This window comes from Pseudorca crassidens, chromosome 7, assembly GCF_039906515.1.
Source record: "Pseudorca crassidens isolate mPseCra1 chromosome 7, mPseCra1.hap1, whole genome shotgun sequence".
Classification (NCBI taxonomy): domain Eukaryota; kingdom Metazoa; phylum Chordata; class Mammalia; order Artiodactyla; family Delphinidae; genus Pseudorca; species Pseudorca crassidens.
Window position 1 is genome coordinate 98,140,906 of NC_090302.1, and position 128,231 is coordinate 98,269,136.

General features: G+C 43.1%; 2 protein-coding genes across 7 annotated transcripts; one reads left to right on the forward strand and one right to left on the reverse strand.

Moving 5' to 3' along the window:
• Positions 1–33,680: 33,680 nt before the first annotated feature.
• SLC18A1 (solute carrier family 18 member A1) lies at positions 33,681–81,673 on the reverse strand. 4 transcript variants are annotated; one of them, XM_067745057.1, is made up of 18 exons: positions 81,302–81,673; positions 67,348–67,438; positions 64,597–64,766; positions 62,299–62,481; positions 60,577–60,934; positions 59,899–59,957; positions 56,383–56,466; positions 55,364–55,456; positions 53,712–53,801; positions 53,424–53,467; positions 51,219–51,279; positions 51,041–51,136; positions 45,568–45,646; positions 44,559–44,610; positions 42,972–43,035; positions 42,571–42,690; positions 42,226–42,359; positions 33,681–41,378 (listed from the first exon to the last, which is right to left on the reverse strand). In XM_067745057.1, the coding sequence occupies exons 4-18, from the start codon at positions 62,420–62,422 to the stop codon at positions 41,265–41,267; spliced, it is 1,572 nt and encodes a 523-aa protein (XP_067601158.1). In that variant the 5' UTR covers positions 62,423–62,481; positions 64,597–64,766; positions 67,348–67,438; positions 81,302–81,673; the 3' UTR covers positions 33,681–41,264. The 4 variants fall into 4 exon arrangements, with proteins under 4 accessions (XP_067601158.1, XP_067601157.1, XP_067601159.1 ...); XM_067745056.1 differs by having other exon boundaries at positions 62,299–62,503; XM_067745058.1 differs by lacking the exons at positions 62,299–62,481; positions 64,597–64,766; positions 67,348–67,438; positions 81,302–81,673 and adding an exon at positions 61,280–61,452.
• On the forward strand, positions 81,060–105,115 carry ATP6V1B2 (ATPase H+ transporting V1 subunit B2). 3 transcript variants are annotated; one of them, XM_067745061.1, is made up of 14 exons: positions 81,060–81,236; positions 87,435–87,490; positions 91,948–92,046; positions 93,135–93,228; positions 93,360–93,437; positions 93,904–94,043; positions 94,379–94,480; positions 94,858–94,955; positions 95,608–95,731; positions 97,321–97,471; positions 98,910–98,992; positions 100,601–100,705; positions 101,555–101,684; positions 103,656–105,115. In XM_067745061.1, the coding sequence occupies exons 1-14, from the start codon at positions 81,101–81,103 to the stop codon at positions 103,793–103,795; spliced, it is 1,536 nt and encodes a 511-aa protein (XP_067601162.1). In that variant the 5' UTR covers positions 81,060–81,100; the 3' UTR covers positions 103,796–105,115. The 3 variants fall into 3 exon arrangements, with proteins under 3 accessions (XP_067601162.1, XP_067601163.1, XP_067601164.1); XM_067745062.1 differs by lacking the exon at positions 81,060–81,236 and adding an exon at positions 91,169–91,268 and having other exon boundaries at positions 87,463–87,490; XM_067745063.1 differs by lacking the exons at positions 81,060–81,236; positions 87,435–87,490 and adding an exon at positions 91,218–91,268.
• The last annotated feature ends 23,116 nt before the right edge of the window (positions 105,116–128,231 follow it).

Here is a 128,231-nt window from a genome sequence, read left to right on the forward strand (position 1 = left end):
AAGGAACTATACTCAATATCTTGTAATAATCTATAAAGGAAAAGAATCTGAAAATAATATATATATATATATATATATATACAAAACTGAATCTGTTTGCCATACACCTCAAACTAACACAACATTGTAAATCAACTATACTTCAATAAAAAAGGAAAAAGAATACCTAAATGGAAAAAAAAGAAAGAAATGGCTCATTTCCTAAGGTTCTTAGGAAATATTAAATACTTGAGCATTAAATATTTGGCTACACTTTGAAATTGGGGAGGAAAGGCCCTGAAATTGCCCTTGGAGGAATGAACAGAGGGGAGTTTCTTCTGGTCCAGGTAATCCTGATCAAGTTTAGCCTGTAACCTCTGCTCCAGTTTCTGCTGGACATTTGTAGGTTCAAGGCACTACTTCCTCTTTTCTCCTTAAATTATTTGTCATTTCTTTTTTTTTTTTTTGTAAGACAAGTGGCAACATGATTCATACAATTACTTCCTCCTCCCACAATGTCTTAGAAAAGACCTTCTAGATGAGAAAAAAATGCTTCCTACAGCAATTTAGTGACAGGCCAGAATTAGCTTACTGACTTGCAAAATTTTCCCCTTCTCCTTTTCATTCCGTATTTATTCTAAAATGGAAGGAGTTGGGTGGAATTTATGTAAGCATTTATATTGTGCTGCATATCCACCCCCAATTGTTTTCCTTCCTTGTGACTTAAAGAACAGGGTTTTATCCAGTGGTATAGTTGAGTGGCAACTTTAATTAGGATATGGATATTCTAGCATTCATAAAATGTTTTCTAAATGCTGAAAGTGAATAATGATCATGAGTTAGACTAAGAAAGAGAAAAAGATATATTAATAGTAAAATAAATGTTGGATGTCCACCAACAGATGAATGGATAAAGAAGATGGGATACAGATACACAATGGAATATTACTCAGCCATAAAAAAGAATGAAATAATGCCATCTGCAGTATCATGGATGGACTGAGAGATTATCATACTAAGTGCAGTAAGTCAGAAAGACAAATATCATAAGATATCCTTATACATGGAATCTAAAACAATGATAAAAATGAACTTACTTACAAACAGAAAGACTCACAGATATAGAAAACAAACTTATGGTTACCAAAGGGTAAAGGTGGGGGGGAGGGATAATTAGGAGTTTGAGATTAAAATGTACACACTGCTATATATAAAACAGATAACCAACAAGGACCTACTGTATAGCACAGGGAACTATACTCAATATCTTATAATAACCTATATGGGAAAATAATCTAAAAAAGAATATATATATGTGTATATACGTATAAATATGTATGTCACTTTGCTGTACAACTGAGACTAACACAACATTGCAAATCACCTATATTTCAATAACAATTTTAAGAAAGACATAATGCCCCCCCTGCAATAAAAAATATTGAACAATTAAAAAAAAGAAATGTTGGAGCTCAGAAATATGACTCTATGATTAAGGGAAAGTCACCTAAACTCAGTGAGTTTCTTCATCTGTAAATATTTTACAGGCTTATTTTGAGGGTGAAGTGAAAAGAATTTTGTAAGTGTTCTTTATAAGAATTACTTGAGTTGTTTATTTTTTAAAAAATTCTGGTTACCCAGATTCCTGTTCTTTTCACAGAAGTAAATAATTTTTATCATCAGATAATTTTGGGAAACAGTGAGATAACAGAAGTAGAGGTACTCTACAAGCTGGAGAAGATTAAAGAAATATCAGACAATTGCTTTTCTATTAGTATCTTACAGCTGTACAAAAAAATCCTTTTTAAATTATTTTGGTATATATCAGTTTTAAATTATTTGTCTTTGTCTATCTTCTCAGAGTAGAGCTTGGTTTGCTGTTGTTATTGTTGTTGTTTGAGACCTGGGTCCTAGTCTCAACCCGACTACTAACTAGTTGAGCAGTTTGGGTGACCCGTTTCTTTTCTCTGGGGCTCACTTTTTTATCTGCAAAGTGATGAGATGGTTTCCATGTCTGATGTTCTATTTCTCCTTGATAATCTACTTTTCAATTCCAAGTACTTAGTATTGTGAAGTATTTGATTATTTTAGAGTTATCATCTTTATTAATAAGGGGTCATAATCCATCAAACATCTCATTTGAGGAATTATTTTTAAGACTCTACATCGGTATCACAGAGAATGGAAAGGAGTTAAAGACATTCAACAGTTTAATTGGGGAGAACAGAGATGTCTAAATAATTATATGTGAAGTCACAAGAGGACTGTTATACCATCATTTACTTTATCATCCCTCATACTGATGAACATTTGGAGGTCTCTTGGGTTTTTTTTGTCTTGTTTTTTGTTTTTTGGCCATGCTACTCGGCAAGCAGAATCTTAGTTCCCAGACCACGGAGCAAACCCTTGCCTCCTGCAGTGGAAGCTCGGAGCCTTAACCACTGGACCGCCAGGGAAGTCCCGGTCTCTTGGTTTTTGCTGTTAACTAATCACTAAACAGTTCTTCAGCGACTATCCTTGCACAGATGTCATTGAATGTATCATATGTGTTATCTGCAGGATAAGTTCCTGTAAATGAAATGACTGGATATGTGCATGAAATTTTGAAAGATGTTGCCAAATTGGTCTCCTTTGAAGTTGTAGGGATGTAAGAGGGTGCTAATTCCCTACACTCACAAAAATTCCATTTATCAACAATCTTTTGACCTTTAACATTTTGATAGATAAAAAAGGAGCCTCATTTTTTTCATTCATGTTTCTTATAATAAGGCTGATTTTGAAACTATTCCAATATTTTTACTTTCTTGTTTTCTGCAATTCATGCCTATTGGTCATTTTTCTATTTGATTTGATTCTTATTTAATCATATACTCTATATTTTAAGGAATTAATGCTTTGTTCAAGTACATGCCTTACAAATATCACTGCTGGGTCTTTTGGTTTTTGTTATGTTTTTGTTTTTGTTTTATGGCCATGTGTGTGGCACGCAGGATCTTAGTTCCCTGACCAGGGATGAACCCGCACCCCCTGCAGTGGAAGCGCAGAGTCTTAACCACTGGACTGCAAGGAAAGTCCTGCTGCTGGTTATTTCTGTCTTTTAATTTTGTTATTTGTGTGTGTGTGTGAAGCACTAACCTTTAGTAAATAAAATTACCAATATTTTTCTCTCATGGCTCTTGGGTTTTGCTTCTTACTTAGAAATTCATGACAAAACAATCCCATTTTTTTCTTAGATGTCTACAGGTTTTTTTTTAATGTTTCCATTTATGAGCTACCTGGGAAATAATTTTTTAACACCTTTATTGGAGTATAATTGCTTTACAATGGTGTGTTAGTTCCTGCTTTATAACAAAGTGAATCAGATATACATATAAATATATCCCCATATCCCCACCCTCTTGTGTATCCCTCCCACTCTCCCTATCCCACCCCTCTAGGTGGTCACAAAGCACTGAGCTGATCTCCCTGTGCTATGTGGCTGCTTCCCACTAGCTATCTATTTTACATTTGGTAGCGTATATATATGTCAGTGCTACTCTCTCACTTCCTCCCAGCTTACCCTTCCCCCTCCCAGTGTCCTCAAGTCCATTCTCTACATCTGCATCTTTATTCCTGTCCTGCCCCTAGGTTCTTCAGAACCATTTTTTTTTTAGATCTGGGAAATAATTTAAGGTAAGAAATAAGGTAGAGATTTATTTTTTTCCAGGTGGCTAGCTTGTTGCCCCTGATAAGTGGAATACTTATAAATGGAATGGAATATTTATAAATAGAATATTTCAATAAACAAAGGATGCCGCAGTCATCAATGATTGCAACCCTCCAACGTAAGCTGGTGAGCGCTGAGGAAACTCAGTGCTGAAAAGAATACCGCCAGGTAGCAGCCATCAGACTGCAGCCACTCCCTGTGGTGAGCCCTGAGGAAACTCAGGATTTGAAAACACAGGATACTGGCCCCAGACAGCTGAGGTGCATATCAAAGGAATGATTTCAGTGAGCCCAGACTCTTGCATCTTCCCATACATAGAAAAGCACTAAATTCCTTAACTTGAGATATATGGTTTTCTTTAATTAACAATAATCTTTTGACTACCTGCCCTTTGTTGCAAAACTCCTGTATATCCTGGTTCCTCCCCTCGCCTGCCTGCACTGAACAGTTTTTCAGTGTTATCTGAAACACCGTCTCCAGGGCTGCAGTCCTCATCTTGCCCCAAATAAAACTTAACTCGCAACTCTCACATGGTGCATTTTTTTTAAGTCAACACCCCTAAACCATTTATTGAATAATCCAGCATTCCTCCAATGATTTAAAATGCCTTCTTGGGCTTCCCTGGTGGCGCAGTGGTTGAGAGTCTGCCTGCCGATGCGGGGGACACGGGTTCGTGCCCCGGTTCGGGAAGATCCCACATGCCGCGGATCGGCTGGGCCCGTGAGCCATGGCCGCTGAGCCTGCGCGTCCGGAACCTGTGCTCCGCAACGGGAGAGGTCACAACAGTGAGAGGCCCGCGCACTGCAAAAAAAAAAAAAAAATAATAATAATAATAATAATTAATTAAGAAAATAAATTTTAAAAAATAATAAAATGCCTTCCTTATCATATATTAAATTCACACTTATATTGGTCATATTTCTGGAATATCTATTTTATTATTTTATTAATTTATCTGTAATCATATATTACACCATAACTGTTTCTTACTATAACTTTATATTTTAATAACTGGTAGAATTTGTACCTCAATATTCTTCAAAATTTTTCTAGTTATTCTCACATGTTTATTATCTATACCAAAATTTAGAAAAAGCTAGCCTAGCTTCTCAAAATATTTCTCTTGGTATTTTTACTGGGATCATATTAATTATAAATTATTTTAAAGAGACCTGATCTCTTTACCATACTGAGTTTTTCTATCCAAAACTAGGTTATATCTTTCCACTTATTCAGATCTTCCTTGGGTGGTTGGAGAGGAGAGAAATGGAAATTTAAGGAAAGAAAAGTGATAAGACTGAAGAGCCATGAAGTAAACACTCTGGGAACCCTGGGCAGATATATTGTTTGGTGTCAAAGGGAAAGTAGGTAAGACTGGGAGGTATAGCGGGCGTCAGGCTGTTGAAGAGTATTGAGAACCACGTTAAAGAATGTGTATTCAGGGGCTTCCCTGGTGGCGCAGTCGTTGAGAATCTGCCTGCTAATGCAGGGGACACGGGTTCGAGCCCTGGTCTGGGAAGATCCCACATGCCTCGGAGCAATTGGGCCCGTGAGCCACACCTACTGAGCCTGCGCGTCTGGAGCCTGTGCTCCGCAACAAGAGAGGCTGCGGTAGTGAGAGGTCCGCGCACCGCGATGAAGAGTGGCCCCCACTTGCCACAACTAGAGAAAGCCCTCGCACAGAAACGAACACCCAACACCGCAAAAATAAATAAATTAATAAACTCCCACCCCCAACATCTAAAAAAAAAGAATGTGTACTCAGGCTGGCAAAAGACTTGCTTCAAGAAGAGTCTTAAGGGCTATCAGTGGTCCTTAACCAGGGGTAATTTTGCCCCCAGGGGACATTGACAACTTCTGGAGACATTTTTGTTTGTCAGAGTAGAGGCAGGGGTGTTCCTGGCACCCAGTGAGTATCGGTCAGGGACGCTGCTCAACAACCTACAATGCACAGGACAGTCCCCACAACAAAGAATTATCTGACCCCAAATGTCAATAGTGGCAAAGTTGAGAATCTTTTCACTAGAATGTTTGAAGGGCAAAGAGGCTCCAATCAGGGAAACATCTTAAGAGGCCAGGGCGGGCACCGTGGACTCTGAGCGTGCCTTAATGTAGCTCCAGTTGGTCTCCCCTCCCAGCATCTGCTGTGCAAAAGCAGGACAGAGCCAGTGAAGTCTATTGGGTCCTGGGCTGGCTCCCGTAACCCTCCTTGCAAAGGAATTATTATTTAGCGGTTTGCATACATCATACTCGACTACATTAATCAAAACAAACACATAGAAAGACCTCAATCCTTGATACCCAGAAAATAATTTGAGAAATTCTTCTGCAAAAAATTCTTTGAAAATAAAAGCTTGTTTAGAGTTTAAATGCTCAGAATTCAGGAAACCACAATGGGCTGATTTTAGAAAAGTCATAATTCAAGTGAATACAGGTGGCTTTTCTTCCCTTGAGAAAAATGAACGGCATTTCCTTCCAAGGAAGCACATCCCTAAAAATGTTATACCTCCCACTTCTCCAAGTGGTCTCTGTTCCTTAGCATAAAACCTGCAAATAGTTGGCTCTCGATAAATAAAAGTAAGTGAATACATAGTAAGGGGAAAGTAAACATTTAACTATTTCATTTGAAGTAACTTAACAATATGTGTGAATAACAACAACTAACATTTATTTTGCCCTTATTATCTCATTGACTCCTCAAGATAATGAGGTGATGAGGTAGGTGTCATCATTACACACAAGGAAACAAAGCCCAGAGGTAAACGGATTGCTCATGGTCACCCAGCTAGTGAGGGGACAGCAGGGATTCAGGGGGTCAGTTACAGAACCCATCATTTTAGCCCATCATATTGATGCTGCTACTCCTTTTACTAACGATACACAATTCCTATCCTTTGTCTTAGTTAATCCTCATAATGACCTTGGGGTATAAGTATATAGGATCCCATTTTGTAGCTGTGGAATTTGAGGCTCGGAGAGTGAGACATGCGTGGGGCCCCGTGTCTAGTGAGTCACAGTGCTGGGTGTAGAGCTGGAGGGTTCCTGTAATATGTCAAGGTCTATGCTGGTTTATCAGCTTATGGCCTCAGCTCAAAATCTACCCTCATTGATCTGTGTAAATGGAGTTGGATCCTGTAAATATTTCTCCTCCACCAGCCGGCACAATGTTAAACTTTGTTAGTAGAGGATGATGGAGGGACACTGCCAGAGGAAGGGTCTTTCTCTTCCTGGTTCCAGAGCACTCACTTCTCCAGGCTCAAGCAATGAGTCTGTCCAACATCCAGCTCCCACAGTGAATGGCCTCTGCAGGCTCCAGCTCCTGTAGGGCCCAGTGACCAGCTGTGCTCCTCTGGAAGCTTTGCAGTGAATTCTGAGGTGTGGCATCTACCTGTGAACAGCTGTCTCCAGCATCCCAAAGGGCAGGTTTCCAGCAAGTTCTGCCAGTTACCTAGCAACTTCACAACCATCCAGGCAGCCATGACTGTGCCCTCCAGGAGGTCTGGATCTCAGCCTTAAGGGTAATGCCTGCTCTCCATATCTGTGAATCCTATATCCTTTAGGGCTCTCTTTCTTCCTTACTAACCGGTTCCCCATAATTTCAATGTCCTGCTATAATTAACTACTCTTTATTTTAAAACTTTTCCTGTTCACATGATTTTGTGATTTCTGTCTCCTGGTTGATCCTTGACTGACACAAGTTGCTTCCTTTTGGAGCATCTTATTGAAGGGATTAAAATTTGAAAATTACCCGGCACCCCACAAACATGAACTAGAGAATCATGAAGCCAAGAGCCAAGGGAAATTTTTTCTGATCTTCTTTCCTTGGTCTGTCATCTAAGTTCCATGGAATGCAGGAGAAAAAGATCAACCATATTGCACTTTTTATAAAAAGTGTAATATACAGGGCTTCCCTGGTGGCGCAGTGGTTGAGAGTCCGCCTGCCGATGCAGGGGACACGGGTTCGTGCCCCGATCCGGGAAGATCCCACATGCCACGGAGCGGCTGGGCCCGTGAGCCATGGCCACTGAGCCTGCGCGTCCGGAGCCTGTGCTCCACAACGGGAGAGGCCACAACAGTGAGAGACCCGCATACCGCAAAAAAAAAAAAAAAAAAAAAAAAAAAAGTGTAATATACAAATGAAATATACAAATGTTGTTTATGCTCTAAAAACAAGTCAAAAGGTTTTTTAAAATTTCTAAGTTAGGTTTCAAATATATGTCTAAGTACCATAGCCAGCACCCAATTCTCTAAATATGAGATTTGGGATAACTGATCTTAATCATCTTTAATGTCAGTATGTTCCCTCTTTTGGGAACAAGTATATTTGATCATCAGCTCTCATGATGAAGACACATCCTCACATGTCACAGCAGCTTCACACATGTTAGGTCATTAAACCATCAAAGCATCTTCTGGAACATCTACAGCAATTTTACTGTCCTCCCTTTAGACAAGCAAAACCTGTCACTGGGAGAGTTAAATGACTCTCAAAAAAGGCAAGTGATAAATAGCAAAGCTGCAAGTTAGGACTAAAATCTAAGTCTTCCAAGTTCATTTTTCTTTTTCCATTGCCTCTCCCTCATCTCTCTGTTTCCTGGACAGAAGATTTATCACCTGCTAAGGAATTTCCAAGATCAGCAAACAGTGTGGGGGGGTCTGTTTTGGGGACTACAGGGCTCTTCTAGCACCTCTCACATCACTGTTGAACAGAAGGCATCTCATGCACGGAACCAGCTCTTCCCTTAGCCCAAAACAGAGACGGGAACTGAGGGTAGTCAGGGCTGGGTGTGGGAGAGAGCGTGGAAATGGTGTTGCACAATCTGACAAAAGGACTCACTTATAAGGTCCTTCCCCAGCAAGAAGTCAAGGCTGCCCAGAGAGGGAAGTGTATGTGCCGGGGCAGGGGGAAGTGAGTGTGTGTGTATACATTCTGCTAGCAACGCTCCGTGGGAGAAGTTGCCTGCCGTCTGAGGGTGGGTGCGTGCTGACTACCCTCACGTGGTGGCTGAGGACTCGTACACCCGCAGAGAACAAACCTCACAGCATCCCTTTATAGATAAGGCATTGTCATGTCATGCTTTGCACCAGACTACCTTGGTTCATGCCTATTCTAGAGCAATCAATTTCTGCTCATTATTTCAGCAGCCCTTTTACTGTCAAAGTTAATGATGTGGTCCCCCTATTAGGTCTACCACAGACAGCAGACACTGGAACACAAGACTGAGGGCCGTGTCATGATGTCACCGCTTTGAACGTGAATGTTTGTTCTCTCTAGAGAAGCACACTTTGGGTTAGATGATTCGATGTTCTTTGAGTCTCCCTCGTTTTGTGGAAATATTCTCTCCTCCTCTAATCTACTAAGAACTCACTGATGTAACTTTCTGGTCCAAGATCCGGTCTAGAATCACATATTGCGTTTTGCTGTCATTTCTCCTTCATCACCTTTAATCTGACCCAAACCCAAAGCATCTCTTTGACTTTCACCATCTTGGTACTTTCAAAGGGTGCTGATTTTGTACAGTATTCCTCAGGTTGGGGTTGTCTGATGTTTCCTCATGAATTAAGTTCAGGTTACACATTGAGAGCAAGAATAGCACAGAGAGGGCTTCCCTGGTGGCGCAGTGGTTGAGAGTCTGCCTGCCGATGCAGAGGACATGGGTTCGTGCCCCGGTCCGGGAAGATCCCACATGCCGCGGAGCGGCTGGACCCACGAGCCATGGCCACTGAGCCTGCGCATCCAGAGCTTGTGCTCCGCAACGGGAGAGGCCACAACAGTGAGAGGCCCGCGTACCGAAAAAAAAAAAAAAAAAAGAATAGCACAGAACGATGCTGTGTCCTTCTCAGTGCATCGTATCAGGCTGTGCACGATGTCCTTTGTCCCTTTATAGGAGATGTTGACTTCAACTGCTTACTAAGGTGGTTAGTTTATCCAGAATAAAGTTACTACTCTTCCTTTTGTGTTTAATAAGGATTTTGTGAGGAGATACTTTGAGAACATGTAAACAGCACACTTTCATCACACCTTTAGCCAGTTAAGTTTAGTCCACATTGATGATTCTTGCCTGTAACAATCGTCATTACTGCGTTTGTCAAATGGCGACGTTCTATGTCTAGCAGCCCTTTTACATTTATTAGTTAGAATTCTACACTAAGGAAAAGCTTTCTGTTCTCTCCCATTTATTAAATGATTATTTATATCAGTAGGGACTTAGGATTCTTATTTTATTCTACTGGTTCTAATCATCTCAGATTTAGTCACTGGGAACTGTTTCAAGTTGGCTCCAATAGGCTCAAGTTCTCCTTAAGATTATTTCCTTAAGGAGGTCTGCGTCTGAGAAGCCACTTCTTGTAGGAGGCCCTGGGCCACAGCTCTACCTGAAAAGACTGCTTCTCAGAGTCTGCTTGCTGCTGGGTGCTCCCGCTGCTGCTGCCGCCACTCTGCTTCTCTTCTGAGGGCCCCTGGCTGCTCTGGGTTCCAGGGCAGAGAAGAGATATTGCTCAGCTCTGTGTGCTCCTGTGCCAGCTGGGCCTCCAGCAGCACTGCCCGTAACCCAGAGTCACACATCAAACGTGTATGTTTTCATCAAGTGACTTTCTCTAGCTCCTAACTTTTCTATCTTGTGCAGAGAATTTTAGGAGTCCTACGAGGAAAGAACGTGGTGAGTCTGGGGGCTTTGGAACAGCTGACTGCCACAGACAAGAATCATAGGAAATTGAGTAATAAGTTGTAGGGTGGAAGGATAGTCTCCAAAATCAAATATATTAGGACCCTCTATTGGAGTGATAATCATTTTATCAGTCTCTTTCTACTAGCGTAACAGTTAAGCATCCCTTATACCATATGTATATAATTTTTCCCCCTCAAATAGCTTTTATATCCATTATCTATCTTGATCTCAATGCATCCTTACAGAAAAAAGTAAAATAGAGTTGTTATTGTTTTTACTAGAGAATGGACTTGAGGATATGGGGAGGGGGAAGGGTAAGCTGGGACAAAGTGAGAGAGTGGCATGGACATATATACACTACCAAACGTAAAATAGATAGCTGGTGGGAAGCAGCCGCATAGCACAGGGAGATCAGCTCAGTGCTTTGTGACCACCTAGAGGGGTGAGATAGGGAGGGTGGGAGGGAGGGAGATGCAAGAGATATGGGAACATATGTATATGTATAACTGATTCACTTTGTTATAAAGCAGAAACTAACACCATTGTAAAGCAATTATACTCCAATAAAGATGTAAAAAAAATAAAATAAAATTTTGTTTAATAAAAATGAAAAAAAAATAAATCCAATTCTTAGATGAGAAAACTAAGTCCTTTATAAGGTCGTACAGGCTAATGTGTTACCTGTACCTGATTCAACTGTCTGATTCTCCAGTTGAGGTCTCTCTTAGCTCATACTACACACCAACTCAGTTTCTTTCTCTTGGCTGGTTTCCTCTATTATACAAAGCTATGGCTGGGTTAGGAACTTTGTTATTCTGAGAGGCATATCAAAATTGGTGGGGAGATGATGATATGAGATTTGAAAACAAAGCAGAACTTTGACCTATTGCTTTGCTTTTGGTTTTGGTTTTTTAATATGTTTTCAATGACAACACTTTTTAAATTTGAACTAACATAGACACAGGCTATGATGTCTTTATGTTTGTGAAGAAGGATCTGGACAGAAACCACTGTGCAACACTGGACTAGCTGATCTGCAAGCTCTTACCCAGCCCTGCTGGTCACTGATTCTAATTCCATTTACTTAGCACCAACTAGAATTTCATTTGCATATTGACTCACATTCCCAACAATGCTTAGAAATGTTTGTTAGGTTTTCTAAAATTGCATTTATACATATATGTACGTGCACATATGTATGTATCTATGCTAAAATAACTCAGAAAGGAGGGTTACATGATTCAAGATAGAATCTGGTAGAGAGGTGGAAATGACCAGAAGATTTTATGAGGTTCTTCCCATTGTAGGTTCTAAAAAAAAATAGATACCCCCCCAAAAAAATAAAGTGTTATGTGACAATCTAGAATATCTATGGTTTGCTTGTTAGAAGTTCATCTTAAAGAATGTGTAGCTAGAGATGTATTTCCAGGCTGGAGATGGAGTAGAGCCTCTCTGCAGAGAACGGATAAGAGAAACAAATCTTGTGATCTTGGTAAGAGAAATAAAAAGCATGGCTACACGTTCTGCCCTCCAGCCCCTTCTTCCTCCAGACTCTGGAATCTTGAGGGGACATGGGAGTCAGCTTTATTTAAGTAAATGATTTAGGAATGGTTCCAGGTAGGATTTGAACATTTGGGGTAAATATATGGGAGTTGAAGGATAATTATGATAGAAAGTAGAACAGTAAAGTAATGAAAGAGCTTCGCTACATCTCAGAGGTGCTCTCCTTTCCTTCTCCTGACTACATTGGAAGGCACAGAAAATCTGGTGTTTTTTGGCTTTAGTCATAAATGATGATTGTCAACCAGATAAAAATCAGATAAAACAGTTACTATAAATGACTGTTATAACCACCATCGTTAACATCATCTATTCAGAAAACAAAATAGGTTCATTTTATAGAGCCTTTTTGTTACTGTTCAGAAGGTGCTGTGGACAGAAGTCAGGAGACCTGGATTTGCATTCTGACTCTGCCATCCACCAGTTAAGTGACCTGAGCGTGACACTGAACCTCACGGAATGTCTGTCTCTCCACCTACAAAGTGGAGTGAATAATACCTTCCCTGTTCATATAGGATCAAGTGAGGGGATTTCTATACTTTGTAAGATGCCACATAAATTTAAGATGATATTATTATTATTATCATTATTTACCATTAGGGGCTTTCACCTATATATCCCATACTAAATTTTCATCTCTCCCAAGACCGGAGGACACCTTTTCTGTGGTTTTAAGGTTGTCTCAGACCCATGAGGATGTAGGTGGTTGCCAGAAGGTGCTATTTCTCCCCTCCCCAAGACCGAATGTGCTGTGTGGATCAAGACACTTCAGCAGAGATGGCCAGAAACAGAACCTGCTAACTGGTCTGGACACAACTGGACACATGATAGGACATGATATTATAATGTCATTGCTCTTACAGACCCAGTTTCAGGCCAGGTGGCTTGTCAGCTGACTTCCTGTCCTGGGGCTCTGCAGAGCAAGGCTGATTTGATCATGGACCACGCTCTCCAGGAACCACTGGGATTAGTGGCAAGCATGACAGTATCTTGACCATACCTAGGGTACTGAAATAACAGACTTGTGGGATCAATCAAGGCAGATACTGCTTGCTGTTAGTTTGGGTTTTTTCTTGATTTGGGCTTACGGAACTGTGTGGAGAATCTGGCTGATACAGTTTTATCAACTCCTCTTTCACCTAAGAGGATATGTCTCTAGCTTCATTTTGACAAATACAATGAAATTCCTTCACCAGGGCTCTCAGGGGAGGAATGTCTGGGGTGGAGGATTCTTCTTGGCACCCTCCTGGTGCTCTCTCATTTCCTTAGTCCAAATAAGACAAAGATTTTGAAAGAGTCCTTTGAGCTTCTGCACACTCCACCGGATTGTGCAAGCTTCTAACTCCAAGAGAGCCAGAAATTACCAACAGCAACATGGCAAGAGGAATGCAAGGCCCGAGACCCTGGTTCAGGCTCTGGATCTCTCAGGTTTGGGGCACTCTTGCAACCTCCTCACCAGCCTGCCTGTTGCCTGCTGCACCTCCACCCCATCAATCCTGCACAGCCCAGCCAAAGTCTTCTTCCTGGATCATCATTTGCATTGAGCTCCCTTCTCTACCACGAGCAAGATGAAAGCTGGCTCCCCGAACCCAGCCTTTGAGGTTTCTCATAACCCTGGCCCAGCGTGCCTCTCTTTCTTAGCTCCTGTTTCTGCTTAACAAGAAATGACCTTCCGGTCCCACAGTGACTGCTTTTCTCAAGGTGTCTGTTTCTGAGCTTCTTTGCCCAGCTGGCCATCAGCTCCTTCTTGGGAGTACAGCTCACACTTTACAGCTGCCGCCACCTGCCGTCACACAAAGTGGTCTCTCCATCCCTTGAACTGCTTCAGGAATTTTCTGTATTTTTCATTTTAATCAATTAATCTCACACAATTGTGACCTCCAATAATGTTATGGACAGAATGTTTGTGTCCCTCTAAAATTTCATATGTTGAAGATGTAACCCTCATTGTGATGGTATTTGGAGATGGAACCTTGGGAAAAATAATTAGGGTTAGATGGGTTCATGAAGGCAGAGGCCCTGGTTTGATGAGATTAGTGCCCTTATAAAATAAGACACCAGAGCATTCACGTGCTCTCTCTCTCTCTCTCTCTCCCTGCACACAGGCAGGCACTGAGGAAAGGCCATGTGAGAACAAGGAGAGATGGTGGCTGTCAGCAAGCTAAGGGGAGGACCCTCATCAGAACCCAACCATGCTGGCACCCTGATCTCAGACTTCCAGTCTCCAGAGCTGTGAGAAAATAAATGTCTGCTGTTTAAGCCACCTAGTTTATAATATTTTGTTATGGCAGCTTGAGTTGACTAAGACAGATAATATTTCAAATCTTCTGCTGGGTAATTTTTCTTTCTTGTGTTACTTTCTACCTTCCCAACAGGATAGCTCACTTTCCTGGAGATTAAGGTCTTAAATACCTCAGCATCCCCCACAGAGCTTGGTATTCAAAATATGAATGAGGCTCATCTGAATTCAGTGTAGCTGTTCAGGTCACTTGAAGAAAGATTTGTGGACATTATGGAAGTATGTCTTTTGAAAATAATTCAAGAGGTCCAGTTTTTATATCTTCAAGATCATATTCTAACTAGAATAAAAATATTGTTCAAGAGAACTCCTTTTGAGACTTCACTGTATATATAGAAATTTTTTGTGGATTCCCTTACTAATGAGATAAACAGGTATTCCTTACTCTTAACAAAACTTAAAATCAGTTTTTCATCCTTCTGACATAGTTTGAACCCCCAACTTGCCATCTTATTGACATGATTCTTCACAGAAAGAGCCCTTTATTTGTAACTCTCTTTATAATCACAAAGGTAAATGTCAGCCCATCCTTCACCATGAACCACTTTGATTTTCCAGGAAGCCAAATCAGAATTGGTGAGGTTTAACAATATATGCATTTTATAAAATAAGTTCTCTCCCGCAATCAGTCCACATTTGGCAAAGGCTTTATCTTTTCTTAGCACACCCACTACTATGTGGGGAAGAAAAAAAAAGCAAAAAAACGTTCTAAGGATTGATTTCCCACTCCTCCCCTACATCTGAGATAGGGCTCTGACTTTTTCTCTGAAATGTGTCCTGAACAGTTCTAAGAAGAGCAGGAAGGAGGGACTAACTTCTGGGACCTCACTCCACCTCCACCTAGAAATTTAGGAAGGCTTGGTGGCCCAGAGATCACAGCAGCTGATGAAGAGAGGTGTGTGAATGTAGTAGACAAGTGACATATTCAGTGGGGTTGCTGTATCCTCATGGGGAAAAAAGGATCACACTACATTTCCTGTCCTCAGCTGGTTGTTACTTTTGTCAGATGTTATGCATAGAAAATGTATTATTATTATTATTTTTTTTTAATTTTATTTATTTATTTATTTATGGCTGTGTTGGGTCTTTGTTTCTGCGCGTGGGCTTTCTCCAGCTGTGGCAAGCGGGGGCCACTCTTCATCGTGGTGCGCAGGCCTCTCACTATTGTGGCCTCTCTTGTTGCGGAGCACAGGCTCCGGACGCGCAGGCTCAGCGGCCATGGCTCACGGGCCTAGTTGCTCCGCGGCATGTGGGATCTTCCCAGACCAGGGCTCAAACCCGTGTCCCCTGAATTGACAGGTAGATTCTCAACCACTGTGCCACCAGGGAAGCCCAGAAAGTGTATTATTAATACACAGTCTATTAACCCCAAGGACCTCAGCTAGGTTAGGAGTGCTTGCTCATTTTTCCGGCTCTGTTGCAGTGGCTGCTCTCCGGTGATTCTGTTTCCTGCTTCATCTTCTCTGACTAGTGCTTCCTCCTGTCCCTGGAGTAATTGGCCCCAAAGGACGGTGCTCAGAATCCCTGTTCAGAAACATTCCATGGTCCCTTAAGTGCCGACAACATTCATTTCAAACATCTTCAGAATAGTGTCGAAAGCCCTCCACAACTTCTCCTCTTTCTAAACTTTTCAGCTCTCTCTTTTATTACCACTTCTCATGCATTATATTCATAACCTCCCATGGGTCTGAACATACTCTGGTGCCTTCTACCTTTGCTCAAGCTCTTCCCCTCCTTCCCCATATGTTCTCCCCTCCTTTCCAACCTGGCCGGTGCTGTGCTGTGTCAGCCATATTGGAGTTGAGGCTAAAGAAAAACTACATACCTCCATATAGGCTTATCAAAATACACTCTCATATTTGGAATCACTTGTAAAAGTTAATAAGAGCTCTCCAATCAAAAAACATGACTATCTATAAAACTCTGTGTTGCCCAGTCTGTGCTCACTCACTGTCAACCCTCATAAACTCTCCTGATAGCGTACTAGGAACCGAGAGCTGATTGAAAACAACTATTCCCATGGTACAAGAATGCAGGGTCACAAAACAAACATCTTGTCTTTATTGAAATTCTATGCTCTGTTCGTCATAGTCTTTTTCAAGTTTATTTTTATTTTTAAAGCTATTTCATTAACATATTAATATTTATATATTAATATGATTAATATTAATGTATTGATCATATTGATATATTAATTATTACATTAATATTAATATCTTGATTACTGAGGGTTTTTTGCACTTCTTTACATTTTGCACCTTAGTCAAAAGCGTCTCTTGTCTCACCCATACCCCCGCCCTGAATCTGGAAAAACAGGGCATTTAGAGTCCTGTTTATATGCTATTTCCTCTAAGCCTTAGCAGATCTTCCTAATTAGGTCCAACTCTACATCTCTTCTACATCCACAGCATGCTGCTGGGGCCTGGACCTTGGTCTCAACTACTCTGCTCTTTACCGGATTATTGATGTATGAGTCTTGCTCTCTTACAGCTGAGGGCTCCTGGGGAACGAGGTTCACACCTCTTTCGTCTCTGTGTTCCTTGCTGTGCTTAGCACAGTGTTCTAAGTCCACAATTGTGCAATGAGTTATTGGTTCCATAAGTCTTGACTTGACTGGATAATAGTTCTAAGCCCCTGCCCTGGAATCTCACTCAGATGTTATTTGTTGTAAAATAGAATTTAGTATAAGTTCTTCTATTGCAGCTGAGGGGAATTTGGTTCCTGAAATTCTGAGGGTACTAGTTAAAAAGTAACCCCATTATATGGAGGGTGGAGTGTAGACGTACAGCACTGAAATGCCTCATGGTGGCCTCCTGACCTTCTCCTTCAATGTCTCTTTCAAATGAGCCTCTTTCCATTTCCCCTGTTAGATCAGTGAGTGCTTCCCCCACAAATTCCTAACTCTCCTTGATACAGGACAGGCATGGGGTTCGACGCTTCCAGTGTTTCTGATATTAACACTTATGCCCGACTCTTCCCATCAATCTCTCTCTTTCCAGGTAATACCTCTCTTGTGGGTTAGGCCACTGTCTCCGCAGATCACTGGGGAAAAAGGAGCTCCTCATCTTTCTTATTGAGGCTCATTGAGCTTCTGCCTGGAATTCACTCTGCTGCTGAAAGGGCTCTGGAATGGAGAACCCAGGGTCCTCAAAACCCAACTGTTCCTAATAATTGGACTAGGGTCTACTGGCATTTTCCTCGGTAATTTGAAGACGTTTATCCATGTATTTAATGGCATACTTTTATTGATACGTGCTCAAGTGAAGCCGCTATGTGTAAGAATTAAAGCAACTCGTAAAAGTGAAAACAAATTTCTAAACCAAGAGAATAAATGTAGCAGCTGAGAAAGTCAAAACCAAGAGACCTCAGGGACCACTCTACCTCCTTGAACATAAAATATTCCTAGACTCTGGGGAGGAAAGGAAGGGGAAGTGGGCCCTGTTCTTTCTAGGGTATAAGGTTTTGCAGCTACTTCTGAAAAATCTTAATTGGTCAAGGCCACAGAAGAATAAAATTGAGGATGAATTCCCTGAAATCAGGGACCCTGACTGACCTGATTCTCCAGGGATCCCAAGAAGCCCGCTAGGTATTTGGACCCCCTTCTAAACTCTGTGACCTGTTTGTAGCAGACACCCACCACAGATTTGACTGCGTGACACAGCTTCCTGGTGGCCTCCACTGACCCAGCCACCGAACACGCAGCCCAGCCCACTGAGCTGAGCCTGGAAATGTCTCAAGGGAAATAAACCACAGCCCCATAAACGGATTACAGTAGCTTTTAACATGAGTTAACACCATACTTGCTCTGTTCAACCTTTGCAACAGTCAATTCTGCAAACTCCCAGAGAACGTCACCAGGAAGCTCTCATTCTCATTCTGGGTTTATGTATCCCAGCTAAGTGAGCCTGATGGGTGGTTTTGCTAGAATAATTCCTTATTGGACTCTTCAAGCCAGAGACAGGCCCTGCAAGAATTCTCTCTAGGAAATGATTTTCCCAGTAGTCTAAAATCCACTTTTCCTGCATTGTATTAAGGGGTGTGGAATGAAAGTGACACAGGCATTTGGAATTCTATGAGGTCATGCATACCAGCTTCCAGGGCTGTCAGGCTTTAAGGACACACTGAAACATACATGCTGGTCCACGTGCTCATCCTGCCCTGTCCTCAGCACTGTGATCTATCAGTTTACCTCTTTCCAGAAAAGCCCATTTCCATGGCTACTCCACGTTCACTTCAGCCTGTTGAGTAGATGAGCCAAATCAATTCATTTATACTCGCCTGTGTCATTTCTTCATCAAACACGTTTTGAGCACCTTCTTTGTGCAAAGCACTGGCCAGGTGCAGTGAGAAGCTCAGGGATGACCCCCCCCAACCCCGAGCACCAGAAAGCCCTGTCAGCTGCTACTCTCTCCTCCCTGGCAGCCCCCCTCACCACCAGTACCCTTCAAGTTCAAGTCTCCCATTGCCTCCACCCCTAGCCACAATTCCCTGGATGAATTAAGTTTAAGTCTTCAATAGGAAAAGTTTTAGAGACCTTATCCTTACAAGAAGGGTAAAAGCAGGATTCCCAAAACCAGCAGGCTGGTGTTCTAATTAGGAAAATAAAAGTTCAGGTTAGATAAATGCTGCTGGGGGTCCGGAAGTGTGTGTAGGCAGAGAAATTATCTGTAGGGCCTGTGCCTGGGAATTGGTTCCTCAGCTCCTCGTGGGAGGTCAATACGGGCCAAGGTACTGACTCACGGGGGCGAGCTTTCTAGGAAAGATGGAGGGGTCAGGAATTTTCCAGTAGGACACACGCTGTTTTTCCCAGGCCTGACTGCCCCAGCTCCTCCTGAATCTTCTGGATGAAGGAGCTCTGTGGCTGGGTTTTTGAGCTCTCAGGCTGTCTAGCTCTAAACTAGTTACCAAGTAGTAGTTAGAAGTCCCATTTTCTGGTTGGGAAGAGCCCAGACATCGATGTGTACGCAGAAGCGCCACAGGTAATATAAACTCACAGACGATCAAACGCGGGGTCTGCCAGTCATTGTCGGGAACCCTTTATTAGGAAAAACTGAAAGTAAAGGACCTAGAGTTCACTTGCGACTTCTGAGGCAACACTTAGGGTGTTTTCGCATGTGTGATACGATTACACCTCGGCACAGCCCCGGAAGGCAGATGGTACCCCTATTTTCCTCAGGAGAAAACTGAGGCACAGAGGTGATCTCGCTTGCCTAGTGTGACTAATGGCAGGACAGGGAGGGGTGCACAATTCTGTCTGATTCCTCCTCTCAGGCTTTTCCCAGAAATCAAAGCCCTAACACAATACCCTTCTCTGAGAAACACAAGAGCCAGGGCTGCCCCTTCAGGCAAGGGGGAGACAGAGGCCCATGGGGTAGGATTTTGGGGGCTGCGGCCAACTGAAAAGTTCCCCTCCATAGCTTGCCAGCTGTGCCTGGAACTCATACCAAAATTGTTCCTCTGGTTGTTTGAATTGTAAGTAGATTTACCTGTATTCACTCTCTTCCTTTTAGCTGGCTTCTTCCCCTCAGCTGCCACAAAGCATTTAACTCTCCCTAATCTAAAATTTTTAAAAATCTTTACACACCTCTGCACATCTTCTCTTCGATGGTCCAGCCCTGGAAGAGAAGCTCCATGGTGCTAATGCGTTTCTTCATCCTCCTATGGCCTGTTCCCACGTCCGCTAAACCAAGCCTTGGTCAGTGTCCTTTGACTCCCAGTTGTCTCTATAATGGTATCTTTTGGGTCTTCTTCCTGCCTGGCCTTTCCATGGCATTCAATGCCCCTGACCACCACTTCCTTGAACTGTCTTCTCGCTCAGCTTCAGGCAAGCTCCGGTTTTTCAAGGTTCACTTATGTTGCTCTATTTCTCCCTCTTCTTTGCCTGCATGTCCGACTGGCCTCTGATTTAAAGTCCCTCTCCCCATTCCTTCTCTTTTTTATTCCCACTCTTGGCCATCTCCCAACCTGAAGGCATGAAGCCATATTTTTGGACACCTCCTTCTATTCCTCACTCTCAATGTTCATCTTTACAAAGTCCCATCATTCTACTTTATCTCACTCATCCTGTCTCCTCCATTATCTCTGCCCCCTTTTCCAGTCCTTCTCTTTCCTCATGTGTAATGAAGAGACTCCTAACAGGTATTCCTGCTCAGAATGTCTCCCCACCTCAAGGAAACTCCACATGGCTGTCAGAGAGATCTTTGAAAAGTAGAAACATGGCCATGTCAGGACACCAATAAAAACCCTAAAATTAATATAATATTATATGACAAGTATATTAATTTCAGGTGTACAACATAGTAATTTGATATGTGTATAAACTGCAAAATAACTACCACAATAAGTTTAGTTAACATTTACTGCCTCACATAGTTACAATCCTTTTCTTGTGATGAGAACTTTTAAGATCTATACTCTTAGCAACTTTCAAATTAAAAACCAGTATTGTTCGGTGCTTTGTGTCCACCTAGAGGGGTGGGATAGGGAGGGTGGGAGGGAGATGCAAGAGGGAGGAGATATGGGGATATATGTATATGTATAGCTGATTCACTTTGTTATACAGCAGAAACTAACACACCATTGTAAAGCAATTATACTCCAATAAAGATGTTTAAAAAAAAAAAAAAACCCTAAATAATCCCAACTGACCATGACTTTACTGTCTGAACTCCCTGGTCTGGCCTTTTAGGCTCTTGGCAAAGGAACCCCGCTGTGCTTTGCTGGCTGGCCTCCAGCCTCCCCTCCAGGCCCTCAGAAGAACCTGACACTCCCCAAAAGCCATGCCCCCCTGTCTCTGCTGCTCCCAGCCCGTTTATGAGAAGCACACTCTTAACCCTCCTTCCAGGGCCAGCCCAAATATCACCTACTCTGGCCAAGTCTCTCTCCTCCCCCAAGAAAGGTTGAACTTAGGTGCCCTTTGTGGTCCTACAGCACTTTCATCGTTCTGCTAATAGGGCCCCACTCCAAACCCCTCTTCAGCATTGAGTCGCTGGATAGGTAGCAGCCAGGTTTTATCTAACTTGTTTTCCTAGAACAGTAACCAGTTCCTCAAAGGAACTTAATAAATGATAATGATGACCATGGAAATGTACTAATGAATGAATGAACTATTGTGTTTCAATTGTTCTTTCAGGAAGCAGGGAAGGAGAGAGATGGGTGTAGACAGAAGTGGAAGCAGAGGCAATGAAAAAGGTGGCATAAATTAGCTTATTGGATCACCAGCTGTATTTATTTATTTATTTGCGATACACGGGCCTCTCACCGTTGTGGCCTCTCCCACTGCGGAGCACAGGCTCCGGGCTCATCGGCCATGGCTCACGGGCCCAGCATGTGGGATCCTCCCGGACCGGGGCAGGAACCCGTGTCCCCTGCATCGGCAGGCGGACTCCCAACCACTGCGCCACCAGGGAAGCCCTGTATTTATTTTTTATTGAGGTATAGTTGATTTACAATGATGTGTTAGATTCAGGTGTACAGCGAAGTGATTCAGTTATACATATACATGTATCTATTCTTTTTCAGTTTCTTTTCCCTTATAGGTTATTACAAAATGTTGAGTAGAGTTCCCTGTGCTATACAGTAGTCCTTGTTATTCATCTGTTTTATATATAGTAGTGTGCATATGTTAACCCAAACTCTTAATTTATCCTCCCCCCCTTTCCCTTTGCTAACCGTAAGTTTGTTTTCTGTCTGTGGGTCTATTTCTGTTTTGTACATAAGTTCATTTGTACATTGGCTGTATTTAAATGAAAGGGCCAAGTAGGTTTTATTTGGCGGATTCTGGCCAGCAGTTTTAGCACTGGGGAGCTGCCTGGGGAACCCCAGGCCAGCTAAGAAGCAGCAGTGAGCAGATCCCAGCCTGGACGTAGGGAGGGACTATACCCGGCCCCTGGAAGGCCTGTGCATTCTGAACTGACGAGGGGTAGAAAAATGATCAAAATTGCCACTTCACAATTTTCCCTTGAGCCTTTTTGTGGAGTAACAGCTTTCTAGGCCTAAAGGAAACTCCCTGAAATTGAAAAAACTGGGCGCTTCCGAGGAGAGGAGCTGTTTCAATAGTGTGGTCAGGGCGCCTCCTAGTGGACCTATATAAAATGAACAGAGAATCTTTCCTAATGTTCTCCATTTTATTCAACTTCCTCTCTCTTCATCAATTTTTGTACCTGTATTAGTTTTATATTGATGTGTAACAAACTATGACAAAATTAAAGGCTTAAAACAGCACAAACATTATCTTATAGTCCTATGGGTTAGAAATTCAAAATGAGGCTCATTATGCTAAAATCAAGGAGTTGAATGGGCTGTATTCCTTCTGGAGTCTGGAGGCTCTCTGGGGAATCCCTTTCCCTGACTTTTCTACTTTCTAGAGGCCTCCGCATTCCTTGGCTCGTGGCCCCTTCCTCCATCTCCAAAGCCAGCAATGTTGAATCCTTATGACGCTTCTGTTGTCTTGTTTCTGTCTGACTCTGACCCCAGCTGGAAAAAGTTCTCCTCTTTTAAGGATTTGTTTGATTTGGTAGGGCCTACCCGAATAATCCAGGATAATCTTCCTATCTCAAGATTCTTATCCTTCATCACATCTGTAAAGTCTCTTTTGTCATGGAAGGTAACATATTCACAGGTTCCAGGAATTAGGTTTGGACACATATGATCAGCCCTTATTCTACCCACACCTCCGTCCTGGCATCATTGTCTGTCATATTCCTTGTGCTAAAGAATGAGTAAAATACTCCTTACCTCGTGGAGCTCACAGTCTACTGAGCAAAGCAACCCTGTAAACACATGGCATCGCGGTACCTTTCAGATGCACCAGTCACTATGGGAGCATTGAGGAGGGAGCTTCAGCTCTGCCAAAGCCGTTAGAGACAATTTCCCAGATAGGATGGTATTTCAGCTGAGATGAATTAAGAGTAGCATTTACTGAATGCCTTATCCAGGATTAGAGCCTACTCTATCCACTGTTGGTTTTGTTTGTTTGTTTGTTTGTTTTTGGCCATACAGCATGTAGGATCTTAGTTCCCCAACCAGGGATCGAACCCACATCCCCTGCACTGGAAATGCGAGGTTTTAACCACTGGACTGCCAGGGAAGTCCCTATCCACTGTGTAGAGACCGTTTTCCTATTTGCTTTCCAGAGAAGAGGGAATGGTATTAAAAGAGCAGGGGATGCTTAAATGTCCACAGAAAAGTGTCTTTCGTAGGAGGTACAGGAGCTATGGGAAATGTAGGTTTCAATGTTCTTAAATGATGTCTATCCTTAGAAAACTTGATTCAGATGAAATTTTACCTGGATAAGCAAAACAACTGAAAATAGAGCTTCCCTAAATAACGGTCACCCTTGGCTTAAATGACTGGGTGGGGCAAGAGGGAGCCTTTAGGGGTGCTGCAATTTCTTTATCTCTTGATCTAGAGGGTGGTTCCCCACGTGCATACATATGTAAAATGACTGCATATAAACCCTGCTTTGGACCCCCGGACAACACTGTGGAACCCTTTGGCCTGGACCATGGTTTGAAGTCCACCAGCCTGTTTTGAAACATAAACTTTTGAGAAGGTACCCTGTGCAGGGTAAGAAATGGGTCCACATTAAGTGCAGATCCAAGTTCTTTGATATGATCAAGTCTGGAAGGGAGAACACAGTCCAGTCTCTCCATTCCTTCTTAAGTAAACTTCTAAATAAAATACCATATACATACAGAATAGTGAATAAACCCTAAACGAACATGGCCATGAATCCACTATTGAAATCAGGAAACAGAGCCTAACACACACTACCCCCCAGCCACGTCCCCGCCCCGGTGCCGTCACCCCTTCCCCCAGGGGACAACCACTGACTTCTAACCTCATAAATTAGGTTTGCCTGGTTTTGAACTTTATATAAATGGACTCTTACGAATGTATTCTTTTCCATCTGCCTTTTTTTTTTTTCTTTCAACATTATGTTTTGAGATTCATCTATGTTGTTGGGGATAAGAGTAGTTCATTTATGCCAAATGCTGCATAATATTTCCTGTGTAAGAATGCCGCTATTTATTTATCTGTTCTACTAATGATTTATACCTGGATTGTTTTCAACTTTTCCATCCCCCCCGAAACCTAGCAATCATCGAGCAAGTTAAAGAATATATATATATATATATATATATATATAACTGAATTACTTTGCTGTATACCTGAACCTAACACAGCATTGTAAATCAACTACACTTCAATTAAAAAAAAAAAAAAAAAGAGCAGGTGGGCCTGGAAGCTGGGGCTGGCATCAGACTCCCACAGCACCCTCTGGCCATACGAACACAATTTACTAACCTAAGGTAATGTCCCCACCTGTGGGTGTGAGTACCCAGCCCTCCCCAACCAGGCTAAGAGCCCCTCAAGGACCAGATGAACCTCTCTCTGTAACACCAGCCCCTAGCACAGTGCCAAGCACCTACAGACGCTCACAGGTGTCTGTGGAAGGAAGACCTGTTCCCCACTGCTTCCCACGGCAGGCTTAGGACCCCTTGTCCTCCCAAAATTCTCCTGCCAATTTGCAAAAAACATTCAAAAGGAATCTAAATTTCTGTTATAATGCAAGAGGGCCCAGAAGAGGGAGGGCCCAAAGATGTCTTCAGTCCCTTGCATCTCAGCGTGAATATTTCTTTTTTATTTATTTTATTGAAGTATAGTTGATTTACAATGTTGTATTAGTTTCTGGTGTACAGCAAAGTGGTTCAGCTTTATATATATATATTCTTTTTCATATTCTTTTCCATTATGGTTCATCACAGGATATTGAATATAGTTCCCTGTGCTATACAGTAGGACCTTGTTCTTTATCCATCCTATGTATAATAGTTTGCATCTGCTAATCCCAAACTCACAGTCCATTCCTCCCCCACCCCCCTCCTCCTTGGCAACCACAAGTCTGTTCTCTATGTCTGTGAGTCTGTTTCTGTTTAACAGATAAGTTCATTTGCGTCCTATTTTAGATTCCATATATAAGTGATATCATATGGCATTTGTCTTTCTCTTTCTGACTTCCTTCACTTAGTATGATAGTCTCTAGGTCCATCCATGTTGCTGCAAATGGCATTATTTCATTCTTTTTTATGGCTGAGTGATATTCCACCATGCATAGACACCACCTCTTCTTTATTCATTCATCTGTCAATGGACATTTAGGTTGTTTCCATGTCTTGGCTACTGTAAATAGTCTTAGTGTGAATATTTATCAGAGATCCCTCCTCCCTATGGACAGTTCCCTGAGACCCTCTGCAGAGGCTTTCAGCTTCAGCCTTTGTTAGAATCTAGACCCCGCTGTGCCCCAGTGCAGCCACTCTGCTGTCAGACATCCCCTCACTGGTAAAATGAGCCACATCTCTGCCTGGACAGGCAACCTGATCTGGGCAATGCCCGTCTCTACTGCTTCATCAACCATCCCTGTGGGGAGAGTAAGAGGCTCACAGTGGAGACCATCTAGGGCAGTGGCTCCCAACCTTGAGTCTTTGATCTTTAAGCAGCATAATCTTTTGTTGAAACAAGATTTTGTGGAGCGTTTTGGGGAAACCCCCAACCTTGCCCACCCATCTGCATGGATTGCCTAGAGTTGGGATGCACAGGTGCAAATCTCTGCTTTAGACCAAACAACGACGTTAGCCAAAGCCCGGAGAGTGACCGCTGCTCCTACGGATGGTACCATAATTATTCTTTGCGTTAAAGCTTGGGGCACATTCGAGGGCTGGACCAGAGGAATGTGTTATGCCTTATGTAACTATATTGAAAAGAAAAGATGCAGAGAGCTGAATTCCAGATTACAAAATTGTTAACAAGTTTGCCCATCAGATTCCCACTGGTGGAGATTAGTGAAATTCCCCTACTTGGAGCTACAGAGAAGTTCAAGATCTTCCACTCCCCAGAAGGGTGAAGGCAGGATGTAGGCCTTGTTAGGAGGGAGAGGAGTGCTCCCCTCTGATTCTGAGGGAGCCAAGAGCTTCCTTGGACCCAGAGCCTCTTCTGAGCTGTGGGGAGGTTGGGCCGCCCCCTGGTGGCTGGGCTACCACAGAGCACTCTGGGTTTCCCCCAAACAAGAAAGGAGCTGGAAGTGATGAGGTGCGTGCTCTTTGCAGCCCCAAAACTTCAAGCTACGTCTGGAAATCAATTCCAACAAATTGTCAGGAAGGACCCTTTCACTCTTGGTTCATTGCAAAGTGCATGGATTACAATATTCCTCACAGAGCAGGCCACACACAGCTGTGGGACAAAGGAGGGGCCATGGGTGAAGCGGTTCTAAATGCAGGCCTTTTCTAGTGCACATCAGGAATCAACCTTGGAAGATACCTCTGGGTATAACACGGTTTGGTGCACCCATCACTTATTCGTAATGGAAATTAACTCAAGAGCTATAAAACAAAAAGATTTATTGGCTGGGGCAGGGAGTGAAAGCAAGGAAGGGGCTATTTAAATACCAGTTTTACTTCTTTTACTTAGAAATCCACCTGTTTTTGTTTGTTTGTTTTTTTGCGGTACGCGGGCCTCTCAGTGTTGTGGCCTCTCCCGTCGCGGAGCACAGGCTCCAGACGCGCAGGCTCAGCGGCCATGGCTCACGGGCCCAGCCGCTCCGCGGCATGTGGGATCTTCCCGGGCCGGAGCACGAACCTGTGTCCCCTGCATCGGCAGGCGGACTCCCAACCACTGTGCCACCAGGGAAGCCCCACCTGTTCTTCTTAAACGATTAAGTTTTTAACTTGCTTTTGCTTTGTAAGTTGCTATTACTAACTGCTATGTTTGAATGCACTAATATATATATATATATATATATATATAATTTTTAAAGAGCTTTATGAGAAATTCTGAACTGCTAGTAGATGATGGCCCTCCTCTATACAACTATAGTTCATTCTGAGGGCATCTGCCTCTGTCCTCCACAGGAAAGCACTTACAGCCGAAAGGGATGGGAGGAAGGGAGGGAGGGAGGAGGGGAAGAAGAAATAAAAATAAAGACGTGTATGTGTATATCTATCTATGTCTATATGTAGATGGGTCACAGCAACAAATATTAACTGAGTACACACTATATGTTGGGATCTATAACAGATACTAAAGATGCAAACCTGGCTAGAAGAGCCAGCAATCAGGCTGGAGGAGCTTGGAGTCTAGTGAAGGAGAAGGTTTGTAAACATCCAGCAGTTATACTACATGCTCCTGCTGTAACTGAGGCTAGTGCTCAGTGTTGAGGGAATGTGGAGAGAGGAGTGGCTCGGCCTGGATAAATCAGAGAAGACTTCATGAAAGAAGAGGGTAGAGGAGCAGAATACACCACTCCAAAATGTGCCACTTGGCATATTGATTTTTTTTTAATGTGGACCATTTTTAAAGTCTTTAGTGAATTTGTTACAACATGGCTCCTGTTTTATGTCTTGTTTTTTTGGCTGTGAGGCATGTGGGATCTTAGCTCCTCGACCAGGGATTGAACCCACAACCCCCTGCGCTGGAAGGTGAAGTCTTAACCACTGAACCGCCAGGGAAGTCCTTGATTATTTTGAGTTAAAGTTACTTGAGAAACAGCTGGTGTCAAAAGGACACTCTGATCCTCCTTTGTCCCCCTGAAAGCCACCCTCCCTGTACCAGGAAAATAGAAGGCACTTGTATCACCAGAGACAGAGAATTTAGGGCTGAGAAGACGGTGTAAATAAACATGGTCACTCCCTCACTAATTTACTACCCCAAGACCAAACTTCTTTGTCTTGTCAATTCTTCACAAATTTATTGTTTCTTTGTCAAAAAGGTATAAAAGCTGCCTGCTTTGGTCACTTCTTTGAGCCTCATTTTTTTCTGGACTCCCATGCTTACAAAATCAAATTTGTTTTTCTCCTGTTAATCTGTCTTATGTCAGTTTCATTATTAAGTTAGCCAAAGAAATGAGAAGCAGGGAAGGGAAAACTTTTGTGCCCCTACAAGAGACATTTGAGCTAGATCTTGAAGCATGAAACAAGTTCTCTATCTGGTGTAAGGGGACACTCATTCCTGTCTGAAAGAAGAGTGCAGGCTAAGTGTGGAGGGCAAGGATGAGGGCAGCTGGCCCAGGAGGATTACAAAGCCAGGGAGGACAGGAGAGGCTGCCATTCTCTCTCCTCCCCTTGGCAGAAGCCATCAGCACAGACAGGAATGCCAGCTCAGGGGCATCCCAGTTCCCTGGACCAGCGCCCAGCTTCCCTTGGTCTCCCTGGGTGTTAAATCTTCTCCCGAAGAAAATACATAGCTTGTTAACGATTAGAGCTGTCCCACATCAGAATGACTGCACAGGTGGTAGTGAGGTCCCCATGAGAGGAAGTATGGAACAAAAGGGACTCCTTGTCTAGGCTGTGGTGGAAGAGAGGTGGCAGGAGGAGGAGGTCCCTGCCACAGCTAAGGGTCTGTGATTCTTTAACGGAAGTGGAAGTTCCTTCTCTACTGTGGGGATTGGAAAAACAGGCCTGAAGAGGTTGTACAATTTGTCCCAGGTCACACAGGTCTGGTCTCCTCAACTGGATTTTGAGATATCTGAGAGCAGAGGCTGGCTCTTATCTTTGCACTCTCTTTGCCGTCTTTGGTAAAGACACTAGCACTGGACGCCCGCTGGATGACACATGCATGTGGCTCACAGACTCTGCTTCAGCCCTGTTAGGCAGGACCCTGAACAAACACAAGCGTGAAGTGTTTGTGCGGACACAGAGCAGGGCACTGAGAGTTGGGTCCTGACTTCACAACTGCAGACAGAAGGTCACTGCTAGAAATATTTCACGTGTTTATGTTCATCAGGTTCCTTGCTTTGTATCAACACTGGCTGATCAGATAGACCACGGTGAGCCAGCTTTCCCTCTGCCGAGCTGGACTTACTGTGACCAGTCAAGGGGTTTATGGTGACTGGCTCAGCCTTCAGACATGTCAGTGTTCCTCCTTCCTGGTCCTTGCATCCTAAAGCAAGATTCGGATGCTCAGATGCCTGCTCCTCCGTTAATGGCAGCCGGTGCTGAGAATCAATGTGCTGGCCCTTCTCCACCTCCTTCCCACAGACATCCCTCCTCTGGGTTAAAATCCAACCCCCACAAGACCCAGCTAAACTCACCAACATGTTCTGGAAAGGAGAGGAGTTTTCCAAAGTTCTCGGGGCCCTAGACATGTCCGTGAGCAGGCCCGTTACCACTTGGGCACACTTGGGAGCACTCAAGGTGACTTCCCACACGTGACTTTATTTGGCCCCATGGCTCTGGCTCAGGTGTTAGTCACACCCCCAGCATCCAGACAGAAAACCCAGACCTTGAAGCTTGGAGCCTTTACCACACATGCCAGATGGTCTGTTGAGCAAGGCTTGGCTGTCCCTTTGGAAAGGGGTGAGCAGGGCACTTAGGAGCTGGGATCCAGAGACACGAGTTGTGGGATGAGGAAACTCCCAGGCAAGCAGACCCCGCTAGGATGCACTGGGCAGATGATAGCAGGTCACGGGGACCAAAAGCAAACTTTAGAGTTCCCTTTGGCCACATTTGGGTGCTGGACCCTAGATGGTAGATTGCCATAGTTGTAAGTGTTGAGAGTACAGTTCAGTGTGGACCGTGTCCTATCACGTGGGAGTGACCCGGCTCTAAGAGGTCCTGACCTGATGTCACCATCCGTGACCTGATGCCGGCAGAGCTGAGCCACAGACATGGGGCCACCCCAGGCAAGGCTGTCAGGGGAACAGAGGCCACAGGGCAGCCATAGGAGTACAAGCGGCCCCCTGGCAAGGGGACTGGGAAACAAATAAAAAATGGAGATGAGCTTATAAAAACCACCCAAACAGACAGCACCTCATACTGGACTGAAAGTGTAACATCAAATGCTCTACAAGGGGAAGTAACATGCCTGGATGATGGTTAAGAGTCCAACTCCATCTTCCTGCCTCGTCATCCTGTGTGACACAGCAAGGCCCATCTTTCCCACGTGCCTTTTGACCTTGTAATCCTTTCTTTGATTTCTGGTGTCTGCAAAAGACAGGTCATAGACCCTGACCTGATGGCCACCAACTTCTGTCGTCTGACCTCTCACCACCTTTCCAGACTTGTAGGTCCCCCCACCCCACTCCAGGTTGACCTGCTCACTCACTGTCCCCCAAGCCAGCCTGACACATAAGCCATGAGTCTTACACTCAGTTGAATGGGATCCAGAGAGGTGAAGCCATCCCCTCTCTTGGTCCCTAGGGGATCCAGACCACGCCTTGATTTTGAAACCCAGGCCTGTTCCCACTATTCTGCAGTTGTTTTAGAAAATGAACATGCCAGAACTAATCAGTTTTGAGGGTTTTAATACCCACAAAGTGTGTCCATTACTCTTAATGAATAATCTCTGACCCTCACATCTTTTAATAAGCTCCTTTGCATTGAACACCATTTCAAGTCTGACCCACAGAGGAGAATTAAAGTTTTTTTAATGGAACAAAATTTACGTGAAGCAATGTCCTCAACTGTAAGATAACATCCCACATTAGATTCACAGGACATCATTGTATTTCATAAACAAAGCTACCCAGCGAGCCATTTGTCTGAATGCAGATTTTTCTTCAACTTAGTCTCATGCCGAAGAAAGCTCTGCTGGTGACTGGTTCTCATGGCCATTTTAGGGAGCCTTATTCTCCATTTCTCTGCAGCTTTTAAGTGATGCTAGCTGTAGTGCTTCCGTTGTTTCTGAAGAGAGAGGCTGAGGCCAAAGCAAACTCAGAACTTTCATCCAATGTGCTAAAACCTCCCAGGGATCTCTCCAACCAAAACTCCATGTCCCCCTTTCACTGCTGAGACTGATGCTGACACGCACCTCCTCCCCCCACCCACCAAGTAACTGGTTGGCTTCAGTCACTCAGCATTTCTCTACGCAGACCCTAGAAAAGACAAAGCAGGATACAAAGAATTCCAGAATGGCAGGATTGGTCAGGACCAACCTCCCTGTTTCACAGATGAGGACGCCGGGACCCACGGTGGGGAAATGCCAGCTAGTAAGTGCTGGTGTTGACGAAAACTTAATCAATCGATCTAAGAAAGCAAAGGAGAATTTTATTTGTGCCAAGTTTGAGGATTATAACCCAGGAAGAGCGTCTCAGGAAGCTCTGAGAACTGTTCTGCCCATTAGAAATCAAGGCACAATTTGTGTAAGTTTTTTGAGACAGAGAGCTGTACATCAAATGATGTATTACTGACAGATTACATAATCCAGATCTAAGCGCCCTCATGGTGGGTCACGTAACCCCTTACAAGATCAAGAAGGAATGTTACCTCTTAAGGAGTTGTCTTGCTGGTGCTACGAGAGGTTGAGCAGGTATCCCAGCCCTGCCCATGGAGGAGGTTTAGTTGATGCATAATGAGGATACACAGTGCACAGTGGGGGGGAGAGAGGGGGCCAAAGGGCAGAGAAGATTTTTTGTTTAAATGTCTTGTCATAAAAATATGACTTTTATTTCACACTAGCAATGGGACTCCCACTCCAAGCTCCAATCAGTCAAGATTTTCTAAGCTTATGTACCATAGAAATTTACAAGAGGGTCAAAAAGTGTGCAGCATGGAAGGATCCTTGAGGAACCCACAGTCTGGCTTGGGGAGCTACCATTCATACACTCAGAAGAGTAAAGATGAACACAAGACAGTGTAGAAAACAATCCAGGCAAGTGATGTAGCCATGAGGCCCACAGGACATCAGAGGTAGAAAGGGTCAGTCACCCTGGCAGAGGTTTGAGTAGGGCAAGGAAAGTCTCTACTCCACCGACCCCAGATATACAGCAAGTTCAGCACCAGAGTAAGCTCTTAAGTTGCAGACATTAGCCTCTTCAGCAGCTGTGCTGGTCCTCTGAGGTCTCTACCTCCTGCAGACTCTGTGCCACAAATCTGGAACTCACTCACATGTGCACAGCTGCATAGGGGTCTTCAGTGTCTCTGTGGGCGCCTGGGCTTAAAAAGTGCCTGGCACTTAGTAAAGGCACAGAGACACGAGTTGTGGGATGAGGAAACATCACACAAAAAATGTCAGCTATTTTTCTTTGTAGTTTTTAAATGTTTTTTTTTTTTTTTAAATTATCTTATAGATTTGCCCAATACTAACCAGATATTAGGCCACGCTTCTTGCACTGGAGTCAGCCATTAGCAGTCACTTTGAGGGAAGTCATGAATACAAACTGGCAAACAACTTTCTAGGACTGCCTTTGGAAGAAAACAGAGGCCCAAGAAAACAGACTCCCCATTCACTTACTTCGGAGCTGAGAGGACGTCAGAAGCAGGGTAAGTGAGAGGTTTCAGTAAGAGAAGATAAGGGTGTGGACGAGTTCAAAGGGAAAAGGGAGAACGGAATGTAGAAATTAAACTTCACTTAACATTGTGCGTAAACTTTATGTAACGTTGTGTGTGCATAAGGTCCACAATAATTAGTAAACAGTAACTGCTCAGTGAGTCACCCGCCTCAGGTCTCATTGGAATTTGGCTTTAGGCAGTTCAGGGTCTAAGCAATTTAGTGTGGACTCTACTGCCCTCTTCTGGAAAGAATGGGAAATTGACCATTACTCTTTTTTTTTTTTTTTTTGAATAAATTTATTTATTGGCTGTGTTGGGTCTTCGTTGCTGCACACGGGCTTTCTCTAGTTGCGGTGAGCGGGGGCTACTATTCCTTGTGGTGCGCGGGCTTCTCATTGCAGTGGCTTCTCTTGCTACAGAGCACGGGCTATAGGAGCGAGGGTTTCAGTAGTTGTGGCTCGCGGGCTCTAGAGTGCAGGCTCAGTAGTTGTGGTGCACGGGCTTAGTTGCTCCGTGGCACATGCGATCTTCCCGGACCAGGGATCGAACCCGTGTTCCCTGCATTGGCAGGCAGATTCTTAACCACTGAGCCACCGGGGAAGTCCCGACCATTACTCTTGATGGTTTAAGTCGGTCAAAAATACTGGAAACCTGAGGCCAGTTTCACTGTGGAAATTGAGACAGAATTTGGTAGGTGTCTCGGGAGGGAGGAGAAGCAGAGTGGGAGCAAATAAAGGTAACGTACCGTATTTCTCAAAATATGCAGAAAAGTTTCTACAGCCCATTCCAACTTTAGTAATAATTCACTGCTGTGGAAAAGGGCCCTATATTAAGTTTTGTTCATGAGCAGAAGGTGTTTGTTGAGATATTAGTTTCTGGAGGAAAGAGCTCAGACTTTGGAAGCAGACCAACATGAACTTAAATCTGGACTCCGCTGCTTGCTCTGTGAGAAAGTGACTATGTGAGCTCAAGCTGATTATTTAACCTCTCAGCCTTGGTTTTGTCCACGTAAAATGGGGACAGTAATGCCTAACCCAGGAAGATGAAGTGAGATGCCATATTTAAAAGGTCCAATATGTCACAGATTTCCCTGCAAGAAATTTACTTGAAGGGTGAGGGGAAAGATAGGGGTAAAAGGTTAAGAGATAAACACTACTATGTATAAAATAAATAAGCAACAGGATATATTGTACAGCACAGGGAAATATAGTTACTATTTTGTAATAACCTTAAATGGAGTATAATCTATAAAAATATTGAATCACCATGTTGTACACCTAAAAGTAATATAATATTGTAAATCAATTATGCTTCAATTAAGAAAAGAAACAAAAGGAAATTTATTTGAAGAAAATTATAAAATCATAATGAGAAAAATAAAGAAAGAGAAATCTGAGTAAATGGAGAAATATATATGAAGTTCAAGAACAGACAAAAACAATTGATGGGAATAGAAGTCAGGATAGTATTTACCTTTGGATGGGGGGTGGGTATTGGTTGAAGAGGGACAGCCTTCTGGGGTGATGGAAGTGCTCTATATTTTTATCTGAGTGGTAGTTACACACACATACATAAATTTATCCAGCATAGGAGAGGGTGTGGAAAAAAAGGAACCCTCCTACACTGTTGGTGGGAATGTAAATTGGTACAACCACTATGGAAAACAGTATGGAGCTTCCTCAAAAAACTAAAAACGGAGTAAACATATGATCCTGCAATCCCACTCCTGGGCGTATATCCAGACAAAACCATAATTCAAAAAGATACACACACCCCAATGTTCATAGCAGCACTATTTACAATAGCTAAGGCTTGGAAGCAACCTAAACATCCATCAACAGATGACTGGATAAAGAAGATGTGGTGTGTATATATATATACACAATGGAATGTTACTCAGCCATAAGAATGAAATAATGCCATTTGCAGCAGCATGGATGGACCTAGAGGTTATCATACTAAGTGAAGTAAGTCAGACAGAGAAAGACAAATGCCATATGATATTACTTATATGTGGTATCTAAAATATGACACAAATGAACTTATCTACAAAACAGAAACAAATTCACAGGCATAGAGAACAGACTTGTGGTTCCCAAGAGGGAGGAGAGGTCGGGGAGAGATGGATTGTGAGTTTGGAATTAGCAGATACAAACTGTTATACACAGAATGGATGGACAACAAGGTCCTACTGTGTAGCACAGGGGACTATATCCATTATCCTGTAATAAACCATAATGGAAAAGAATATGTGTATATATATGTATAACTGAATCACTTTGCCATACAACAGAAACTAAAACAACATTGTAAATCAACTCTTATACTTCAGTAAAAACTAAATTTAAAAAACAAATAAATAAAATGAAAAGCTCTCAGAATAAATAAATAAATTAATTAATTAATTAATTTATCCAGCATGCCCTTATTAGTACATGTATGGCCAGGCCACTTGAGATAGCTGTTCTCTTGCTCTCTATACACCCCCTGCTCGACCAGTGCCTGCTTCACCTATACCCTACCAACATAACTGAACTTCCTACATACTTGTTCCAGACCCCAGCTAGTGATTGTTCTTATCAAAGGGGCGGTGAGGGCCCTGCCCTTCTGCTGGTTTCCCCGGTAACTGATGAGCCAACCTGACATTAATTTCCCCCTATAACTGGTAATCTCCCTCTCCCTCTGGTGGTGAAGACTGTTGTCATATCCTACCCGACATCCCCTGCACACGGTGGGGTGTTGCTCCAGGACCTTGCTTCAGACATGTAAACTCCTCCATCCATTAAACCATCCCTGTTGCTGACTCCGGGCTCTTTCTTTGGTCCTAAAGCTGGGCAAGAGCGGGCCTTGTAGGCCTGCGGGGGGCAGCCCAACAGTACACTTTACTTTATATGTAACATACATAATTTTTAAAAAGGAGGGAGGAGGGGGGAGGAAAAAGAAGTGGGGGAGAAGAAGTAGGAGAAGGAGAAGAAAAGAGAAAAAAAGAATGGAAAGGAAAAGGAAAAATGACTAAGAAAACTGCAGTGGTGGGTGGGGGAAATCGGCACTCCACTCAAGATAGTGATCTGAGCATTTTTAACTCTGCCCCACCCCACCCCTCCTAAGGGCCCATTAAATGGCCTGTATCAGTCCTGGAACCTATGCGAAGAGACATCCACATGCAGAGACTACGAGGAATTTCTGCTGGTACTGACGTAAGGAGATAGAGCAGAGGTAGACTAACCTGTGATTCAACCAGGTGAAAGGAAAGCCTGGGGGGAGTGGATGTAAGTGATTTCCATAAGGAACCCCTTGGCTCAGAGTGTCAGTGGCTGGAGGCCAAGATGGACCAAGGGGCAGCCCGAGTAGAGCTGGATGTGTAAGATGTGCTGCTACCATAATTTCTGGCAAGCGCTCTGGATGCAGGGGTCAACACGGAGCAGTGATACCCCCACGTCATTCACCCACAGCCTTGCATGCCAGGCATATTATGCATGCCAAAAACAAGTTCAGCTGTGGTTCTGCCTCAGCTAATTGCTAACAGGAAAAGTCAGGCCAAGAGTCAGAAATAAAGGACTTAATTTCAGACTACTCCAGCAAATATGAAAAATAAATGCAGACACACAGACCAAACTCTGTTCCAAACCTGTCTCAACGCTGGCTCTTTTCAATGTCTTTACAAGCAAATTTAAACTATGAGTAATTTCCCCTGCCCACCATCTTTCTTTAAATGAGCTGGAAAGATTTTAACTCATATAAGTTCCTATAGCTACCCTATGAAAGGATTCTGAAGGAAAGATTTGGGAAAAGTAGTTGATACTACATGAGATAGCAAGAATTTTTTGGAAACTGCTAGGATGAAGGACTGGCAAATAAATTAATGGAATAGAATTAGGAGCTCAGAAATAAATCCTTACGTTTATAGTCAGCTGGCTTTCGAAAACAGTCCTGGGAAAATTCAATGGGAAAATGATAGTTTTTTCAATAAATTGTGCTCAGACAACTGAACATCCACACGTAAAACAATGAAGTGGGACCCCTACCTCACACCACATACAGAAATTAACTCAAAATAGATCAAAGATCTAAATATAAGATATAAACCTAAAAACTATTGGAAGAAAACATAGGTATAAATCTTCATGACCATGGCGTAGACAATGGTTTCTTAGCTATGATGACAAAGCACAAGTAACAAATTAAAAATAGATACACGGATTTCAAAATTACAAGCATTTGTGCTCCAAAGGATACATCAAGAGAGTGAAAAGACAACCCACAGAATGGGAGAAAATATGTGCAAATCATATATCTGAGAAGGAATTTGTATGTAGACTGTGCTCCATTCTAGTGTACGACCTTAGGAAGCTCACTTTCCTTTGTTGGACCTGTTTCCTCTTCTGTGAGATAAGAGAGTTGGACTAACTGATAACAGAAAGTAGCACTTGGATAGGACTTTATGATTTATAAAGCGTATTCTTAGTTCATTTATTATTATCTCATTTAATCTTCATCACAACCCTGTTACTAAAGTACTGCTATTTTTTCCACTTTACAAATAAGGACATTTTCATTGCCACATTGCTTATATGTAGAGGAGTTCTGCCACCTGCTTTGCTCTGTAATACTGCTGCCCTGTCCCCAGATCCCTGATACCCCGTGATTCCATGGTAGAACTAGGGTGAGCACCAGGCCACCTGCACATTGTCATGTTGCTAGATTGCACTACACCTGTACACACAGAGCTTCTTGCTTTCCTAGGAAGATTTGCTCAACAGCCAGTTGTGGCATCCACCCTGTCTGGCTGCCCCTCAGCACACCCAGGACCCTGCAATTCTCCCTTGATGAATAGCTGTCAGTTACTGGCCTGGGCTAAGAGTCTGAGTAACCAAGAACAAGCAAGATTCGGCCAAACAACCTCAGTTTCCTCCCCTGTGACTTCAGGAGACTATATGCTGACTCAGTTTGGAGGACAAAGGCAAAAAGACCTTGAGCAGGCCTCTTGCCTCTGCTTACACTGTACTCTTCACCCTCCAGAAGAAGAAGAACAAAGAGGAAAAAGGGGGTAGGGGAGGGGGAGGAGGAAAAGGAGAAGGAGGCAGAAGAAGGTGCATATTTTATTTCCAATAACTTCCTGAATACAGGAAATCAAGCCTCAGGTCACATTTGTATTTCTGAGGTGCTGGCTGGATGGCCCATCTCTGCCTTAGGCTCTTCACACAGGCCCTGCCCCTGGCACTCACTGCAGGTGGCCCCAAAACAAGCCAGAGGCAGGATGGATCCACAGAAAGCCAGATCTGATCTACAGGGGATGACGCTAAAGCCCAGAGGTGTGAAATGACCTGCCCCAGGACACACAGCTGGGCAGTGGCAGAGCTAGACTAGGATTCGTTCTGTTTACTCTTGATTTGGTCCTCCTTCTATCACCTTATGACCTCAGCATTCCTCCCTCCCAGCAAGGGGGGAGAGTGCTGTGTGCCAAAGCCACCTTGTTCCAATCCTCCCTTGCTCCAGAGAAAGTTTTTCTGCCTTAGACAGGATTGTAGGGTGACACAGCGACCTTGGTACATCACCCGTGAAGCTCAGTCTACAGGTAGAGGACAAACAGGTATCAGAGATGACAAAGATAGACTCAGTCGCATCGCATCCAGGGCCCCCCAGGCACGCTGTGTGAAGAACTACATTGCCCTTTCTTCATGGCAACCTCAGAGGACAGACTTACACAAGCATTCCAGAGCTGCCTCCAGGTATAGGGTCAAATATTCTTAGAAAACTTATTTTATTTCACTTTGGGCTATATCTTGGAGTAATGATACTCCATAAGTAAGGCAACACAGTGGGAGATGATATTCCCTAATACCGACTCTTGCCTTAGCTCTGTAGTGCTTTTGGAGTAGCCCTTTGTGGAAGTGTTCTGAGATTCGGTGCTGACACCAAGACGGGGCCTTTCTTAAAGGTTTTAGCTACTTTCTTCACATCCCCTTGGGTTTGGATCCCTCCCTATAAGAATTGTCCTGTCTCTCTCCACACCACTCTCCCTGCCAGCCATTTATCATCTCATGTGCTCCCTCTGCATTTTCTCCAACTCCACAGTTACTGCCTGTGGTAACTGCCTGTGCCTTGTTTCCACCCCAGGTTTTGTACTTTGGAAATAGAATGTCTTCTGGTTTGTTTGCAACACTCTGAGAATTCCCAGTATTTTTCTGGCCTATTGAGCACAATAGCTCATGAGTTCCACTGTCTCCTTTGTTACATCTCATTGGTAGTTAGGGGCCTCACACCCTATAAATGTTTATAGTCTCTGCAGCTCCTCCCTTTCATAAGGGGAAAATACACATCTTCAGCCATTCCATAGAGGTCATCTGATACTTTCTGCCACTTTTACAAAAAAAAAAACCCAAACCAGTAAATAAAACCAAAAACAAAACACAAAAATCCCAAAAAACAAACAAAAACAGAAACAAAAAAACACTCGTGGCTCATTTTTGCTGGGCTGGTATTTTCATTTTTAGAAGAGCTTAGGGTCACCTGTGAAGTTTACCATGAATTCTTTATCTTTTGTAAAACCACTGATAAAGACTAATTCATTTTCTAGTTTTATGATATTCTCTTTTTTAATAATCTTCTATATATAGGCTACGTTTATGACCTATTTCTGACCTATCATAAAAAAATGGGTCCTGACTGACTTTGTAGGGTTTGGTGTTGACTCTTATCAACAGTATTTTGAAAGGCTGAATAAATTATATACATTGTTTCTCCTTAAACATATGTTTTAAATTGCTCAATGTTTACTAACAAGTTAAAGATGAATTACTCCTTTAAAAATTCTTCCTACTTTTTTTTAGGGCTTCCCCGGTGGCGCAGTGGTTGAGAGTCCGCCTGCCGATGCAGGGGACATGGGTTCATGCCCCGGTCTGGGAAGATCCCACATGCCACGGAGTGGCTGGGCCCGTGAGCCACGGTCACTGAGCCTGCACGTCCGGAGCCTGTGCGTCCGGAGCCTGTTCTCTGCAACGGGAGAGGCCACAGCAGTGAGAGGCCCGCGTACTGCAAAAAAAAATTCTTCCTACTTTTTCTTAATGTGTGAACAATTTCTGTAACAAGCCCATCCTTTAATTATAAATTGTCCTCCATGTGGATGTGAGAATCAAAAGAGCACTGTTGTTGGTGCCCCTGACACCTCCACACCCTACCGTATCCCACTCCCACCTTGTACAAGAGTCACAGTGGACATGCTTTCAATGTAAAATTTGTAGTCACAGCTTACATATTTTGACAAATTATTTCCCAATTTTATCTTTGAGCTCCTTCGAAATCTGAGACAATATCATCCTGACTAAATGATAGAAATACATCGGGTTTTGCAAAGCAGGTAAGTCTAGTTAATGCCAACCCCCTAAAAACACACCCATAAATCAGATACCCGTTGTCCAAGTGGTAAGAATTCATTGAGGCTAAGCTTGAATGTGTTCTGATGATACAGGACTTGCACTGAACCCACCAACCTCTTGCAGAGGAGTGCACTAATCAGACCCAGGCACTGTTCCAGAGTAAAGTCTGAACACCCCGATCTAATATCCAGGAACCCCAAGTCTGTGCCTGTGAGTCTTTCCATTCCTGCCTCTGCCTCCATCTCCACCATTATTCCCCACCCAGACCCTGAGCAACCCTGCCTCTTTACACTTGAACACAAGTGTATATACAAACTTGCAGTATTGATCGTTTTTATTCAATGTATATCCAGTTTGCCCAGATAGATGGAAAACTACCGAAGGGTAGGTGCCGTGTCTCCCATATCTTGGAAACCCCATCTCTTAGTAATTATTTCAAAAAGGTAGACAAATGTAAAAATATTTATAGTACCTCCTGTATTTGCCCACACACTCTCTTTTTCTGTAAAAGAGCGTCTAGTTTGCCATGTCTGAATCAGGGAACAACTTATTCATTAGCAAATGTGGACAATGCCTCATTAGAATCTTTGTGTTAGGAAACCCGAGTTGGAAGGGATTCCAGGACAGTTGCTTTACCCTTGTTCCCATGAAATCTTAGAGCTCATAGCCTGTGTTTTCTGTCCTCCTACATTTATTTCTAAGAATCTAAGAAATTTAAGGAAAGGTAGACAAAACCCACAGGGGAAATCATGAGAAAGTCAGTAACTCAAGCATAAGACAAGCAGGCTCTTTTCCTTTCCATTCAGTAATGAGGAAAATAGGAGACCCCCTTTCACCGAGGGCAGACTCACTTCAGCAGCTGTAGGTTTGGCCACAGAGAAAACACTCAGCTTATGAAAAACAGGCAAATGTTTCCCAAACTGGCGATGTGGCAGCAATACAAGGTTGAGGACACTTTCTCAGCTCATCTGGGAAAAGTCAGGGAGGGCCATGTCGAGCAACAGAGGACAAAACTCTTACAGTCTGTTGGGAAGGTGCCAAAGAAAATCAGATAACAGATGAAATGAGTTTTGTCAGCCACCCCACTGGTGTCAGGGAACACCGCTCACTGCCGCCTCTGTGAAATGAGTCACCCCTCGCAGAACCCACACCGCCTTACAGAAACCGAGGAGGAAGCATCACTCTGTCCTCCCACCAAAGGTGGGCTAGCTGAGGCATCAAAGCTTAGAGGGAGAGCTAGAGGTGACACAGGTGAGGAGAGAACCAGGAAACAGCATGCATGGGAGGGGGGGGAAAGGAGACACCAGGGGAGAGAGAAGTGAAGAACAGCCCATGGAGATCCGCGTCCGGGGAACGAGGCGGTCACTGAAGTCTGAGCCTCACGTGACAAGGTCCAGGGACCAGTTTCTGCTGCTACTCCTCACAGCCAGGCTCCTCATCGCTGTCCTCCCCCAGAGGAAATTCCCTCATGTGCTTCTCGGCTGCGTGCATCCGGGTCTCCATGGGGCAGTCCTGGCTCAGAACTGCCTGTAGCAAGAGGCAGGAAGAGAAATCACTGCGCATCCTTCACCAGCTTCCCCATCCCCTTCCCCAACTAGCTCATCCAAGTCTAGTGCTGCACAGAAAAGACTCAAGAAACCAGCAAAGGACCCTTGCTCTGCTTCATGTATGTGCATAGGCCACCCAAGGGACCAAGGTGTAGTCACCCTAGTCAAGACAATCACCTGATATGCTTTTAATTGAATCCTTTTAGCAGTAGTACAGGCTATAGCAGAGAGCCAGCTGAAATGGGCACCACCTCCCATCAGACTTTCACGTCTTCTTTTGCTCCTTTAAGCGTCCTCCACATCCATCCCTAACCCACCCAGACCCTCAGGGTGCTCATGCTGTGGTAAGAGGAAAGTATCTTATTAACTAAAATCATATGCTGTGGTTCTCTCCCCTGGGGTGTTTGTACTTTAAGAAATGACGTGGTAAGGAAAATGACAGATGTGAGTGAATGAATGAATGTGCCCAGTAGAATTCTGTCCATTTTGTGGGCATGATTTGGTAATTCACACTTTGCTAGTAACTACAGCAAATACAGGATGCCTTTGATGATCCTTGACCCCAACACTTTACAAGCATCCCATTTTCCTTCTGTACTTAGGACCCTTCCTAACTGACCAGTGTAAGAGAGAAAGTGGTTGTGTAGAGAAGGGAAAATAAGGAAGGGCACAAAGGAAAGAGAGAGATGCAAGGGGCATCAGAAAACATGGCAAAGCAGAGAGCCTATCAAAGAGGGAGGAAATAAGAGGACGGGATAAAAAGGGATGAGAGACATGGAAAGAAACAGAAGATTATCATTTTTTCAGCAGTAGTCAGAGCCCCTTACAAGCTTCTCCTCCTTGGCTGGGGGCCTTCTCAGGTAGTAGCAGAGAGGAGCGTAGGTGATGTTGATGACCCCGATGATGACCATGAGCCAGGGGAAGCCAATGGCTTGCACAATGGCACCCCCAGTGGATGGGCCTGCGAGGAATAAAGCAAACCTACAAGTATTTATTGAGTCTTGATCACACGGAGGACACCATGCTAGGGGCAGCAGGTGACCCAGGGGACGTCCCAGGGTCAAATATCTCCAGAGCCCTAGGAGAATCAGCCTCTTCTACCTGGTAAACAGTAGATAAAGGGAGAGTGGGGTACCAGGCCCTGGTGCTCCCCTATCCCTCCACCAACATACCTATAGCAAAGCCCATGCAAAAAGCCACGTCAGCGATGGCATAGATACTCCCATACACCGGGGCATGGCGCAGGTCCACCAGGTGTCCCATGATGGGCATCATAGAGGAATCCACCATGCCTGTGGTCAGAGCAAGCAGGACACCGCGGTCAGCTCTACCCACCGTCCCCCTCCCTGTTTGTGGCATCCCCCTTTTTCCTCCCTGCTTTAGTCCACTGCCTTTGCCTGCTGTCTGTCCTCCCCTCAGAACTGACACCCATTCCTACCAGGAGTTATGAGCCCATCTCTCCATACCCCCGCCAGCTGCTCTCCTGCTTCTTCTGCCTTTCCATATACCCTCTCTGATCTGACCCAAAGCCAACATTCAGGGGCCTCTTGTTTCCTTTAAGGGCACTTCTTACCTATGGAAAAGCCAAGCCCTGCATTGGGGCCAATGAGACCAAAAATATTACGAGCCAGAGGAATCTGCAGCAGGAAAGGAGGAAGAGTCCATCAGGAGTCCAGCTGGGTCAGGTGGGAGCAGCACAAAAACAAAGAGTTTTCCTACAAAACGTGTCATCGACCAGGCGCTACGTGCCACAGACATCATCTCCGTGCATTCTTATACCTCCTGATGAAAAAGAATCTTTACTTCCGTTTAAAGATAAGAAAACTAGATTGGTGCCCTTTGGGTTAAATGTCCTATCGAGAATTACAGAACGTAAGTGGTAAGATCAAGTGTAAACCTCAGATTTGACTCTATGAAACCATAACAATGGCCCTTTTCTGCTGCATGGACTCTTTCTTCCTCCCCTTCCTCTACCCCCTCCACCCAGACACATACTTCCACCCTCACTCTTCACTGAGTGGAGTTTCCTCTCTTTTCTATTTGCAACATCATCCAGAGGTTTTACTTAAACCCTAACTGGGAGCCAGTGGAGCAAGAAGACAAGAAAGAAATGCCAACAACCAATTACCTATAAGCTAGCAGGGCAGGTGGCGTGCTTTGCGTTGCCGCTTCAGCAAGCTTGTGAAACTCATTCTCTTGCCCTCCCCATCCATCCCCCACGGAAGCCTTCTTTTCCTCTTTTGCTGGTTCCTTACCTCCCTCCCTGGGCATCTGTCACCCAAACCTGCTACACCAGCACACTCACCCCTTAGAATTTTCACATACCATTTAGATGTTAGTGGCTATAAACAATTTTAGGGGTGAATCCTCAAGGGCTATTTCTATTTTATCACTAGTACTGGTTAAAATTCACTGTGGGCTCACTGCGTGCCAGACATGGCTGCAGTTGGTGTGGGTAACCCTGTGAGGTGCTATCCCAATCCTCTTTACACAGATGAAGATACAGAGTAAAGGGAGGTGACGTAACGAGCTCAAAGTCACACGAGGAGCAAGTGACAAAGCTGGGACTGAACACGGAGCTTGAGCTCCCGATGAGGACCTCCAGCCTTTCTTGAGCACTGTATTCAGTGCTTTACAGCCATCTTATTCTCCTTCAAGCCTACCAGGCAAGTGTGCTTCTGATCCTTATGGTGGAGAAGAGAAAATGAAGGCTCAGAGAGCTTGAAGGGGACTCCTGGAAATGGAAGAGCCCTTTTTTCTTTCTTCCTCTACCAAACATTCTGGTGCTAGAGATGGAAGCACAGATAATGGTTCCCCTGGTGGCTTATGGGGTCCTGTCAGGGTGAGATGAGTAAATGAAGGCATAAAATGCACGAGTTTACAGACCCCAGAAATAGATACCACATGTATTCCTTCATGTGCCCATCCATAATGCCTCAGACCTCTGTCTCCAGCTGCCCCACTGCCCTCTCCCTCTCCTTCCCCACCTCCTTCCAATGGGATGACTGGTGGCATCTCCCCCCGTGCTAAATTCCTACCTACACAGAAACAGTCTTTCTGACAATCCTTGCCAAGTCAACCCTCTGCTCATTTCAAAGGAAAGTGGTCCTTAAATGTCCAGGTTTCTCTCTCTCTGTCAACAAGACCTTATTATACTTACACAAAGCAAGCTGGTACCTACTACCACCATCCCAATGAGGGAGCACAGCCACCTGGAAGAAAACAGCCATCATTAAACAGTGCAAAGGGGAGAGATCCCTTCCATCTGCCACCCCATCACCAACACACTGGCCAGTCCTATCACCCCTACTTCCAGGAACCCCTTAGGATATGAGAAGATAAACACATCTCTACAGGACCAGTTTATGCCCAGGTGAGCCCTTGCCCTGTCCCTTCCTGGCCCCTCACCTCTTCCCTGACTCCACACCTCTTTCCAGTAGAAGCAGATGAAGAGCAATGGGACATATTCTTCCTTCCCTTAGAAGAGGAAGCAGCTGACTCAGAAGGTAATTGCCCCGTGGGGATAATCCTCAAACTTAATTTCTGCTGTTTCCCGATTCAGCCTACCTCTCACCTATTCATATTTTATCTGGTCTTCAGGGTCCATCTCAAAAACCACAAAACATACCAAACTTCTTTCCTTCTCTGATTTCCTATGGCAATGGTTTTTAAACTTATTTTTAACATCTTTGTGCTGAACTCCAACGGTAAAATTCAAGGTGTTCTCACTGTAGTGGAGGGACAGGAACCAGACTCATACCTCTTAGTCCCTAACCCTTTCCACTTGGTGGCCTCCGAGGCACACCTGTAGAGTTCCCTGGGGATCCATGGAATATAGTTTGACAACCAATGCCCCAAGGTACTGCTTTCTTCATACCTGTTCTCTGTGGAATTATTTTATCTCTTCAACTGGACAACAAACATCTGGATAGTAAAGGTTGTCTCTCATATATTCACTGTCTCTTCTATAGCAGCCAGCTCAGGACCATCCTTTCTCTATATTACCCTTACCATCTACCCATCCCCATCCTCCCAGTGGGCAGTTTTTATCTGTGTGTACTTGTTCTAAAGTTTCAACCTCAGAGAAGCTATTATTCATCATCCCAGGTGCAGGGAACACCTCAGAAGACTCTCCCACCTGACTTTTCCCAGATCCCCAGGCTACATACCGACCCATCTTGTTGGCCAACACGCCAAAGAGGTTGGTGCCAATGAGGTAGGACACACTGGCAGGCAAGAAAGCTAGACCTGTAGAAAGACACAGGCCCTTACCTTAGAATGTACCCAGCTACTCTAAAACACTTTTTCTTACAGGACAGTGAAGTCCCCCTGTTACCTTCAAGGATCCCAAACCGCTTTGTTTTGTGGGTTGGAGATCCTTGTGCAAACCCAGAGCAGATGACATAGGGCTCCACACTCTGCTTTCCTCAAGAGCAGGGCTGTGTTTAGCTTCAACACATTGAACGTGTTTTTAGCTCCCCTGTTGGACTTCCTGATGAATGGCTTTGATGAGCCATTCTCATGTATAAAATACCCGTGATTATCAGCATAAGAGCATGAGCTTTAGAGAAAGACTTACATACCTCCTAGGAAGTAAAATCCTGCCTTGCTATTTACCTGCCCTTCTATTGCTCTGACAGTGACTTTTTTTTTTTGGCCACACCTCAAGGCTTGCGGGATCTCAGTTCCCTGACCAGGGATCGAACTCATGCCCCCTGCAGTGGAAGCGCAGAGTCCTAAAAACAAAGCTGTGATTCTATCATACCAAATTACATTAAGGAGCAAATTAGATAAATGCATGTAAAAGGATTTTGTAAACTGAAGCCCTTATCACATTGTTTTTTTGTGACAGTAGAGTCAGGTACCCTGGAACATGGGCTTTGGTGCTGAGTTCAAACTGTGGCTTGACCACTTTTTAGCTCTGTGACCATGGGGAATTTACCCTCTCTGAGTATCATTGATTTGTTCTTTCATTTATTCATTCATGTAGCATTTTTAATGAGTTTTTACTACGTACCAGGTATTCTAGGGACCAGGATTAGAAGGGTGAATAAAATAGACAAAGTCCTGGCTTCCCGGGAGCTTACATTCCAAGGGAGGGAGATAGACAACAAACAAGTAAACAAATAAATGAAAAAGATAATTTTGACAAGTGATAAGTTCTGTGAAGAAAGTTTAATGTGGCAGTATGGAAGAGTGACCAGGAATAAGGGCTAACTTAGATTTAGGGGATCAGGGAAGGCTTCTTTGAGGAGGTAACATTTAAGCTGAGAACTGAATAACCAAAACAGAAGGTTTTTAGCAAGAAAAACAAACAAACAAACAAAAACACTTAATGCAAATAGGAAGGCCCATTGAGTGGACAAGTCTAGAGTTCCGAGGAGAGATCCTACCCACAGACATAAGGGTTCGACTAATTGGTTTACCAATTAGTTCTTAAAGCCATGGGAATGGCTGGGATCACCCATGAAAGATCAGAGATAGAAGAATAGATATCTATGGACTGAGCCTTCTGGGACTCCTGCCTTTAAAAGTTAACAAACGAGGAGGAGATAGCAAAGGTGATAAGGAGTAGCCAATGAAGTAGGAGGAGACGGAATCCAGAAGGAAAAAGAAGAAGAAAAGAAAAGAAAAAAGAAGTTCGACCTCTGAAGGAGCTGGGATGTTCCAACCATAAAGAGAAGGCAGCGGATGTAGGCACAGGTACGAGGAAGTAAGTATATGTAGTGATGAGAACATGCAAGGTCCCTTCTTGTTGTTTCTGTTTCCTCAATGACTGGGAGTTGAGGATGATGAAGGTGAAGGGATGAGGATGTGTAGGAGGTTTGAATGGAGAAGTGTAAACCAGTCCTTTTGGAAAGTAGGAAGAACATAACTAGGGACTTAAAGAAAGATTGTTGGACAGTGTGAAAACCCACTTTAGATCTGTGGCCATAAGTATAAGGTGAGACCAACAGCCTACCTAGTGTGTGTTTTCCTACAGCCCCATGTCACTGCTCAGGTGCAGGCAAGGAGTCGGCAACCAGATAGGCTTAACCAGAGTTAAGGCTTCCCATGTGACAACCCCAGAGGGAGCTGGTGGGGCAAAGAAATTAACGATGCTTTCAAAGGAGTGACATTAATGATGGATGTGGATTCATCACGATGGACTCCAAGCTGAGTAAAGAAAGAAGAGAGGACATGAGTAGTGAGGGAAACAGAGAAAGAATTGAATGGACTGGTGATCCCAGTGTAGCCAAAGTGTGTTAATATAGGGGTATTAGAATACCTGAGCAGGGAATATGTAAGGTGATAACTGCACTGCTTGGAAGTGCAATTTCAGAGAAGCTACGATTAATGGTGAGGTCAAGGTCAATATTATATAAAGGTTTGATTGGTTAAGGTGGAGAGAAGAAGAAGATCATTGCAAGAGAGTAGATTAAGGAATAGGCCAAGATGTCGGTAAGGTTATCCACCTGGATATGGAAGTCACCAAAAGTGGTGACAGGAATAAAGGTGAAATGAATGCGAGCCGGGTGTTGGTGGATTTAATGAGTGAGAAGGATAACTCAGGGGTCAGTTGATAACTGCAATAAAGAAGGGTGGGGTGGTATAATCTAATGACACGATTTTCAAGGGAGTCGGGGCCTTTGAAGGGGAATGAAGAAGAAATGATTCAGAAGCAGCGAAAGAAAGCAAAGCCTAAAGGAACATGAACTTCCATCAATAAGGCTGTGGGAAAATGGTGTTCTCAGAAAACATTCAGGTCTCAGGGCAAGAAGATGAAAGAAGTGTTCAGAGAAAAAAGGCTGAGGGCATAGGGACACTTGTTGATGGCAGGGACTTCCACAAGACCCAGGATTTGGGAGGGTAATGGGAAATTGGGTCAGATTAAGAAATCTCTAAAATATGGGAATAATAATAATTGGTACCAGATAGGCTAGTTATAAGGCTTAACTGAGATAATGCAAAGCGACCATTTTGCAGGGCGCCTGGCATAGAATAAGTGCTCTCTGAGCATCGGCCTTAACTATTATCATCATAACCAGGGAGTAACAGGGTCAGGACTTGAACCCAGACCTTCTCCCTCCACCTCCAGGTGTTTCCACCACCCCACCAGCAGCGTGGCAGCACAGATGGCTCTGGCATAAAGAACTGCATGGAATGAGTGGTGTGAGTTTCCTTGGGTCTCACCAGCTCTCTCTGCCTCTCTGTATGGAGAGGAAACAGTGCTGCCTAATAGAAACTGTCATGATGATTACAATTAAACCCAAAGTCAACAATTCACCAGTTACTGGCTGAGGTCTTGTTTGCTTTTAATATTCTCTTCTGTGGGCTGGAGGTGAAACACACCTTAGTGTGTTTGTCTAGTCTATCTGTACAGGTGGCAATCTGTTTCAAACTGTAACCATGTGTTTCTGTTTAATTGCTTTTAAAAAATGTAATAGTGTAGCTACTCAATCGCCTACCTGGTATCTGGAAATGGGCACCTGTACCAAGCTCACAGGCCTCCTAGATACATCTCCTTGACATCATTTTAAGTGACGTGGGATTTCCTGAATGCGATTTTCCTCAGTGGCTTGTTCTTTAGGATCTGAGTATAGCTTGCAAATTCAGTAGCATTTTGTGCAAAAGAGGTGTTCCAGACTATACGTCTACAGACACATATATATTTCACAGCATATCTTCAAGGGGTGGGGAATTACACAGAGCTGTGACTGTCAAAGTGATTTCCTGACTATATCCTCTATTCCAGGCACTGTGCTAATGCCTTTAGAATACAAAGACCTATTTAACCCTGAAAACAACCAAAAAAGTGCCTCCATTTTTACAAATGAAAAAAAGTGGACTTTGAAGACGTTAAGTAACTTATCCAAGGACACAACCAGTAAGTGGCTGGGTCAGGATTTCAACCCAGGTGGGCTTGTTTCCAAAGCCTGAGCTCTTTCCTCCACTGGGTGAGAGTCGCGGGCACACAACAGGCCACTTGGAGAGTGTTCAGTCACACACTACAAACTGTTCCTCCCAACGACTTGGGGAGGGTTCTGCATTGAAAGTAATATTTTTCAGTGTGCTCGCTGACGCCATATCAGCCTCACTGGGAAACTCACCAGGAATGCAAGCTTGTTTCTGCTGAATTCCTGGATGGGGCCCCGCAATCTGAATTTTAACACACTCTCCAGGTGAGAACGTTTGAAGTTAGACTTACAGATGCAGAGGGCACTGAGGAAAGTTGTAAGGGATGGCGGAGGACAAGGCCTTCTCAGTCTCTCACTTACTCTCCTGAGGGCTTTCTACTGCAGCCTCGCCTGCACAAGGCACTGGGTGGCATCAGGCCTGTGAGTTTCCTTGTGACTCACCAGCCTCTCTCTGCTTCTCTGTACCCTGACAGGAAACAGTGCTGCCTAACAGAAACTGTCAGGATGTTTACAATTAAACCCAAAGTCAGCAATTCACCAGTTACTGGCTGATGGCTGGTATGCTTTTAATATTTCTGTGGGGTGAAGAAGGGCTGGAGAGAGGCCGTTCTGAGCCAAGGTTGGTTGCCCCTCTGCCCCAAGAGCCTGAGCGGCTAGAGCCTTGAGGCAGGGGATGTTTATTTGCACCAAGCACCAACTAACTCAATTAACTGTCATGGTCAGAGGCAGCTGCAGCCCAGAAAAATTCAATTTAGGGCTACGAGTGCAGCTGGGAGCCTTGCTTAGCCTGGTCCCCTAAAAAATTAGATTTAGTGCTTTTCATTGTATATTAAGCTGTATCAGGTTCTTGTCAGTTTCCCCTCTGGCCACTTAAGCCTCTCCTCCCTGCAGCGACTGAGCCATTTGCACGTAACCTTCTCTGTCCCCTTTCCTCAGGCTTCCTGGAAAGGTCCAGAGCGTGCTCTCTAAGCTCAGATGAGTCATGAGGACATCTCTCCATGGAGCAGAGGAGGCCAGAGGCCTCCCTCACAGAACAGTATACTCCATTAGCACCTTTTCAGAGGTAAAAAGATAGCAAAAGGGTAATCTGGGGGACAGGGAGTGGGAAAGAAGAACGTATCAGTGATGGTAACGGTGGTGCCTTGTTAATATTCTACGGATGCAAAGCTTTGCCACAGATGATGTCATTTGTTCCTCCGATTTACCCTCTGAACTAGATGGTATTCTGATGTCCATTTTAGAGATGAGAGAAGTGGTGCTCAGAAAGTTGTGATTTTCACAAGTGTGCACAGCAACTCAATGGAGCAGAAATAAAAACCCAAGGTCTTTTGACTAGAAGTTATTCATCCACCCAGCTAGGTATGTTGCCCCTCCGTCACCCGTCAACGCCCCCCAACCCTGCCCTTCTCAGCCTGCTTCTCATTTTCTTCTTCTTCTCCGTTTTTTTTTTTTTTAAGTTGAGAGTCATGTTTTATTGGACAGACATTTTTAGGACTTCAAGCCCAGGAGGCAGTCTCTCAAGTAACCCTGAGAGAACTGGTCCTCGGCCTGCTTCTTGAAGGGACTGCCCACTAAATCAGGCTTGATTCACAGGTGTGGGCAAGGAAGGTAATTCTGTGAAGGAAGCACACTGCCCTTCTGTGACTCTGAAGACCTGGCCCTGATGATGCTTGCCGATTACCTGAGAAAGGGCCCATAGCACGCATCTCTGCCCAAGCCCGAGTTGGGGACCGAGGTCACTTACCCAGCTGCCACTCAGGGGCACACATGGTCTGCATCATCCAGATGGGCAGTGTGGGCTCGAGCATGGCCACCCCCATGTTGGCAAAGCAGAGGGAGCCTGGGGAGATGGTTCAGTGAGCCCCCAAGGCTGCCCTGAAGCTCAGACTCTCCCAGCCCAAAGGGAGGCAATGTCAGCTTACCTGCAGCCACCAGGATAAATGGGTCTCTGACAAGTGTGAGGAGAGGAGTCCCCTTGGCACTCTGAGAACATGGGCAACAAAAAACTTCCATTTGTACCGTGTATACATCTCTCCTGTTTTCACAGAATCTGAGAGCATGCAGGCAGGACCTCAGAGACCGTCTACGTCGGCTCCCTTACTGGAGAGACCAGACACCCATGTCATAGAAGAGGAGGTGACTTGCCCAATGTCACAGAGTGAGCTGGTGGCCGCACAGCCCCCGTGTGCAAGGCAGTCACGAAGAGTAGGACAACATATTCCAGACATGATTCCTGCCTTTGAGTGACCATCAGCCAGATCAGAGAGGATTGTCAGCAAGGCCAACGTTGGACAACAGGTGTCTGGACTCCTGGCCTCGGGCCTCTCCACTAGATCTTGCCAGCACCAATATTCATCCAGGAAGGACCACAGGCAGAGTGCTGAACCCCAAAGGTGAGCCTAGAAGTAACAACTCAGAAAGCTGCTCAAGCTTCCTGAATGCTTTGTTCTGACCGTGTGGAGCTATACCGGACTGGTGTGGCCGAAGGAGCCTGAACATCTAGATTAAAATGCCAGCCTACATGTCCAATTATAACATCCCGCCCCCCCTCAGAAAACTTCATTCCAGATAAACTTAGCATCTACCTTCCTTCCATGCATACAAGCAGGCCCTCAGTTGTCATGGCTATCTTTTCCTAAACTCCCTTCCTTCTCCTTTGCATAGGTCCAAACCTCACCCATTCGTCAAGGTCAAGCTTAAATGGCTCCTTCTTCTCCAGTGTTCCCTGACTCAGGAGCTGGAACTTCTCTCTCTTTCAAATTTCCTGAGTACTGTGTCCTCATCTCTGGTGTTTACCACATTCTATCTTGTAATAGATTTAAGAGTTTTGATATGATAACCCTCTCTGCATCCACACAGGGTGGATTGCAATATTCAGAGATACTAAAACTAAAAAGATCATGCCCTCTCTCATATATAATTCAAGTAAAGAGACAGATCTAAATCATAAAGTGTACATAAAGAAGTCCAATAAACACTTTGACCCAACAATTTCACTTTTATTTGTTTTTGTTTTGGGCTGCACCATGTGGCTGGTGGGATCTTAGTTCTCTGACCAGGGATTGAACCCGGGCCCTCGGCAGTGAAAGTGTGGAGTCTTAACCACTGGACTGCCAGGGAATTCCTGACAATTTCACTTTTAGAAATCTACTCTAAAGATTACCTCCAACTCTATAACAATGCCTATACACAAGGTTATTCATTGCAGCACTATTTGTAGCTGCAAATACTGGAAACTACCTAAATGCCCAAATATAGAAGAATGAATAAAATATAGTACTGGTATGCCAGCCAGAAAAAAAAATACTTTTTTGAATACATAGAACATTACCATCTAAAAATCAAAATTATTCAAAAAGGTACTAAAGGAAAATCACTCCTCTACTTACAACACTTCTGATACCAAATGGGTGGGCTTTTTTCACACCAAGCAATTCTCCGATTCTCTGTGAACCAACTGGGTGTCCCTAAAGTTTAATTCAATTCTGGCACTAATTACTTGGAGCTTGCACAGACCCCACAAGATCGCCCCCCCACTTCAGACACCAATCACAAGTAGTGCACCCCTACGATACCAACACTACCATCTGACTTGGCTACAAAATCAAGGTCCTTAGATCAAACATTCCCATATTGTCTGTATTCTCTTATCTTTCTTCATGACTTGGTATAGATTTCCCAGAGCCATCTCTGTCTTAGAGTCAGACAGATACCAACTCTGATATTTAACTGCTACAGAATGACAGTCTGTAAGTATGCTTTGGGAGTAGAGATTGTTTGGATGGCCTCCAAGGTCTTCTTTAGCTCTGAGATATTATAACTATAAATACTCAGGTCCCAATGTCATTGTCATCCTGGTTCTGAGTTATTATATATAACTCAGTAAGGTTTCTTTGATTCTTTATAAGGTCCTTCCTCCATCTTGGTCCAACATCAAGCCAGACTCCTTCCCCATCCCTCATGCTATCCTAAACGTGACCCTATTGGGAACCCAGTACAGTTCTTGCTTTCTCCAACTCCACTCCCCTTTCTTCTTATGGTTTGACACGGATGGTCTAGGCAGGCCTGGGTCACTGCACCTATCCATTCTATCACTCTCTTGGCAATGGAACTTGGTATCCACTTACCTCAGGAGAGACTTTGGAAGGCTGTAGGATGCAAAGCTGGAGTGCTAAGAAAGGAAGAGGGAGTGAGAAATAGTTCAGTGTGTCCACTTATTAGATGGAGGATCCAATAACAACCACATTGTTAGCACCCTACCCCTTGCAGATCTAATTCCCTGAGCTTCCTCCCTCTCTCTTACGATGGGGCAGTCCTTGATCCACCCAAATATGTTAACACGGACACCATAGCATAATGCATTCCCAACCTGACCTGGGCTCTCGCCTGCCTGGTGGCCTCTTATGGTGACTTACCTCCATCCAGTAGTGCCAGGGAGGCCAAGATGAGGAAGGGTACAATCTTCCCCCAAAGTACATATGTCACACTTCCAAACGGAGCTCCCACTAGAGAAGCAAAACAGGCATGGATTCCAGAGATGGGGGGCTGATTCCCAGCCAGCATGACTTGTCCTCCTATACCCAGTGAGCATTTCTTGATGGCCTGCTAGGGGCTGAGCTCCACATGAGGACACGAGGTTTTGAGGATTCAGAGATGAAGAAGACCTACTTCCAAGGGGCTCACTTTCTAGTGGAAGAAATGTGTGTGTGGGCGTGGGAGGACCCAAATAATTATAACATGGTGAAAAGTAAATGTTCCATCCACAAAATGTTATGTAATCACAGTAGAGTGAGTTCAGGTGGCCACAGGGGCTTTGTCAACTGGGTGATACTTGTGGGGAAGAAGCATGTGTGAAGAACACAGAGGTGTCAGAAAAGGGAGTGTGGATAGAGCAGAAATAGAAGAAAGTCCCTGTTACTAGGAGTATTTGGGAGATGAGAAGAGGTGGGGAAGGTTGAGACCAAATAGCCAAGGGCCCTGTGTATCCAGATAAAGCATGTACTTGGCCTTGTGGGCTAGGGAGAAAGACCAGTGCTTTTTGGCAGGGAAGAAACACCAGCTCTGGTCATAGGAAGCTTCTTCGGGCGGCACCTTGGAGGAAGGAGACAACGTGCAGATCAGGCAGGAGGCTGGTGCCTTGTTCCAACTGAGACGTGATGAGGTGCTGGCTTTGAGCAAGTGGCTGAGGAGGGTTTAATAGGCTTATTCATTTGGGAGTGAGAGGTGATAAAGGAGACTAGGATGCACCGAAGTGTTAGCTTGGGTGTTTGGGGAGGTGGATACTAACAAAGAGCAGGGCTTTGCTTCCCTCTCCCCACTGTGGCGGTAGAGAGCAGAGTATAGGCCAGGGAAGAGATTTTTGGTGTTTTCTTCTCAATTAGCTAGAAAATTCCTAGAGGGCAGGAAGCATGTCTGAGGCGTCTGACCTATATATCCCCTCTGTGCCAGCATTGTGCTTGGCACACAATACGTACTCAGTAAAAGTTTGTGGCTTGTTGGACTAGTCAGTTAAACCAGACTTTGGATGAACCTCAAAGAAAGCATAAGCTTTGGAGCTTGGGATTCGATCTCAGAAAATCTGAGTCTGTATCCTTGCTCTGGCATTTCCTGGCCGTGTGACCTTGGATGGCTATGAACGTTTCTTATCCTCCTCTGTGTAATGGGGATGATCATTCCTCTTTTACAGTGTGGTAGTGAGGAATAAAAGAGATTATGTATATATTTAACACAGAACCTGACAAAGAGCATGTTCTCATGTTAAAAGCACTGGCCACGTACGGAAGCAGCGGTAAGGCGGTGGCTACTAACATGCAGATATTCACTCCTTTGAATAGAGTAGGTTTCTGGACCATTCTCAGGCCCTTATGGGCTGTTCAGCTCCCCAAGGGGAAAGAGATTCTGCTTTTCCTGGGCAGAATTTCAGAAGGACTCAAAACATGGTTGTACAGAGAAGGAAGAAAAATGCTGTCTTCCATGACCTTAGAAACACCTGCCTCCTGGGGCTGTCTCCGGAGAGTCTGCTGTAGCTCATCCTCCTGAACCCAGACCTGGGGCCAGTGCCACTTACCTAACACTCCCAAGGCCAGGCCCCCCAAGGCAATTCCCATGGCCTGCCCTCTCTCACAGTCATCAGTGTAGACACTTGCCAGCATCCCAAGACCTGAAAGGAGAGAGGCAGGTAGAATTAGCCTAGTCTCTGCCTCTCTCACTGAGTCCTTGGTCTTGCCCCTATTATATCTTCAGGGGTCATGTTAGCTAGAGTTTCAGTTTTGGGGGTTTTATAGAACCTAACCCATAGTATTTTGCAAATACTGCCTCCCACAGGTCCCCCAAATGCCCACCTTGCTCACTCCTTCTGTTCAGAATATCATTAGAAGTGCAAAAGTCTCTGGGAAGGGTAATGCAGAATACCATTGTCCAGTGATCCTGCATTTCATATTATTTTATCATTTCCTAGTACATTTCCCTGAATCCATGGATATGGAGTAGGCCAACGAAGGGAAAAACCTATGGACACAGAACACTGCTCTATTCGATGGGGATGCCCAAGGAAGAGTATGAAAGCACTTGGGAGAGAGTGTGGGCTGGGCTCTTATGCCCATTTACTCATGTGTAAAATGTCATAAAATCTCTGCTTCATAGGGTTACATTAAATATTGTATTTGATAGTACTTTGCAAACTGTGATGGTATTATCAATAGTATTAACTTTACTCCTTCTATAAAATGGTAAGAAGGGGGACAGAGAAAAGACCATAGAGTGGCATTAAATCAAAACCTGGCATACGTCACAGTTTCACCTTGGGCTTGGTCTGACCTGAGCTAGCAGCATCTAAATATCAAAGAAAATTATGTCACGCTTAGGGATTTATAGGCACTACCAGCAACTCTACAATTATCTTGTTTTTAAATCACAATTTCCGCAACTATGCAGAGATACATATCACAATTTATGCAACAATCACAACTATGATGATATTTTCCTTAATTTCTTCATATAAATCTTATAGGGTCTGATGGTAGTAAGAGATGGTGAGAGATGTGTGTGTGTGTGTGTGTGTGTGTGTGTGTAAGATGTCGGCGTTACCTGCAACAGATGAAAATGAAGATCCAATGCCTTGAAGAGTTCGGGCCACAAAGAGCAGGGTATAGGTACCAGAAAAAGCAAACACTGGGCAAAGAGAATAGCAAGAATGCTCCAGTTAGCAAAAATGCCTTTGATTCCCTGGCCACCAGAAAATGGACTCATGATACTATAGACATGAGCCATTATGCGTACGTTTTAATAAAGCATGATCACTGCTCCCTGTTTTCGGAGTTGTCTTTCTAATCCTTCCCCCTTAATTAGGATTGCATTTTAATTGGCATGAAGACAGAGAAACCAAAGCATAAACTGATTCACCACACAGTGGATGGAAGGCTGAGTGTCCACATTTCCTGCTTAAAACCCAACATCCTGTCCACTGGAGTCAGGGCTGTGCATGAAACCCAATGCCCTGGGCTGAGAACTGGTCCCTGGACCCTACTTCTGGATCCTCTATATGCAATACCCAGATTTGATCTTTGCCACTGTTGGGTCCCATTGGGTCATCTGGAGTGTGGGACAAAAGCTATGTGTACTTGAAGGACCATTGGTACTGTGTAGAAAATAATATCTTGTGATCCAATCAGATCCTTCCCCTTATATTGGAGGATCTTTTAGCCAAATCAGATCAGTGAGTATTTATTAAGTAATACTGACCATGCAGCTGTGCTGTACTCTGTAGCAGATGTGAGAGAAAGAGAATATCCAGTTCATGCCCTTGAAGAGATTCAGTCTACTAGAGACTAACATACACGATACTGAGAACCAAACAGGAATATGTTATCAACAACTAAATTACAGGGCATTGGTAGTAAGGTTGGTGGGTCCAGACATGTCTCATCTCCAATTCCAGGACAATACCACAGAAAGAGAGAAGACTCCTTCCCAAAGTGTCTGAATCAGCATAATCTGAATCCCTTTGCCCATTCATTAGATGTCTTTGGTTGTGCTTATAATCTTCTCCCATTACTTCCCGACATGAGCACACCGTCTCCCAAACATGCAAATGATTGGTCTCTCCTGGCCAGGCCTCCAATGCGTTCTCCCAGGCTTTCTGATTTCCACTCTGTTCAAGGGCCTATGTCCTTTGAGAATGGTGTGACCAACTCATCTCTGTTGGCCCAGGACCTTTGTGGTTTTAAAATCAAAAGTCTCGCATCCCAGGAAGCCCCTCAATCCCAGGCAAACTAGGATGGTTGATCCCCCTATTTAGGAAGACCAAAGTAATTCCTTTTTCACTTTGTGCCCCAACATGGGCCACCATTTCGCTCCTAATTACATTAAGCATGTTTCCCAGCTGGGGGTCCTTCGGGGGAGTGATGGGCATTAGCAACCTCATTTTAGTATTTAAAAACCCTGAAGGAATGCTACATAGGATCCCCTAAACATCAAACGTTTGCTAGAGTTAGGCTAACTCAGTATAGCAACACTAGTTATGGCATGGAAACGATAATTATTATTTAATATATACAGTTCAGTAGATAAGAAAAGCTTTCAAAACATGAGTTCTTGGACTTCCCTGGTGGCACAGTGGTTAAGAATCTGCCTGCTAATGCAAGGGACACGGGTTCGATCCCTTGTCCGGGTAGATCCTACATGCCACGGAGAACTAAGCCCATGTGCCACAACTAATGAGCCTGTGCTCTAGAGCCCATGAGCCACACTACTGAGCCCACGTGCCACAACTACTGAAGCCTGCATGCCTAGAGCCCATGCTCCACAAGAGAAGCCACTGCAATGAGAAGCCTGTGCACCGCAACGAAGAGTAGCCCGCCTCACCACAACTAGAGAAAGCCTGTGCGCAACAACGAAGACCCAACGCAGCCGAAAATAAATAAATTAATTAAAAAATATAATGTTAAAAAAAAAATCAGTTCTTGACAGAGAATCAGGAAAGGACCTTATGCTAAAAAGTTTGGGATCCACTAGGACACTGCATTATCTTATTTTGCAGGGTGTTTGTCATGGCTCCCAGGCAAGCATTAAGAACCCCTGGGTAGACAGAGCCATGTCTTTTCATTCTTTGTGTTCCCTCAGTGACTTTTCACCTCAGTGACTTTTCACCATCACCATCAAGGCACCATGTGTGTGTACCATAAAATTTTGTGAAATGAACTATGCCTCATGTGATGAAATAGAGTGTCTTATTAGTTTTTAATTTACTGTTTGGCATAGGCTGAGCTCCTAGAAGTTCAATAAAGATTTCTAACTTTAATTTCTTCATTTTCTTTGATTCAACTAGAACGTCACAAGTAAGCTGAAGTTCTCAGACAGAACTTCACACATTGAGCTCCTGCACTTTGCACCTTCCAGCCCTGAACGCAACAAATTCCTGTTCAGTATTGGTTGACAGGAGACAAGTCCTATGCTGGAAGGGAAGAAAATTTGAGAAAGAGCAATAGAAAAAGTAGAGAAGTAACAGAAAGGTAATAAGAAAAACAAGAGGGAGAAGGTATGTTATTCGGAGCAGAGAGGCAGCAGAGGCAGCAGGATGCCTTCCCCTTTATTAAACTCTCCCCCACCACTCCACATTCATTCTTTTCTTATTTTCTCAGGGTCAATTTCCAGATGTATTTTATTTCACTTACTGTTCTTATTCCATCTTTAGGGAACAGTTATCTGATACTGGGTAGACTATTTGTCTTTCTCTTTCTTGTTTCCTTAGCAAATCTATTTTCCAAAGCTATAATCTTTAATGGCCTTCCTTGAAGGGAGTGAACTTTTATGGAATTTTCCAGTTGCTACTGTCCAATTTAGATTCTTTGTTAGTTGCCCTTTACCTTTACGTATCAAAATACGATGACCTCTTCTCAAAGATGGGAGGTTTGGGGCTTCCCTGGTGGCGCAGTGGTTAAGAATCTGCCTGCCAATGCAGGAGACATGGGTTCCAGCCCTGGTCCAGGAAGATCCCACACGCCACGGAGCAACTAAGCCCGTGCGCCACAACTACTGAGCCTGCGCTCTAGAGCCCGCGAGCCACAACTACTGAGCCCGTGTGCCGCAACTACTGAAGCCCCCGTGCCTAGAGACCATGCTCCACAACAAGAGAAGACACCGCAGTGAGAAGCCTGTGCACCGCAACAAGGAGTAGCCCCAGCCCTCCGCAACTAGAGAAAGCCTGCGCGCAGCAACAAAGACCCGACGCAGCCAAAAATAAATAAATAAATTTATTTAAAAAAAAAGATGGGAGGTTTGTACTAAACTCATTCAAGGGATTACTGATAGATACACACATACACATTATTGCATACAAATTAAAACAGCCTTCACCATTTTCCCAAGCTGAAGGAAGTGAAGTATCTGTTCTTTTATAGCATGATATACAAATGCCAACTAGACTGAGTTGCCTCTACTGCTCTAGTCCCCATAACGAAAACTGTAAAGCATTTAAATCAGTGTCATAAGTCACTTAGTCAGATGACTAATTAGCTCACTTGACCCTGCTCTCTTCTTGGTAATGCATGTGATAAAATCAAAGTTAATCAATGAAGTGAAGAAAAGAGGTAGCAAATTACTTACTAACTGTGGAGATAAACATGATAACAAAGCCAGCAAACATGGGAATGTGATATCCAATCCTAAAAGGGAATTTAAAAAAAGATACGATTCCAATAGGCATCTGTGTACTTGCACTATATTTTTTCATGTAATTGGGAACAAAAATGCAGTTATTTGAGTGCATGGCAAAACATGCCTCTGAATGCAGGGACAGAGATGGAATATGACATGTGAATGCATATGAACAAACATGCAAATTGACCTGTTGGCCAGGGCCCAAATCCTCTTTTCCAGAAAAGATAAATAACCTAGTCAGAAGGCATATCTTTCTGAAACATGAGGATAATCCCAAACACAAGCACTAAGAAGCCAGTGCTCTAACCTGCAAGAGGCCTGTCCTATTTCTACCCTTACCCCATTCAAGCCATGTTCCAGGGCACTGAAATAATACCAGTAGTATACTTCTGTTCCCTGGTTCTCTTCTTGGTACTCAATAGTCATTACATCACTAAGAAAATCTGAAGCCCAAGTCATTTTATCAATATCATGCTATCTTTCCCAAATAGCTGACCACCCTGGGGTGCAGACAAGTGAGTTTTCCCTTCTTTATCCCTTCTAACCACCTTTATGCTACCTCAGCCCATTCTCTTATTTCTGAGCCCCTGAGTACCCTGTGGGGCACTGTACCCATTGAGATACCTGTTGGTGAGAGGCCCCACGAATGGGTTGACCAGAAGTTGCATCAGAGCCTTGGAAGCAAACAGAAGCCCAACCCACAGGTTCTCTTCCTTCAAGAACTCTGTGCCTTGAAAGCAGTTGTTTTCATGGGCTGGGATGGCTTCGGTGACCGGAGGGGGGATGGTGCCGGGAGTGTCACTTGTCCATGCTATGCCACTGGGCACACTTTCTTCGATAGCCAAGGTGTTGTTTTCAAAGAAGGAGAAGATGGTGGAAGAGGTAGAAGTGAGGGCAGGCTGGGAAGCTGTGGTGGGCCCAGGGTACACAGAAGTGTTGACTTTGAACTCTGTGGCATATAGGTAGGTGGGCACAATGGGCACTGAAAGTTAAGAAGAACAAGTAATGAGGGCTAAGGACAGACTGTCTTCTGACTGCTAGTCAGTTCAGGGACATTACCATGAGGTCCAGACTCATGCTCAGGAAGGCGTCTAAGTGACATGATCTGAAGCCTACTCAAAGACTGCGCCTGCCTGAGTTATCCTATTAGCTCAAGTACCTGAATTCCAACCATCATACAATTGGTCCTCATTCATGGATTCCATAATGGCTAATTCATCTACTGGCCAACGTTTGTAATCACAAAAATCAATGCTCGCAAAGCCATCGCGGGTTTTCTCAGACATACATGCAGAGAGTGTGGAAAACAGAGTCACCAGATGCTCACTTTTGCAGCTGAGGTTGAACAAAGTGGGCTCTGCCTTCTTCTTTCACTCTCACACAGAGATGCAGAGCATGGGGCGGGGAACGGCAGCGAGGTGCAAGAAACTCCAGCTCTGGGGCCAGTTGGGCACAGCCTGAATCCCAGCTCAGCACCTGTTAGTGGGGTCGCCTCGGGCAAGTCACTTAACACCTCTGAAGTTCGTTTTCTCTTTTGTAAAGAAAATACAATCTACCAGGATGTGTTATTTTTAAGATTTAAGACTATAATCTATACGGTGTACACACACACACATATGTATGGGGGGGGCGTGGGGGGGGCGTGTGTGTGTGTGTGTGTGTGTGTGTGTATTTCCCCGAAGAGAAATTATTTAGTATAGACTAAATCCAGTGTTCACAGAAAATTTATAGCGCATAACACCATGAATAATAAGAACTGACTGGATTTATCATTTGTTTCAGGAAGATTCTTGTTTAAAAGCATATATTTTACCCAGAAGGGGAAACATATTGGTTCCCATTTATATACCAGCACAACTGAAAGTAAAAATGAATAGACTACCAACTAAAAAAGAAGGACTGGGAGGGAATGAACCACAGGAAAGGTAGGTTTTGATAAGAAGTTGGATATCCATATAAAGTGTGTTATTTTGACAGAGCAGACAAAGGCAACATGGTGAGAAGGTGCTCACAATCGCAGAGGGTATTTGGAGTCATTAGCGCCTTAGGAAGAGAGTATGTGGAGGAAGAAAAGTATTGCCAGTTCTGGCTCCGGGTCAGCCCCTTTGATTCGGTCAGATGCTCTCTGAACCTCCTTCTCTTTGAACCTCTGGGGTCTTTCAGCAAAGGTTGGCAAGCTTCAGACTCCATTTCCTGCCATTTCTTCTAATCCCCAGCAATCTTTGTGTTTTCCAGCACAAAAAGAAAAATTCTCCAGTCCCTTCACTGCTGAATTCTAACAGGGTATGTGCTGTCCTCTGGGAACCAGAGTAAATTAACCCCCAGCGCCAGGCCCCCCAAACGTACCCACCACAGTGAGCAGCATGTTGTCCAGGAGTAGAGCGACAAACACCACCAGCAACACCAGCTTCCGGGACTCTCTCCCCTTCTTCAGCAACCACTGAGGAACGTCCAAAACTGCCCTGAGCATAGTGAGGGTGCCAGGGGTGGCTCCTCTGCCAGGATTTTAAGGAGGATCTGGGAGAAATTCTGCCCAGACAAGTGAAACTCACTATTAAAATGAGAAGTACAAAGAGTTGCAAGTGATAGGATGGTATTTTTGTTTGTTTGTTTATATTTTACTGAAGTATAGTTAATTTACAATGTTCTGTTGATTTCTGCTGTACAGCACAGTGATTCAGGTACACACATATATATATTCCTTTTCATACTCTTTTCCATTATGGTTTATCACAGGATATTGCATATAGTTCCCTGTGCTATACAGTAGGACCTTGTTGTTTATCCATCCTATATATACTAGTTTGCATCTGTTAACCCCAAACTCCCAGTGATAGGATGGTATCTGAACCTTTTCCATGCCTGTGTCTCTGTTACTTCTTATACATCTGAATAACTCTACCTCGTTCACAGAATGCCTTCCAAGGAAGCATTGCTGACCGGCTTTTTATATCTGAAATTCTACCTCATACATTAAGCAAGTTCTACAGAGATCACCTAGCTCTATATTTCTCAAACATCAGACATTTGCCCATCACCTCAGTAGTTTATGTCATATCTGAGGACTACCCGTATTGTTATTTACTTAATCTTTTCCTCTAAATCCACTCTTTTTAAAAACTGAAATATTATCATTTAAAAAGATAACTTTATGGGCCATGCCAAAAAAATAACTGTCTATGTCTATGTACCACCCCAAAATAGCCCATGTGCCACAAGTGTTACCTGTGCTGCCCACTGAGAAACACTGACCTAGACCAAGACTTTCATCTCACAGATGAGAAATTTGAGATTCAAGAAGCTAAGAGACGTGTCTCAGGTCCCACAATCAGTGTCAAACTAGAACAAAGTCCCAGGTTTTTTTTTTTAACTTGCAGGAATGTTCCCCACCATCTTCCCTTGCTCTATGGTACTAGAAACACACATATTCTTTTGTTTAAGCTATAAACCCCTGCTCAGAAAGGTGTGCTACTCTGTGTAAGTAAAATACCAACTTTGATGATTCGTTTTCTACTTAGGATTTCATGTCATTAGTCAGCATTAAGTCAGAGTACTTTGTTAAACTTCAGGTAATAACAGTTGCTGGGAAGAATTTCATTTTCTTTTATGTTGTTTCTGTTGTAGTATCAACAATTCTAATCTTATAAAGTTTAAAATAGATTACTGTCATGAAACATATCAGGCTCTAAAAAATGTATACCCTTTGATTTGGAACCTATCGTAAGGAAATAATCAGAAATGCAGCCAAAGATTTATGTGGAAAATTAATAACTGTTGAATTATTTATGTTAGTGATACATTTTAAATGTATCATAAAAATGGTACATTTTAATGGTGGAATATAAGTAGCTCTTGAAAACAATGTTTTCAAATAATTTTGATGACTTAGAAAATACTCTTAACATGCTAAGAAAAAAATGATATTAGATTGTATCTACAGCTTGACCTCAATTATATAAAAAATAAATATATGTGCACCATTTTAAAAGACTAGACTAGAAGGGTACACCCACAAGTGTCAGCTATTATAATCAATGACAAATTATCTTCTTTTTCCTTTTCTGTAATTTTGAGTTACTCTATAATTATTCTATAATTAACTACTTTCATAATACAGAAACTAAATAATTTTAAATGATTATCATTGGGGTTCAATATCAGCCTCAAATGTTGGAAGTATCCTAGCACTGAGCTACTCTGTTGTAAGGCAAGGGTTGGAAGAAGGACACCATCCACACTACAGTTGCAAGTGAACAAGGGGTGCCCATGGAACCCAACTTCCAGATCAGTTTTAACCAGAAAATGCATGCAAATCATTTAAGGCCCTTCATTTCTCTGTATATAAGGAAAAGCTATATCTAAATACAAACTGAGTTAGGATATATAAGAAATGCACACATAAGAATATAAGAAGAGATTAAAAGAAAAGCAATGGAAAACTAAAAGATGTAAAATGGAATAAAATAAGTTCTCTGAGGACAGACCAAAAATATTCAAGCAAACAAAACAAAACCAAAACAACAAACCAAACAAAACCAGGAATCTGTCAACAAATCAGTAGTAAACTTTACAGGCATAATTCTCTTTTGAGAGACACAAATTACAAGGAAGGATTAAATGTGTCTAGAGAGAAAAACATCTTACCTTAGAGCTCACCTTGTACAAGGTACTCAGTGAGGTATTGGCAGCTGTTAGCAGTTCAGCCGGGACTCTTCTCTGAAAGTGGATGTGCTGATGGATTTATTGCCACCTGTTATCTGGGGATGGGATGTCATGTGTACCTTTTGTCCACAAAGATTTAATTGGAACCTTAGCTCCCTGCATCACAGGCAGGAAAGCAGCACTGAAGAGGATAAAGAGAGGGGAGAAATTATCCTAAATAAAGAGGAACTGGGTTACACCGTTTTTCATTCATGTTTATCTATCATCAAACACATTAACTTTTGTCTGGGTCTGAATACAAACTGGAAGACACAACGGAACAAGGGTACAGTTCCTCTCGCTTGTTACTTAGTCAAAGAGGCTCCACATACCCAACTGCTTTCGAGAAAGAAACAAATCTAACAACACCTGCAGGACCAAAAACAAAAGAAAAACAAAAACAAACAAACAAAAAAAACTATGCATATTGTTCTCAAGTATAAAAACCCAACACCTATGGTCTCCGTGGAAGCACAGATTGCGCACTTCCATCTTTATATCCCAATACCAGCTCAAAGCCTGGCACGTGGAAGTCTCCAGTAAATATTTCTTGTATGAATGACTGGATGGATGGTTACATGAGAGAGTATGGCTCATTGTGGAATCTTCGAGTGGCCCTATAGATCTATACTCTTATGACATTAAGAGTCATCAGTCGGGCAAAGAACATAAATAATTTACAAAAGAGCAAATGGAACTGTCGAGCAGAGTAGCAGCGGAGACTTCCTAACTGTGGAATTTGTAGCCCCTCTAATTGTCTTAATTAACTTGGGAACTTTCAAGTTCAGGCTTAAAAAAAAAAAAAAAAAGAAAGAAAGAGATTTAAAGGAACCCTGGAAAGAGAAATAGGAAGGAATCAATAGAAATAGGAGGAGGGGAGTGTATGGGTTTGCTATTGCTGATATAACAAATTACCACAAACTTAATGGCTTATAACAACACAAATGTATTATCTTAGAGTTCTGGAGGTCAGAATTCCAAAATAGGTCTTATTGGGCTAAAACTCAAGGAGTTGGCAGAGGTGCAATTCTTCTGGAGACTCTAGGAGAGAATCTGTTACCTTGCCTTTTCCAGCCTCTAGAGGCCACCTTCATTTCTTGGCTCAGGGTTCCCTTCCACCTTCAAAGTCAGCAACACAGCATTAATTGTCTCTCTCTCTCTCTCTTCTCTCTTCCATTTAACTCTCTGTCACTCTCTCTCTTAGCCTCTTGTCTCCCTCCTTCACTTAAAAGAACTCATGTGATGACATTGGCTCATTCAGATAATCCAAGATAATCTCCCCAACTCAAGATCCTGAACTCAATCACATCTGCAAAGGCCCTTTACCATGTAAGGTAACATATTCACAGGTTCCAAGAATATGGTGTGGACATCTTGGGGGGGAGGAAGGGTCATTATTCTGCCTACTGAAGGGAGCATGGCATACGGGCTCCCTTACATTCCTGTTGCCTTGAGCCTCTCTGAAAAGAGGGCATTAGGGCCAAAAGATAGAGGAGCGTATTAATAATAAAGACATTTACAAGATTCTGGGCATAAGGCAATGTCATGCTGGAGCCCAGATGACACTTCTACCGTGATGCCCTCCAGCCTAAGTACAGCTTTGGTACTCTGAGGTCTCAGGGCAGCCACCAGCAAAGCAAAGCTGTGTGTAGAGAGCATTAGCTGCAATGAGCTTGTGTAGAGCACCTCCACAGGGAAGAACAAACTGTTTTGAGAGACCACCAAACTGCAAATGACCCATATAGTTGGAAAACCATGGTTTAGAGCAGCAGTCCCCAACTTTTTTGGCACCAGGGACCGGTTTCATGGAAGACAATTTTTCTACTGACAGGGCTGGGTCGGGGAGGGGAGATGGTGCTGGGATGATTCAAGCACATTACATTTATTGTACACTTTATTTCTATTATTATTACATTGTAATATACAATGAAATAATTATACAACTCACCATAATGCTGACAGAAGGCAGAGTTCAGGTGATAATGCGAGCAATGGGGAGCGGCTGTAAATACAGATGAAGCTTCACTCACTTGCCTGCTGCTCACCTCCTGCTGTGCAGCCCGGTTCCTAACAGGCCACAGACCGGTACCGGTCCATGGCCCAGGGGTTGGGGATCCCTGGTTTAGAGGAGCTGAGGGCCTGAGAGACTGTACTGTACTGTACTGGCTAAGAATCATCATACTTTGGGCATTAATATAAATCATAGCACCAATAATAATAGCTCTCATTTACTGGGCCCCCCACTACATAGCAGACATGTTTCTACTATATGCATATATTATACATTATATATATCTCAGTTAACTATAACCATGCTAGTATTCACAGGCTGGCCAAGTTTGGAGTGTTCTCATAAATGCCCATCACTGTTAATAATCACGGTGTTGTCTATCAAACAGAACTGAGGTCTTGGGACTTCCCTGGTGGTCCAGTGGCTGAGACTCTGCGCTCTCAATGCAGGGGGCCCAGGTTCGATCCCTGGTCGGAGAACTAGATCCCGCGTGCTGCAACTAAGAGTTCACATCCTGCAAATAAAGATCCCGCATGCCACCATGAAGATCCTGTGTGCCACAACTAAGACCCAGTGCAGCCAAATAAATAAATAAATATTTTTAAAAAAAGAAAAAAGAAATGAGCCCTTATCTTCCTCCTGTTTAATTTTCTGATGTAAAAAAAAAATAAATAGATAAGGACTTCCCTGGCGGTCCAATGGTTAAGACTCCATGATTCCACTTAGGCGGGGGCAGGGGTTCAATCCCTGGTTGGGGAACTAAGATCCTACATGCTGTGCGGCGCAGCCAGAAAAATAAAAAAAAAAGCTGGTGTGAATATGGGGAAATGTAAATTCATATACACTATTAGTGTGCAAATAGATACAATCCTTTTAGAAAGCAATTTGGCTTTCTATCTCTTGTCTTTCTTCCCTTTGGAAGAAGTTCTTTTTTTTTTAATTAACATATAGTTAATTTACAATGCTGTGTTAGTTTCAAGAGCAAAGTGATTCAGCTATATATATAGGTACTTATATATATATAATTTTTCGGATTCTTTTTCATTATAGGTTATTACAAAACATTGTGCTATACGGTAGGTCCCTGTTGTTTACCTGTTTTATATATAGTAGTGCGTATATGTTAATCCCAAACTCCTTATTTATCTCCCCCCCAAATCTCCTGTCTTTCAAGTTATAAAATGTCCATATCTTTTAAACCTAGTAATTTCACTTTGTAGGAATCTAAGAATATAAAGTAAAATATGGGGGGAATATCACAGGTACAAAATTTTTATCAGCAGTGAGGGAAAAACTGGAAACATTTCTAATGTCCAACTGTAGAAAAGATTTAAGAATATGGGTTTGAAGGACTACCATGTTGCTGTTAAAACAGAGAAAGAAAGGTTATTATGGAGGCTATATATCAACCTGGAAAAAATTATATATGTTTATACCTAGATATTACAATGGAAAGTAAAAAGTAGGGTATAAAACTTCATGTAAATTCACAGCGGCATTGTGCACAATTGCCAAAAGGAGGAAGCAACCCAAATGTTTATTGGTGGATGAATAAACAAAATGTGATATTTGCATACAGTAGAATATTATTCAGCCTTAAAAAGGAAGGAAGTTCTGACACATGCTACATGGATAAACCCTGAGGACATTATGCTAAGTTTAATAAGCCAGTCACAAGAAGACAAATATTGACTTCACTTATTTGAGCTAACTAGAGTAGTCAAATTCATAGAATCTGAAAGTAGAAAGGTGGTTTCCAGGGTCTGGAGGGAGGAGGAAGTGAGTTTTTGTTTTGTAAGCTGAAAAACGTCCAGAAGTTGGTTGGTTGCTCAACAACGTGTATATTCTTTTTTTTTTTTTTTTTTTTGCGGTACACGGGCCTCTCACTGTTGTGGCCTCTCCCGTTGCGAAGCACAGGCTCCGGACGCGCAGGCTCAGCGGCCATGGCTCACGGACCCAGCCACTCTGCGGTATGTGGGATCTTCCCGGACCGGGGCACGAACACGTGTCCCCTGCATCAGCAGGCGGACTCTCAACCACTGCGCCACCAGGGAAGCCCCCAACGTGTATATTCTTAATGCTACTGAACTGTCACTTAAAATTGGCTAGGGTAATAAATTTTACGTTATGTATATTTTACTACAGTTAATGTTTTAAACTTTATGTGCATTGTCATTATATATCTCTAAAGATTCCATACACATAAGACAAATACACCTAAGTTATATTAGTGGTTGTGCTAAATGGCAAAAATTAGAGGAGATTTTTAAATTTATTATCCAAATTATAGTGGAAAAATTTTGAAATAAAAAGTCACCAGTAAAAGTAAGAGCTTAGTCTGTGTGTAATTAGACTGGTAGACCCTGAGCCCCCAGGACTAATGATTTCTAGCCAGAGCAGCCTGTTGAGAACAGTCTAGAACTGAAATGGAACTTAGAGGCTATTTGACAGTGGCTCTGTTATCACTCCAATTAAAGTGGCTGGAACACAGCATCCTCAGACAGAGAGCTTTTTTCTGAAGACCAAATCACACGTGTAACCTAACTATACTTACATTTGGCTTTGGCTGATGTGGCCTGCCAGAGTAGATGGTCCTGTGACTCTGACATGGAGGGTGCTTTTGTTTCTCCTTGTTTCCTCTTTCTCTTGCTGTACAAATATTTAACCATCAGTTCAGACTTCCTCTTATATCAAGAATATGTCAGCATTCCAGCCTCAGGCTGGAGAGGTCTGGTTCCTGTCACAGGCTTCTGAAAAGAAGGCCAGGGGATTTCTACTTTATGGCTATCATCTACATGGCACTGTGGGCCCTGTAAGAGGGATCTGTGTCTAAAAACCTGGGAATTGCTGTGTCTCGTAAACTGAGGAGAGAGCTTGTTTCAGATAAAGGGAAACAAGGTGCTTTAAAAAACAAACTCAAAATAAGCTGGAACTTCATTGAATGTATTGTAGAGCAGCGGTCCCCAACCTTTTTGGCACCAGGGACTGGTTTCATGGAAGACAATTTTTCCATGGACCAGCGGTGGGGTGGGAGGGGATGGTTCAGGCCGTAATGCCAGTGATGGGGAGCGATGGGGAGCCGCAGATGAAGCTTCGCTCGCTCGCCCACCGCTCCTGCTTTGTGGCCCGGTTCCTAACAGGCCGCAGACCGGTACCGGTCCACGGCCCAGCGGTTGGGGACCCCTGTTGTAGAGAACTGGTGGCAAACTCAGCAATAAGTAAGTAGACTGGAGATGGGGTACCAGCATCCTTTTACCTCCCCACCGGCAAACCAGCATCCTTTTACCCTCAGGGATCTTGAGGGAATATAGACTTGCTTATGGAGGCAGCAGACTCAGAAACATTTAAAGCCAAAGAAGATACAGAATCTGCCCCTGAGAAGCCAGCTTCCTTATCCCTAGAGCCAGGTCCCTTCAAACTCAGTCTGGATTTCCTTTGGCTAGGGCCACCAAGGGGAGCCTGCAGCTGTCCCATTACAATGTAGAACTTGGTAGAAGGATGCCCATGGCGGGTAGGACTTGCCCATGGGGGACTCTTCTGGCGTGGTTTCTCACCTGCTACCTCAGTCTTTTTCTTTGATTCTTCAGTACGGACCTAAGCCTCATGTCCACACGCCTGGCTATCTGGAACTCTCTACCTAGTATCAACACTCCTTCATCTTTTCTTCCCTGGTGAGGACTCTCCTTTCTAATTCTTTACTGCCTCTCATTATGTCATTTCAAAATCCTCCCTTAACTATCAAGTTTCAGCCTGGCCATCTTCCCCTGATCATCAGAGGGTACCACCTCTGCCTAGTTTGACTCAAGCCTGCTCTGCTTAGGACACACAGCCTCAGCTACATTTACCAGTCAGCGTCCCCACTTCCTTTCCTTTAGTGCCCATTGCAACTATGCAGGGGGGACAAAAGGATTATTATGGGATCATAATCATCTGTGTGCAATTTTTGAAACTTGTAAAGGACTATAGAATTTAAAGAATCTTTCTTTCAATAAATAAAAATAGGGACTTCCCTGGTGGTCTAGTGGTTAAGACTCCAGGCTTCCAGTGCAGGGGGCCCAGGTTTGATCCCTGGTCAGGGAACTAGATCCCACTTGCCACAACGAAAAGCTCCCATGCTGGAACTAAAGATCCCACATGCCGCGATGAAGATCCCACCTGCTGCAACTAAGACCCCACGCAGCCAAATAAAGAAATAAATATTTTTAAAAAAGAAAGAAGGAAGGAAGGGAGGGAGGGAGAGAGGGAGAGGGAAAGAAAGAAGGAAAGGAAGGAAGGAAGGAAGGAAGGAAGGAAGGAAGAGAAAAGAAAGAAAAGAAAATGTTAAAAAAAAAAGAAGAAGAACTCCAAACAAAACAAACAAAAAGAACAAGACTGGCCAAGAGCCAGATGCAGAGATATAATATTTTATGACACTTGTGACATTTTTCCTTGAATTAGAGTTATCTGCTTCTAGACTGTAAGCTACTCAAGAACAGGTTTTTATCTTAGTCATCTTTGTATTCCACACAGCACCCGACATCTTGCCCAGTAGAGATGCTCTGTAACTATTTGTTACTGTTATTGATGATGATAATGAACATTCTTGCCTCTCTAAGCATTAAGACTGGCTGAGGTATTGGAAGCCCCCCGGAAGGAGACTTGTACTTTCCCAGAGCCTCATTGCTTAAGAATGGGAATAAAGAAATTCAAACTTCCATTAGAAATTCAGCTCCCAAACCTACCCATCCCTGACTGTGTGAGCAGAATTCCACAGGCAGGACTGAGAGTTTTAAAATCCACCACTAACCCTTAGAATCTTAGCCTCAGTCATGGCTTCTTATTAACTTTAATTAATAGACTAGAATTGGAAAATCTACCATCCCACAAACCATTGATCAGACAGCCTGTGGAAATGTCCATGACTTTAGTGGGATATGGAAGGCCAATGGTAAATTCTCATAGGAACAAAGGCCATGGTTTCTATAAATATCTTTCTATAAATACCAGGAAGCAGAGAAGAAGCACCTAAATTAGCAGGGTTTGGGTCCTGGTTCTGCCATTTACTAGTTGTGAGACTTTGGAGAAACCACCTAACTTTTCTGTGCCTCAACTTACAGAGTTTTAGTTAACTTTGCTAATTTATAGAGTTCCTGTGATGATTTAGTGAGAAAATTAACAACAAGCACTTAGAAGAATGCCTGTAACATCATAGCGCATAATATTACATCCTATGCGCTTATCAGAAAAACAGTAACACATTGACTCTGCTCTGGCTGAATTTCTCTAATTGTTGGGGAAATATCCAAACACTAAGTTCCCTAAAATAAATTGCTCTTCAAAAGGTACTATCCACCATGAACGGCTTCAGAGCTGTTACGTCTTGCTAACCATGAGAATTTATGCATCTTGCTCAAGAAACACATGGGACATGCAATATTGCTCCTCTAATCCAAATTGGCCCCAGATTCTGTCTAACCAAAAAGATCTGCCTTCCTGTGGAGACTAATCTGACCTCGGTAAATCCTAGCTGACCTTTCTCTTACCAGTTAGACAATGTAGCATGTCATCCATGCTGTTTTACATATTCTCTCTGTCAAATCATGTGTTAATCTTGTCTCTACAATTTAGCCTTTAGCTCCTTAGCAACATACTTTACAGTAATGTCACCTTTGCTTTAAAGACGTGACACAGGCCCAGAGACACTGTCTGCCTGAAGACACAGAGCTCGGCCCAATGTACTTACTACCTGAGAGCAAGAACATGGCCTCTAGTTCTTCTGAGGTTTTCCAGTGCCTAGCACGATGCTGAGTGCATTATCAGTGCTCATTCAAAATGCATTTCTTTTTTTAAATTTATTTATTTTCGGCTGTGTTGGGTCTTCATTGCTGCTCACAGGCTTTCTCTAGTTGTGGTGAGCGGGGGCTAATCTTTGTTGCGGTGCACAGCCTTCTCACTGTGGTGGCTTCTCTTGCTGTGGAGCACGGGCGCTAGGCGTGTGGACTTCAGTAGTTGCAGCACGCGGGCTCAGGAGTTGCAGCACGCAGGCTCTAGGGCACCAGGGCTTCAGTAGTTGTGGCGCGCGGGCTCAGTAGTTGTGGCTCGTGGGCTCTAGAGCGCAGGCTTATTAGTTGTGGTGCACAGGCTTAATTGCTCCATGGCATGTGGAATCTTCCCGGACCAGGGCTTGAACCCACGTCCCCTGAGTTGGCAGGCGGATTCTTAACCACTGCGCCACCAGGGAAGTCCCAATATGTATTTCTTGATAAAAAATGTCATTCAAGCTTTCACTGAACCTTCGCAATGAGTACATCCTAAGTAAGCAAGGAAATAAGGCCCTTTTCTGGCAATGGTCTGACTGATGTTGAGACAGTACAGGCACATTGCCATGACACCTTAAGGAAAAGTGGAAATGATCCAAATTAGAATAAATCCTTAGAACTTTTCCTGAGAATCCCAGATGTTCCAAGTCCAGCTTGTCCCGAGGTCATCTTTGCAACTAAAGAGGGGGCTTCAGACACCAGGTCAGAGCTCAGGTCTTGGATTCTCATTTCAGATCATCAGAAGCCCCCACCTGTCTTCGAAATAATTTGGTCTTCTAAAGTTCCCCTACATGGGGATAGAACAGCCCATCTGTAACTAGCCTGCATCACAGGGAATCTTCCAGACTTATCCTAATGTGTACACAGGTGACAGAACCAGAACTGGGCAGCTAAGGAGGCTATGGAGCAAAAAAAAGCATGGTCTTGGGCTTCCCTCGTGGCGCAGTGATTGAGAGTCCGCCTGCCGATGCAGGGGACACAGGTTTGTGCCCCGGTCCGGGAAGATCCCACATGCTGCGGAGCGGCTGGGCCCGTGAGCCATGGCTGCTGAGCCTGAGTGTCCGGAGCCTGTGCTCCACAACGGGAGCGGCCACAACAGTGAGAGGCCTGCGTACTGCAAAAAAAAAAAAAAAAAAAAAAAAGCATGGTCTAAAGTCTAGGTAGGTTCGATTGTCTTCCTAGTCCTGCTACTGCCTTGCTTCTGGAACTTGGGAAATCACTTTATTTCCCAGAGCTTCGGTTCCCTCATTTGTAAATTGGAGAGTTAGGTCTAGTTGATTCCCAAGGTCTATTCCAAGTCTAACAATCATAAACTAGTCTTAGAGGTAAAACAATGAGTTCTCATCGAATGTTGACTCTGTGTCATCCTTTACTACTTTCTTTGCCGCAAATTCCTTCCAGGTCTCTGCAATACAGAACTTTTCATTTGCCTGACCACATGCTTACTTTACCACTAGTTGAAACTGCTGCCTGTTAAAAAGAAAACTGTAACATTTTAAACAGAAGTACCTTAATATTTCTAATTTTATTTCTGATTAAAAGTGTAATGTAGGATCATACCAATAAAATGACAAATATAAAGAATGCAAAACATCCCATAACTCAGAGGTAGATACTGGTAACATCTATACATGTTTCTGTCCAATAATTTCTCTAAGGGTATATGTATACCTATAGATAATAGAAATTATACTGTGTATGACATTTCCTATAGAATTTCTACTCAATACTGTATTGTGAAAATTTTTTCCATGTTTGAGATATTTTTCTGTCTGTCCTAAAGTCTGAGTAATATTTCAACAAATAAATGCATCAGCATTTATCCAACTGATTCATTTTGTCTGGAACATTTGGGATGAGAAAGGGCTATCTTGATCTGGCAACAAAAGAAAGTCTTTGACAAAGGGCACCCAGAGTTTCAAGACACTTTTTCCCACTACCAGAGAATGATACAGCCAGCACCTGGTAAGGGAACTTCCAGCCATTGGCCTCTTCTTGGGTTTATATGCTTAAACATTGCACTGTTCACACTTAAGCAGTCATGTTCTAATCATAGGGGCCCCTCTGCTGTCCCCTTTCTTTCCACAACACATTAGTGACCCTAGTGACAATGAAAGTAACATGAAATAGAACAAGAGATCTCAGTTTTCAGGAGGTCAAAGTATAGTTTCCAGCCTATAGAGCTCACTTTGCATCTGATGGTCAGAATTAGAAAATACCACACAGAAAGAGAAATATACATATATATATATATATATATATGAATTAATTAGCTCGCTCTCCCATCTCATGCTGAAATTTTTATGTTGATTATCTTACACTGGTTTATGCCTTGTTACATGGAAGTGTACAGACCTAGTGATTTGATTTGCTGTGGTTTGTCTTCATAATGTTTTCCTTGATGAGGATTTTCCAGCAAATGAAGAAAGACACACATTATATGGGAAAAATTAGGTCACTGGCATGAGCTTTTCTTCCCCTGCCCTTCTATAATTTTCTTCTTCTTAATCATTTGTGAAAAAGAGTAAGTGTTTGCATTTCTGTTTGCACTGTTGATTTCTGGAAGCCTTCTTTTAAATTCTTGAGAACTATGGCAAGAAATCTTCCCAAATGACATATGGAGACTCAGAGACAAAAGGAATTGGGGATTGGCTCCGGGTCACACTGTGCTTATGTGGACAGTCAACACTGAGACTGGGGCTGGTGACTCTGAGTCTCATGTTCCAACCACATTCCCTGCTGCTGAGGCCAGCTGGTCTTGCATTCTTTGGGATAAAATAAGGATAGGATTTCAACAAATAATAAGAGGACAGTAACCAGTACACAATCTGATAGGGTGAGTGTTCCTTAGGAAAAACCCTCCATATAGAAGTATAAAATTAGTGGAGAACTGTTCATCCTTAGGAAAGGAGAACCCCATTTGCATTCATCTACTAGATATTCATTATGTATTATGTGCAAGTTACCTTGCTAAGTACTATAGACAGAAGACACAAGATAATTATAAGATATAGTCCCTGTTACTTCCCTGTTAGAGTAGTGGTTAGGAATCCACCTGCCAATGCAGGGTACACAGGTTCGAGCCCTGGCCCAAGAAGATCCCACATGCCACAGAGCAACTAAGCCCATGTGCCACAATTACTGAGCCTGCGTTCTAGAGCCCGTATGCTGCAACCACTGAGCCCACGCACCGCAACTACTGAAGCCCACGCACCGCAACTACTGAAGCCCATGCACCTAGAGCCCGTGCTCCACAACCAAAGAAGCCACTGCAATGAGAAGCCCGTGCACCACAATGAGGAGTAGCCCCCTCTCGCCGCAACTATAGAAAGCCCATGCGCAGCAACAAAGACGCAACACAGCCAAAAAAAAAAAAGATATAGTCCCTGCTTAATACAATCTAGTCAGGTAGCTATGCCATTTATAAAGCTCTTAGAAAAGAGCCTGACACATAGTAATTAATATGTACATGATTGATCAAAGTATACAATAACAATGCTAGTTAAAACATATTTAGCCCTTGCTATTTGCCAAACACTTTGCAGTAATCTCTTTTAATGCTTATAACAAGTTTATAAAGAAGGTAGTATTATGATCCTCAGTTTGCAAATGCGACCTAGAGACAATAAACAAATAAATTTTTGTTCCAGATCATAGAACTAAGAAAACCAGGACTTCAACTAAGTTGTCTGGCTCCAGAGCCTCTTAAACATAATACTGTATTATACCCCCTCCACCAGGTGATGCTCTCTGTGTGAGTGTATGAGACTGGACATTTAACATTCTAGAACAAAAAATTAGGCACCCCACCACCACAAAGCCCTGCAATATCAATTATTTATATCACTGCACTGTCTTCTGATTATTAGCAGTGTACAAAAGTGTTGCAATTGGTCTATATCTGTTTTAGCTCTTTTCACTCACTATTATTTTATATAAATAGCTCCATACACTTAAATTCCACTAGCTTATACATCATATGCATGCCAGTAGCCATTAAATATAGAATCCTTGTCTAGTTCATTATTGCTAGATATTCATTATTGCTAGATACTTCATTTTCACTATGATGAATAACCATATTGCCATAACAAGCTATAAACATATTCCTTTGGTTAATAAGCCCATTAGTGAGATTGCTCAAACAAATTATTGGATCAAACACTATGAACAGTGTTGTGATCCCCGACCTACAGCAGGTTGCTTTCCAGAAGGACTGGCCAGTTTACAAAGCCAGGAGAAACGTGTTGGTGCATCCCTTAGTCCCTAATCCTGCCAGTGCTTAAAAAAAGAATCACTGGGTTAGTTTTGCTAATTTAACAAATACAGGAGAACCTCACGCTGTTCCAGTTTGAATTTCTTCATTATTAGGGAAACTGTTCCATAATTTCCTACCTATATTTTTCTATGTGTAGAATATTTGTTTTACCCTTTGTCTTTCTTATAAATTAAGGAAATACTTTTTTAAAAACCATGAGGAACAGTGTATAAATATTAATCCTCTAAATAACTGAGAAATTCTCATATTCAGTTTCACTTGATTAATAGTTTTGAATTACCTCAACTCTATACAGATACCATCATAGGACCCTAAGACATTATAAAATAAAAATAACAGTAATTGTCTAAATAGTTGGAGATGGTGCCAAGTAATAGCAGATATCTGACAGTACCGTATAGAAATATGATTCTATAAATGGAAATACCACTTTTCCAATTACTCAGTGATGCTCAGCTATTTTGTTTTCTTTAAGTTTCAGGCTCCTGTGAGAATCTGACAAAAACCTATGGGTCATCTCCATAAAAGATACCCATATGCATACATTTTGCACAAGGTCTCATAGATTTCCACGGGTCTCGAGTTAATGATTCCCGTTACAGCAGTGTTATCTCTATCATTTTTTTCTTCAAAATGTTTCTCCTAACTACCCTCTTCTCTACATCCCATTGCTGATCCCCTTGGTCTGTATCTGAGTTTACAGAGAGGAACGGCACGAGAAAAAAATATAAATGGACACTTACCGTTGCTCTCATTACAGTGATGAGATCCGTGATGGAGTTAGGGCCAGCGTGCCGTGGAGGTAGAGCCATCACTCTACTTGGAGTCATCACTGCTCACCCCAGACAATTACAATGCTTCCTAACTGGTTTCAATCTCTCCTTTGCCTTCTGCCCCAATTCAATTTTTTTTTTTTTTTCTTTTTGCGGTACGCGGGCCTCTCACTGCTGTGGCCTCTCCCGTTGCGGAGCACAGGCTCCGGACGCGCAGGCTCAGCGGCCATGGCTCACGGGCCCAGCCGCTCCACGGCACGTGGGATCTTCCCAGACCAGGGCACGAAGCCGTGTCCCCTGCATTGGCAAGGCAGATCTTCAACCTCTGCGCCACCAGGGAAGCCCCCCCAATTCACTTTTTGCTTAGCAGAACAAGATGACTTTTTAAAGCCTAACCAGATCACATTATCCCTTCGTAAAATTCTCTAATCACACTAAGAATAAAATTCAAACCCCTAGCCATAGCTTCCAAGGCTCTATCTGACCTGGCCCAGTCCTTCTCCTATTGTTCTCTGCTAAGCTGAATCCATCCTAGCCCCGCTTTCCTTTCACCTCAGGACTTTTCCACTTTTCTCTCTACCTGAATCACATGTCTCCTGGAGCTTCCATGACTTTCTTTCTCTCTTCATTTAGATCTCAGATGGCTGAGAGGTACATTCCCTAACCACACTTCCTAAAATCTTCTCTCCACTCTGATCATTTTTTTACCATTCACTCTGTTTTATAATTTTTCATCCCATTTGTCACTACCAGACACTTTATTAATAAACCATTTGTTTTCTGACTTTTCCACTCTTATAAGCACCATGAGGACAAGGACTTTGTTTAGGTATTGGTGTATATCTAGGACTCACAACAGTACCCAGTGCACACAATAAGTTGCTCCAATATTTATTAAATAAATGTTGGGACTAATACTTTGTTTATGCACTACAGACCATAACTGATTCCTGCTCACAGAGTAAAAAGTTAAAGAAAACTTTTTTTTGCGGCACACGGGCCTCTCACTGTTGTGGCCTCTCCCGTTGCGGAGCACAGGCTCCGGACGCGCAGGCCCAGCGGCCATGGCCCACGGGCCCAGCCGCTCCGTGGCATGTGGGATCCTCCTGGACCGGGGCACGAACCCGCGTCCCCTTCATTGGCAGGCGGACCCCCAACCACTGCGCCACCAGGGAAGCCCCAAAGAAAACTTTTTAAAAAGTAAAAATCTTGAACTACTCCTAAAATAAAAGGATAAAAGGTGTGGTGATAGCTAACAGTCTGGTACTCATATCTGAAACTTACCTATTATTGGAAAAATTAGCATGAGAAGGCCAGATCTGAAATTTTTATAAAAAAGAAAGCTATCATACATTGTATTTGAAAAAAAAATTAGTGCAAACACATATTAAAGGATTAAAACTACATAGAAAGGTTATTAGGTTAAAAGTAGAATTCACTCTCTTATTCATATTCATACATATATATATATACTTAAAATGTATACAAATTAACCTATTTTAATACTATTTTGCAATTGCTTTTAAATTGCTTTTTTTAAAATTGCAATTCCTTTAGAAAACTTATCTTGGAGGTTTTTTAAAATTACATCACTTAAGGCTAAACTAATTCTTCAAAGGTTGAGGAATACATTTGACTAGATAGGCCATAACTTATGAATAGGTATTTAATTTAGATTATTTCTACAGTTTTTCTATTTCAAAAATGTTTCAATAAATATCTCTGTATATATACACGTATAAATACAGATTAATATAGATCATATATATTATATATAATAATATATAATGTGATATCTAATTTAATTGAACATATTTGTCAGATATGCACATATATGTATATATGTAATTTTCCTGAGGATAAAGCAAGTTCCTAGGAATAAAATATTTGAATCTGATACCATCAAATTTCTCTTCTAGACACCAATTATGCTTTTAGCAATAAAATTTGAAAATTCTTTTTTTCTTATACTCTTGACAACTTTTTTTTTGGGGGGGGTGAAGTAGAAAAGGATAGCTTTATTGCTTTACCAGGCAAAGGAGGACACAGCAGGCTCCTGCCTCGAAAAACTACGTGTCCCTACTCTTGACAACTTTGGACATTAGTTAAAAATTATAGTCATTCCCATGAATTAAAACAAAATGGCACCTCATATTATTTCGCCTTTTTTTTTTAAGTATAAGACATAGTAAATGATGCTAAATCTCACTCAAAATTAAGGAGTACTTGCTTCAGTGGTTTGGTCCAAAAGGGCTATGGGTATATGTAACAAAGGTCATGGAGATGAGATGCCCCTAAAGTAGAGTTTAAATAACTAAGTAATGATCACTTCATTTGTAATATGACACCATCATATACAGTTCAATCCCTACAATTTTCACCTATGTAAGAAGCTTATTGTTTTCCATTAAGCATATATCTTCCCATTATATCACAATGGTCTTCTAATGGCCAAATAAAATGGATACTGGTAGTACTCCTATTACTTCCCTTCTCGTCAGTTTTTGGCATTAACAGTACAGTAATCCCTCTTTAAGATTTTCTCTTCTTTTTGCTTCTAGAACATGTGCTCTGCGTTCTCTCCAACTCTAGTATCACTCCAAGTTTGATTTGATTACAAGATACTCTTCCTTGGTACATCCCCTCACCTTAGTGATCTCTTAAAAGTTGGCCTTTAGTATCTTCCACAATACATCACGCACTCTCTGGCTTATCTCTTCTATTTTCATATTACTAACATGGTGATAAGTTATAAATTTTGATCTTGACTTAGCCCAGATAGCTTCTCCTGGGATAGTTATCTATTTAGTTGAATAGAAATCTCATTCTGAATATTCCACAGGAAACTTAACACATCCCCAGACAATTAGCTTTTCTCTTTTCCTCCTCTACCACCAGCAAAATTCCTCACTTCCTTCTCTGTGTTCTACCCGGTAAACAACAACACAATCAACCAATCACTCAGGACCCAAGCCTGGATCGACACCTTCCACAGCCAGCTAATCATTCTTGCATCGGTTCTAACCCTCAAATAGTTTTCAAACACATCCCACTTTGTCTTTCACACTACTACCACCACCCTAAAACAGTCCAATATATGTTTTTTGAAGGGACACATGAGTGAATGTATTGGAAAGGAAGATGATAAAGTGAGAGAAATGATGGCACACGGTTCCCCATGTTAATATCCACTAGAAGAGGTTTTAGATTCTGTCTTTCAAAGTGCTTTTTTAGAACTTGAGTTCTCTTCATTCAATGTCATGAAATGCCGCTGAAGTTTTCCTGCACGAAGTTGCCTTCCTTCCCTCTCCCTCCTTTCTTCTCCTTCTCCCTTAACTCTTGCCTTTCTCTGGATCCCTCTCCCTGGCCCGGCGTCCTCCTCCCAGCACGCTGGTCAGCTCCTCTCGCGGAGGGCTCGGGTTTAGCCCCGCCTACGCGGAGCCCAAGTCACGAGGCCGCGGGTCGGGTGCAGCTCAGTGGGCGGGGACTCCTCAGCGCGCATGGGCGGAGCGGGGCGCGGGCTGCACCAGCTATATCTGCGCCTGCGCGGCGCCGCTGCTGGGCCAGTCGGGACGGAGGAGACAAGATGGCGCTGCGAGCGATGCGGGGCATCGTGAACGGGGCCGCGCCTGAGCTTCCCGTATCCACCAGTGGGCCCGTGGTGGGGTCTCGAGAACAGGTGCTGGCAATTAGCCGGAACTACCTCTCCCAGCCTCGTCTCAGTGAGTATCAGAGAGCAAGACGAATCCTGTCTTTGCTCTTAGCCCAGCCCCTTGCTCCCACTCACCTGCTTAGCCAGAGGGGTGGGATGAGGGGATTGTTTTTCCCTCTCGCGTCCCCCTACTCCGACGTCTCTCTCTAGTAGGCGATTTGAGTGTACCTTAATTTCCGTGCCAGGGGTGGGCTAAGGGGAAGAGCACCAACGGGAACTTTTTCCTGGGTTGGTGGTCTCCTGGCTGTTGCCCCACCGGTGCTCTCCAGTTTCCCGAGGCTGGAGCATGCTCAGGCGCTTGCTTCCTGTCTCTGAGCGAAGGCCACTTATTGCCACTCTTATCCTAATCTTCTGCTGATCTCATTTGGATCTGCAGGGGTCGAGGGAACCGCCCCTCCCCTTCCCCTGCCTCGGGTGTGGACCTCAGGGCAGGTCCTGAGATCCTGCCGAGGGGGACGGTGTAGTGTCATCGCTGACGTGTTCAGGCCTTTCGTGGATGGAGGTCAGGCCCACAGCCAGAGGGAAATGTTGTTCAGTGGAGAAGCTGCTCCGCAGGAGGACACCTAGATATCAGAGAAAGCTAGAGCTGAAAAGTACCCTGCGGGTCATCTAGTCTAACCCTCTCATTTTACAGTGAGAAGCCTAAGGTTCTGAAAGGGACAGGGCTTGCCAGGCTTTAGACCCCTAATTACTGGCAGAGCAGGAAAATTCCAGGTTTCTTAATTCTTGCTGGACCTTTTTCTGCCATTAATTTGATTGCAAGGCTATCTTGGAGAAGACAAGAAGCTTTGCCCATATTATTTAGCAAATATGCAAAGCATATGCATAAGCATGTTTAAGTGTTGTGATTGTAAAAAGACCTTAATAAACCAGGCTTAAGTGGACTGTTCAGCAGTTTCGAAAGAAATGGTTCTTGATGACTAAACAATAAAATTGTGTAGCATCAGACCTTTTCACAGTTTCCTTAGGAACCGGGGATGAGCACTGGAAGTAGACTCTTTAAAACTTAGGAAAGCACCTGATGTTTTCCAACGTGGTGAGACTGTATTTGCGCCGGTTAATTGCCACAGTACCTCTTTGTGGGTGGCTCATTGGTTAACAAGAATTTCAGATGAAGGGTTTCAGTCTGAGCGCTCTCCTGCCTGACTAATCCCATCCTCATCAGTCAGTGGGTCAGGTCATGTGGCAGCACTGCAGTGTAAGGAAGAAAGAAAAGACTTGATTCTATGGTTTGCAGAGATGTGTTTTTTTTTTAATTGAAATATAGTTGATTTATAACGTTGTGTTAGTTTCAGGTGTACTGCAAAGTGATTCAGTTATATATATTATATATGTATATATATTCTTTTTTAGATTTTTACCCATTAGAGGTTATTACAAGATATTGAGTATAGTTCCCTGTGCTATACAGTAGTTCCCTGTTGGTTATCTGTTTTATGTATAGTAGTATATATATTTTAATCCCAAACTCCTAATTTATTCCCCCCATGTGCATTAGAGAGTGCTTGTTGAGAGTTTACATGAGCTGAATGTTTCAAGAAATTGACAGATGTTGCATTCTTATGACAATAAATTTGTGCCTAACAGTTACAAATACTCTTTTATGAATTGCATTTGTATGCTTTGCTGTTTTTTGGGTAGAACAGATAGACATTAGTGGTGCTTCTAGGAAAAGATTATAAGGGGCAGTAGTCATTTTCCCATATAATTCACTCAATCTCAACTCAGAGTATCAATTGAAATAATAACATAGTTTAAAGAGTACTCCATGATTGAGGTTGTAAACCCTTAAGGGAGATGAGTATGATTTCTCAACATTCAGTGTGTGCTTAGCCAGTGACTGAAGAACTTCTCCAGATGAGATTCCTCCTGACAACATTGTTGCGACATAATGCTTAAAACTGAAACTTTAGGGTTCAGGAATCCTTTTTGTATCCTCAGTGCCTAGCGCAGTGTTGGCACATAGAAACATTGTGTTTTGTAATTGTATAACTTGCATTTAAACCCCTTGTTCTAATAGTTTAGTATATGGATCTTTAATGTGGATGGAACCAGAGTAGGGAGTTGGGGTACTTAGTTTGAGTTTCACTTCTGTGTCTGGGTTATTCTAAAAAGCACAAATGATATCATACTTAGGCTAACAGCTAACTGCATTTGAATGTCATCTTTTTCCTATATTGCCACATTCTTGATTCTAGTTAACACTTTTAATTGCTTCTGAATAAATATTAACTTCTTAATTTTTCTGATTAAAGATCGATGTTACCATCCTAGGTAAAAAGTTATAGTTATTTAATGTGTGCTTTTTGAACAAAGGAATGGAATATTGGCAGTTCCACTGTACAGATTGGATCCTGGGGCCGTAAACAAGAGATGGAAAATGAGATATGCAGGCTTGAAATAATCTTGAGCACATTAGTTGAATTTCTAAAGTCACAATGAAAGAAAACTTGATTTCCTTTTAAACTTTGAGCAAGGTTCAATAATATACGAAGAACTTTTGGATGTTAAACGTTTTGGATTAGATAATCTCCTTTGTTCTTGAGATCCTAGATCAACTAATCTTAGTTTCTTATGTCATAAAGCAGAGTTAGCCTCAGTGAAAAGTCCAGTAAAGGAATGGTCGGCCTGCCTTTTTCCAGAACCTCTCCCTCCTTGCCCACTGCAAAGTGTGGGTCTTTACTTCTCTTGCACAATATAAGATGATTGTTCCGGTTTTGTTTTGCTTATAAGGTGGAGGCTGAAGGACTAGATCTCTTATTGTGCAATGACTGTCGAATTTTCTCTTTGAAAGTTTCACAATCATTAAGTAGTGTTAGTTCTGTTGAACAATCTCATATCCTGTGGGAGGAAGAGGATGTCATCTAACAAAATAAGTGCTTCTTAAAATCTTTGTAGATTTTGGGTTTTAAATGTTACTCCATAAATATTTATTGTCTTCATAAATATTCAGGATCAAAGATGTAAACATGTGTCTGCTGTGTTTTCAGAAGTTCTGATCATCCCCTGCAGACCCGAGTTCTTCTTCATTTGAAATTTTCAAGAGAAGAGTGGTCATTATTGTTTCTAAACAGAAATATTTATGTAATTTGTGAATGGGTATTGACTTTTTGAAGAGCAGCTTTATGTCTTTGGCAGCTTTAATCTAAATTGTTGTCTCTGCTTTGAACTGTTAATACTAATGGTGAGAAAAGCTGGGTAAATATTATTGAGAGATAAAAGGTGGTGTTTGATATTATTTTCTCTTCTTGTTCCCCCCCCCCAGTAGTTTTACTGTTGTGGAAAGGAGCTATAGTTTGTATATAAACTGTTTTCTACTCCCTATTTGTAGTCCAAGTGCTAGGAACTGTGTTATCTCCATATTTTTAAGATATACTGGAGACTAAGGGTCATAGAGTATAAACTTAGAATTGGTGGTGGGGGGGGCCACAAACAAACAAAAATAATTTTAATCCTGGCTCTTCCATTTAATAACAGATTTCTCATAGATGTAGTTTAAGTGTGGAGTAGGTCTATCAGCCTTGCCTACCTCCCAGTGTTTTGTGAAACTGAAAAGGTAACCTATCTGAAGATGCTCTGTAAAGTGTGAAGCAGTTTCGTTTGGTAATATTTTTTATTTAGTTTGGATTATAACATTTATTAGTTTAGTTTGCATCCCATTTTAATTTAAACCAAGCATGTTGCTTAACCTCTGGTTTGTACCTGAAGTGGTCTCCTCATGCTTTCCAGTGACAGAAAACTGCTGAAGCATCTCCATTAGTTTCTTCCTTTCCTGCTTTAACTTTTCTAGTGGCTACACTCCACTGGAGAAAGGTTGTTTTTCAGTAATGATACAAGAGTGCCTCAGACCACAAAAAATGACCAGTTCAGTTTCAGAATTTGAGCTGTAGCACAGAGTCAAAGAAAAAATGACTGGAGGCAGACTGTAAGTTCAGATCCTTAGGCAAGTTTCTTAATTTCTGAGAATCATTTTTCTCTTGTAAACTTGGAATAATATTTGTTAGGCTTATAGACCTGTTACGGAGTTTAAAAAAGAATTCCTGACAAGTACTTTTTAAATGTGTATTGGTAGTTTTGTTATTAATTAATTCCAGTGGTTACTAGCTTTTTTAAAGGCTACATACATTGTTGTAAATTTAGAGACTGCTTTTGATGAAGTAGAATCTTGCCTTCTATAGTTGAAATCAACTTGATTCACTGTTTCCAGGAAAAGCAATGACTAGCATTTCTTTTTTCTTGGTCATGCTTTTTGCCTTGTGACTGGCAAAACTTCATAATTTGAATGAGCTTGAATTTAAACATGAGATTCTTAAGGATCATTGTTGTAGAGGTTAAAAGTTCAAAGGAGATGCAAATCTTGTCTGGAAAGTAAAGAGAATTTCAGAATCTGAAGCATTTTACTGATGTTACATTTTATTCAAAACAGTTGCCTGTAAATCTCAAAACTGAATTCCCACACCTCCACTGGCCCACTCCCTACTCCCATTCCCAGCTGTTTAGGTTTTGAAAAGGTCTTTGTTTCTATAGTTTTAAATCCTGTGTGCCAAGAAAACATGTTTCTAATGTAGTTCACTTTGCATATCCACATAGCAATTTTAGAAAGTAATTGAAAAACAATATGTGGATTCTTTTAAAATGAGAACAGTGAGGGACTTCCCTGGTGGTCCAGTGGTTAGGACTCGGCGCTTTCACTGCCATGGCGTGGGTTTAATCCCCAGTTGGGGAGCTAAGATCTTGCAAACCGTGTGGCGAGGCCAAAAATAAAAATAAAATGAGAACAATGAAGAAATTGTTTTAGGGGTAGGACTTATTTTTAAGAGTATTAGATTATTTTAAAACAATGGAGAGGATTAACATAAAAGTAGCAGAATATGTGACAACTGGGATATTTCTAATACTCTTGGAGGCATGATTAATTTGTTTACATTGCTATCCATTCAAGTAGCTTAACATTTAAAATTTGTGACTTGCTTTTTATCTAAGGTTGGAAAAAAAAGTAATTAGGGGCCTCTGTTGATCATTACAATAGCAAATGTATTCAAGCAAATATTTGGTGTGAGGATTTAAAGGTCCTCAGTGTGAAAGACTAGGGTTCCTGACAGTGCTTGCCTGCCCTGTCTCAGTGTTTCTACCAGGGTACTTGCTTCCTGGCTAAAGAAATTATGTTTTTAAATTCTGAAGCCCCTTGAATGGACAGACTGGTTATTAAATGGTTTCCTCATTCTTGGGAGTCTACATTCATTTCAGAAATTTCTGTCTAAGACATCATAAGAAATCAAGCAAGTGAAAAATTCCCAGTTGGTTGACAGCTTCTTACACATTATTTTAGGTCTTGTAAACACTTATTTCATTTGTGTTTTCAGCTTTTCTGATTATGAAATTTAGTTAATTCTGACATTGTTAGAATTGCTTTCCTGAGTGTTCTGATTTATACTTGATTACCATTCATTATACTCGGCATGTATGTAGGTGTGATACAATTCAATGATAGCTACCTCCTTTCTAAAATGAGAGATTTGGGTAGTTTGTTGCTAGGGCATAATTTGCAGTAGAAAATATAAGCTTCTACAATGACAGTAACGTTTGACTTTTTTTTTTCTTTAAAGGATGCTTATGTGATCTCTGGCCTTTAATTCCATCCGCCTTCATAAACTTTTTTTTTCGTAGTTTTTATGATACTATTTAATCATGGCCTTTTATCTTAACAGACTACATTTTGTCAGATTTCTTTTGTGAGTTTTGTCACTTCTGCTTAAAGTTACGGATTCCCTTCTTCTCTATCTACTTTGCTAAGTGCTACCTTTACTGTAAAGCTTTTTCTTTTCTAAGTAAGGACCATTGCAGGGTCTTTCCTGTGCTCCCACACACCCTCAGCACACCTCTGGTAGAGCCCTTACCTCCCCCTTCTCCATATAAAATTGTGAACTCTTGTGGGAACTCTCCGTCTTTACCTTTGTTTTTGTATCCTGGGTCCTTGAAACAATGTGACTTATAGTAAGAATTAAAAATGTTTTTGGTTTGATGAAGGGGATTATGAGAAGTTGTACAGATGCAGGCATATTTTATAAATTCGGTGAAAAATTTCATACTTTCTGAGTGCTCCATATAATAGATATGATAGAGAGAGGGGTTTTTTGGTAATACCAGAGAGATCATTTAGACTGTTGTCCTGTTTGACAAGAACTGACTCTTTTGTGTTTCTTTCCAGCATACAAGACAGTATCAGGAGTTAATGGTCCACTAGTGATCTTAGATCATGTTAAGGTAATACCACTATCATTATCGTCTAACCATTTATGAAGTTAAAAGCATAGTATTAAGTACTGTTTAGTACACTTTAAGTCTTTTGTTATGATTTTTTTAAGCCATTCCTTGGTCGGAATGTCAGTGCTATATGGAGACAAGAATTTTAGGTCAGAAGTCAGAAGATGGGATTCTAGTACTGGATCTGTTGTGGAATCTGTTTGTGGCTTTGAGTCGCTTGTCTGTAAAATTTAAAATTTTATTTGTTTGTTAATCATACCTCACAGGTTTATTAGGAAAACAACAGTAATATTTGTGTGTTTTATGACTTGTAGAATATTTAGATATACAGTATCTTGTGGCTCTTGTCATAGACTAGTGTGTTATAACTACTTGTTACATTTTTGTCTTCTCTACTAAATTTTAAGGTCTTTGAGTGAGTAAACAATGTTACTTTTGTCTTTGAGGGCCTGATACTGGTATTCAAGTAATGAATAAACAACAGATTATCTCAACAGTGACTAAAACCATAAGCAGAGAATAGTTTTTACTTATTCAGTTTGTTGAAAGATGCTTTAGTTACATGGGTTTTTTTTTAGCCACACCTATACATAAGAATTATCTTAGAAAAAGAGGCATAGAATATAGTCTGTAATTGAATAGACCTCACCCTAGGTGAAGCCTCCTGCCTGAGTTCAGTGATTAAAATATCTTCAGAGATAATTTGTATAATATGCTCTGTAGAACAGTAATTCTGCATTGGTTGTTGTTGGGAGTGGATCAGGGGGAAAGGTACACAGTTATTAGTTTGTTGAGAGAAGTAATGACAGAAGTGTGTTTGGCATGTGGCCCCTCTGGAAGCAGAAAATAAATTGAAAAACATTTCTTAAAAGAAAGGGCAAAGTGAACTGTCTCTTCAGCTTTATCACTAAGATATTTTTGTGCATGACAAGGTACCTATACAAATTAATTGCAAGATTAAGCATATAGCTTCCTCCTGGCCACAGTTTCATACTAGTCTGCAGTTTGATTCAAAGCCTCAGTATACAAATTGTACAAGGTTTAGGCAGCTGCCCGTTAATATTTTGTGAAAGGATGAAGCATACACTTTTATTTTTTGAGGAAGTATTGAAAGCATTATTTGCTTCTTTGTCCTTTATTTCTTCTTTTTTATATACTTTCTATTGGATAAAATTTTTGACTCATATTTTTAAAATATGAAGCTTTTATATTAGTAAATATATTTTCAAAAACAGTTAAAAATATTCATGCTTCAACTATGTTAAGTGCTGAACTCAGCACCAAAAATACACAATACAAATACATAAATGTCTAATTGTTAAGTGCTATGAAGGGTGAGTGCAGGATGCTATGAGAGTCAATAATGGGAAGGACTTAGAAAACATCTTGGAGGAAGTAATTTTAAGAAAGCTGAAAAAGTTCTATTGAATGTTTGTTTGGGGTATAACTCCAGCTGAGGAAAAAAGTTTATGTAGTTGTAAGAATGGCTTTATACCACCAGATTTAAGAGTGTTTTTTGTTTGTTTTTAGTTTTTGGCTCCTGTTTTTAACTTAAGGCATATAGATAGTATCAAGGAATGGATAATTTTATACAAATTGTATCAGAATAGATGATGATGGAGACTGCTGTCCAACTCATTTTCTGAAGGTAGCGCATCTTTGATTTCCAAACCTGACAAAGGATAGTATCAGAAAAGAAACAGTGTAGCTAACCTCATTCACAAGCACAGATTCCAAAATTCTAAATAAGAATGTTCTCATGTATTGGATATTAGCAAAAATATACTTTAAAAAATCAACAGGGCTTCCCTGGTGGCACAGTGGTTGAGAGTCCGACTGCCGATGCAGGGGACGCGGATTTGTGCCCTGGTCCGGGAAGATCCCACATGCCGCGGAGCGGCTGAGCCCGTGAGCCATGGCCGCTGAGCCTGTGCGTCCCGAGCCTGTGCTCCGCAACGGGAGAGGCCACAACAGTGAGAGGCCCGCATACCACAAAAAAAAAAAAAAAAAAGTCAACAGAATTATGACAAAGTAGAATTTATCCCAGTAATACAAAGATGATTTGATATTAGCAAATGTCAGTATAATTCAGGTCATTCATAGATTAAGCTAGAAAAAGCTTACGCTCTTCTCAGTAAATACAGAAAATGTATCTGATAAAATTACTTGTTTCTAAAAAAAACAAAACAAAAGAAGAAGGAGGTCTTAGAAATAAGGGATAGAACAAACTTTTAAAACCTCTTAAAGGATAGCCACCATAACTTACAGCAAACAGCGTATTTAAGGAGAGACTCTAGAAACATTCCCATTTAAATCAGGAACAAGATGAGGACACCTGTTGTCACCACCGCTCTCCATCTTTGTTCTGTCTTTGTGCTTGGACCCTAACCAATGCTGTGGGAAAAAGAAATTAGGGGATAAAGGGATTAAAAAGGAAAAGGCACAGCTGTCATCATTTCTTGGTAGTATGATTAATTAAATAGAAAACACAAGTCATTCAGTGGACAAACTATTAGAAACAATGGTGTAAAACAGTGTTGCTGGATGCAGATGATGTCTAGAACTTTTTACAAAAAACTGTGAAACTTTGTTGAAAGACATAAAGGAAGACTTCAAATAAGTGGAGATTCCACGTTCATGAATGAAAAGGCTCAGAATAGAAAATATGTTGATTCTCTCCAGGTAACAAAATCAGTTAGAAATAGAGTAAGAATAAAAATTTGGTGAGGGAGTAAGCAGATATTTCAGTGGAGCAAAGTTAAGATTCTTAAAACCAACTCTTCTCACACCTGAGAATTTGACTTGGTAAGTGATAAAGGCTACATTACAAGTCGTGCTACTTGTAGCACAAATTAATTTGTGCTACTCAGTAAATATTGTTGGGGTATTTGGCTTCCTGTATGAAAAAATAAAAATAAAAATGAGAAAAATAAAATTACGTACCAAAAATAAATCCAGATGGATTAAAGACCAAAACATGAGAAACCTATCAGAAGACAATATAGAAAACCATTTTTATGACTTCAGATTGGAAGGTTTTCCTACACAAAAGACACAAACCATAAAGGAAAACAAGTCATTTTATTGCAAAAACTTCTGTATGATAGTATACCATAAACAAAATTAAAAGACAAGAAAGACTGGGAGCAGATATTCGCAAAAGGATTAATACTCAGAATCTATGAAACTTATCTAAAAGTAAATAAGAAAAAGCAGATGTAGTTGAAAAGCGAGGAAAAGATATTAATAAGGCTATTATAGGAAATGAAGTCTGAATTGTCAGTAAACATGAAAAGATGCTCAATATTAGTAGAATCAGGAAAATGCAAATTGAAAGATACTATTTTTTATTTTATCAAAATGGTAAAAATTAAAGTTTAATAATATAAGATTGGCAAAGATTTAGGGAAAAGATACTTATCTATACTACTAGGGAGTTTGTAAAGTAAAAGGTTCCTTTGCAGAGTAATTTCACTTAAAAATGGACACAGCCTATAGCCCACCACTAGGTAACCAGATACCTTAGGGAAACTTGGGCCCACCTGTGAGAATGTTCATTGCAACATGTTTGTAGTAGTATAAATTTGGAACAGCCTTGAACACCAGTGGTAGAAGAACAGCTGAATAAAATGTAGTGTCACTTGGTTTTAACTATATCTGTTCTAACATTGATTCTAGATGCCCGTTTATTCATATTAGCATCTCCAGAATCAAGTGTCCTACAGTCAGTGTTGATTCACGGATGCATTGGCAGATGTTTTCCTTCACATCACACAAAGTAGTGATGCATTTTTCAAAAGATTATGTTAATAAAATAAGGTAAATACTACTATGACAGATCCAAAACATACGGTCAAGTGGAAAAAAAAACGAGTTGCAGGATGATATATTTAGTATGTTATCATTTAGGTAAGTGAAACACTACAGTATATTTTTGGAAACATGCAATTTAAAATATTAAAAATGGATTAGAGGAATACATTTCTGGTTAGGAGAATTAGATTGAGGAGGGAATATTTGCATTATTTATTATAATAGTAATTATTTTATTGTTTAGTTGCATTTTATTCCTGTCCTCCCAAAGCACAAGGTGATTACACAGCCCAGAAGCAAACATCATTTCTGAGTAGTGGGAACATAGTTTTTTAACTTTCTGTAGTCTCAAAGCTTAAAAACATATACACAGAAGGAAGGAATTTAATTGCTGTGGTTTCATAGATTTAAGATCCTTCCCTCTGTACCTTATGTTGCGTTTGCCAGTATATGTGCCAGTGATAAGTGTTTTAAGGACTTAAACTACCTGAGGATATTCTAAACTCTGGATGTATACCTGTGTGCTTTGGGGAGGTATGGGGTCTGCATGTGCATACATGCTGTGAAAGACATAGAAGCATATAGAGTATTTTGAGGAGCTTTTAAAATGTTGGTTATTGAGCCTTTATTTTTTTCCTATTTAGTTTCCCAGATATGCTGAGATTGTGCACTTAACACTACCTGATGGCACAAAGAGGAGTGGGCAAGTTTTAGAAGTTAGTGGTTCCAAAGCAGTGGTTCAGGTAAGCATCACTTTCAAAACCTGGCCAGTTGAACGTTTTTCTGATCACAACAAACATAAGAAACACCAGTAGTTCTTTCTGGTAATTATCACATAAGTATACAGATCTTCATCAACTTATAGGTGGGGTGACATCTTGATAAACCCATCATAAGCTGAAAATATTGTAAGTTGAAAATGCATTTAGTACACAGAACCTACCGAACGTCATAGCTTAGCTTAGCTTACATTAAAGGTGCTCAGAACACTTATATTAGCATACAATTGCACAAAACCATATAACACAAAGCCTATTTTATAATAAAATGTTAAATATCTCATGTGATTTTTTTGAAGTACCATTTCTACCGAATGTGTATTGCTTTTGCACCATCACGACCATGAAAAATCTTAAGCCAGGGACCCGACTCTTTACTGGCTATGAGGGAAGAAAAGTATTTTTTCATGTTTTCTTGCTAAATGCCAGCCACCAATATCCATTCTAGCCCAATAGCTCCACTGGTAAAATGGCTTTTTTTAAAAAAAATTTTAATGGATAAAATGAAACAGATAGTCACATAGAAGGAGAGAGATGAAAAGTAGAATTCAGAGCTTATGGGCTGAAACCAAAACAAGATCTGAGTCTCCTTCTTTAAATTGTCTCTGATAATGCCTAGTATTTAATGTTGCTGATTATAGGAAGTGCCGGTTTTCTCAAATAACATATTGCTCTAAAAAGTAGATCTGGAGCAGAGGTCGGCAGAATTTCTGTAAGGGGCCAGATAGTAAATTTTTTAGGCTTTGTGAGGGTTTTGCCTAAGGTCTCTGATGCATGTTCTTACGCTTTTTTTTTCCTTTTTTTTTTTTAAAAAAACAATCCTTTAAAAATGTAAAAACCATTCTTAGCTTGCTTGGTGGATTTGGCCTGCAGGCATGACCCTGGTTAAGAGGTTGGCAATTTGGTTCATCGTCCACCATGAACACTTCTTTATTCATAATACTAAAAGTAGTATGTACATTGATGTATTTTACTTTATAAGGGCTGACAAATCTTAAGCGCTTATGATCTAAATTTCTTATGCCCTTCTGTTTACTTTTCTTTCTTGATAGGTGTTTGAAGGGACTTCAGGTATAGATGCCAAGAAGACATCCTGTGAGTTTACTGGGGATATTCTCCGAACGCCGGTGTCTGAGGATATGCTTGGTAAACGGATATTATTATTCATTCTGAGCAGAGATCTGTTTCCTTTTTAACGTATTTCCATGAAGTCTTTGTAAAGATTATGAATATTTGAGTCATTGTCCACTCTGTACTGTCTTGTTACTGTTTAACAGGTCGGGTGTTCAATGGATCAGGAAAACCCATCGACAGAGGTCCTGTTGTACTGGCTGAAGACTTCCTTGATATCATGGGTAGGGACAGAAAATGGATTTCTGTGTTTTGGGGAAAATAGCATCTATCTATCTTATACCTTTGTCAGATAAAGGGTGATTTTTATGATACTTTAAGTAGATAACCAACATATTCCATGTTTGATTAATTATTTTTTGTTTACTATTTAATTTATTTTTCCTAGAGGTTATCTTAAAATTTTATATTTTATTTATTGTAAAATATCACCAGGATATATCTGAAATGTAAAAGCCATAATGGCTTTGAAATTAGGATTTCTCTCTTATTTGCTATACCTTACATTTCACTTTACTACCATATAATTTGTGAATCTACAAAAGATTAATGGAAAAAAATATTTAAACAGTTTCAGATTTCAAAAATAACTGATTTTTTAAGAGTAGAAAGAAATGCTTTATATGCTTTGTATGGTTGTAGTCTTAATGTAGAGACATAGTAAAATTTTCCCTTTTGGAAATGCATTAGGCCAGCCAATCAATCCTCAGTGTCGGATCTATCCAGAGGAGATGATTCAGACCGGCATTTCGGCCATAGATGGCATGAACAGTATTGCTAGGGGGCAGAAAATTCCTATCTTCTCTGCTGCTGGCTTACCGCACAATGAGGTGAGAACTAGAATCTGTTTGGTATGAAATTCAAGAAGAAAGAATTTCTGAGTGCTTCACTCTTAGTGAGAAACCAAATATAGGATTTTCAAGGTAAATACCCAATGTTACTGTTTATATAATCCAATTACATTGACTCTTTATCCACACATATCTGACTTCTTCCTTACTCTTAGGAATCTGCAAAAATTACAAAATAGTTTTATTGAGTAAAGCCCTTTAAGACAACCCAGTTTCATTTATGATTACAGTTCCCCAAAGTTTAGGGTAAAAGTTATTTTGTTGTAGAAGTATTATTTTAGATTTTAACTTAGTTCTTTTGTACTCCTCATCAGATTGCAGCTCAAATCTGTCGCCAGGCTGGTTTGGTAAAAAAATCCAAAGATGTAGTGGACTACAGTGAGGAAAATTTTGCGATTGTATTTGCTGCTATGGGTGTAAGTATTATCTTTTTCTGTTTTAGTATGAAATGTAAAATTGCTTGTGTTATTAGAACAATGTAGAAAACTGCACATATATTATTCAGTTTATCTCTAGGCGGAGAAGTTGCAGCTTGGCATTTTGGGCAAACCATGGATTAGTATTTAGCATTTGACTATGGAATGTAAGAATAATTCCCTTTGTGCCCAAAGCAAGCTGTTTACTCTGTTGGCTTTTGTGAACGTTTTGGGGGTACTTGAACCTTTAAAGGAAGGGGCGTGCAGATCTATAGCTTGGCCTTCATCAGAAATAAATATTGGGGGGGAAAAAAAAGAAAGAAAGAAATATTGGGCATTTTTCTTCTCCCAGCACTGATGAAGTCATTGCCATTTAGGTAAACATGGAAACTGCCCGGTTCTTCAAATCTGACTTTGAAGAAAATGGCTCAATGGACAACGTCTGCCTCTTTTTGAACTTGGCCAACGACCCAACGTAAGTAAACAAAAAATAGAGCTATTTTCCCCCTGTTCATGCAGGCTTCTGGTCAAAAATGTCACCTTACACTAAGGAGGTAGAACATTACAGTGAAAGCTACACAGGCCTAGGTATGAGATAACCGTATTTAAATTCCAGCTCTGCTTCTTGCAAGTTACTTGGTTTTGGGTAAGTCACTTAGGTTCTGAAGCTCAGTGTCTTCTTTCATAAAGTGTGATAAATAATACTTGTCTCACAGGGTTGTTGTACATATTAAATGAGATAATAGTATAAGTTACCTAGCACACAGTCCATACTCAGTAAATTACCTTTTCCTCTTACCTGCAAGATCTGGCCCCTACGTCTTTCCTCCCTTTCTCCTTCTCTCTCTCTTCCTTTCTTGCTCAATTTTGAGAACTATATAGTTCTGACAAATTATGGGGCATTTATAAAATAAATCAATTTAGCTGTGTAGCACTAAGTAATTCTTATTATGTAAATACATAAAAGAACTCTGCCTTACTTAAGAACTTTTAAAGTAATAATTGCTTAACCTTCCTCAATTTATGTGAAACTTTAAAAGGGAGACTGTACTATTATTTCTGGAATCATTTTGTTTTGTTTTTGGCCTTTTTGTTTGAGTGACTTAGGACTTAATGTTTCATTTCAGTATTGAGCGAATTATCACTCCTCGCTTGGCTCTAACCACGGCCGAGTTCCTGGCCTATCAGTGTGAGAAACATGTATTGGTTATCCTAACAGACATGAGTTCTTATGCTGAAGCACTTCGAGAGGTAATTTTTTTCTTAATTAAAATGGATTATCTTGTCAGGGATTATCTTGTCCCTCTACAAGTTTTCTTTTTTTTTTTAAATCATGTTTTTTTAAATGCATTGCTCATATATTAGTAGAATACCTTAATTAATCAGAAAAGAAAATATTACTTTTGTCAACCTAATTGAATTAGAGGATGAGATTTAAATTATTAGCCTATTTATCATACTCTCACTGTCTCCATTGATTAAGACTGGATTCTTAGAGTAAATGATGCAAGCTGTTTAATCAGTTACTCTCCAAGGTAGTTCTGTCTCTGTCCAGACTGTCAGTTTTCAGCCCTTTTCAAGAATTTCATTTTTAATGATGTAAATTTTTATTTATTTCCATAAGTGAAGACTACACTCTGGCAGAACCCTCTTCAGAACTTTTTTTTCCTTCAGAAAGCTCAGTGATTATTTAGAAACAATGTAAGATTCTAGCACTTACCATCCAGAAGTGTGGGGTGTTTGTTCTAATGCAAGTTACTGAAATTTTGAGTTACTTGCTCTTTTAAGTGTGCAAAAAAGGGAAGAAGACTTCTGAAGAGACAGCCTATATAAATATCTAGCCTAAGATTCCCTAAGATCCATCATCATATCTCACTCGGCTACAGTGTTTTTTCATTGAAGGACTTCTTTTCTCCCATCCATCACAAATACTTTTCTAAAAGGCAGTAAAAATAAGTATTAGAAAAGTAAAAAAAAACACAAAAAAAACAATTTACAAACCCTTTTATTAGTAGTATTAGATTCGACAGACAATTATTCTATCAAATTGCCGCTAAAGTTTTCTATATGTTTATCTTGCTTTCTACATTATCTCCTTACAAATTGATAAAAGCTGGTCTGCAGGCCACACTTTGAGTAGCACTGCTGGAGCATACTCTTGGAGGAACCAAAGTAGCAGTTAGAAGTTGGGCTTAATGATTTACAGTTCTTGTTGGCTGTAGATTAAAATGTATGCATATATTCTAGTGTGCCTGTCTCTAAGAGAAAGACCATTTATTACTATTCTTATCTTGTGCGGTGATCCAGGGAAATTATCTGGCCCTTGATTTCCGGTTGTAAGTTGGGATTAATAACATTAACTTCCTCATAGGGTTGTTGTGAGGATTAAATTAAATAATGTATGTAAAGTGCATCAGATGATTTCTGATATACGTATTTCCTTCCCTTTTGATCTTTTCAGGATTAGCTTATGTAAATCTGGCAAGATCCATAACGTGAAGTAAATCTTGTGAACTGAGAATGTTCTCTTAGTTTTAAAATGTACTACCTTTGATTTATAAAATTGCAAGCAGATTTTCTTCTAGCAAGCTATTTGAAGATTTGTGTTATGGCAGTATGATTTTAGCAGAAAACTGTGGTCCCCAATTGTCAACATTTTTGTTGCAGAATAATCTGAATTTATGTTGCTAGATTTTTCTTAATCATTTCTAGAGGTGATATTTAAAATGAACAAGATATTTCCAACTTTGTAATTTGGCCTGTTCAAACAAATGTGTTCTAACCAAGCTTTAATTTTCATTTTCTGGTATGTGATACTGTTCTCCTTGACTCACTGTCAGGTTTCAGCAGCCAGGGAAGAGGTTCCTGGTCGACGAGGTTTCCCAGGTTACATGTATACAGATTTAGCCACAATATATGAACGTGCTGGTAGAGTGGAAGGTAGAAGTGGCTCTATTACTCAAATTCCTATTCTCACCATGCCTAATGATGGTAAGTTTAGGGTCTTTGGATTATAGCATCCCTAATCGTTGTAAGGACTTTGATTTTAAGAGAGAAGACCATCTATCTTTTTGAGTTGAAATTCTTTTGAGAGTTTATCCTCCAGAAGTTTACCTTACCTAGTGATTTGTTTCTAATAAAATTTTTCATTTCGAAACTACCCATAATAATTATTCTTTTGTAGAAAAATTTTCTTGTAATTTTTATTTATTAGCTAGTATTTAGTGTCTACTGTTTGCAGGACACTGGTCTAGATGAAATGAATTTTTAAAAGATTTATGGGCTCTACTTAATGTAAGCTACTCATTCTAGGTGGATATTTTTTAAATGTATGTGCATCAGTAGTTTAAGGTAGCTTAAGTGCCAGATATAGAGCACAGATAGTAAATGCCACGAGACTCTAGAGATAGAACGATCATCAAAGACTTGCTAAAAATTACTTGGTTTTATCATGTGTGTCTAAGTGCACAGTGCAGTGCCTGCCTGGATGTATGCCCAGCAGCCCCCGGGTGAGACTTTCAGCATTCCCCTTATGTTAGTGTCTTTTTATCTTTATCTCAGTCTTTTAAAAACACTTTTTCAAAATATTTTCAGAAACAGTAATAACTCATTATAACTGAGCACTGTTCTAAGTGTTTTGTAAGTTTTGACTCATTTGATCTTCATAGCGACTTTTTAGATGCTCTCGTGTGAGGCACAGAGAGGTAAAGTGTCACAGTTAGGAAGTGGCGGCTTTGGAACCCAGGCAGTCTGAATACTACCTCTGATGTGAAAATGATTTGTTCCAAGGAAGCAGCTACAAAATTACTCTCTGTAATTTAACAGACTTAGAGGTGTCTTGCTCTGTGGGACCTGCTTGGTGCTGCCTGTGTAGTGTTGCTTAACTTGTTTAGCCTCTCTGTATTTTCCATGTTGAAATGTTGTGTGTCCCTCTGGGATAGCTTATGGATGAAGAATGTTCTCTCAGTATACATCAAATTGGCAAATCTCTGCAAATGAGCTTTGTGTTTAAAATGGAACTTTATTTATATTTGGGGGAGAGAGAGCATAACTAGGAGAAATAGTACTTTTTATGAATATAGCTAATTTAACTTGTGTCGACACATGTCTAACTGTGCTGCAGCCAGATAAGTTAGACTGGCCAATACGGTAACCTCTAGCCACATTTGGCTGTTTAAATTCTAAAGTTTATTAAAATCAGATAAAGTTTGAAATAAAGTTTTTCAGTCGCGTTTAGCCGCATTTCACATGTTCAGTAGCCACATTTGACCAGTGGCTGCCATATTGGACAGCACAGGTAAAGAACTTTTCCATCATCACAGCAAACTATTTTATATAGCACTGTTTTAAGTAGTGCAGATTGACTTCCTGTGGTTTTGTTTATATGAGATGGACACTTTAACTAACATCAGGTGTCTTTCTCTGGTAGATATCACTCACCCCATCCCTGACTTGACTGGATATATTACAGAGGGGCAGATCTATGTGGACAGACAGCTACACAACAGACAGGTATTTGACAGTTGAACGATGCTATAAGCCTATAGATCTATTCTTCAGTTATTCTTTAGTGACTCTCACTTTGCTCTTAGGAATTATTTATTTAGAAAATATAAGCAAGAGGGAAGAGATATGGGAACATATGTATATGTATAGCTGATTCACTTTGTTATAAAGCAGAAACTAACACACCATTGTAAAGCAATTATACCCCAATAAAGATGTTAAAAAAAAAAGAAAATATCAAATTACATTGTTTTTAATATGGCTATAAAATTGTCATTTCTGTAATACTAAAATCCTGGTGTGGAAAAAAGTGCCAGAATTAAGAATTAAATTTCCACTTTCTTTATTATGACTTAAAATGGAGTGAGTTGTTCAAAGAACTTTTTTGGGTCTTCTGTTCCATAATGGTATAATCTACTTTTGTTATTAATACAAGAACAGATTTTTCAGAGTTTTTTCTTTGTCTTTTATTGTTAAAATTTTTAAAAATTGAGGTATAATTGACGTAACATTACATTAGTCGCAGGTGTACAGTGTCATGATTTGATATTTGTATATGTTGCAGAATGATCACCCCAGTAAGTCCACTTAACATCCACCACCTCACATAGTTACAAAATTTTTTTTCTTGTGATGAGAATTTTGAAGAGCCACTCTTCTAGCTCCCTTTAAATATGTGATACAGTATTATTAACTTACATAGTCACCATGCTGAAAGTTCCATCCCCATGACTTAACTCATTTTATAACTGAAAGTTTGTACCTTTTAACCTCCCTCACCCATTTTGCTCACCCCTCATCCCCTGCCTCAGGCAGCCACCAGTCTGTTCTCTGTCTGTGAGCTTGACATTTTGTGAGATTATATGGTATTTATCTTTTTCTGTCTGACTTATTTCACTTAGCATAGTGCCCTAAAGGTCCATCCATGATGCTGCAAACAGCAAGATTTCATTCTTTTTTATGACTGAATAATCAAAAACAGATTTTTTATTGGTTCTTTAATAGATGCCAGCTTCTGATATCAGCTTTTAGGTGAAATTATTGTGTTTTTTTTTTTTTTTTTTTTTTTTTTTTTTTTTTTGTGGTACGTGGGCCTCTCAGAGCCGTGGCCTCTCCCGCCGCGGAGCACAGGCTCCGGACGCGCAGGCCCAGCGGCCATGGCTCACGGGCCCAGCTGCTCTGCGGCATGCGGGATCCTCCCGGACCGGGGCACGAACCCGCGTCCCCTGCATCGGCAGGGGGACTCTCAACCACTGTGCCACCAGGGAAGCCCTATTGTTAATCTTTTTATGTGTGATTTTATGAGTCAGAGTTCAGAAGACCATTTGGATTTGATATTATAGGCAGATGTTGAAAATTCAGTTTTTTAATATAATCTTGTACTATTTTGTAGATTTTACCTTTTGGATTTGATTCTCAAAAGAAATCTTAACCTGTAAAATGTTTCTTCCTTTTCTTATCAGGAAAAGATATTAGGAATCATCTAGGAAACAAATGTAGCAGTGTTATGCAATTTAAGCAATAAAAATGAGTTTCAAAATCCTCCTTTACTACCAGTAAAGCCTGAATTTTGTACTTAAATATAATATTTTCCCCCTTCCCCTTTTACCCAAGATTTACCCACCTATTAATGTGCTGCCCTCGTTGTCGCGGTTAATGAAGTCTGCTATTGGAGAAGGTATGACCAGAAAGGATCATGCCGATGTATCTAACCAGCTGGTACGTATGTTTTCTCCAGGATGGTGTTTAAAGAAATGAATACTTTCTCAGTTCATTCTGCTGTCTTATACCTCTCGTCTTTCTTCCATATCACTTTTCTTCTCCCCCCATGAAAGTAGAATTTTAATATAGAACATATAGAATAGTGGAATACAGAAACATTCATTAGAGCCTTTTTCATAAGGATAACTGCTCATGACAAAGATTAAAAATCACATGCTTGAAACCCACCTCTAATGCTATATGAGGTAGTTTTTAAATAAAAAAGGCATAAGACGATTAAGTTTTTATTAGTAACCTTAATTATAGAGTATTTCTGAAAGACTATTCTAACTAATTTTTTGTTTAACATATTAGGCAATCACCAGAACGCTAAGGGATACAGCTGTATATATTCTATGAAATCCTTGGTTGCTATAGTCCTGAGATTGTATACCAAGCATAATTAAAGAAAAACACATTTGACCTTAAAGTAGAAATGATAAATAAACCCAGTGATAACACAGATATTTTTTTTGAGTAGAATTTAGAGATGGATTTCTCCTATTGTGTAAGTTGTGATTTTTAAATGCTCTACAAAACGTAAGCTCACTGGTGTATTGAGGGAGTGTATTTTTTGTAGAGTGTTAGTAATGCCTATGTACTGCATGCTTGAAGACTCCTTTCTTAGTGAGACTACGTATAATAAAGTCTTTCCAGTACTTGCATATGAACTTTATGTGAATTATGTTTGGAAATCATGTGAAATACTGTGAAGATAGCTACAGCAATACACTTACATAGCCCAGAGTACCGTTACCATTTATAAAACCTTCTCTCTGTTCGTGTAAACCTTTTTTTCCTCTTTAGTATGCATGCTATGCTATTGGTAAGGATGTGCAGGCCATGAAAGCCGTAGTTGGAGAAGAAGCCCTTACGTCAGATGATCTGCTTTACTTGGAATTTCTGCAGAAGTTTGAGAGGAACTTCATTGCTCAGGGTAAGATTACTGTTTTCCTATGAATAGAAACAGCATCATATGTAGTTTTGAGGAGGACTTCTTTCCTAGTCTGAGAGAATTTACATTGGTCTCCATACAATTTTCCTTCTGATTAGAGAAGAGGTTCTTCCAGCCGCCTGCCATGTCTTTGTTCTTAGCCCTCTGGTTCCTTCCCCTGTACCTTCAATTTCTTTATCCATTTATTTAGCTCCTGTCTTGTGTTTTCTCTTCCTTAGAACCGGCCTTCTGCTCTCCTGCCTCCATTGCCACTTCTCCTCCCTCTTACCCTCTCTGCAATGCTCTCCTCTGGCTTTGGGGGCTTTGGACTTTTCCTGTCCATCTATTTTCATCCTCCTGATTTCTCATCTTCCTGCTTCTTAATTGTTAGTGTTCCCAAAGGCTTAATTACCTGTTCTTTCTGTGCTTTTTTTCCCCTGTGCTGATGACTAACTTCCTGTGTATGAGCCTTTCCCCTCTTTCTGAAGCTCTAGTCCCGCATCTTGAGCTAGGAAGCCTTTGTTTATGCCACCATCCTCTCTGGCTCAGTGTGGTGAGAACCAAAGTATTTTCCCAACTGACCACCTGCCTAGCAATTCCCTTTTCAATTTCTGTCTACCTCTGGCATGACCATTACCCTAGTTAGCCCAAGCTCAGGCATTGGGCATTCTTAACCCTCTTCATTTATTCTCCAGTCATCAAATATTTGCTAATTTGCATTGTTCTTCTTTAAAACATCTTATCCTGTTCTCTTTTCATTCCTATTAAAAAAACTTAGGCCGGTGTTTCTCAAAATTGAATATGCTTTTGAATCTACCAGGGATCTTGTTGAAATGCAGATTCTGATTCAGTAGATCTGGGTGGGGCCAGAGAGCCTGTATTTTGACAAGTTCTGGGTGATCTTGAAGCTGCTGATCTCTGACCACTCTGTGTGTCCCAAGACCTAGTCCAGACCTTTGTCCCATCATCCTTGGCCGTTAGTGCCAGCATCTTCACCAGTCTCCCTGACTCTGTCTATGCCATTGCCAGGGTAAATTTAGTATTAATTTTATTGATTGTCCTTCTGTTAAAAAGTCTATAATGGTTTTTATTACATAGCATGTGTAGGGCTTTCAAGCTGTTTTGTTTGTTCTCTTCCCTGCCACCCCTGCTAATGCTGGTAAACTCTATTTTTGACCTCAGTGATACTTACAAATGATGTGTTTATTTTGGAATAATGCATCAGCTACACACTTAGGATTTGTGCGCTTTTCTATTTATGTGATACATTTTTTAAGTAACATTAAAATCCCCAGAACGTATGACAGTTGGGTTTTCTAAAAAAATAAAAAATAAAAAATTACACAGAACCTTAATATCTTAAAAAGATAAAAATTGTTCTGGTAGACAAGAGATGCAGAACTCTAGCCACTCTAACTCCTTAGTTAAAAAATGAGATTTATTTGCAGGATAAGAATGATTCTGCTATTAAGAATAATAATAGCAATAGCAAGTTTGAAAACTTTCACACGGACCTATTCAGGTGCTTAATTGGCATTTAAGGCCTTCTGAGTATCTGTACTAGCCTCCTTCAGGTCAGCCTGTGTTCCTGGGAAACTGCTTTTCTCACTACTCTCTGGACAAAACTCTGGGTCTAGTTTCCATTATTCAGTGGAGTGTGTTTAGATCCCACCCGTTGTTAAAACACACACAACACACGCGCACACACACACACACACACACACACACACACACACAGCCGCCGAACGTCTCTCCTGTGGGCTTTCTCCCTTTTCTCTGGTTCCCAGGGGTACTTATTGTCTAGACCCTCATTTCCACATTAAGTCACATCCAGTCCTGGGAGACCTAACTGCTTTGTGTCTCTTTTTATACTTCATGCTTACAGTGCTAGTTCCATAACAGAATAAATTTTGAATAACGCTGAGAAGTTGGAAGTACTTGGCCTTTATTCATCTAATCTCAATTTTTTGTAAGGTCCATACGAAAACCGCACTGTCTATGAGACTTTGGACATTGGCTGGCAACTGCTCCGAATCTTCCCCAAAGAAATGCTGAAGAGAATCCCTCAGAGCACTTTGAGCGAATTCTACCCTCGAGACTCTGCGAAGCATTAGCTGCTACTTCATCGCTGGCTCGATGCTCCTGTGAAATACTGGTTCTGTTTTCTTTATTCCTTTTGCACTCCCCCATCCCCACCTTTGTGTTGGAGTTTACTGTGTTACCCTGTAATTAAAAACAAGGAATAGGTAACATATTGTGCCAGTGTTGCAATGTTTTAAACTGCTAACAGCCTTTAAAATATCCCCTGTTCAGAAAACCTGGAACTTCAATGCTTTGTTTAAAGTAGCTGAGGGTTGGAGGTGAAGTTTTCTTACTGATGTGTGTATTTGTACATAGTGGTGTAGTTAGCTGCCTAGTGTCCTCATTATTTGGGTCTCTCAGACCTTCCTTGTCCACCCCCTCAAGAGTATCACTATCTGAAGTTATAATGCTTTGATCTCCAAACTAGAGACAAGATAGGGTCTGAAAGACGCTTCCTCTCAGAGCCAAGACACTTTCCTGAGCACTTGTTCTTAGATTTTGGTGTGTCTCTGGGTCTGTGCTGCTGCTCTAAGCAGATGGTTTTTACTGTCCACCTGCTGTTTCCTGTTTAATGAATAGATTAGAAAAGGAGTTTCCCTTTCCTCTTTGGTGCGGATAAGTTTCAACTCCTGTTTCTTACTGTTCTTCCTCCCTCTGAGTAACACAGAATCGTGCAGGTTTTGCCCAACTGGCCTTGATCTGATAGTAGTGAGATGCCCTGTCTTGATGATCCTTACTGGGTTTCCATGCAGAGGAATCATAATTAAAATAATTAATAGAATTGTTGGTTGGAAAGAGTTGGGATACAATTTTTTAAGAAAGAAAAACCTATATCGGTTCTACATTTGGACATGCTAACAGTGGTTTTAAGTTTCTAAAGTGTTTACCAGATGCTAAAGGCAAGGTGGGGAAGAGAAAGCTCTTCTGTGTATGGAATTTTTTTATATATATAATCTATGGATATTTTAAACTCTGTTAGATAGCAGCCTTTGGAAAATCCCCTATTTGGTCCTGCTTTCTGACCTATCTGCCTTTTCAGGGTAATCTTGTGGCACAAGTGATAGCATTTAAAAGCTTTAGTCTTTTAATTCCTCCTCCTTCCTGCTGCGAGCCCTGAGCTGTCTTCTATGCACTTCTGACATGTCTACTGTTTGGTCTCTCTGTGTTCTTTGTTACTTGGGTGCAATAGCAACTTCTCTGTGCATTCCATCTTTCTTTCAAGTTGTGTAAAGTTCTTCACTTTTTTTCTCTGAGGGTGTAGGGGGTGGGGGGAGTCAGCATGATTATATTTTAATGTAGAAAATGTGACCTGGATATAAAATGAAAATAAATATTAAGTTAAATGGAAGTTACCTAAAGTGGCTCTGTATCTTCTAATCAGAAAAGCAATAGCAACAAGCAAATATATAATAATGCATCTCTCTTTTGATTCACAGTTTTGAACATCATAACCAGTATTGTGAACCAGCCCCTTGATTCACAGTATTATGAACCATGTCCCCTTTACAGGGACATGGCCCATGTTTTGTACCCTCTGCTTTTAGGCTGCCCTTTCAAGCTCTTTTCAGTAATACCTTTTCCAACATATTGTAGTTTGATCCAAGGTTGAGAGTTACTAAGGTGTGGGGTTTGTCTGTTTGTTTTGTAGATCATTAGTGGCTGTAAGTTCTCTGAAACTTGAAGTTTTGATTCAGGGTCCATTTAGCATTTTCGAGAGTTACTAAGGTGTTTTATAGCATTCTTTGTTTCAGACATTCTCAGGACCTCTAGAGCCTGTCTGCCATGAATGAAAGAGGGTAATAAATAGAAAATGAAATACATACTGAAGCAAGCCAAAACTTGCTTCAAATAAAATCTGAAATAGATGGTCCAGTAGATAAAGAAAACATACTGGTTAAAGCACAGGGATGTGGCATCATGGTGGCCTCTCGTTTCTTTCCCCTCTTCAACTCAGAGTGACATTTAGGACACGTAGGGGAAGAGGCTCAGTCATAGCAAGAGTAGGTAGACCTGTGTTCTGATTCTGGTGCTGCCATTAACTGTATGGTCTTGCTTAGGCATTTAACAGATTTGTGTTCCTTTCAGCGTTATTATAAGGACTAGAGATTTTGTATGCAAAGCATTAGAACAGTGCCTGGTCCGTGGTGTAGGCACTCATATAGTAGGCTACTTTTAATACCAAAGCTTTATTAAGGGAGATTTGACTTATTACTCTTAAATAATACTTAGGATTAGTTAGTTAAGTAGCATTCTTGTTAGTTTGTTATTTTTTAGTGAAAACATTTTCTTAGTGTACCTTTTTGTGCCAGTGATAAAACTTAATTGAAAGACTAAAGTTATGCTTTAACATGGACTCTCACCATGATTAAATGTTTTAAAAGGTTTTCGTTTCAGTTGGCTTAAAGTATTTGAGAGGAGACAAGTCTCTTCAGAGTTCAGGCTATCTAAATAAGTCATTAAGCATTTATTGCTTGCAGCTGACTGTCACTTCGGTCCATAAGATTTCATGTAAGTGAAAAAATGTTTTCAGACTAATGTAATAAATGCCTCACTAAGATGTTTTATTCTCAGCAAGTGTGGATGGAGCACAATGTCTGGGGTCAATAAAAGCATTGTCTGCTTTTGAAATTTTCTGTTATACTGGTAATGGAAAGTTAGCTTAGTCCAGTATTAGGGAACAACAGAAAATAGTTCCCCGGACAGAACTGAAAATACCATTTAGAGACGACAAGAAAAACTTAGCGAGGCAGTTCTTGAAGGACAGTTATCTTTTATGGAAAACTTAAGTACAAAGAAATGGGATTTTTTGTTTGTTTTAATGAAAATCATGTTCCTTACTCAGCTACCAACGGTGGTTTTATTCCAAACTTTTTCCAGTCTGGAGTTGAATACCTGCCTAGTACTCAAGGAAACTATGCAGTGTCCTCAGTTGCCCCTGCCTCCGTATGAAGCCCTGTACTGGCAACAGTGAGCAGGAGACTGGTGTTTAGAAACAATGAGACTAATCAGTCAAGGAGCTTTGTATCCTCAGCAAGAATAGCAAAACCTGCCCAGAAAACCTGCTAAGTGTTTTCAGGCAGCTGGGCAACCTGGGAATCGTTGATCCCGCCCCCCCCCCCCCCCCCCCCGCCCCCCGCCATGATCAGTCTGCTGCAGTTCCTTGTAGAGGAAAGAACAGCCTCCACCTGTGATGAACGAGGCCTGGGCTTGGCCAGTCCCCCTGGTGGAGCTAAGGGTACCCAGCCTTGAGTAGAACACAAGGCCATTTGCTGTGATCAGCAGCAGTAAGTAGTACACGTATAACAGACCGCTTTTCTCCAAAGGATTTCATCTCCAAACTCCAGAGTGTTTTACACATTTAATAAATTTGTGACTTGTTCAGGGTCATGTAAGCTCACATGAGCTAGAACCTGGGTCTTTAAACCTAGTTTAGAGATCTTTCCAGAGCACTCTGGTAACAGCCAAAGGTCACTCCATAACTGAAACAGGCATCCACAAATTCTGGCCACTGTCTGGAAACCAGGACTTCGTGTTGTGGCGAAAGTTCTGGTATTTTATGGGACATAATGGTACTGTGAATGTAAACAAAAGGCCTTGATGGGCTAGGATCAAGAACTTCGGGGCTCACACCCAAAAGCTGAGCTCTTCTGGGGAAGCAAGATGAGACGGTAGCCTCAAAAAGCTACTAGATTACTTGCCAGGCGGTTGTATTCTTCATTTCCACAAGAGGGCAGCAGCTCCTGAACAGCCAGGCACTGGCTAAACGTTGAGCTCCGGAAATGGAGACACTTTTTAGCTGCAGCAGAAGGGCAGTCAAGGTTCACTGAATCAAATGATGTCTTTTTGGAGCTACACATTAGCCTGGGGGCTATAAGGGAACATGATCTGATCATAAACCAAAACAAACCAAAATGGGTACAAAGAGGCCTGGATGTAGAATCAGGAGATCTGAGTTAGAAGGATCATAGAGCTTATCTGGTCCAACTCTCCTGATAACTAAAGGCCCTTTTAAGCCTCTGAAATGGTGAGGTCCAGCCTCTGGTGAATCTGGAACTGTCTCCGGAGGGAGTCCACTCCAGGGATGGACCTCTCTGATGGTAGAAGTGTTCTTTCTAAATCAAGGTAAAACTTGTCTCCCTGTAACATCACATAGTGGCATCCTTGGCCTTTCCCCCAGGGCTCTTCCATGTGATAACCCACCACCACTTTGAAGATAGTTGCCACTTCTAAGTCTTCTTCAGTCTAAATATTTCTAGTTCCCTCAACTATCCCTCACTTGATGGGATTATTCACCCCTTCAGTAACCGAATAGGTTTAGGACCCAGATCTAACCTTCTAGAACAGTGATCTTTGTACTTCAGTTCTTGGCTTTATGCTGTCCCTAGAAGAAGGTCTCCAAAACGTAGATGCTTAGCCCATGGAAATCAAGTTCTTTCCCAAGCAGGAAGCTGGAACTGAAGTCATGGAAACATTGTCTGTGGTCTTCAGGAGCAGCTGCCATTGAGGCCAGGACTGTGATGCAAACTTAGGTTACAGTATGCTCAGAGCTAAGATACTCTGTTCTCTGGTTCTGTTGTACTTTTCCCCAGGATCTGCCACTCAGCAGCAATCAGGTGTAATCCAAGCGCTATGGAAGTTTCATTAACAGTTTACTTAATAAATACAATACTCATTGTACAGATAAGACTCAAGTACAGATAAGAACAAAGAAATAAGAATCCCATAATCCTGCCACTCAGTGGAAACTATTAACATTTCGTCATATAGAATCCCTTAACAATCATGGCTTTGCCAACTGTGGCTTTGCGCACCCATCTTTTTAAGCCAAAACCCATGGTAGTTATGGCTTCTTCCTCCCACAGACCGTGTATACGAGACTGTGGGACTCATGTCAAGAAGAGGTGTGTTTAAGCTATAAACTCTAAATACGTAAAAGACAGTGAGCCCTGTGGTTTAATCAGAGTGCTGGCAGAGTTAAAACAATACAGCTCGTAGATTTCTCAAATCGCTATAAAGGGAATTATGGTCCCCTAGCAGTACTTCTTAAAAGCCCTTTTCTTCTCATCGGCAGACTACTTCTGTCTTCAGCTGCTTTGATCGAAGCCTCAGGGAGGGTTGAGGAAACCATTCTCCGTCACGCTTCTTCCTGTGCTTCCCTCCCCTTTCCCATCATGAGATCTCAGGAACCGGGATGAGGAGGGTGAACCCGAAGGGAGGGGGGCAAGGAGACCAGGCTGAAGCGTGAGTCGAGGTAGAAGCACCGCGGCCCCCCCTCGAAGGCAGGGTCAGGGTAAAGGCTGAAAATGTGTGCTCATTCCTGGGCCATCCAGAGGGAGACTCAGCCCAGGAAGTGTACCCCTAAGTGCTTCAACAACCTGCGAAAATACCAGACAGTTCTCTGCACTTTACCAAGGATTCAGATGCAAGAACGTGACTGTGAAAGATGTTTTAAGCCAGTAAAGACTGGCGTGAAGAAATGTGATCACGGGAGTTCTCTGGTGGCCTAGTTGTTAGGATTCTAGGCTTTCACTGCCGTGGCTTGGGTTCAATCCCTGGTCAGGGAACTGAGATCCTGCAAGCCATGGGGCGAGGCAAAAAAAAAAAAAAAGGAAAAAAAAAATATATATATATATATATAATCACAGCTTCAGTCTGCATGCCATGGTTTCCAGGAGAATCTTTGAAAAATCACGACCTGAAGCACTGAATGTGCCCTGGAACATTGCAGGTCATGCAGGAGAGTGGTTACTACTGTGTGGGTTGTTTTTAAATAGCAGCTTTATTGAGGTGTCGTTCACATACCATAACAATTCATCCATTTAAACTGTGCCTTTCAGTGTTGTTTAGCATAGTTATGGAGTTGTGCAACCATCACCACAATCTTATAACATTTTGATATTCCCCCTCCCCCCAAAAAACAAATCCTGTACCCATGAGAAGTTACTCTCCATTTCCCCCAACCCTTATTCGTCCTAGGCAACCACTACCCTGTCTTTCCCTGTGGTTTTGCCTGTTCTGGACACCTCATATAAATGGAATCGTACAATATGTGGTCCTCTGTGACTGCTTCTTTCACTTAGCCTAACGTTTTCAAGGTTTATCCACGTCAAAGCCTGTATCGGCACTTCAGTTCTTCTTATTACCAAACGATATTCCATCAGTATGGATAGACCACATTTTATTTACCCATTCATTGGTGGATGGACATTTGGGTTGTTTCCTCTTTGGGACTGTTAAGAACATTACTGCTATGGACATGCATGTCCAAGTTTTTATGTGGACGTAACGTTTCCATTTCTCTTGGGCGTATACCTGGGAGTGGAACTGCCAGGCCATATGGCAAGTCTCTGTTTAACCTTTGGAGCAAAGGTTACCAAAGGTTAGCAAAGGTACCAAAACAGCTGCATCATTTTACATTCCCATCAGCAGTGTGTGAGGGTGGGTTTTTTAATGCCAAAGATGTTCTTAATGCCTTTTTAAAAATTAGAACTTCATTTACTGTGAGACCAAGCGCTTTAATACAGTTGAAACTAAAGACACATACATTTTGCATCCTGCCTTTTTACTTCATTGTGTGGGAAGCTACACTTACTAAGCATTCAGGCAGTTTAATGACTGTCTCATACTGTATCATAAATAATATACCATATTTCCTCCCATTAACATTTAGGATATTTTCAACTCTTCACTTACATGCTGTGATGAATTTTTCGGTATATCAATAGGTTTCTTTTTCTGAGATACTGAGAGATTGCCACCAGTGCAGGACAAAGAATATGAACACTACTAAGGCTCTTACATCGGCAAGCTGCTTTAAAAAAATATATACGACAACTTATGGTCCCACTATCAGTATATGAGCGTTCATTTCATTGTGCCTTCTCTAGCACTGGGGTGTTCCTTCTTGTTCAGAAAACAAAATCAAAACCAAAACCTTAATTTTAAGAAAAATGTTCTATTAAAGTAACATATAGAAAATTACACAAATCAGGGAAGGGCCTGGCGTCCAGTGGTTAGGACTCCATGCTCTCACTTCCAGGACCCCTCAGTGCGGCCGAAAAATAAAAATAAAATTACACAGATCATTAATGTCTGTATAGCTTGATGAATTTTCACAAAGTGAACACACCTATGTAAACAGACCCATCTCAGCAGACAGGACATTTCAGCACCTCAGAAGTTACCATCACACCCTCCCTGGGGAAGCCACCGTCTTACCTCCTAATACCACAGGGGAAATAAGCCTTGATAATCCTAATGCATAAAAATGTATAAAGTAAACCAAGTTACCACAAAATTCCTAACCCTTCCCACCATTTGTTTCTTTTGGTAATCCAGGGCCTAGACTTTACAAAGATAGGTTTCTTTATTTCAGCTTCCCCAACTGGGTGGGAAAAGAGGGAACCCCCATGATTTCTAATCCCAGGGTCTCAGATTTGACCTCAGCTGTGTGCCATGCTTGTGCCCAGTATCCCTCCTGGGAATCTGTAGAACTTCTTCCTTCCTGTCTTGCTTAGGTAATGATGGGCTTTTTCCTGCCCTTCATAAATTAGCAAACCAAACTCTAGAGGATGCCCCTCTAGGATTCTAAGCCAGCAACAGAACTTTCACACAGTGAGTGAAGCATTTTACTCCAAGGGAAGACCAGGGCTAAACCCATGGCTCTACTCCTGGTCAGTTTTTCTATAGATGATCTCTTTCTAGAACAGGAGAGAACAAGTACCTTAGGAAGCCATTGCTCTTTTCCCCACAGACCTGGCAGAAGCTTGGAATGAAGGAACTCTTGTTTTTCCAGGTCTGGGAGCAGAGGACATTTTTCTCTAGCCTGCCTAGTCAGCTCTGTTCCCTGGTCTTCCTCTTACATTGAAAGCTAAGAACTTACATATAGGAAATGATGTCACCACAAATTCAGGTGACTAGAGCTTTTGGGGGAGCACTTGGTTCTCTGCTGCTGCCACTGAAGAGAAAATATAGAACAGGGTTTTCCTCAGAGTCTCTTGGAAGATTCTAACATATTGCTGTTCTCAGCCCTGTCCCCTAACCTCACCTCAACCCACCATACTATATTATTTACAACCATCCCAAGACAGGGTGGGATAACATTATTACCTTTTACCCAAGAATCATGGTGGTCGAGTAATTGACCTGGATTTGATGGCAGAACTGGGGTTGGAACTTGGGGGCTCCTGAAATCGAGTTGAGTGTCCTTCTGTCATTCTGTACCTCTGCTGTGGATAGAAGCCTTTGGACTGTGGCAGCCTGTGTGGAAAATCATGGGCTTTGGAGGAATCCCATGAAATCTATGCCCTATACTATAAACTATGAGAATTTAGGTAAGTTATTTACCAACTCTGAATCTGTTTATCATATAAAGGGAGGCAATACCTACTCTAAGCTGTTAAAGATTAAGTGAAAACACTACAAAATACCTTGCAGACTATCTAGGTTTGAATCCTGACTTTGCCTCTTTCTGATTGTAGGAGAAAATGTTTTAATCTCTGGACCTCCATTTCTGTGTTTGTAACGGTATATCTTTTATTTAAAACAAGCAAACAAAAAAACCTTATTTTACTGATGACAAACTGATCACAGTTATGGAAAAAGTCAATGCCTGCACCTCAATGACTAAGTCATTTAAACTTAAGTTTCCTCATCTGTAAAACAATCTGAGCAGGGATCTCATCCTTATATTGTAGGGTGGTGGTAAAAATCAAAAGTCATTGAGAACCATTTAAAAACTCACGATCAGGGAAATATTAAGGCTCCATGTTTCTTAGAAGACTTTATGATCTTAAGATGCCTTAAGTGTCCAGGGGAAGCTACATTGTATTGTGTCTCTTATGTATCTGGTGAGATACTTCCTGTTTTGTTAATGTCACTACTGGAGCTAGATATTAAATAACTTGCCTAAGGTCACAGAGTTAGTATGATTGACCTGGCTCTGACTCACAGCTGCTTCTTCAAAGACTGTTTTTTCAGGATGAGAAGGTCATGACCAGGACCTTAAGTTTTGTTAGAGAAATGAGACCTCTGGCCATAAAGATGGGTCACGCAGTCTTGGAATGGCATCATAGGGCTACCGGGAATATATTCATAAGCAAATCTGAGGGAAGATGGGCTCAGGCCTGACATCTTTTTCAGAAGAGCAAAACACAATAGCAAACTCTACTGACCCTGTACTGCCTTCTCTCCTCACCCACCATCACTGCTCCCAACTGGATCAGAAGAGAGGCCTCCAGAGAGTTGGTGAGAGGCCAGTCTCCTGGCAGCTGGGAGGTCCCATCCTTTTCGCCCACTGAGAGCACCTCTTATTTCTGCTACCTGGTATCCACCAAGGAGCAGGTCTCAGAGGACAGGGTGGCAGTGACTAGGGAACCCTTGCAGCCTCAGGGCAAGACAGCCTCCTGTACCTCCAAGAAGGCAATGAGCAGGGATCAGCTCCAGGAAGCTGTTACCCTGCAGGCTGAGGAGTCTCGGAGACACAGCCCTGTCCCCTCCAAGAGAGGTGTCCTTCCCCAAGGAGAAGCTCAGGAAGGCGTCCTTGGCGTCACCCCCAGGCAGCAGCTGAGTGCAGAGGCGTCTTTAGACGCCCCCCAGGCCCAGCCACCACTGCTCATGGCTTGGCCATGTCTAGAGAGTGTGCCCTCCTAGAGCTGAAGTATTCCTGAACTCAGTGCCCAAAAAGAGGAGAGGAGAGCTTGCATTCCACCCCCAGCCCCGTGCGCCCCCGACCAGTTTTACTGAGATGGAATTACATAACATTGTATAAGTTTAAGGTGTACAAAGTGATGATTTATGCATCTATTGCAAAATGATTGCCACAATAAGATCCATCACCTCACAGGGTTACAACTTTTTTTCCCTTACGATGAGAGCTTTGGACATCTATTCATTTAGCAACTTTTTTTCTTTTTATTAGGAACTTGCAAATACCGTATTGTTAACCAATCATCATGTTGCACATTACAGCCCCAGGACTCAGTTGATAAGTGGAAGATTGGACCTTTTGATCACCTTCCCCCAGTTCTCCCTCCCCCCACCCCCTGTCTCTTGTTTGCTCAAGTTCAGTTTTGTTTTGTTTCTTCCGATTCCATAGATAAGTGAGATCATGCAGTATTTGTCTTTGTCTTATTTCACTTAGCATAATGCCCTTACCATCTGTCCGCATTGTTGCAAAAAGAGCCTGGAATTTAATTCTGAGATAGCTGGCTGACAACTATAGCATCCCCAGGACTAATTGGGGCATAGATTTCTAGAAAGGGTCAGGTATGTCCTTCTCAAGCTGTCCTCTCTTCTTTTGCTCTCTCCTCCCCTCCTGTCTCCTTCCCCCCAATCTACACACTCATGTTCTCAAGCTGACAGTTGTCACCCATGCTGCAGCCTTGGGATTGCCCATTCAGCCAGGGTTTCTTGTGCTAGTGGGAGGGCATGAGGTGAGGAAAGTTCCTATCAGGAAGGCTACCGAAACTTCTACTCTAGAGAACTTTCGAGGGCACAGAAAGCACTGACTCTTTTCTGAGGCCTGTTCTGGGGCTGGCCTGGCCCCAAGTGGGGAGAAGAGGCTCCCCAGCAGCAAATCCATCAAGAACCATGACTTGAATTCCTCTTCAGTTTGAGGTCCTAGTCGGTCACTCAGAGAGCTAGTTGGGGAAACAGCCTAGCTAAATAGCAGAGGTGTCTGTGTGTCTGAGGCAGTGGCCGGTGCTTTTAACACTGTTACAGAAATAAAAGCAAACTGGAAAAAAAAAAAAAGCCCTCTTGATTCTTGCTGCACTTCCAGTATTCACCACAAGGTGGCAGGGGGCTACAGGAAAAGAGGGAGCTCTTAGGCGCAGGGTGTGCCCTTCAGCCCATCTGTCCCTGGTGGTGATGAGGGGCCCTCCTTGGCATTCATATGGGAATCATCCCAGGCACCTCCTTTCCCCTCCCTGCCCTCCTTCCACCCCTGGGTCTCACCATAGTCCCAATGGTTCTACACCCAGCGCTCCCTTCTGTGTTCTTTCAGGGACGCATCCCTTCCCCTGGGACTGGAGAGCAATGGCTGGAATTTACCATGTGTTTACTATGTGCCAGGCAGAGATCTAAACATTTACATGAATCATGTGATTTAATTATCAGAACAACACTATGATGCAGGCACAAGTCACCTGTTGGACAGATGAATTGGGCAAATGGAGATTAAGAGCAGTTTTCTTGGTCCCGTGGATCAAAAGCCCTGGGCCCAGGCTTTACCTGAGGCCATTTCCCCAGAGGTGGAGCCACAGCCATGTGGTCATCCACCTGCGTCAGCAAACCACAGTAAGTCACTCACAGCCAAACTCCCAGCAGTTCCCATTTACCACATAACAAAGCCCAAACACAGGCTGGCCTCCCATCCCTCCCCAGGCAGCAGTGACTGTTCTAGGAGCAGCCTCCTTCCCACCTCCCAGGGCTTCTCCCAAATAAGATACCTCCAGGCTCTTCGGTCTGGGCTTTTACCGTATCAGGGAGATTATCCTTATCTGGTCACAATCCAATCCTACCCTCAAGTCCTATTATGGGATGAATGATGTCCCCCCACAAATTCACATGTTGAAGTCCTAACCCCCAGAACCTCAGAACATGACCTTATTTAGAAATAGGGTCATTGCAGATGTAATCAGGTAGGTGAGGTCATACTGGAATGGGATGGGGGTGGCGGAGGCAGGCCCTAATCCAACATGACTGGTTCTTACAAAAAGAATGTCATGTGAAGACAGTGACACAAAGAGAATGTCGTGTGATGATGTGAGTGATGCAGCTACAAGCCAGGGAATGGCAGAGATGGCCATCGAACCACTAGGATCCAGGAGAGACGCGGAAACAGATGCTCCCACACAGCCCTCAGAACCAACCCTGCAAATACCTTGATTCTGGACCTGATGTTCGGACCTCCAGAACTGCGAGGCTATACATTTCTGTTAAGACACACAGCTTGTGGTACTTTGTGATGGCAGCCTTAGGCAATGAATACAAGACCCAATTCCAATACTTCCTCTTCAGAGCCTGCAGGGGCTTCCCCTGCTGTGGGTCAGGACTAACATCCCTGGCGGGCCCAGGAAGGCAAGGAGCAGGTATCAGCTGCAGGAAGCCTTTACCCTGCAGGCTCCAGAGTCTCGGTGGCACAGCCCTGTCCTGTCCAAGAGAGGTGCCCTGCAAGCAGCTGTCTTGGCGTCATTTCCAGGTAGCAGCTGGGCATGCCCATGAGAGGAAGCCCCACTTCCTGGCTCTCGCTGGGTCCTCAGACCCCAGGCCAGCCACCACTGCTCATGGCTTGGTCATCGGTGATGTCAAATGTCGGAGGGCCTTGCATTTCAGCTCATGCCTGTCTACCTTCGGGCTGAGGACTGTTCAAGGACAGTGTCCTGTCACCTTCAACCAAGACAGATCCGAGCTGGGGACCTGAATGAGGCAGGGGACCCTGGGAAGTGGTAAAGTGACCAGGGCCAAAAAGGGGCAGATAAATGGGCTGGAAGGAGGAAGAAGGAAGGGAGCAATAATTTCTCGTTTGGTCTTAGCACCAAGGGTGGCCCTGAGGTTGTAGGTTCTGCTGATCCTCACTTACCTGCCTTCCACAGGGCAGTGCTGGGACTGAAACTTTCCTGAGGCCCCTTGGGTCCTCAGGGGAGGGGAAAGTGCCTGTTAAGTATTATTGATCTGAGCTTTGCATACACATACTCATGCCCACCCCTAATGATCGATCCAGGAGGCGTTGTGATTTCTATTTCACAGATGAGAAAACCGAGGCTTGCGTTTCGTAACTAGACCAAAGCCTCAAGGAGGCCAGGCCAGCAGCAGTCACGCCATTCGCTCTATCTGATGCTTTGGGAGCAGAACACCCCCGCCTCCATTGTGTTGGGTGCAGACTGTGGCCCTGGGGTTTGAGGTGGAGCCACACGGGGTCACTGGAGCAGCCAGCTGTGACCCCTTCTGCCACATGGAAGCTCTGAACCTCCTTATCACCAACCTCCCTCGCTGAGTCTCAAACCACCAAAGGCCCTGTCCCTGTCTTGTGACCAAGCCCAGAAACCCCCAGGGCTGCCTGGAAGTCAGCTGCCTTGAAACAAAGGGCTACTCGTGCCCTTCCACCCCTCCCCCGTCACACAGCCCAGCGGGGACAGCAGGTATGTAAGCAAATGGGGAAATAGGGTCACAGCTGCGGCCCAGCCCGGACAGCGCTCAGGTTTTCTGAATTCCCTTTCCCACTAAGTGGTGATTACTGCAGCTGCCTGGGGCCTGATCCTTTCAGCCACCTGACTGCAGTCAGGGGGGCACCGGGAGAGCAGGCGGCGTGCACTTCGGGCGGGGGCAGAGCCGCAGCGGCAGATGCCAGGTCCTGATTATTCCGGGAGGGCTGCAGAGGGGTCGCATTTGCACTTCAAAGGGGGTTGGGGCCCCAGCGCCCTCCTCTTGGGACCTGGGCCTATTCTGGGGAAAATCAAGTTGCTTTGACTGAGTTGCACACCCGGGTCCACCCCCTTCTTAACACGAGGGCGGGTTTAAACATCTGCAAGGAGGAGTTACAGCCCACTCACTAGACCCTCCCAGGGACCCTCTGTCCAGCAGCTCTCCTTCTGGTGGGTCTGTTCCAGTGGGAGGGGCTCTGGCGTTTAGCCCCCGCTCTGTTTAAACTGCCCTTTCATTTCAGTCCCCCCAACATCCCTCCTTAGGGGGTGAATCATGCCCCCAAAAATGTTGACATCCTAACCCCCAGTACCTGGGAACGTGAACTTATTTGGAAATAGGACCACAGCAGGTGTAATTAGTTAAGATGAGATAGGCCTCTAATCCAAGGTAACTGACTGGTGTCCTTACAAGAAGAGGAGAGACACAGAGGGATGCCCGGTAAAGACACAGAGACACAGGAGAGAAGATGGACGGGGGAAGACACAGGCAGAGAAGGGAGTGATGCTGCCACAAGCCAGCGGACACGTGGAGCTGGCAGAAGCCGGGAGAGGCAAAGAGCAGTTTCCCTAGAGCCTTCTGAGGGAGCACAGTCTTGCCAACACCTTGATTTTGGGCTTCTAGCTTCCAGAACTCTGAGATGATAGATTTCTGCCCTAAGCCACCCTGTCCGTGGTACTTGTTAGGCAGCCCTAGGACACTAGTAGACCCCTGAAAAGTAGGTGGTAATATCCCTATGTAACTAAAGAAGAAACAGGCCTGGAAAACTGCTGTTCCAGGCCATGCTTCTTTGCAAAGTGTCACGAGGACCTCGCTGCAACACCTGAGCAGTGTGCTGGGGCAGGGGGCGACCAGCCCAATTCCCCCCCACCCCATCATTAAACCCCAAAGTAATTCAGGTTGTGACCAGGGTCCTGAAACCACACAATGAAATGGAAAGAAGACTGGACGAGAAGCAGAATCACCCCTCTTTTACCCAAATCCACATCCTCTCCCTCCCGGGGCTCCCGTGCTGTTTGCACGGGCTGCCTTGTCATTGCTCAGGTGTGTGTCTCCTCGGCCAGCCCCAGGAATGGGCTGCATCCCACTCCCTAGCTCCTTCTTTTGGCTCAGTAAGTGCCACTGGCTTTGGCTTCTCTCCTGCTGGGTAGTGGGATGGGGGGTTGAAAGGAATTATCATCCTAAAGGAGCTCACGGTCTGCAGGAAACCGTGGAGGAAGATGTGTTCAACTCCTTCTGGGCCTGACCCTGACCCCTGGGCTAAAAAGCCACTGTCCTGCTTAGCCTCTGTGAAGTGAGGCTGTTAACAGCCATGCCGGCCTTGGGTGTGATGTTCTTTGCACGCTGCAAATGCTGTTGTAAGCAGATAGGGTAGGGGGTCCCTGAAGAAAGAGAACCAGGCATGGCTCTCTTGACGTAAGAGAAGGCATTTTGGGTCTAAGCCATTTTGTGACCTAAGCCTGGCCACAATGCTTGCCCTTGAACGGGTCTCAGTATTTAATGATCTTAAGGGAAGTGAGGGAATGCAGGAACAAAGGAAAAGTAGTCAAGAAACAATAGTCCAGTGATAAAACAAAGTCCTAGTTTCTCCTCAAAGAGTATATATAACAGTCTGATACATACCTTTGAGTTCTGCAGGGACTAAGGCCCCCATCCAAGCGGAGGATGGAATGATGACGCTGACCCTCCTGACTTCAATGAACTAAAGCTAGGACTCTGTTGACCTTTGCCCCAGGTCTATGCTGAGTTCTCCTCTGCCCAAGCCCCTTCATGGATATGCAGGTACCCTTAGCTTAAAACTTCCCAGTTTTGCTGTTCAGAGAGACATTGCTTTGGGAAAGATCCCCGGTGTTCTCCTTACTTGCTGCAAGTAATAAATCCTTCCTTCTCCTGCTCTTTGCCTCAGCTGTCTTCGGGCTTGACACCCAGCAAGAGGCGAACCCAGTTTTCGGTTAGCACTGTGTCCTGTAAGACTCCACCTCACTCCCAGCAGTGGGTGACCTAATGGGTGGGGTTGTATCCTCACCCACAACCCAGGCCCCCCAGTCACGACAGAACTGCCCTCCTCCTGGCCCTCCCCTTCCAGAGACACTGGCCGTCAGCTTTCCAGCCACCCTGCCCCTCACTCAGGCCTGCAGATGCTGCTAGCTTCTTGGGGCAGGACGGGAGGTCTGTAGAGGTAATGGTTCTCCTTGTCTGTCCCTCCAGCCTCAGGAGGTGCAGATTGGAGCAGTAAGGGGGGAAGACAGCCCAGTGGGAACCAAGGGAAAGCGTTGTTCCAACAGTCACTCGCTGTGTGGGTGACCCTCGCTGAGGGCGCCTATGTCGTGGGGATGGTGTATCTCACAGCACAGGGTTGCCATGGGTCCTGGGGAAGGTGGACCTGCAGCCACGTAATCAGTGTGCTTTCTCCACAGGGTCTGGAGTCATTGGCCTCTCGCCGCCTAGAGAGAGAGAGGAGGGCCAGTCACTGTGCCTGCCCTACGGGGACACAAAGCAGGGGGTCCCGCCCCAGCCTCCTGGCCAGGACGCTGCAGCCGCCTTAATGATCTCCGCTTCCTCATTAGGCTGCTGAATGGACAGCCTCCGCCCTCCCCAGGCCGGCCTCCCCATCGTCTGGCCATTTGTCTCCAGCCTTTTCCCTCTCCTCTGTGTACAGCACAATAGCCTGGAAATGGCCACTTCCTCTGTCATTTACTGCCTGGGATGGCCTCACCAGACAGTCTGAGGATGAGAGCCTTCGCTAAGTACCCTCCAGGTCACCGTAGCCAAGGGGAAGCTGGGGGGACCTAGACCCTCGGAGGCGAAGGGGTTCACTCAAGGTTGTGTGGGGGAACTGGCAACAGAGCCCCATGGCAAGTCTGACCCCCATCCAGAGCACCCGCTATGGCTGACGAGGTGCCAGCCAGCTTTGGGGGTCCCTGCCCAGAGGTCACCTGCAGCTACACTGGTGGGCTGGCTCTTGGGCAACCCCGAGAACACAGCCCAGCCCGCCCCAAGCCTCCCTTCCCTGGCCGGCCCCAGGTCCTCCCCATGTCTAATGTCCCATCCCTGGAGATTTGCTGGGAACATCCTAGGAGTCCTTAAACGTACCCATCATCAGACACATTAGATATATTCAACCAATTAATACATCTCTTCTCTGTAATGGCCCAAATACATAAACAAATACGGCTCTCGGCAGGGAGCGTCAGTGAGCACCTACAGTTGTGTTTTGGAGGCTCGAAGAGGGGCGTTGTGGATGTAACCTGCACCTGAGCTTCACACAGGACTCTTGGCTTGATCTTGATGCCATCCATGAGGGCTTGGAGGCTGCGGTGGAAAGAGCTAGGATGGAGGCCCCCATCCATGAGGCTTCGGCTGGTGGTGCTGGGTTCTGGGGTGAGGGCAGACACTGATGGGGAGGCAGCGAGGAGAAGGGGAGAAGAGAGAGAGTAGGCAGCGTGGTGATCTGGTGGACGCGCGGTGGGTGACCCGGATCCCCCCTCCAGGAGGAGACTCATCCCCCGCCACCACCTGTCCGGAGTGTAGTGGCTGCAACTCGCAGCTGAGTCCCTCTCTGAGTTTTGCCTCCTGGTCCACAGCCACGCCTCATCCCAGGAATGGGGACAGGTGTAAAGGCCCAGCCCTCCTGCCCCAGCCCGTGTGAGGACCAGCGGAGCCTCACGGTGAAGTCTCCCTGCACGCCGCAGTCCTGCTGGCTTCCTTCCCTTGCGGACGGAGAGGCCTGCTCATCTCTTTCTGGCGCTTTCTGGAGGTTGACCTGTGCCCTGATGAGAGGTAGGGGTGAGATGGGAGGCACGCAGTGCCTTTCCCCGTTGAGAAGCCCCTCCACCCCCTTCCCACCCACACCCACATACACACACCTCTCGGGCCCCAGTTTTCAACATCAACTTTAGGGAGGTCTGAGGTCTTCTGCCAGCCTTCAGTAGGTGTTCTGTAGGAGTTGTTCCACGTGTAGATGTATTTCTGGTGTATCTGTGGGGAGGAAGGTGATCTCCGCGTCTTACTCTTCCGCCATCTTCAAGGTCCCCCTCAACATCAACTTTAAAAACACTAGAAACTAGAGGAAAGGAGCCCTGTCTTTTTTTTTGCTGGTTTCCCTTCTGTGTGTGTGTGTGTGTGTGTGTGTGTGTGTGTGTGTGTCTGTGTGTGTAAGAAAAGTTAATTAACTTAATAGGCTTTTTCCTTTCCTGATAGAGTTATGCCCTTTGGGAATCTGTAGGTAGAAATACCCTATGAAACTAAGATATTTGAAAGATGGCAGTGTGAAATTGAGCCTGAGGACGGTCTGCTTTTCTCGGGCTCAGGAAGCAGGAGGAGGGAGGTGGGAACCAGATTGGGAAAAACAGGCTTTGGGCTGGGGAGACTTTACTTAGGTTTTCCCGTAGCTGTGTCCTTCTGTGATGCCAGCTCTCGCTGGGAGCTGGCCGGTTGGCCTCGCTGGGGCCCCTCCCGCTTTCTAAGTATAGTCTTTGAGGCCCAGCCGGCTGGGAGCCAGAGCCAGAACTTCCCTGGAAAGCATTTGCTTGCGCAGGGGCCAGGCCAGGGAAGCTGGTGCAGGAGGCTGGCGGGGCTGGACTGTGGGCAAAGGTGCTCAGATCCCCCCCGTTTCTTATTTCCTCGGGTGGGCCTGGCTCCCTCGGACTCCCTGTGTGTACATCAAAGTCTTGGAAGGATGGTCCTGAGGCTCCTTCCAGGCTGACCTCTGGGTAGGCGGCCCTCTCCTCCCATCTGGTGGTGACCAAAGTGGGGACCGGAGCAGGCTGAGCTCCAGGCTGCTTAGCCGGGCGTTGGCAGGGGCTGGGGGTCAGCTGGCCCCCCAGGAGCCTGAGGCACTCAGGGGAGTGGGGGACAAAGGCAAGGTGACCTTGATGAGCTGACTCCCTCGCTGCACCCATGCCCAGCTCCCCCCACCCTGGAGCCCAGCAATCTCACGTGACCTCACTCTTCTCCAGCTTGGGAAATACTTCAGAAACCAAATCACTTCCTCCGAGGTCACCTGTCCCGGGATATCTATACTTCTGAAAGCTCAGCCCAAGGACGTGCATTGCTAACAGTGGCGTTTCAGGACTCTGTGAGGGAAGGGCCTTCTTGAGGGGAAGAGGGGCCTCTCAGCCTGTGGGAAGGTGGGGAAGACGAGTTCAGAACACAGCCTTTTATGGCTTGTCAGTGACCCGGGCGCTGTCGTAAGGGTAGAAGGAAGAGGCAGCCTCCTGTCAGAGCGAGAGGCTGAGCAGTGGCCACAGTCAGGCCTCACACACTGGGGGGTCCTGGTCTCTCCAAGCCACAGCTTCTTCATACATAAAATGCACGGTTGCTGTGAAGGGTAAACACAGTGTGGATTTGGGAAGTCAGCCAGCCGCAGCCCAGGAACTGATAACTTCCCTTCTAGGGGTGGACCGCACCCGCTAGTTGCCACCCCGTGGTCTGCTCTGCTGTGCCCGCCTTCCAGCCTGGAAGAACCGATCAAGCCAAGGGAACCCTGGGCCTTGAACCCTCGGGCTACGTGCTGCCTCGCTCTCGGCCCGCAGCCCAGGAGGGTGCCACCGGGTGATGGATGCTGGCAGGCAAATAGTCCTGTTATTTTTGTTGCAACGAATTTAATTTGCCTCACCTGTCACCGGTTACAAACGCTGTCGCGAGCCTACTTACCTCTAAATTAGCCGTAACTGAGGCAGTAGGGGGTGGGGAGAGCAGAAGGGAGAGTGCGGTGGGGACTCTGTGTGTGTGCATGTGGGCACGTGTGTGTACACGCGTGTGTGCAGGGCGGAAAGAGGGGAGGGGCCGTGAGAGCTGAGAGGCTGCGCTGGGAGAGACAGTGAACTGGGTTCTAACTGGCTCCCTTCAGGCAGGGGGTTTGATCATTGCCACAGGCTTGCTCGGGCCCAGGCCCGCTCCAGCCCCTCTACCCCAACTCCCAGCAAATCCCTCTTTGTTCCTTTCTTCCCCCAGCTGTGTCCTTTCTCCCAGGAGCTTCCCCTGACAAGCCAGCCTTCTGGAGTTGAGAGCTGGGGAAAAAAACTGGGGTTGGTAGGGAGACAGCTGACCAGAATAAAGTCAGCCGTTCCCCAAGGCGGGGAGCTTTGCTAAGGCTGCCGTAGCCTGGGCCACCACTGCAGTTTATCACAGTTTGAAGCAGTGACATTATAGTAATAAACAATAATAATTATGGTAACAATAAATTATGATAGCAGTAATAAAATTAATAGCAACACTCAATCTAACTTTTATCGGCATCATCTCACTGAACTGTCAAAACCACCCTCTGAAGCACAGAGAGGTTAAGTCACTGATCCAACATCACACAGCTCAGCAGCAGGAGAGTCTGGAGGTGAACTCAGCTAGCTCTGAGGCTGCACTTGACCCCTTACCATGCTTGCCATTGAGGCTCCCTTGGCCGGTCTCACAGTAGAACACAGAACTGGGCAGCAGAGTGGGTTTTTTTTTTTTTCATAAAGATTGTGACTGATGAGAAATGTCTTCGTGTTTATTGAGATTGTGTTGATCGTAGTTGTGCTGTTTCAGGGACCGCGCTTTGACCTGTGGTTAGAGTCTGGTTTGCTGAGATAGGTGTTGTAAACATAAAATGTAGGGACTTGAAGCCGGCTAAGGGGACTGAACTTTATTCTGAGGTTAGAGGGGAGCCCCTGAAGGTTTGGGGTAAGGGAGGAGCATGGAGGGAGCAGCACTGAGGGGATAAACCTGAATGTTTTGTGTCAGTGGATTTAATGGACCAGAGTGGGAGCAAAGAAACCAGCGGGGATCTGAGAGCTATCAAGGTGACTAGCTCTGTCATTCCCCAGCCGCATGACCTTGAGAAAGTCCTCTCTCCTCTCTGGTCTCTCTTTTGCACATCTGTAAAAGTGAGATGGTTGGAATTAGAAGATATCTAAGATGTCTTGGGCATTCTGTGATTCTCTGGGTGACCTCAGCTGGGCCAATAGATGCTGGAAGAAAAGAAGGCACTTTTTTTCCCAATTAATTATTAAGTTTTGGCTGCGTTGGGTCTTCGTTGCTGTGTGCAGGCTTTCTCTAGTTGTGGCGAGCAGGCGCTACTCTTCATGGTGGTGTGCGGCTTCTCATTGCGGTGGCTTCTCTTGATGCGGAGCGTGGGCTCTAGGTGTGCGGGCTTCAGTAGTTGTGGCTCACAGGCTCTAGAGCACAGGCTCAGTAGTTGCGGCTCATGGGCTTAGCTGCTCCGTGGCATGTGGGATATTCCCGGACCGGGGCTAGAACCTGTGTCCCCTGCACTGGCAGGCGGATACTTAACCACTGCATCAGCAGGGAAGTCCAAGGGGGGAGGCTTTAAGGAGTGGAATCTAGAGAATCTAGGATCTGATTGGATAGGATGATGGAAAGGTGGAGTGTGGGGTCAATTATGGCTCCCAGTGCAAGGAGAGATTGATGGGACATCATGGGAAAACAGTCTGTATTATACAGTAGGCTGATAAACTTCTGCTTGGGGACCTAACAAGGCAGGCCTCTCCCACCGAAACAAATATATATATATATGTATATATATATATATATATATTAATTAAAGCTGAACATTTCTCTGTCAAGTTATGTGGAAAGATGCTATTTTACATTTAGCATCTATGTAAGGATTGTGCCATTTTGCAAAATTTGGTCCTACACATGGAAGAACAATGTTTAATGCTTCAGACTTCTCAAGGGTTTTCATAGGAATTGCTGGGCAGAATTGTCTTTGAGGGAGAGGAAGGTGAGGTTAAAGGCTGCTCAGGGCTGGGAATTCCCTGGACGCCCAGTGGTTAAGACACTGTTTGCAGGGGGCACGGGCTTGATCCCTGGTCAGAGAACTAAGATCCCATGTGCCACGCAATCAAAAAATGGGCAGAAGACCTAAATAGACATTTCTCCAAAGAAGACATACAGATGGCCAAGAGGCACATGAAAATCTGCTCAACATCACTAATTATTAGAGAAATGCAAATCAAAACTACAATGAGGTATCACCTCACACCAGTTAGAATGGGCATCATCAGAAAATCTACAAACAACAAATGCTGGAGAGGGTGTGGAGAAAAGGGAACCCTCTTGCACTGTTGGTGGGAATGTAAATTGATACAGCCACTATGGAGAACAGTATGGAGGTTCCTTAAAAAACTAAAAATAGAGTTACCATATGACCCAGCAATCCCACTACTGGGCATATACCCAGAGAAAACCATAATTCAGAAAGACACATGCACCCCAATGTTCATTGCAGCACTATTTACAATAGCCAGGTCATGGAAGCAACCTAGATGCCCAATGACAGACGAATGGGTAAAGAAGATGTGGTACATATATACAATGGAATATTACTCAGCCATAAAAAGGAACGAAATTGGGTCATTTGTAGAGACGTGGATGGATCTAGAGACTGTCATACCCAGTGAAGTAAGTTAGAAAGAGAAAAACAAATATCATATACTAACCCATATATGTGGAACCTAGAAAAATGGTACAGATGAACCAGTTTGCAGGGCAGAAATTGAGACACAGATGTAGAGAACAAACGTATGGACACCAAGGGGGGAAAACAGTGGGACGTGGGTGTGGTGGTGTGATGAATTGGGAGATTGAGATTGACATGTGTACACTAATATGTATAAAATGGATAACTAATAAAAACTGGCTGTTTAAAAAAATAAATAAAATTCAAAAAAAATCCAAGATCAAGGTGAAAAAAAAAAAAAAGAACCTGCTGTATAAAAAAATAAAATTAAAAGAAAAAAAGATCCCGCGACCAACAACAAAAAAAAGCTGCTCAGGGCTGCAGGGGATGTTTGGGGGCAATAATGAAAGATGCTGAGGTTACAGCAGTGCCGTGAGACAACTGGCAAGAAAAAGTCTGCTGAGATTCCCCCCACCCCGTCCCCCCAGAGAATGTAAGTTTTCCAGGAGAGAGAACTTGGGGTGCAAAGGAGTTCAAGTTAGGAAAGGACAATGGCACAGTCTCCCTAAATGTAGAAATTAGGGGATATTTTGGTTTTCCAACCTTTTGTCCCTGAACCAATTCCCCCCGCCCTTCTAGATACAGCACCGCCTAGGCCCTACCAGCTATATCATCCTGTTTACTTCCTTCATATGTCACTTCTCAGAATGCAAAAATCACTTGATTTATTTGTTTAGCTCCAGAGTGTAAGCTCCATTAGGAGAAAGACACGACCACTTTTGTTCGCCTCTGTACAATTTCTGGTCTCTAGAACAGGGCTCGTCATAGAGTAGGAGCTCAGTCAATATGTGTTGAATGGATCCATGCAGGCACACATGAATAAACGTCATGGTGATATTTCAGGCCTTGAGCAGCCTGGGCTGGGGAGAAGTTTGGGGCAGCATGACCTTCCTCATATAACTCAGACCGCACCTGCTGCAGAGGCTGCTTGGGGACCATCGATGGTTCGCCTCCCTCCTGATGGGCCCAGCACACAGTTTGTCTATGGCTCCGCGAGAAACCCTGAGAAACTATATATATATAATATATATATATTTTATATATATATTATATATTATATATATATTTTATATATATATAATATATATATATTATATATATATAGTTTCTCTTTTGTTCTATTTTTTTCTAAAATAATCAGGTTTACGGGGGCTGGCGGTACTCAAGGAGGGCTTGCAGCCTTGACAGCGCTCCAGAGCAAGTGGGGTGGGGAAATCCTTTGCCCCCCACTTTGCTGCCCTTCCTGCAGCTGGAGCAGTCTTCCCATGGCCCCATCCCTTTCCAGGCACCCCGCTTTTCTGTTACCCCAAGCCCTATGGGCGGAGAGAGGCTTGTTGGTGTGGCAAGTAAGGGGACTGCCAGAGGGCATTTGGGTTATCTTTTCCTATGTCACGTAATAAATCACCCTGGGTTTATTAGGTGGCTTAAAAACACTGCCATGTAATGTGGTCTGGTCAAGATTCTGGAAGGGCCGAACGGGGGGAAGCAAATCTCTGTTCCATGGAGCTTGGCTGGATCCTGGTCACTCACCTGGAGCCTCGGTGGGAACACAGGACCCCTCCAGCGCCATGGGGTCACCCCAGCAGACTGAAGGGGCTTCTTACATGGCAGCTCGGGGCTCCCAAGAGTATGAAAGGGGACGCTGCCAAGCTTAGGCTGCCCTCTAAGCTTCGGCTAGGACTGGCAGAGCCTCAGTTCTGCTGACTTTGACTGGTGAGTGAGTCCCAGGGCCCGCCTGGTCTAGAGGGAGGGCGCTGCGCGGCGTGATCCGTGGGAGGTATATTCCCGTGGGCGTCACCAGTGAAGCAGCCTGCCAGCCTCGGGCCAGGGCCAGGAGAAGGGGAAGTGTCACCCCAGGCCTGACATGACCCCTTTGCCCCCCACGCTAAGGCCTTGGAATTAAGACAGATGTGCGCTCCTGTCCAGGCTTGGTCAGCTAGCTGCCTCACCTTCCTTGGGCTTTGACGGCTCACCGTACCCTGATGCCCCATCTCGCCGGCCTCCTGTGCTGCCCTGTCACCTGCACGGACAGGCAGGGAGACCAAGGCTGTGTGAACGCCTGCTCTGGAATACATTTCTTGTCTTTCCTCTCCTTGCCACTCCTTTTCTGTCCCACCCTTGCTGCCAAGGCCCCCGCCTGCGCACCACCTTCCTGGAGACCCTGATATTTCCCACCCAGAGGCACTGTGTCGTGTACTCTTCGTGTGTTCCACACGCTGCCCTGTGTTTTTAACTCCCTCGTTGCACATCCCTTCTGTCTCCTACCACCTGAGTAGAAGAGCCCTCTGAGCCTCGGATCTGGGCCCAGAGCAGTAGGGAATGCTTGTCGGGGTGAACGAGGCAGGTTGGCACCGAGAAGCCTGGACAGATGGCCACTGTGGTGACTGCACCTTCCCAGCTGGGAGGCCCTGGGGTGGTGGTAACAATAGCCACCCTGGTCTCCTGCCAAAGAGGCCATACGCAATAGGCCAAGGAGTTGGCTGGTAAGGTGAGCAGCTGGATGAGAGAGGCAGGGAGGCCTGAGCTTGGGGCTGGGGTTAGGGGGTCTCTGTTGGAGAACTCTCGGCCTTTGCAGGGGACCA

Bases quoted from the DNA above. Each gene is read 5' to 3' on its own strand.
- ATP6V1B2 (XM_067745061.1), top strand. From the start codon at position 81,101: ATGGCGCTGCGAGCGATGCGGGGCATCGTGAACGGGGCCGCGCCTGAG. The intron at 94,044-94,378 runs GTGAGAACTAGA...ACTCCTCATCAG, and splicing joins CTGGCTTACCGCACAATGAG to ATTGCAGCTCAAATCTGTCG. The intron at 94,956-95,607 runs GTAAGTAAACAA...GTTTCATTTCAG, and splicing joins AACTTGGCCAACGACCCAAC to TATTGAGCGAATTATCACTC.
- SLC18A1 (XM_067745057.1), bottom strand. From the start codon at position 62,422: ATGCTCAGGGCAGTTTTGGACGTTCCTCAGTGGTTGCTGAAGAAGGGG. The intron at 56,467-59,898 runs GTAAGTAATTTG...CTCTTTGCCCAG, and splicing joins CATGTTTATCTCCACAGTTA to TGTTTGCTTTTTCTGGTACC. The intron at 45,647-51,040 runs GTAAGTGACCTC...GTCTTTCTACAG, and splicing joins TGCCCCTGAGTGGCAGCTGG to GTCTAGCTTTCTTGCCTGCC.